Source organism: Phaseolus vulgaris, chromosome 2 (genome assembly GCF_000499845.2).
Source record: "Phaseolus vulgaris cultivar G19833 chromosome 2, P. vulgaris v2.0, whole genome shotgun sequence".
In the NCBI taxonomy this organism is placed as follows: domain Eukaryota; kingdom Viridiplantae; phylum Streptophyta; class Magnoliopsida; order Fabales; family Fabaceae; genus Phaseolus; species Phaseolus vulgaris.
This window is the reverse complement of record NC_023758.2, coordinates 45,341,022-45,483,589: the sequence shown is the minus strand read 5'-3', so window position 1 is coordinate 45,483,589 and position 142,568 is coordinate 45,341,022. Positions and strand designations below refer to the sequence as shown.

At 31.6% G+C, this 142,568-nt stretch overlaps 9 protein-coding genes across 12 annotated transcripts; 5 read left to right on the top strand and 4 right to left on the bottom strand.

Moving 5' to 3' along the window:
- Positions 1–19,944: 19,944 nt before the first annotated feature.
- Positions 19,945–41,965, bottom strand: LOC137812597 (structural maintenance of chromosomes protein 5). 2 transcript variants are annotated; one of them, XM_068614687.1, is made up of 30 exons: positions 41,735–41,965; positions 40,826–41,003; positions 40,586–40,739; positions 39,623–39,696; positions 37,531–37,680; positions 37,334–37,438; positions 37,024–37,169; positions 33,059–33,170; positions 32,685–32,840; positions 30,235–30,356; positions 30,002–30,146; positions 29,856–29,921; positions 29,342–29,473; positions 29,163–29,261; positions 28,884–29,049; positions 28,638–28,783; positions 28,417–28,480; positions 28,198–28,322; positions 27,956–28,033; positions 27,180–27,252; positions 26,994–27,097; positions 26,109–26,225; positions 25,960–26,037; positions 22,387–22,486; positions 22,252–22,306; positions 21,945–21,993; positions 21,778–21,865; positions 21,626–21,698; positions 20,287–20,390; positions 19,945–20,204 (listed from the first exon to the last, which is right to left on the bottom strand). In XM_068614687.1, the coding sequence occupies exons 1-30, from the start codon at positions 41,773–41,775 to the stop codon at positions 20,143–20,145; spliced, it is 3,162 nt and encodes a 1,053-aa protein (XP_068470788.1). In that variant the 5' UTR covers positions 41,776–41,965; the 3' UTR covers positions 19,945–20,142. The 2 variants fall into 2 exon arrangements, with proteins under 2 accessions (XP_068470788.1, XP_068470789.1); XM_068614688.1 differs by having other exon boundaries at positions 28,884–28,988; positions 29,141–29,261; positions 41,735–41,930.
- Positions 41,966–43,092: 1,127 nt separating this feature from the next.
- LOC137812595 (uncharacterized) lies at positions 43,093–50,118 on the bottom strand. Of its 3 annotated transcripts, none has more exons than XM_068614685.1 (12): positions 49,621–50,118; positions 49,322–49,452; positions 48,803–49,189; positions 48,493–48,707; positions 47,543–47,872; positions 47,238–47,433; positions 46,665–46,757; positions 46,475–46,566; positions 46,076–46,193; positions 44,547–44,632; positions 43,839–43,890; positions 43,093–43,744 (listed from the first exon to the last, which is right to left on the bottom strand). In XM_068614685.1, the coding sequence occupies exons 2-12, from the start codon at positions 49,328–49,330 to the stop codon at positions 43,226–43,228; spliced, it is 2,097 nt and encodes a 698-aa protein (XP_068470786.1). In that variant the 5' UTR covers positions 49,331–49,452; positions 49,621–50,118; the 3' UTR covers positions 43,093–43,225. The 3 variants fall into 3 exon arrangements, with proteins under 3 accessions (XP_068470786.1, XP_068470785.1, XP_068470787.1); XM_068614684.1 differs by having other exon boundaries at positions 44,547–44,635; positions 49,621–50,084; XM_068614686.1 differs by having other exon boundaries at positions 49,322–49,499; positions 49,844–50,034.
- An 11,649-nt stretch (positions 50,119–61,767) lies between these two features.
- On the top strand, positions 61,768–62,552 carry LOC137809812 (uncharacterized). The gene has a single exon (XM_068610883.1). It carries the CDS (start codon positions 61,848–61,850, stop codon positions 62,460–62,462), a length of 615 nt encoding a protein of 204 aa, XP_068466984.1. The 5' UTR covers positions 61,768–61,847; the 3' UTR covers positions 62,463–62,552.
- Positions 62,553–67,564: 5,012 nt separating this feature from the next.
- Positions 67,565–82,486, top strand: LOC137809538 (uncharacterized). The gene is made up of 12 exons (XM_068610645.1): positions 67,565–67,848; positions 67,971–68,163; positions 68,257–68,345; positions 75,019–75,150; positions 75,668–75,799; positions 75,885–76,135; positions 78,981–79,212; positions 79,336–79,528; positions 79,622–79,710; positions 80,138–80,269; positions 80,788–80,916; positions 81,679–82,486. The coding sequence occupies exons 1-12, from the start codon at positions 67,666–67,668 to the stop codon at positions 81,913–81,915; spliced, it is 1,992 nt and encodes a 663-aa protein (XP_068466746.1). The 5' UTR covers positions 67,565–67,665; the 3' UTR covers positions 81,916–82,486.
- Positions 82,487–87,893: 5,407 nt separating this feature from the next.
- On the top strand, positions 87,894–90,761 carry LOC137812594 (11-beta-hydroxysteroid dehydrogenase A-like). The gene is made up of 6 exons (XM_068614683.1): positions 87,894–88,185; positions 88,298–88,490; positions 89,573–89,658; positions 89,771–89,902; positions 90,000–90,164; positions 90,367–90,761. Exons 1-6 carry the CDS (start codon positions 88,003–88,005, stop codon positions 90,649–90,651), a joined length of 1,044 nt encoding a protein of 347 aa, XP_068470784.1. The 5' UTR covers positions 87,894–88,002; the 3' UTR covers positions 90,652–90,761.
- Positions 90,762–91,133: 372 nt separating this feature from the next.
- Positions 91,134–95,197, bottom strand: LOC137812592 (recQ-mediated genome instability protein 1). The gene is made up of 8 exons (XM_068614681.1): positions 94,625–95,197; positions 94,249–94,419; positions 93,763–93,908; positions 93,444–93,577; positions 92,739–93,325; positions 92,274–92,384; positions 92,060–92,188; positions 91,134–91,922 (listed from the first exon to the last, which is right to left on the bottom strand). Exons 1-8 carry the CDS (start codon positions 95,051–95,053, stop codon positions 91,758–91,760), a joined length of 1,872 nt encoding a protein of 623 aa, XP_068470782.1. The 5' UTR covers positions 95,054–95,197; the 3' UTR covers positions 91,134–91,757.
- Positions 95,198–97,664: 2,467 nt separating this feature from the next.
- On the top strand, positions 97,665–102,593 carry LOC137812593 (DEK domain-containing chromatin-associated protein 1-like). The gene is made up of 11 exons (XM_068614682.1): positions 97,665–98,289; positions 98,431–98,464; positions 99,853–99,932; positions 100,086–100,145; positions 100,349–100,459; positions 100,548–100,628; positions 100,979–101,035; positions 101,147–101,567; positions 101,825–101,922; positions 102,003–102,033; positions 102,129–102,593. Exons 1-11 carry the CDS (start codon positions 97,945–97,947, stop codon positions 102,257–102,259), a joined length of 1,449 nt encoding a protein of 482 aa, XP_068470783.1. The 5' UTR covers positions 97,665–97,944; the 3' UTR covers positions 102,260–102,593.
- An 8,481-nt stretch (positions 102,594–111,074) lies between these two features.
- On the bottom strand, positions 111,075–111,554 carry LOC137809537 (auxin-responsive protein SAUR71-like). The gene has a single exon (XM_068610644.1). It carries the CDS (start codon positions 111,552–111,554, stop codon positions 111,075–111,077), a length of 480 nt encoding a protein of 159 aa, XP_068466745.1.
- Positions 111,555–128,163: 16,609 nt separating this feature from the next.
- On the top strand, positions 128,164–141,650 carry LOC137812589 (protein MICRORCHIDIA 7-like). Its single transcript, XM_068614676.1, has 20 exons — positions 128,164–128,918; positions 131,869–131,943; positions 132,086–132,120; positions 132,200–132,278; positions 134,269–134,361; positions 134,452–134,536; positions 135,871–135,946; positions 136,478–136,606; positions 136,755–136,853; positions 136,952–137,053; positions 137,764–137,928; positions 138,000–138,095; positions 138,901–138,952; positions 139,042–139,153; positions 139,257–139,330; positions 139,442–139,806; positions 140,450–140,544; positions 140,633–140,717; positions 141,035–141,157; positions 141,305–141,650. The coding sequence occupies exons 1-20, from the start codon at positions 128,477–128,479 to the stop codon at positions 141,380–141,382; spliced, it is 2,460 nt and encodes an 819-aa protein (XP_068470777.1). The 5' UTR covers positions 128,164–128,476; the 3' UTR covers positions 141,383–141,650.
- The last annotated feature ends 918 nt before the right edge of the window (positions 141,651–142,568 follow it).

Genomic DNA, 142,568 nt, shown 5'->3' with positions numbered 1-142,568 from the left:
TTGGAACACTTATGTCCAATTAGAAGTTGTATTATATATATAAAATTTGTATAGTTTAAGTGAATATATTTAAAATTAACTCAATTATGTATTTAAGTAGTGAAGAGTAAGGATAGTTAATTGAATCAAATTGGTTCAAGTTGTTGTTTAAAATAAAATATTTCGTGTTAACCATAAGAAATAAAGAAAAAAAAACTCAATATAAACCAATAGATCACCTGTTCTATCATACAAAAATTTTAAATTATAAAGAGTACTTGGATAAGCAAAACTTTTGCTTTGTAAAATTAAATTAATTGAAAACCTTTGGTTGCGTCATATTCATTGTGCAAGCAATTATAACTTATCTCATAATGATTGTGAATCACTAAAGAATTGGTTATACCTTATGCCATAATCGATTATCATCATTTTTCTCTCATTCTATATCTGTAATAATTAAAAACAATGTAGAAACAACATATCGGTGTGGAACATAATCGATTATGTCTCATCATATATATATATGATGAAGTATAATTAATTATTTTTTGCATCTATAATCAATTTTACTTAATATATTATTGAATTTGTAAATAGTTAAAAAATGAAAAAAAAATCGTTATAGTTATTAATAATAATAATAAATTTAAGCAAAAATATATGCATGATGAAGAATAATTGATTATTTGTGCATGAATAATTAATTATATGTTCATCACATTACACAAGTGTATATAATATATCATTAAATTTTTAAACATACATAATTAAAAAATAAATAAAAAATGATTATAATTATTATTCTGAAAATTATTATTATTATAAATTAATAAATTATATAACTAAATATTCCTTATTTTTCTACCAATCAAATCAGTTTTGACTCTAAATTCAGATAATCTGAGTTTCTAACATTCCTCTCCTTCGTTGTTTTCGTTCCCACTCTTATCCAAACATAAGTATTGCAAATTAGAGTAAAACACTATTTTCTTTAATGTTTATAAAATATTAATAATTTTTTATCTTTTCAATTAAAATTTTCACTTTTTAAATAGTTGACATATACCCTTATAACACAACTACAAATGTAGTTAATTTTGAATTTTGCATGGACGATATTAAAAGTGAAGAAACTTGTAGGAAGTGCAGAGAGAAACTGTTAAAAAATGGTTTTCTTTTTTGTTAAAATGAGTAGGATAGTGGGACAATGATATCGTGAGTGGGATTTCAAAAGATGACTTCCCAATACTCACCTTTAACCCACTGTACTTCTTTTCTGAATGATTCATATATAAAGCACGATATCGATATTTGGAAAAGAAAATAAAATAAAATGCTTTCTATGATGGATGCTTTCAGGAAAATAAACAGGTTAAATTATATTAAATGCAAATTGTTACATGATACTTCCAATATGAAAGGATTTATAAAAAAATAAATTTGACATGATGCTTGTGCATATTGTATCCAGTGATTATTGTATGATACTTGTTCATAAACTTTTATCACATTTCTGTAATATTTTATAGTTATTTATTGGTTAATGTTTCCATTGCATAGGCTTGCGCGTATGTCGGCTTTGTGGAAATTTCAAATTAATATTTTAATATCATTTAAAAGAATGATAAGTATAAGTACATAACTACATATTTAATTATTTTTTCTTAATTTTTTAAATATTAAAATATTTCAACTTATAATGTATTCATAATTAACTATTTTTATTGTATACTTGGTTATTACAACAATAAACTCAATTATATCGTTCAATGTGATGGTTTATAAATGTCATAATTAATAATAAAGCTTTCAAAAATATATTAAATATGAATATAATTAATTTTTAAAATAAAATAAAATAATAAAAGAAAATAGACTTAAGCGTATAAATTCATAGAAAATAATATATGTAAGAATATATGTGCATTAATTAATATAGGTGCAATTGCAATATATTGCATTAATTATTATTTTCTCCACTTTAATTTAGTAATAAAAGAGTGCCAGAAGTAGTATTATTTTTGTTACAACTAGTATTATTACTTTCTGATTTTTTATTATTCATAAATATTATTAAAATTACAAAATTATAAATGAAAGTAAAACGTACAAAGTTTTATGATTTATAATAAATTTCAATTAATGATATAATAAATAAAGCATTAAATAAAGATTTCTATGAAGAAAAAAAACAAAAGTGAGAAAGTCAAATAAGTATTGTATTCCATTAGTGGTAAGTTGGTATTTCATAAATTTAAAACTCCATAAATTTTGTGATGGGATGGAATTAAATAAAAAATATAGAAAAATTATTAAATAAAAATTAATTTTAGAGATAAAAAATAATTAATTATTAAATTAACTAAATTAAATAGTAATTTATAAATAAAAAAATGTAATATTTAGAATAGTTTTTATCAATAATAAAAAATTATAAATTAATTTGTAAATTTGTACCTAAGATTTTAACTATTTAACTACTCTAAATTATATACTACTAAAACATTAGTAGTTAAAGTTAGATGTTAATTTATAAATTTTTATTAATTATAAAAGTTACTTTAAACCTAAATAGTTTTTTTTTAATTTATAAAATAATATATAATTTAGTTAAATTATTATTATTTTTATCTTAAAGATTAATTCTTATAATTTTTATTTAATAATTTTTTGTGAGATAATAAAAAATAGTAAAAAAATTATAAACATTGATTTTTTTTGTTTTTGTTAAAATCACGAAAAGTGCTCAGATGAGTAGTAGTGAAAAAGGACAACTTAGAATCTAAATATTGTTGTCTGAAGGCAAAAACACAGAAGAATAATGAAGAAAAACATTGGTCAAGGAAGCACTAGATGACAGAAGACTTTATAGTTGGCAGAATTGTTCTAAGTTGAGCAAGCCATGGGAGCCACACTGTTACCCTATAACTGTTGCAATGCATAATTTGATACAATAATTCAAAAACTACGTACAAATATGTCAAGTCCTTTGAACATTTTTAATGTACTCATAGATTCTTATCTTAATGTTTTTATCTAATTCTTTGTTATCTTGTTTATCTTGTTTGAGACGAACATTGTTCTCGTATGTCAATACAGTCTCACATCGTTCAGGAATCGAGGTCAAGAGTATTTTATATACTTCCTTCTTCTTTCAAGACGCTTTTTAAGGACAAAATCGTGACAGAGGTCGCAATAGGTTTAGTCGAAGGAATGTTTACGAGAACGAATATATAAGGGATTTGAATTGTAATTTTCTGTAAGAAGATCTTATATGTATAAATTAAAATATTTTTTATATAGTATATAAGGAATGTAAATCTTGCTTTCTAAAGTTGAATTTTAGGTCTTAAAATTTTTAAAACTTATTCTATTGAAAGGTTAATATTATCAAACTACTTCTTATCAAATAACTTATAATGCGAAAAAAGTATTTTAGAAATCCTATATTAATTAGAAATTAAACAAACTAATATAAAGGTAAAGGAATAATTTCTCAAATCATTAAGATTGGACATGATTACTGAGGATGATTCGACAGCTCAAGTCCTAGTGCATTCATTATTCTTCAACTCTATTTTTTAGATTGTTCAGTTTTGTAATTACTTTACTGTGATTTTAGTCTAATATTTGTTCACCTAATCAATTTGCCATTTCTTTTTTTTATTCACAGTTTTTGAAGAATTATTTGTAAAAGTAAATTAAAATAATCACCATCATAAATATGATAATTTACAATGTCTTTTTAAATATAATTTCTTAACCATTTTTAATAATTGTTTTTAAAAAGACAAGATAATTTTAAAAAATTGAAGTCACTTTAAAAAAAAATGTTAATTGTTATTGAAAGTGGACACTACAAGAAAAACATGAAATAGAAACCAATTTTTAGAGACTAAAATAATTAGTTACAATAGTAACTAAATTAGAGACCATTTAAAAAAAAAAAATTGGTTTCTAAATTAGTTTCTATTATTGTTAAATAGTTTCTAAATCCGTATCTAATTAGCAACCAAGTTTTTAACTACCAATTATTTAGTTTCTAAATTTAGTCTCTAAAACCTTGGTTGCTAATTAGATACCAATTTAGAAACTATTTAACAATAATAGAAACTAATATAGAAACTAAAATTTTTTTAGTTTCTAAAATGGTCTCTAATTTAGTTACTATTACAATTAATTATTTTGGTCTCTAAAAATTGGTTTCTATTTAATGATTTTCTTGGAAGAAATATTGAAAGATGAGAAATGAAAATAATTACAAAGCCAATTACCCTTGAAAAAAATTGATAATGACAATTTTATAAGATTAATTTAATGAATGAATAACATATTTTTGAGAGTAAAAAAAAATCATGACTGTAAGAGGATCTATCCTCGAAAAGTGACAATAGAATTTTTGTAATTAATTTAATGTTTTTGACTATTGTTATTTATAACTCTCATTGAAAGCCACAAGTTAATTTATAACAAAATATTTTTCCTCCACTTCCCATTGGTGGTTTTTCTTTATGCATAATATTGAAACTCTTTATGGTCTCATGTTACAGTTTACTATATCATTCATGCAATAAAGGTACTTTTAGTCAAATAAGATTGTTTTATCATAAAAATAATAAATAATTTAATTTTAATAATGTATATTAAATAAGAGAAAAATATAATTTTATTTAAAAAACACTTGATACGTAATTTTGTTTATTATGCAATTTTTATGACTAATCATAGATATATATTACCTTAGTTTTTATCTATCAAATTAAAGTGAATAAGTGGTGAAATCCAGTTGGTACAGAAGAAGTTTTTGGACATTTATTTGTCCGTATTTACCTAATCTATTAAACTAAACTAAAAAGAATATAGTGATTAGAAGTATTTGAATTTAAAAAATGATTATATATACTGACAAACCCTGTTATTTTATATGACCATCTTAGTGAGAAAGAACAAGAGACATAGGTTTCACCTAAATTCTTGAAAATGGGATTCTTTTTTGAAGACCACACCAGTTGTCTTAAAAATGAATCCTGAGTCAGAAATAAATGAAACGGTTTTTTCAACCCTAGTCGTAGGGTTAGTTCTCCATTTCCCAGATAGATTAGAAAATCACTCCATAATGAGCACCTGAAAAAGCTCATCACATTCTTATTATTATTTCTTAGATACTTAAACCATCATCATTCCTTTTCTTTATGCCTATTCTCCCATCATTATTCTTTAGATAACTTTCTTTTTTTTATCATCTTTAACCACTGTTATTGCTGACAAAATATACAGTGTAGATATATATGTCACTAAAATTATGATGGCTTCATCAACAACACTTTTTAATATAAAATATACCTTTTCAATTTCTTAATCATATATAGTAATTAAAACTTTCATTTTTTTTTTCAAAATGGACATAGCTTAGTTGTTGAGAAAATGAAAATGAAAATGAAAATACAAATTTAAATATAATTTTTTTATTGAAAATCTAAATGATAACAAAATTATGTAGAATTAGTTGTTGAGAAAATAATATCGAAACAACTAAAAGACATTATTAGAATTAGCTAAACCACAACAACACTAACTAAAATAATTAGATAATATAACGTTGATTAAAAAATCCAAAATCGGCGCTAACATATATTAAAACAAAAAATAATCAAACATAATTTATAAATAAGCAACCTTGAAATGAGCTACAATTTTAGAGTTTAAATTAAAAAATATTATTATTGTGTCGATTCGGAAGCAAAGAAGAATATTAAAAAATATAATTTAAAATAAATTAGAAAAATGGGTGTGTAGGCTTAGCCAACACTTTGAGAATTATATTTTTACGAAAGTTTGATCGTTGTGGAAAACCAAGTGGAGAGGACTTAGATTACCGTAAGTGGTATAAGGTTCGGACACACATACATCAAGATTCATTCGACACTCGTATATACGTATAAAAAAAGTATTTAATTTAAAAATATTTGTTAAATTTAGATTCTTTGAATTGAAATTTAATTGGAACTTCAAAACATATACAAGTATTATAAATCCAAATTGGTAATATTATTAAGTTTTTTTTATTAGAATTAATTACTAGATCTTTTATTAAAATTGGACTTGTAATTGAAATTATATTTGATTTGGAATTAATCTACATTTGGATTGCAATTTATTATTAAAACGGACCACTGTTTGGTTCAACAATAAGGACATCAAAATCCCTAAACAAAGTATTAAATATAACTTTAGCAACGATTATATCAATACTGCTTTTAATATTGTTTATATTAAATTTAATATTAATGTAAGCTAAATTGACGTTATATTTTTAAAAATTTAATATTTTTTTTCTATCTAACGTTAGTTAAATCAACACTAAATTTTAATTAATATATAAATTCAATCTTTTGTAACTTCCGCTTAGTTGGGTGGGGACTAACATATTAATAACGATAAGATAAATATTACTCCTGTTCATTTATATCAATATTAAGGAAATATTAAAAAATAAAAAAACAAATTAATATCGATAAGATAAATTTTAGAAGGTTCCTATTCTCTTTCATCCATTTCTTAATTTTTGGAAAAGTCGAGAATAGAAAGTGTTTTAGAAAAACATAATTCTCTCGTTTCATAACGTGTGTTCTTAAAAATATTATTTCAATAAATATAACAATTTTTTTTTACAAATATAGATATTCATATAATTTATACAAGGAAAATCATTCGAAATATAGAGCATCAATAAATTAAAATTTTATAAAAAAACTAAAATTCATGTTACCTTGTTCAAAGTATATATTATAAAGTAAATTTTAAGTCTAACTCAACCTCATAAAATAACTCATAAGGTTGAGGGTTACATCCATTTATATACCATGAATTCTCTTCATTTCTAGTTAATGTGGAATCTCCAACCGTATACAATATACTTAAAAGGAATTGAAAACTTTATTATACTTCTTACATTACATTTTTTTTTAATATTTAAACCCATTCAGCCATTAGTCCTAGGTCCTCATAGGCACTTACGTAATAAAAAACCCTAAAAGATAGAGTATGTGAGAATGATGAATTATTTTCAAACATACACAATAGCCTTTTCGAAATGAAGTATGTGAAAATGATGAAAGTTTTATTCTAACTTCAAGTTGCTTACGTCCCATATTTTGATGTTTTGATGGGTTGAGTGTAGAATTGTAAAAAGGTACCAATACCATTTTATCTAAATCTTTTTATGGGCTATAGATCTTCTGACCTCATCTAACCTCAAAATTCGCTTATTTATTTTTAACTTGTATGATTTAATGTTTAAAAATATAAATTATAAATAATAATACCGAGTTAAAGATATATGCTGTATTTTCAATTAGTTTTTTTATAAAAAAATTACACATATAGAAAGTTAACTCAATTCTTTTTAACTCTTTTTTAGTTAAGTTTAATATCACACTAGTCCATTAAATCATGTCCATTTTCACAATTCTAATAAAAAAGTTATTTACAATTTACTTGAAATTTAACTTAAATTTTTTATATTATAAAAAAAGTTATGAATGTGTTCAATAATGTGGTCATTTATGAATATTATGATAAAAAGTAAAAAAGTAGAATTGTTTCCACTATTTCGGTATACATTTTTAAAAAATGTGTGATCTTTTGTAGTTGAAAATAAAATATTTTCACACAAACCGAGCAAGCTTTAATTTAGCTATCTTCTGTTGCATGCTTAACGACCTATGGTGTGCTTAATGAGGCTATTACAGAAGAAGAGCAAGGCCAAGTTTTGTATTTTCTTTTCTTCTGATGTGTTGTGGCTTTTGCACGAAAGGATTGTAATATTTTTCACAAATTACCATTTTGAGTTTTGTTTTTTTTATAAAAATGGATAAGTAGTATAGTACGTGGACAATTTATTTTATGGATAAGATTTTGATTTTCTGTAAAAGTCGTATCCTATAACTTTGCCAATTTTATCAAACAGAAACCATATGACACCTTAACGATTTTCTAAAATTAACTTAAATGAAGTTAAACATAACCTATATGACTTTAATGTAGTCTACTACTACTTAGGACTTCAATTATATTATTTTACGTATAAATGATAAATATCTTTCACTCTAAATTTTCATTCTAAAATGATGTATTTGGTGTACGATTTAGTTTTTTTTTTTTTGAAAAAAAAATACTTGAAATAGTAATTTGCAAAAAGAAATGACCCTACTTTACTAAAAAAGGAATTAATTTTGGGTGCATTGATTGGTGAAGAAAATGTGGCCTGTAAAAGAAAAGCAAAAGGGGAAAAAATTGAAGATGAATTGAAGCAATTAAATGGGAAAAAAATGAAAAGGAAAAGAGAGGGGCAGTGAGGTCTGACAAAGTGGGTAGCAGTAAAAGTGGAAGTAGGAGATGGTGGTGGGTTTAGTAGAGGAAATAATAGGAGTAAAAGAGTCACAAATAGCATAATTGGTGGGATATTTGCACATGCAATGCCTTTTGGTTAGTGTGTGTTCAAAGTAGAGTTGTCGATACTTGTGCCAACAAACATTTTTGATGCATAACTTAATCATTTCAATATACATATATTAGATTATGATGAAACACTCCCTCCATCACTCAAAATTTCTGATATGGAAACCTTTTGTGACTGCTTCTGCATAAGATTCCATCTCACATGCTAATTTCATCATTCCAGCTTGGAGAACTTTGTTTTTGTTTTCTTCTGAGGGGAATATAGTTCAAGTTTTTCGACCTACTTCTCGATCAATCACTATTTCCAGTTATGGCATAATCTTATAAAAATATATATATAAAAATAAACTTTTGCAACATTGATGAGAGAGAGGGGTAGATGGGGAAAGTAATAAAAAAATACACTTATCATGTTTCTTCGTTTTTGTTTACTCAGATTATGAGATTCAATGTGCTTTTTGCCATTTCTTTTCAGCCTTTAGATATCTGCTTTATCTGCTTCCGCTTAAATGTGTTTTGCTCTTCGGCTCAATAAAGGAACTCCTTTTTTTTAATGGAAAATGCTTCTCATTTTTTTAAACCTTTTATGTAACATTTTTCCTGTTAAAAATCCTAATCATTTTAAGTATTTGCAATTGCTTCGAATAGAACAAAATCTTCAATTAGAGAATATCACACTTGTATTGAATGTTGTTTTAATTGCGGTGTTAAAGAGTGAAAGCGATTGATAGTGATATATTCTTTGTGAGTTTGGCTTAATGGCCAATGAGTGAGTTGTCGTGAGTTTTAGGGTTAATGGTTGGTTGAGCCAAGTGCCCTAGATGTGGACTTGACTCCTCGCTAACATGGCAGTACACGTTATTTAACAATTTTATTAAAAATAGGTGTTTTCTACTCCATTTCAGTAACGACGTCGTGTGTAAACATGAAAATATATCAATTATTTATAAAATTAATGTTTACTTATTTGATTTGGTTTTGATTCATGCATTGTTATTTTAGTCTCATGTCAAAAGTTATTGATTTGATTTTAATAATTTTATTATCATCTCAATTTTAATATATTCTCAACTCAATATCATTTCTTCTAATTGATATACTAGTGGGATTTCTTACCTGTTGAAGTTAAGGTTAAACACGTTTTTAATTAATTAGGATTATTTACTTTAATGTTAGATGTTAGATGAGTTTGTTTTTTACTAATGTTGATCAAAAATGATTTTGTTAATGTGCTTTGGAGGTATTTCTTGATTGTATTAGTAAAAAATTTTTCTGATCATCTGCGGAGCGGAGGAGGAGTCTTGTTTACATTTGTTCTTTGAGTGTAGATTTGTGTGGCTTTTGTGGAATCTTTGTTGTGCATGGTTGAAAGTGCAAAGCGTGTTCCATAATGTTCCTTTGTTTAATTTTTCTCAGTTCAAGATTTGTAATGCGACCGCTTTCGGTAAATGAGGTTTGGGGGGTGATTTGCATCGCAATTGTTAATGAGATTTGGAAGTATAGAAACAGAGTATTATTGGATGAGGGTGTAATAGATGTTTTTGAAGTGTTTGCCTTGGTGCAACTGAAGGCTTGGTCTTGAGTTACTTCCAAGTCACAGGATGCAAATTTTTCTTTCTCTACTTGATGTATTGACCCTTTTGCTTGTATGGAGATGATGTCATGAGTTTTTGTTGGAAGTATGAGGGAGTGTTGTAGGCTTTTCTTGTTGAGTTTTAAGTAGTGGTTTTTAGGTGTTGGTGGGGATGAGTCGTGAAGAATAGGTTAATGGTTGTGTGCTTTGTACATGAGTTGGACTACTCCTTAAGTGACTCACATTTATTCATTGTTTATTGTTGATAAAAAAATTAATGATAAGGTTATTTTATTTACCAATACCTACTACAAGAATTTTTATAAATATAAACCAATTTTAAACACTGAAAATATTTAATTATTATAGTGATTAAATTAAATATTATATTAAAAACTAACAAATTTATTAATATCATAATTTTTTTAAGATTTTTAATCAGATTTTTTTTTTAATAAAGTTAACTAAAATGCACTAGTCATAAATCAAACACTTTTATATCATTAGTTGATTATAAACTTCAATGATTAATGACACGAAATTTACAATAACAATGATAGTTACACTCTTAATCATAAGTGTATACTTCTTTTTTGGTTGAATGAAATTCATAGCGATATATTGCAGTAGTTACTTATTTTATAGTTGTAGTTTCAGCCGACAATTATAGTTGTAGCTTCAGCCGACAAAGGTAGAAAAACTCCAAAAAGTCATTAAATAATTCTCTTTTATTCTTCTCATAATTCATAATTTTTTATTTATGGGAGATTCCTTGATAAAAAATAAAGTAATTTTTAGTATATAATTAAACGTATATTTCTTCTTATACCATTAATTTTATAATATTAAATTAAAGTTATAATATTTTTTTTTAAGATGATAGTATTTATTTTAGTAAGATTTAATACGCATATTATGTCATCACATACTGTATATACATCTTAGTTGACCAATTGACTAAAGATAATATTAATTCTTAGTAATTCAAACATTTCTTTAAAAAATCGATTTTATAAAACTAAATTAAATTTAAAATTTATATTTTAAAATATTATTTGAACTATCGATCGATATATGTTGGAGATTTCATATCGACTAAAGATAAGGACATTTAATTGTATATAAGTGAGTGCAAATCTCAACCTTATGAATCAATCAGTTTTATGGAATTGAGTTAGGCTTAAAGTCCACTTCAGAATAATATGTCATTACGGCAAAATCTGAAATATAAATTCTAAAAAATTCTCCTGGTTCTTAATCAACATTAAAAAGACCCAAATAATAGGTATATAATGCAGTTTCCCATGTTTGTAGTTGATTGAACATGAAGGTTTTCAGTGTAACATGTAAGAAATTAATTAGGTAGACACATTTAAGTTAAGCTCTGGATCATGAAGCGCAAAGATTTGGAACCGTGGGGGAAAATAAAAATGGGATAAATTTGTTCTGATATAAATAAAAGTAAATTATTTAAATAAACATTAATGCACGTTAACAGCATATTGAATTAATTAATTAAATTTATGTGTTAGGTTATGTGAAATAATGCATGTGTTAGAGATTATATCCTGAGGAAAAATGTGAATAATTAAGTTGAAATATATGAATATTGGAGTTAGGAGATGAAGATTTAGGGTTTTTTTGAAGCAGCCACATCTTCACGAAAATAAGACCCATTGAATACAGCCTGACATGTCTGAAATATATCAAATCTAACACAAAGAACATCAAAAAGAGAATACAAGAATCAAATCAAGAAGACCCCACGAAGCACCAAAGTAACCACGACGAAAAGAAAAAAAAACAATAATTCTGCATACCACTGTTAAAGAATTGTTTAATAATAACTGAAATGATTAAACAATGACCCAAATTAGTGATCGTGGTCACTCCCTTAACAAAATAATTATAATAATATTAGTAATATAATATTAATAAAAGTTAATACTAATAATATTATTAATAATAATACTAATAACTATTATAATAATAACATTAATAATTACATTATTATCAATAATAATAATAATAATAATAATAATATTAATAAATATAACAATAGTAATGTAACATTAATGATATTAATAAATGTAATAATAAAGTAATATTAATAGTATTAATAATAATTAAAATAATTTTAATTTTAATAATAACATTATTAATGATACTATTATTAATATAATTATTATAAATAATAATATTAAGAGTAAAAATATTAGTAATAATAAAATAATTATTATTATAACTTTATTAGTAAAAATCTTTGGTATAGTGGTAAGTTTTTGTACTCTCATCTAGGACAAGTTAACTAAAAAATAACTTGTATTGGGATTAAACTCGATAGACTAGCTGTATATTCAGTGAACTTGTGAGTTACAATTGAGTTGGCGAGTTAATGTCGTTGTGTTTTGATTGTTCATCGTGATGTTGGTATTACTGGTTTTATTTTATTTTATTTGGGAGATCAGATAAGTAGATAAGTGAAATTTTGTTTTATTTGAACAATATATTGGAGATTTTATTTAATTTGGAGAGATTAGGACGATGTATATCTCTATTGGGGAAATGTTTTACTTTGAGATTTCTTTTTAATTAGAAATATTAGGGCAATGCATATCTCATTAGTTATTTTAGTAGTATGTACTTATTTGTTTTAATGGTTTTGATTAATTATATTATAGCACTCTCATCATGTGAAATTGAGTACATAACATGTTAATGTCAAAACTTGTGGCTAAAAGAGTTGTTAAAAGAATTGAAACTTGAATTAAGAAACCAATACAACAAATCGGCTATAAATCGTACATTGTTGCACTGTAAAGTGAAAAATTAGGCGAGTGAGATTTGAAAAAATGAAAATTTTGTTAGAAAAAAAGTTGATTAAAATTTTAGATTAAAAGGGAGTATTATATAATAATCTAAAATTAGTGTTAGACATTGTTTTTAAGTTGTAAAGAGAGTATTTCAATTTAAGTTTGTCTTTTCTCATAAATACATGCAGGAACTCACTAAGTGTAAAAGGTTTCGGCAAAGGCTCCATGGAGAACAAAACAATTAGGTTCATAGTGTCGGTGCTTCCAAAAAAATTGTTACTTTTTAAAACCAAGAAGTACTAATTAAGCTTTAGCGTATAATCAAGGAAATAGCATAACACATAGAGCTGCTAATTAACCTATCAAATACAAATACCACTAAATAAAATCACAAACTATTTTTAGAGAAAAAAATAATTAGTTATTATATTGACTAAATTAAAAATTATTTTAGAGAAATAAATTTTTTATTTTTAAATTAGTTTATATTATTGTTAAATATTTTATAAATTGGTATCTAATTAGCTATCAAAATTTTGTTACCGAATTTAGAATCTAAATAATGGGTAGTAAAAACCTTAGTAGCTCATTAAATACAAATTTTAAAATTATTTAATAATATAGAAACTAATTTAAAAATAATTTTTTTAATTTAGTAGCTAAAATATACGGTTGTCACTTTACACTTGTCACTGTTTATTATCAATAGAAATGATAATTCTTTCCAAAACAACTTTATTTTTAAGAGATGTTTAATTTTTAGTTAATAACTATAAGTTATTTTTTAACAACTTTTAGAATGAATATTATAAAATAATAAATTTCAACTACGCAATAATTTAATTAGATAAAAATTAATATAATAAATATTTACATAATAAGTATATTTAAAATAAAATCTTTTGGCATAATATATTTTTTAATATCCATAAAATATGAAATATTTATTTTTCAGTTTTTTACTTAAGTCATTTCATTAAAAAAAATTATTAAATAATAATCACATTTAGAGAAAAAAAATAATTAATCATAACATTAATTAAATTATATATTAATTTAGAGACTACAAAATTATTGAAATCTAAAGTAATTTCTATTATTAATAAAAATTTATAAAATAATTTTTAAATTAATATATAAATTAGTCACCTAGATTTTAGTTACTAATATTTTAAATTCTAAATTAGTCTCTGAAAAATTAATAGAGACTAATTTAGAATATAAAATAAAAATTACTTTACATATTAATAATTTTTTTATTTTGTAAAATTGTTTTTATTTAAAAAATTAATAATTAATTATTTTGGTCTTTAAAATTAATTTTATTTAATATTTTTTTAGTGTTTTTGTTAGTTTATTTTTAACGTGGATAATGGTGTTAGATGTTAACATGTGGATATTTTTTAAATGACATGATTGTCACATGTTAAATATCACATGTATGCATTTAAAAAAAATCCAAAAAAATATTAAAAAATATTTTAGACTCTAACAAAATTTAAAATCTAATTAATTTTAGCTTTTAATTAATTATTTTACGTGTATAAGCCATTTTGGATTTGATTTCATTTTTGTCATCAATTTACAACTTTCACCTTATATTCTTTGACACTCTTCGATGCCTACAAATGTTCCAAAACCTTTTAATTTATGAGCTATGCAAAACTCTACCTCAAAAGAAATCTGAGACCAAGTGTTACAAATATGTTAGTTAGTTAGTGATACTAGGAAACATGTATTTGACGTTTTGATGCAACATATGCTTTACCAAAACAAAGGAAATGAAATGTTTTAGGGAAACCTCTTTGATTTTTGAGAGTGTTACGCAGTAAGTACAATTTTTGTATAAAATAAATGATGAATTTCCAATGATACTCGTCCACTGCTGTTATCTAAGCTAAGTAAGTGTCAAACTAAAATTAAAATCTAACTATATAAATGTAACAATGACATAAAAAATACAATACGTAAAATGACACGATAAAATTTAAAATAATCATCACTCCAGAAGTGGACCCAGAACTAACCAACAAACAAAGCAAAGAGTCAAGTCCTACAAACTAAAAGTAATTTCAAATATTTTCATTGCTAATTATGTTGGAGAACCATGGCCACACAAATTAATGTCAATTTATATGATATAGGAATAATCATTTAATTAATAGATTAAATAAACTTTAAACCTAACATAACTTTATAAAATCGAGTCAATGAGGTTTGCACCCACTTATATATTATGAAATTTTTATCTCTAATCGATGTGAGATCTCTAACACACCACCTCACGTCGAGACTCTCCAACTGGTGCGTGAGACTATATATTTATGAATGATCTGATAGTTGATTCGATAGCGGGTGACATGATAGGTCCAATACAAAGACTCGCTAAAATATACTCTAAATGACTCTGATACCATATTAAGAAGTGAAGTTTAAAATCTTAATTAAACCTTATAAAATCGACTTATGAAGTAAAATTTATCCTCATTATATATTATCTTTAGTTGACGATGTCTTATCTTCAATTTTTTTATTTTATAAATTAGTTTTATAAGAATAAATTAAATTTAAACTAACTTCTTAATAAATACAATTATTTTAACAAAAGATAAGGACTATCTATCTTAAAAAAGTTACTCATAAATTACCATGATGGTTGTCATAATTTAGATGTTGAAGTTAGCTTAAAAAGTGTTGTTAATTTGATGAGAAATGTTGAAATGATAGGTAAATTATGGCAGTAGTATTGTTTTTTTAGATGTGTGGATGTGTGGGGCAATTTTAATTATATTCGATGATGAGAATTGGATGAACGTGGGGATGAAATGATCCATTATTCAGTGTCACATGTTATCAGAGTTTGGTTGGATGAGAATGGTGAGTTTGACAGCCACACAGAACCTTCACAACCATCATATGCATTTCATAATATTAATTAATCAATTACACAAATATTTATGAATTTTCATTACACTTTTTGACAAGATGATGGGTTCAAAATGGTCTTCAATTGAAGGTGGAACTTCTACTTCCTTTTCTCATGTTGTGATTGGTGATTCAAAAAGGCAAAGAATGTGGCAATAATATAAAATTAAAGCAACACATGACATATATGGAATCTCTCTTTTCTTTCTTCTCATCCAATTCTTAGTTTTGATTAAAGGCTAAACACCTTTTCTTTCCGTCCTTTGTGTTTCTTTGTCTTTGCTGTTTCTTTGTTTCCATTGTTCCTAGATCATGCTTTATGCTCGTTAGGCATCAACCTAGTTGCTCATTCATGGATGAAATTCACATACAAAGAAACATATTTTTATGTTAAAATTGTAATAATTTATGGATATATAGATAAAATTTTAAAAACTTTATTAGAATAAATAAATCATTTCTTTTATCAATAAAAAATAAAAAAAATAAAAAAAGACATTTCAGAAGTAATTTCTTATAGAGAACATGGTCAAGCCAACCTGTTCAAGACCATCAAATCCTACTGATTGATAAACCAATTCTCAAAAATACATGAAAAGATAGGAGAGACCATATCAAAAGAAGTCAACAACTCTCCTAAAATCCAGAATAAATAAAACCGTATCAAATTAAACATAAATCCATTTGAATAATGTTTAAGGTTTAGGTGTAGGGTTAAAATTTTATTTATTTTGATAATTAACCTATTATGCTAATTTAATAAAAAAACTTAATATATGAATTTTGTTAGTTGAATAGAATCGTACAAGAGTTGTGTGTATATGTGAAAAATGTAGCATGAAAAGAGAAAGAGTGAGTGAGAGAGGTAATAGAGATGAATGGATGAAGATTGCAGTGAGGTGATAAGTGAGATAGGGTTAACATAGACCAAGATTCCCCCTACAATTGAAAAGCAATTGTGCAGTCATAATCAAATGATTTTATATAACTTTTATCTTCATTTTTTTATCAATTTTTTAATCATAAAAAATAAAACTAAGGAGGCACCTAGCAGAGAAGCGAAACCAGGTAAGGAAAATAAATATAACAAAATAAACCTTGTTTAACTGAGGAGAAATAAAATGAAAATTTATTTGAATTAAATTTTATTCTTCTTATTATAATTGAACAAAATGGGAGAGGATACATAACTTATTATAAATATGTATGAATATGATTCTTTATAAATAGTACTAATAAAGAAAAAAATAAATTATAATGATTTTTTGATCAATTAAAATTAATTAGCATCCATCTGCAATAATTTTTTTTGTATAAATTAAATTAATTTACGTTTAAATTGAAAATAAAATTTTAATTCTAAAACACTTATTTTAGTGGTTTTGCGAGAACCTTGATTGGTTAAAAAACATTCTATTCATTTCACCATATAATGGAACTTTCCATTCTCAACTCATTTTTCAAATTATTTATTGTTAACCAAAAAAGGTTTAAAGGAGTCAATTTTGCGTAAATTAAATGATAAATAATGTGTTTAAATTCTAGTTGAAATACATAAATTGATTTTTAATTCTAATGAATACTTTGTAAATGTATTTTAAGTTTGTTGAGATCTTACTAGAAATAAAATTCATCTAAAACTCCTATTAATTTAAAAGATAATAAGTCTAATTAAGTCTCAGTTAGAATACGCCAATTAATTTCCAATTTTAATTAAAAATTATGTGAATATGTTTGACATTATTTTTCTAGATTAAGTTAAAAATAAGATTCCCTTAAACTTAAACCTCAGTAAAAAATATAAAATCACAATACATTATTTTATTTTTTATTCTAGTTGTTTCAACTTAATTTAATTTTTAATTGAAATTTAAATACACACCACAATTATTTTTCGACTCAAGTTGAGTTTAAACCAATTTAATTTTTCTAAATAAAATCCAAATATATTGTATAATCTTGGATTTAAATCTTATATATGTGTAAAATACTATGAAAGAAGATGTTGTGATCTATAGTGATTCTACTGAAATTTATAAAAGAAAAATACATATTCGGAACATTTGAGTAAGTATATCCTAAATCTATGTCTTGTTTCATTAGAAAAATACACTTATTTAATTAATAAGTTTATTAATTTCTCGTTCATATATTTTTGTTTCCATTTTTTAGTTTTATTTTGTTATATTATATTAATTATCAAAATTGTGTTCAGTAAAACTAGTTCACGTGAAAACTTACAAGTCATAGGAGTTGAAAATATACAAACTTATAAATTAGTTGATTGATTTTAAAGTCCACGTTAAATTTAGCTATTTGAAGCAATTAACAAAAATAAGTTAAAGGCTATTATTGTGTAATAAAAACATTTAGTTTAGTTAAACGATTAAAAGTTGGTCAAAGTATTTTATAAATTACTCTTTCTTAGTTTATAAATGTAAGATACTTATAAATAATACATATATTGAAAATTTAGTTAAGTTAGTTAATAATATTACATTTCTTTATAATTTTAATATTTTTTTAAATATCCTTCAAAATTTATATATGAGAGGAAAAGAATAAGGGATTTTCAATTTTTACAATTAAACTCTTCCATTTTTCAATCTTCGTAGGATTTTTTTAAAGTTTTAAATCACCTGGTTAAGGGATACACGTGTCTAAGTACTTATAAAATTTAACGTTGGTCTAATCTTTAGAGGAGGAAAAAATATAGTTTATAATATTTTCTAAATTCCAATTTTAGTCCTATAACTTCTTTTTTATATGTTCGATTTAATCCTTTGGTGTTAAAATTTCCTTTTAGTCTTTTAAATTTAAAACATATATTTTGGTGTTTTCCATTATATATTTCTACTCAAGAAGAACTAATAGTTAAAGTTGTATACCAAATATAATATTTATTAATAATATTAAATGTTTTTTTATATATCATACAATAACCTTAAATATCAAAAGTTTAGAAGAGGAAAAAGTAATTCTTAAACAAGGGGTAGAATTATAGAAAACAAAATTGTACTGAAAAAGCAACATAAAAATAAGACTTGGTTCGCTTTCCAATACGGGCCTTCTACTTTATTTGTTTTAGCCATTACACTAAGGCTTTCGCTTTCTGCACCCCAATTTTCATCATGCACTCCCAAATTGAGTGAAATAACCACATTGTGCTCCGTTCATGAGAACAGTGCAGAAGAAAAGAAGAGAGAAAACGGTTGAAAAACTCATTTCGGAAAATTTATTTTGGGAGGTATATGAGAACCTTGCACAAATTTTGCTCCGGAAAGTTTGTTTCATGATGTATTGTGTTTCAAAAATTTCATTCTCCAAATCTTGTTATGAAAATCTTATCCTTATTCATAAATCCTGTTTTGAAAATTCCAAAATCCCGTTCCATGAATTTTAGAAAACGTGTTTTGGAAAAAATTAAATAGGTAATTCGAAAGTCATTTTAACGATAGTTTTGATGTTCAATTATTAAAGATATCCAATCAATAAATATAGGATAATTGAGCATGATAGTTGATTTAAATAACGAATACAATCATTCTACTTATAATGAGTTAATGAATAGATACGTTGAAAGAATTTGAAACATTAATTAAACCTTGTAAATATAAAAGAGTAAGTAGAAGGAACGTGAGAAAATTATCTTATATATTCTTGACATATTAAATTGAAACAAAGTCTTACAAAACTTATTGAACATTTCATAAAATAAGAGAAAGGAAAAATGAACTGAATTCTTGCAGGATTCCAATCTGGTACGATGTAAAGCTAGTGGGAGTGGCATGGCTGGTTTTGCGCAGTTGAAAGCTTTTTTGTATGAACGGTTTTAGACCACATGTTCTGAGGTACATAACGGAGGAGTTAATTAATTTAGAGGAATTCATATAGTTTTCTTTTAATCAAATTGAAATGAAGTGCTTAGAGTTTAGGATTTCTGGTGCTGTTTGTGGTTGTATTGAGATGATTTAGGGTTTCGGGGAGTGAAGTTGAAAGAAACAAATTGAATTGGAAAGACGGTGGATGTTGATCTTGAATTTGGGAATCAGTTCCAGTACTTTTTTATTTGGTTAATTGGGTTTATTTTAATGTTTAATGTATCATGTGTGGTTTTGTCACAATTTCAAATCCAAAACAAAAATGTATAAAACATAAGTATTACGTAACATAATAAGGTGGGAAGATTGGTTAAACAATACGAAGAAAGGCGTAACTGAAGATATTAGTTGGACATGTATCGGCTATAAAGAATAAATAGCACTGCGCTTGGAGAAACAAAGGTGTTAATTATGATAACAGCACACATAAAAAAGACATTTACAATACTATAAAACATCTAAAGGACCTTTTCTAACCCTTCGCTACATAAAGACAAACAATGTTGGTTTAGCAAGGGGTGTTTCCAACAAGCCCTGTGATAATACTCCATCGATCACCAGTAGTCCAGACTGATTCACAAACACAATATCATGTGAGAAATATCAGCAATTAAAAAGAATTGCATAGCTTTTGTTTGGTATGAGAAATTACCCTTCGAGGGTTGCTCAATCCAAGGGCCATTCATCACATTCAATATACTGCATGCTTCACTATATTGCAGATCTGGTAACAATTTTGGGGTAAGTAAGAAACACCTGCATTGGATTAATAATAGTTTATCATTTGGCACCCATAAAACTTGGGAACAAAACATAATTGCGAATGACGCGCCTGCGAAGGTCAACCTTAACTGTTTGTTGTACATGTATGATAATGTCAATTATAGAAACTTCGAATATTATAAGATACATAATTCCACATAAAATAGTATAGGATGTTCAGTGAAGTATTACGTGTTTGGTTCCCCCTTGATAAATAGCTATGTTTTGAGTTCCCAAAGTGCTTGGATAATTATAAATTTGTATTGAAGCTATTGGGAAGTCCTAAATCAGCTAAGTTCAATTCTTTAAATGCGGTTTATAGATATATAAGTTGATCAACTTCATTTAACATCAATTGATTTTAACGATGAAATCTAGTATTTTGGAAAAGACTACCTGGCTAGGATTATAACTATCAGGAAGTAGAGTGAAACTTCATCAAGTGAAGTATCATAGAGTAGAATACACCGAAATGTCAACTCTTAAGGACAATGCTATGATAGAAACTTCGGTATTATGGGATATCTAAGTCCCACAATGAATAGTATAGAATACACGGTAGAGTATAAGTGTTTTTAGTTCTCCCCCTGCGCTCAATCCAACACCCCTTGTCCATGGAAATGGGGTTCTTATCACTAATAACACCAAAACTAAGGAACAAACAAGCTTTTCCAGTTCAAAATTATAGATTGGAGACGAAACAGTTCGAGTCACTCTAGCAAGTTTGACTAGTGAGAATTTACTACTATCTTTATGCTTATTTTCTAGGTGATAATGTACATGCTACTAGCAATGCAACTTGGTAATTGCATGATAGTGGATCATGAAAATCTTGAATTTCAAGAGTTGCTAATACCGTCTTAGCGCCTAGCGAAGTGTATATAGGAAACTCATGACCTTCACAACCAGGAGATCTGAATATTAATGAAATTTGGGTTCTCCATTGTCTGAGCTTCCCTTAGGTTATTGAGTACTGTCAAGTAGAATTTTTGGGGTCCAATTTCTTTAATTTCTAACTGATTGAAGATTATTCTTTTTTTGCCTATAAATGAACAAACACATTTAGCAGTGTTTTAGCTGATATAGCAGATATACACATTACTAATATCCCTGGCATTTCCCTTTTATTCAAGATTATTTTAAAAACAGAAAAACAATCTGACACACTGTAATAACCTATAACTGACCAAAGGAACAAAAAGATGAAGTGATAATCTTTTAGTACTCACTGGGGTGTATTTGGCTTGCTTGCTGCTCGCACTAATTGCTGGAACATCTTCCTTTCATTTATTGGGTCCATCCCTGAGAAAAACACAGTCAAAGACCGTCTTTAGAGAGCTGGTGTAAATCTGGAAAGAATTTTCATCAAACAGTTACCAACCTTGGTTGATCTCATCAACAACTCTAAATGGGCAGTTTGTCAGATCTTGAAGGGAAACAAGATAAACAATAGTTGAAACTGATCGCTCCTAGAAAATCAAACCCCAAGGTTAATTAAGGGAGGAAAACATAGGATGAATGTAACAATAAATAAATTCTTTGCAATACCCCTCCAGATTGATGATGGGCACTCAAAACATTAAGTTGTCCATTTTCTCTGCGAGTGATAATATAAAACAAATACACTCTGTTAGCAGGAATAAAAATAATAAGAGACTGAGAAGTGGCATGTCCATTTAAACTGAACAATAAGAAAAATAATGAATTTTTAGCACAATTTAGGTAGGTCCAACCAAGTCAGCGTCTCATCTTAATATTGAATGAGTGGAATCCAGGAGTCACATAAAATGACCATAAGATTGAACGGTATCATGTGAGGGCACAAAACACAAAACAGGTTCAGAACATAAGTTACCTGAATTTAACTTTTATCAGTATTCCAAATTGATCAAAATCTATATCATGCTCATCTGAGAACACATGAAACATGTGTGAGGATAAAAGGGTAAGAAAAACCCAGCAAGTTAATATCAATTACCATCTAACAAACCTAGGGACACTTCTCCAGCAACTGCCATCTCTTGGAAATTATAACTGAAAGTTTCATTTATTTTTACCACAAGGTTTCTCAATGTAGGAAGCCATTTTCCCTGCAGAAAAAAACATAAAGTTGATAATTTCTCTTGATAATATTCTAAAGGCAACCAGAAACCCAAAATATTCATACATGCTTACTCTAGTGCACAGGAAAAGGGATAAATATGTCCATACAATACACACTACTACTAAACATGCTATAGTTCAACTTGAAAAAAAAAATACTCAAACACTTGTGAGCAGAAAACTGATTCCATTCAAATTGATAGTAAACCAGTACAGGAGACTATAAATAGAGCTCTATCACCCTAGAATAGTGCTTACAAAATTTCCTATAGGATCCTACAGTATCTTAACTGTCATAATTACAATTACAGTGATTAACAATATCTCCTTGTAACTCAACAATACCTTTTCATAACTAAACACCCCTCTCAAGATGAATAAATATCTATCATTACCAGCATGTAAGCGAGATCACAAAACTGTTTCATGGGAAGTCCCTCTATAGACAAATCTGTCAGCTTAAGTCCTAATGGGATGCAGGAAGCAGTGATAAGACCATTAACCAACTTTTCTTTGATAAAGTGTTGGTTTATCTTTATGTATTTTGTCCTATCATGCTGAATTGGAGAAATACTGACTGACAGTTTATTTATTATCACAATAAAGGGTCATTGGTTTAACACTTCACTTTAAGATCATTCAAAATAATTTTCAACCATAACTTGCCATAGCTTGAAATTCAGTCCCTTCACTTTACATTGCGACTACATTTTGTTTCTTTTCAATTCACCAAGTTTCCGATCCAAATACATGCAATATTAGAAGGTGGAGCTCCTATCCTATCAGTAACAGACCCTTCTAGAGTCTGCATTAGTACACATCTCCATATCTAATTTGCAATCCTTCTAGAACAACCCCCCTTCTTGAACTTGCCTTCAAATATTGAAGGATTTTATAAACAACGTGCAAGTGTCACGCATGAACTTGCTGACCACATTCACATTGTAGTAAATAAGCTTCCCTACAATCCTCTGATATTGACCCTTATTCATAGCAAAGCTATCTTTATCACTCCCAAATCTATGGTTTTGTTCTACAGGAGATATAATGACTCTGTAATCAATTTTCCTTGTTTCTTTAAAAAATTCTTGAACATATTTTCTTGTGGAAATAAATATTCTATTTTTCGAGGAGGTAAGTTATACCCCAAGGAAGAACTGAACCACATATTATCCTTTCAAGATCAATTTCTCATATTTATCATCCATTTAGACCAGGAGAATAGAAGGTTTACCTTCTAAGTATACATTATAGAGATAGTTATGGTCACCTTGACTCTAGTGATACTCCAATGAAATCATAGCCTAAGTCTTTCAAACGAAGCACGAGGTGATAGCTTGAGTCCGTACAAAACTTTCTTTAACTTGCATACTTTACCCCTTTCTTCAATAGATCCAAAGCCAAGAAGAATTCCCTGGAAGACTTCTTCCTCTAGATGCTCATGTAAAAAAAGGCATTTTTCAAATCAACCTGTTGCAACTCCCAACCAAATGTGAGAGAATAAAACTGACAGTCTCATGATAAACACCTTAAGTCTTAGTAAATCCTCTTAAAACTAAACTTGCCTTGTAGGGATCCAACATACCATCAGACCTAATTTCACAATATAAATCCACCTGCACCTCACAACCTTTTTATCTTGTGGCCTATCAAGAATCTCCTAAGTTCCAAGGCACTCATCTCTTCATTCATGGTCTGTACCTAATTCTTATTCTTCAACGCCTCTTGAACTAATGTAAGGATTCTAATTGTATCAATGCAGAAAGAAAATTGTTTTTCTTTTCTTTAAGTGTTGGGTTATATAACCAACCCAAACAATCATTTTTACAAAACATTAACTAGGCCACCCTACCCACAATGAACTAATAGCCTCCTTCAGTATTGTTCAATCTTGCTGCCACTGATGACAAGTCCTTTCTTTTCTATCTGATTCCTTTTTATCCAATATCACCCACCCTTGTGGTGTTTTGATTTGATTTTCTAGACATGATATTATTATGATGGTTATCTTTCATTAATTTTGCATCACAATTATATTTCTACATTTTTTTTAATTTATCTATAATGTATTTATAATGTTCGCAATGCTTCCTCCGTAATCCATTACGACTTTTGATATATTTCGTAACAGACTTCTGAGGTCCCCAATATTTCCATTATCTAATATTGGCAATATTGACATAAATTTGTTAGCTAAGGAGGTAGGAAGCAGTTAGAACAACATCCCCCCAATAAGACTTTAGGACAACCATTTGGAAGAGAAAGGCTCAAGTTACTTCAAGGAGACGTCCATTTTTTCTTTCAACAATCCCATCAATTATACCGCATTGGCTTCAGAAATAAAGTTATGGATCACCGAAGTGGAACACCAGGCCCATCTCACCACACGTCTTGAATTCGCTTGCAAACCATGATAATTGAAGAAGGTTACTGCTCATATTTGTAGTATTATGCAATCTACTATTCTCAACCCATCACAAATGTAGCTTTCTTCCATACGAAATTTGTGAATTAATTTGAAGTGAGGCACGGGTCTTTTACACCAGTAATATTGTTATAGACCAAAATTATAGCGATGAAAAGAGTAGTAGAAAATATTATGACACTGGAGAATATGTTATTCGCAATGAAAAAGAAACTACAAAAGTTGGAAACCTCCCAATGTCCATAGCACAGCTCCTCTAAGAGAAAAGAAACAGATGCTCCCCACTACTCATGCCAATTCTGTTTCATAACAACCTCTTGACTTACACATGCCACCTTAGCTTGAGGATTTCACTTCTTTCTTTTACATGCATACACCTTCCATACCTTAGGTGTCTCATGCCTCTCATGGGCTAATGGCTCCTTCGGCCCATAAACTAGATGGGCTCCAATAGTATCTAACGACTATATGCATGGTAGTCAAAATTGAGATCTTATGGTAGACCAGAAAGGGAAATATGAATCGTAATTTGGGAGATCATAACATGGATTGTCCTAGTTTAGTTGGGAAATTAGTCTAGCAAAATCTTTAAAGGATGGTACCTAGTGTCTATAAATTGTCAAGTTTACAATGAGTCGTGTTAGTTAAAATCCTTGCACCATTTTCGGAAAGAATCAATAATAAGGTTACATCTCCATTTTGCCTTAGTTCACTCCAATGCTTAGGGTCCTTCTCATATTACAAATCAACCTAATATTTTATCACCTTTATAGAATGATTTGTTCCTTGTTTAATGTATACAAGTCATAATCCTTATTTAAAGTAATCAAATCATATCATATTTCCTTTGTTTAATGTATTCAATCAAACAATATCTCTAACATATTATAGTTTAGAAAAATCAACTCAATAATTGCACTTTACAAACGCATTTACTATGCTATAAATGAAGTTTATTAAGGAAAATAGCTTGAATTAGTTTAGATTATATCATAGATTATTGTCTTGAGCGAAGAAAGCTGATACTTAACTGACCTTAATGTTATTTAATTCAGCCAAACACCGTGTAGATTCCTTTTTGTCTGCTTCCAGTTTTGCTGCAAGATCTTCTATCTATAAAGTAACTGTAAGTATAGATGATACATACAAATAACCCAAATAAAATAAGACAATAAAAAGACTACCTGCCGTTGACGATCTTTATATTGTTCCAATATGTTATGATTGACAAAGAGAATTGAATTGGCTTGAGAAGTGGTATCCTGGATAGCTGCCTCCAGTTCCTCAATTGTAGTAGGCATCTAGATTAGAAAACCCAATTCTTGTGAGTCCCAACTCACCTATTTATATAAACTGCCTAAACAGCATTTCACCTTATCAATTTCAGTGATGATGAGAATACAAAAAATGAACAAAATGCTGATAATTATAATTGTTAAAAGTATGATTTGGAAGGAAAAAACATATTGAAGATTGATTGTCACTTTAACAGAGTAATTGACTGCTATGTTGGCTGATAAAGGGTCTCGTGTCAATGACATTTGTAACAAGTTTTTCTAAATTACAAGTGTGGAATATCATAAATGCAGTGTTATCCAAAACCGGTTATGGCGGCGCCATGGTGGAAACCAGTGGTGGATTTATTGATCATCATCACAAAGTGGCAGTGGCGATGCGGGTTTGACATGATGGGCACTATTTGCATCATGGGATGCTAGCAGTGAATGGAGATGGAGAAAAGGACGGAGAGAAGGAGGCTGTGCGGTGGCAAAAAAAAGAGAACAGTGATATGTGCAGAGATTATCTGACTAACATAGCTAGACGGAAAAAATTGTTTTGCATGTGATACATAGATATCTGAGTTACATCATGTTGACATTATTTTTGCCAGAGATCTATTATGATTTTCAATAATATATAATAATATTATATGGAAAACGATGCTTTTGCATTCATATATGGCCTTTTAATATGCAGGAAGTGTAACCTTCAGGATGAGGTAGTGGATTGCATCACAAAATATCAAAACAAGAAATGAAATTCATACTGATTTTTTTTCTAACACAAACCTCAAGAAATTCCTTCTTTAGCTCAGGTGTAAGCTGAGCAATTGATTTAGCATACTTCAAGGAATCTGTAAGCTTCTGTCTACAATTCTCAGATTCTTTCTTACCTGAAAAACAAATATATTCTACAAATGAGCCACATATTTGCATCTTGCAGAATAAAAAACTAATACCAAAATAGTTTCTCACAGTTTTCAAAGTGCAATGATGCTTGCACAGCCAAATTGTCATGCTGCTTCAGGTTGGCGTCCATTTCTCCAATCTAAGAAAATTAAAAAAAGTATACATGAGAGAAAGAGAGAAGCAGAATCACAAAGAAAAATGCAGAACACAGAATTGACGCAAGATTCCACACAAAAAAATAGTAGCCAAAGTTGGGATGCACATGCGGGCCAATGGAAATTCAATTCGGGAAGAGCCCAAGTTCCAGATCAGTTTGAAATAATGCCAATATACAGTAAAGGATGCAAACCTCACATTTCAAACCGAAGCTGAACCTAAACCCACATGTTAAGAATTCATATATCATTATTATGCTTCTTTTAGACTGCTTATTTTCTTTGGTTTAAATTATTGTTTTCAAATTATATTTTATGAGAATGCTAGACTAGATGATATCCCTCTTTCTGATATTTATCCTAGAATCTCTCTCAGATTGCAAAATTCTATAATTTTAACCTTTTCTGACAATAGCAAGACAGGGAAATTCTATGGATTACAGTCTCTTTCAGTCATACTAAAAAGTTAAACTCTCCATTTCTATCTCTCCTTTCATTCTCAATAAATTATATCTTAGTCAAAAATAAAAATAAAATTCATTGCTTGAACTTCTAAGAGGTAAAATTGGTGGTTAAAGAATTACAGGTTTAAATGTAATCAATAAAAGCATTTCTACATAGATCGTGAGTAACAGTCTGTTACATGTATTCTGAGCCACATAAGTGGCATGACTGCTATTTGATTACCTTTGCATCAAATTCAATAAAAGCCATACGTTGCTCAATAAAAATTCTTCTGTAACTCACAGCTTCGACAAGAAGATCCTGTCAAGAATATGATGGAGACCAACAGCATAAAAATCATGTTATACTTGAGGGAGGGGAAAAGATAAAAAAGAAACAAAAATACAACACATTTATTGAAGTAAACATGCAGTAAGCCTTCAAATAACAAATTTCGAAGCAGTGAAAGAATAGAGATTAATTACCTTAATTTCCATTGCATTATGGAAACGCTGAATATTATACTTGGAAGCCTGATGAACAAGCTTTGCTATCTCAGTATCTAAATCATCCCGTTCCTCCATCACTTTTAAATACCCTTTCCTCTGATCTAGAGGTCAAAACAAGATATTCATTTAGAATATAAAAGTAAAATGTTAATCAGAAAAGCATTCAAATTTTTTAATACAGCATATTCTACTCACCAATACGGCTAATGAGTGTTTGACGATTTCTGTGTTCATTCTGTACTGTAATACTAATGCCTTCCTGAAAAATCAAGAATGAATAATATTTCAAGTAACAAATTTAACCCAGATTAGGTTAAATTCAAAACTTTAAATCAACCACCTACAAGTCCCTACAACAAAAGCCCCAGAACAGAGAATCAGTACTTTTAAGACAATATAAATTTCCAGCAGCATACCCACTGCTTGCGAAGATTGGCAGCTTGATTCACTAAGCTTCTTTCTTCATCTTGAAACTTTTTAACACATTCCTCCAAATTAGCAACGACTTCTTCAAGCTCCTTTTGCTGAGAACGCAGCTTCTCAATTTCCCCAACATTCAAATCTAAAATTACAATAAAAGGGGAATCGGTGGCAATAAAAACCATCAGTAAAAACTAGACTTCATCTGTATGCTGATTCTATGCATTATAAAAGTGGCATACTATTCACTAAAAGTTGTGGGCGTTCCACTTGTTGAACGACTGTAGAGACATGATTTCCATATCTAGACTTGGACCAACGGTAGTGATTTTCAGGTGTCCACAAATCTGAAATTCCCAATTTTGGGACCTCATCAGCATTCTGATCAGTTTCGTTGGATCCAATATACTGATACAATTGCAATTAGAAAAAAAAAAAAGCAGACATAAATAGCATAACCAGATTATATAAACAAACATCCACAAAAATGTTAGCTTACAGAAGAGACAATAGAGGCATACTGAATAATCTAGATTAAACTGGCTAATCAAAACCTCCTTCACAGCAATAGGAGCATCAAAAATTTGATCCAGCCGGGAGTATATGCCAAGAGCACGCTTCTGTTTGGATAATAAAATACTGAAATATTTAGATTGATCAAAGGCAAATTTAAGAAAAAAATATCCCACACCAGACTCACATCTTCAGAATTTTCAAAAGGCTCTCTTTGGTGGCCATCATCACCACCAGTATAATTTAAAACTGGCACATCAAAGAACTGCAGGTGTTTCACCAAAAGATCTCGATCACCAGAATCTTGTGTTATGAAGGACTGTATTTGAGAAAAAAAAAAAAACCAACAGCAGAGATAATAAAGACCAGTATAACTAATTTAAAACCCGACCAAAAGAAAGCAGGGTAAAAATGAGCAGCACTAAAGCAAAATTTATCGACATTAACGGTGAAAAAAGAAAGTGAAAAAAAAGGATACACATAAAGAAAAAAGATATCATTGCACAATATTGTGCACACAGTCAACACCAGAGAAGAAAGTTAAAAAATAGATTATACAGCTTAAAACAAATATTGGATAAAATATTTAAAAAAGAATTAAATACAGAATTTTATTGACATTCAAGCTGAACAAAATTCAGCAAGTGAGTTTTGCTGGTAGAAAATAGAGACCTTTATTTCAATAAAATATCAAGGATTACCTTCCAAGTGTAGTGAGCCACTTGACCCTCTAGATATGCAGCATGAACCTTATTTGATACATTCACCTGAAATTTCACTCAACAATTTAACAGACTAAGCAAGCAGCCCAAAAATTCATAACAGCATGATTTCTGAAAACATGTACCTCTACTAAAACTGGGCCGTAAACCTCCTTATTGAATTCCTGCCGATGTTCTTGGACCCATTTATAAGCTTCAATAATTTTTTCAGCCCCTGACCTTTGTAATACATGCAAACACTTCGTACTTTTATTATTCATTTCCATCAACCTGCAAATTAGGCAATATAGGTTCAAATATATGAACTTACATCAGTATCCAATGCAAACGTGCACTTTAGTTTTAATATAACTTCTACCTCTCTTTATTCTGCATCATAAATGACTTCTTACGCTTTATTTCATTCTCTGCTTGCGACTTATTCTGCCTCACTTGATTAGCAGAATAATCCAATTCCCCAATTTCAGCTCTTAGTCTTTGCTGGTGGGGAAAAATTCACGTTACCATAAGTGTGCAAGTACCAAACAAAAACACGTCTTTTGTAGAGTACAACATTAGATAAAGTTGCTAAAAAATATTCAGTGAAATGCAACAGAAAATGTCTACAAACTCCAAATGAAAGACATCTTAATTGAAGCCAGAGATGGTGGTGCACCTAAAGTTGATTTGTATGTTTCTCCAATTGTTAATGATAATGAAAGGTGGAAATGTCATTTGATGTTTACTTTTTATTTTGTAATTTTTTATATTTTAAAAATCATGGATACTAAAAGTTCACATGCAGTTTTAAAAAGGTGCCCGTGCAAGGATGGGATGAGTTTCTATTCAGCAAGTGTGCTTGTGCTAACCTCTTGGCATCCCTACCTACAAACCTTTTCTTACTAAATCAAACAAGTGATTAAAAGTAATCAACTTCATTACTATCTCGTTAATCATCACATTTACATCTCAGAAGAAGATTGCAACACTGGATTTGTTAATCCTGCATATCTATTTTGGGAGTGTTACTCTATTTAGGAGTGTTACTCTATTTAGGCTTCAATTTCCATAAGAGCATATCTCTCACAAATCATTGGTAATGATTTGGGAGGAGCTTTGCAAACATTTCATGCACATATGCATGCTTGCACCAAATAATTGTGCATTGTACAGCACACTATAACTCTTGTAGGTAAAATCATGGTTGAATTCTTGGCTCATCGTGTAAAAGCACTAGTCATGTCAATCACCACCATGATTATAATTTTGTTGTAACCCTAAATAGCAAAAAATTGTTCCTCTTAAAATTCCGAAACTTGCTCAAACCTCTAATTCCAAGGAATCGTTGGGGACAAGTTAATTTTTTCCTTTTCATTTAGGACAAGGTTAAAGTTTATGGAATGGTACATAGGTGTCTAATAGTTATTATATTACAAATAGAGGGCTCCACAAATAGTTAGGTTAAGGAGCCATGAAAACAGTGTAATTCAAATAGGAGAGAGTGTGCTCTCATATATCACCCCATTAACTTGGAATTCTTGGATGCCAAAAATTTTGTTCTAAAATAATAGTTCTAAGATGAATCTTTCCCATTTTAATTGTTCTTATTTTCATCCTATACATGTTGAGTCTGTCACAAGCTCTATATGATTGATGTTCTATGGATGTCCACACAAGAAATGTCAAGATACAAAATTATTATATACAAGAAATATTAGTGTCTTAACTATTGAGGAAAAGAAACTAGAAAATTGTTTAAGGTGATTTTTACATGTACAAAGAAGGTCATTAAAAGCAACATTGGGCAAAGCATATTACATGGTTGGTAGCCCGATAAAAAAGAGAGGAGGCTTACATGGACTTTGGAGGAAATTGTCAGGAGGAATCTTATAGAGAACAATATCTATGAAGGATTGGGTCTTTAACAAAGTCCATTAACTCTGTGTAATCCATCTAGTCAATCTTACCTAGAAGAAAAAGAATTTGGTTTTTTATGGCCTTCATATAATTTTGTATTAATTGATATAGGAGTATTATGTTGTGAAAGGAGAAAACATATGAACTCATATTTTCTAGTGTTTACGTCCAACATCACTTTCACTATTGCCTCAACTCTACAAGATGTTAGTGTGATTTGGTTAGGTGTAACCATCAATGTTATCAATGCTACCAAGTAGAACCACCCACACATGCCTATAGTGAACTACAATAACATTGCTATTTTACACCACAGTAATTGTTGAGATCTCACATCAACTATAGACATAACATAACCAAATTATTGTATATAAGTGGATACAAACCTCAACTTACAAATCAGTTTATAGATTTGAGTTAGGCTTAAAGTCCACTTTCTAAGTTAGCATTAGAGCTTATAGGGAGGTTTGTTGGGCCTATTGTACTACCCGTTATCGAACGGGTATCGGACCACCTACAAATATATAGTCTCACGCTTAAGATGTCTAGTCCTCAATGTAAAGTGGTGTGTTGGAGATTCCGCATCAACTAGAAATATAACCAAATTATAGTATAGAAGCGGGTGCAAAACTCACCATACAAGCTGATTTTATATGATTAAGTTAGGCTTAAAGTGCATTTTCTAAGACTAGTTACACCTAGTCATGCATTGTCGCAACACAATGAGCCAAGGTGGATGTTAACATTATTGAGATACAAAAACAAAATATTAAATTTTAGTCACTTAGGTCCTCGTCTTAGAACACTTAACAACAAAAGCCCCTTTTAGGATAGTATTTCTAGTGATGATGAAATTTTAAAACTATTACACAATAATGTGAATGATATAATTAAAGACATATGAATACTTACAAGCTCATCCTTGGGAGGTACATAAGAGGGTAGGTTCTCAAGTTCATGTTCAGCAGTAGCAAGTTCCTCCCTTGCTTTTACAAGTTTTTGTTGTCGTGTCTCTTCTTGTCTCCTCAACTCTTCCATTTCTTTGTATTTTCCTTGTAATTCCACATCCTACAAAGTGATAACAATAAATTAAAATCACACACAACTACAACTTATCCAATAGGGCACAAGGTAAATCCACAAGCACAGTACCAAAACAATAGTCAAGTTTTTCATCGTCATAGTGCCTTAAACCACCGCAGGCAAGAAAATCCATGAATGAACAGAAAGACGTGAGCTTTACATATTGTTAAATTATAAAAAAAGGTACAACACATAAAGGTTACCAATTTGTTCTCCTCCTCCATAAGCTCGTTTCTCTTCTTTGAATTCTCATTTATATTGCGATTAACCTTTTTGCATTTTGCATCTATTGCAGCCTTCTCTTCTTTATGTTTCCTGGTATAAATGAAAAATTATAATTTATTATATTAGATCTTAACAACAAAGAGTAGGTAAGTTTGCCACACAATGACATGTTCATCAATAGAAACTCATTACAAGAATGCAATGGTTGGTAAGGCTACTAACACCACCTAATCAAAAAAGACTAGGCCACTGTATTTGTCGTTTAGTGGTAGATCTCATAGGACATCCCCATCCATAGCTTAATATCACAGGTACAGTGATCATAAGACGAATAAATCTAATCACACAATAAGCCAGCCTTAAAATACTTTCATAATTAGGAATGATCTATTCCTCATAAAACTCTTCATTTTGAAGCAAACAAAACAACAAAAAATTTCACAATGCAACTCATATAACTAAGGCCAATACAAAGTTGTTGATAGCATATCACAGGGGAATTGTAGATCCCCAAAACCCATAGCATCACAATTATAGAATTGGTTAAATCTATACATGGATTGAAATACTGATAGCCAACTTATTGATGATGATCTTCAGTGACATGCTCCCAAACAGGAATGAAAGAACAAAGAGACAAAAATACAAAGAAAGAAAGAGTACAAATCATTAGGATTTTGAGAGCCTAATCTCTCCCTATCAATTGTATTATTGGGCTTCATCTGACTATAGGTCCATCTAATGGCAAGTCTGTGATGGATAATGATATAGTGGAGGTCATGCTTGATCCTTCCCCAACACTATCTCCTATAAAAAATTAGGTATCCTCAAACTTTGTTTCAGCTTAACATCAAGAATTCATATCTACATGGTGATCTTAATGAGGAAATCTAAATGCAGCAACCTCTTGGATTTGTTGCGCAGCGAAAGTCATTGATATGGTATGCTGTCTACTCAAGTCCCTCTATGCCCTCAAGCAATCACTTTGTGCGTGGTTTGAAGGTTTTCGGATTGTCATTGGCAGTTTAGAATGAAATGCAGTGATGCTAATCATTTTCTATTTTACCTTGATCCTCCCCTAGGATTTACCTATCTTGTTGTATATGTGAAAACATTGATATCACACGATATGAAAAGGAGGATGTTGTTCCAAACAAAAGATCTTGGTCACTTGAGATAATTCATTGGTATAGAAATTGCACATTCCAATGATAGTTTGGTCATATCTCAAAAAAATATGCTCAGACATTCTACAAGAAACAAGGATGTTAAATCCTAAGCCTATAAACACACCAAAAAATCCAAGTGTGAAACTTGAACCTGACCAAGGGGAATTGTATTTCAATCCTAAGAGATACAAAAGCTTAGTTAGCAAAATCACTCCAATGTGACTTGTCCCAACATCGCCTTTGTAGCATAGCAAGTCAATTTTTAATATCTCCTTGTCAAGAACAGGATGCAATTGTAAAAATCCTAAAGTATATTAATAATGTTTTTGGCAAAGGCTTCATTTATGAAGATAAGCGTTGGGTATATTGAAGCGTTGGGTATTTTGCAGGGTTAACGAACAACAGACTCTTTGATTCAAGGCAATGTGTTTTTATGAGAGATATTGAAATATCTTAGAAAAGTCAAAACAAAATGTTGTGGCAAGATCAAATGTTGAAGCAAAATATGGCCAAAACAACTCTTGAAAGAGCTTAAATTTGAAGAAAGTTCCAAAATGCACCTTAGGTGACAATTAGACAACATTAAACATGAGAGGATCAAACAAAATTGAGGTAGATAGTCATTTCAAAAGAGAAAAATGGGAGTCTAAAGACATCACCGCTAGATTTGTAAACTCTAGGGAATAGTTGGTGACAAATTCACCAAGTCTCTAAGCGGACCAAAGATCGATAGCATTTATATACCAAGCTAGGCACATACAATTTATATGCTCAAACTCGAGAGGGAGTGTTATAATTATAGAAATAAGGGGCATATCCTATATGATAAAAGATATCTAGATTTTATTTGTACTATTGGGAACACTTTTATTTACTCCCCAATCATAACTTTATTATTAGAAGATATCAAATCTCTTGTATTTATTGTATTGGTTTTGTTTTCTCAATATAAATAAAGGATATTTGTTGTCTAAGGAACACATGATTTCAGCTCAATGTCTCTCTTTCCTATAGTTTAACAAGTGTGAGAAGGTAATAGGTGCAAATAGAGGAGGTTCATCAGTTGCAACAGCAAGACCTTCAAGCTCTAGGTACCATGTTAATAGTTCAAAGAGAATTTAGAAAGATAAACTGAATAGTTATGAGAAACTGAAAAATTGATTTCATTCCCAACAGTTACAATATCATGTATTTATACAATGAAATAGTTCTAGCAGACAACTCATTATAGTTGAGGATAACAGTCAAAGTAACTGACTTGCTAGAGTTAACTAATACCCCCGAGATTCAGTCATGAGCTGATCTCGGTACATTATTCACACGCCTCTAAAGAATTTTAGGGTTCAGAGAGTTTGAGAGAAACACTAAACTAATAAACTGAAAAACCATCTCATTCTCTGATTCTCTAATACATATAGAATAATATACACAGTGTACAGGAATAAATGTAGTTACCAACTTCTTCCAACAGATAGCACATCTAGAAGAAACCAACTCCACAGAGTTGACAAACCGTTGCCAGTAACTGATTCTGTAACTAACTCTTCTGAGCTGGCAAATATCTAATGCTTTAATTCAATTACATATAAATTCAACATGAAGTACAAACAAATTCAGAGTTTATCCTTAAGTATGAGTGCTTTACCATTATCAAATAAAAGCATTTTTGGATTCTAGCTGATGTGGCTACACACATTTATCTTAAAAATTTATTTTTGTGACTCCCGCATTTTTTTTGTCCTTTAAAGCCCAACATTTCAGCTCATAAGTACAAGGCACAGTTACAGGTAAGGGCTTCCACCTAAAACACGGCTTTGACTTTCAAGAGACATTCTCACCAATTGTCAAGCTTATCACACTTCATGCTGTGCTTACCTTAATGGGGCTTACTTGAGGATGATATCTACACACTATGGCCCCTAGGTTTGAGTTAGAAGGTAAGACACTTCTGAGTAAGCTCCATGAGACTTGTCGAGGAAGTCTCACTTTGATTTAGAAGATATGACACTTGTATGTAAGCTCCACTAGGCTGCTTATGGCCTAAAACAGGCCCCAACGTTGTGAGCTACTAGTAAATAATTTTTAACATACGCTAAATTGGTTATATAATTTTTTTAACACGGATATGAAGGTGTTCAGGTGCACAAGTGACACCAAAAAAATAATAATTCATTAAGATAAGAACTTGTTTGACAGAGTTTGGATATGCCTAGGGTAGAGAGATATTGACTCTCCATTACAAGAAAGAAAGGAAAAGCAACACAATTTGAGAAATAATTGAAGCAAAACAATATATGGAATTATATACTCATTGCATTCAAGTCTTGCATAGTGGAACCAAGGTATGAACTTGTAATTACCTTATTCTTAGTCCTAGTGTTTCTAAAAATGTAAGAAATTTTTTTCCTAGATTGGAATTTGCTTAAATATAAGATTAGAAACTTGGGAGAACTACACCACAAAAGCTAGTCACTATAATTAGAGAGACCAAGGACTAAAGAACCCCCACATTAAGGAACTAAGGTTTGAGCTTCAAAAAAAGAACAAGACACTTTCTTTCCTTGACTAGAGTTTCTGTAAATTTAAAATAGCTAACTCTTTTGCATCTGTGTATCAAGAGAGACCACCATAATAACTGTTTAATCAAAAGTACAGACCCCCAATATCAAGCCATGCAAAAATATAAGCAACCTTCACATCCAGCAACTCAAAATACAAAGAATAAGATCAGAAATTTAAACAGGGAAGTATAGAAGTACGAAAGACCACCATACATAACAGGTTCTTTAAGATCATTTAATAACTTTGCAGCTTCCTCAAATGCCTTTGCTGCATCATTCTCACGCTCCTTAGCTTCCCGGTATTCTGCCTGCTTCATATCATATCTCAGCCATGGCAACTTCTTTTTCATTGCTTCAGCCTACATAAAAAGATATAGCCATGATTTTTCAAAATATCCTTAATACAGTCACGAGTATCAGAAAACCACCTAAACAAGAAAGAAAGGATGAGCTTAGCATATCAGAAATAAAAGAGAAAATATCATAAACAAATGATACAGTGTTTGGAACATATGCGACAAACCTTGGCAAGAAGTTCCTCTCTTTGACGAACACGCTCAACATCCGTCTCTAATTCAGCATTTCGTTCCTTCAACTGTTTTAAGGTTCCTTCATTTTTCTCCAGAGACTAAAATTGAGTTAGTGAAGTGACCCTCAAGTGTACAAGGAAAAAATTTGTTGGAGATCATCAAAACCATTGTTATGAAAGGGTGACCCTACCAACTCAATATGTTTCAATGAACGGCTTTTATCAATTAGTGTTCGATGTTGCTCTGGAAGCTGTGGATCGCCAACAGCCTTTTCAGTCTCTTCCAGAAGTTGAACAGGAGTTAACTTTGCAAACTCACAGACCCTGTCTTGTGGTAGAAACTACAAAAGCCAAGGGTTCCAAGCTATCAGTTAGGCAGGAGAAAAAGAAAAACAGAGTATTAGCACAAGTCAGAACCTAAATTTGAACTAAGGGAGTGTACACTATTACAAGAAAACGTAGACAATTACACAGATCACTGGGATAAAAGGGATGAAGAAACATTTAACGTTATTAAGAAAATGAAAATAATTAAGAAGAGAATTTGGAGAGAAAGGCCACAAAGAGGCAAATTTTCATTTTCAATAAATATTCTCAATTTAATTTTTCAAATAAAAGAAATAAAAACAAATGTAATGTCTTAATCTTTCTGATTATTGTTATAAACATCATGAAATTTTCCTGATTTAAAAATGAAATTTTTCCCTCCCGTTCTCAACCCCTCCAAAACCCAATTGCAACAAACCCAGAGGGAATGGAACTTATTAAGTCCTTTTTAATTGTTTTCACCTTAAGAACTTATGAATTTGTACATGATTTAGTCATCTATGTAGTTTAAGTTTATTTAACACCAATGTACTATCACTATCACATTTTATTATTGTGATTTGTTACATTTCTTTATTATGATGTCAAAATACTGAATTATTGTTGTATTACGAGTATTATGTTATGCTTATATGTCATTAATAGATTTTTTTAATATTATATTTTATATTATTATTAGGTAAACTTTTGAGTTAAATCAACGAATTGATTTATGAATGTTTTACGAGTTTATGTAAACTCTCAAGTTTGACAACCTTGAAAATGATACCCTTTTCTTCTCTTTAATACTAAATAACAAGAAATTACAATTGCATAAATCTTAAAATCAAGTACCAAATAACAATTGTATAAATGTAAGTAAACTTTACAAGAGTAAACAATTATTGCAGCGACGAGACATATATGTACTCATCCTCATCCCTGATTTAAAAAGTCGGGTATTACCCATACCAATACCCATTTCAGGTCAATTTGGGTATTCCCCATCAAAATTAGAACAGGTTCAAAAGCCATCCATGTGTTACCATATAAGGAGAAGGAAAAAATAGTTTAAGATAATAAGAATATTGATGGGTTAGATAATTAGTTAGAGGGGTAAGATAGAAATAGGGGAACAGGGATAGGGAATTTTCAGATTTATTGTTATTGTAAATTCATTATTGGCTTTGTGAAAGGAGATATCCTTTGTGCAGGGGAGAACCTTGGAGGAGAGAGTGCCCACACACCTATTAATCCAGAACTAGGCCACACAAAACTATCAGCAAAATGGAGTAGTTGAGCGAAAACATAGACACATTGTTGAACTAGGCCTTACCTTCTTAGCCCAAGCCTTTCCTTCAACTCAATTTTCGGGATCAAGCCCTTAACTTAGAGGGAGGTAGAGAAAATTATATATTCAGTGTTGCAGAAAAGAAATTGCTCCAAGGGCAGGATTGTGGCCACCCTTGCCATGCCGAGATCACAATTGCCTTGATCACTTCAGCAAACTCAGACACAACAACATTTGCATAGCAACACATCACTGTTCCACTCCACTAAACCGCTATTGCATTCACCCCAACCACTATTGACTACTATGACAAGACATGGGAGCAAATACAAGATCAGAACCAAAGCTCTGATACCATGTAATTTAGAAGAAAGAGATATCTATTATGCTTGATTGGTCAGAAATATGTGTCTTATAGGCAAAGATGGCTAGAATAAATACTAATGACCCTGATTACAAAATATAAATAAGGGAAAGACAAAAGAGAATCAAATTGGATTAAAATAAACTAATCTTTATCTTATCTTAACTACATAAATCTTCTAGATCAAAAGAAAATAAAATCATATTAGATTTGAATACTCTTGTTTTAATCTTAACTACTTAAATCTCCTAGAATCCTTACTTGAAATTAAAATTTAAAACAAGTACATATATAGAGCAGTCAATACAGATCGTATGCTTACCTGGGTCAAATTATTGACTTGTATGTTAAACCTTTGAATGGTTTCAGCCACATCCTTTTTAGACACCACATTTCCTGAAATGAACACATTGACAAATCGCATAATTATTAAGGGAAACACTTTGAAAATTCTCTTAAATGCTAAAAATTACTGCATTTCATTTGCCACTCATTGAGCAATTTATTTTTCCCTTGCAGGATGGATAGAAACTCTCAATACATAAAATTCAGATATAGAGGAACACTACAAAGTTTAAGTTCTTAGAACGAAGATTCATGAGGAATATGTATAAAATTTAAGAGAAAGAAGTTCTCAAAACATAAATTGAGATATAGAGGAAACCTTCAAGGTTTAACTCTTAAGAAGGCAAATTTGTGAGGAATATATAAAAAACTTTAAGAGCAAGACACTCCAAAAAGATGCAGATGTTCCAATAGAGCTGTATTAACATATTGCTCAGTGCCCCAGAACTTTGAAATCATTACCTTCATACATCATAACAAATAAACAAAAACTACTGTTGGATAGAAGGAATACCCAAGACCCTATGCTCATAAATAACACAGAAGATATTGATCCAAAGAGAGGTGACTGCTTTGAAGAGCAGAAATGAATTTCATACTTTTCAAGAACCAAAACTAACACTTGTCCGAATATGAATCAAACCAACCCCATATCTTGTAATATAAATCTATCAAGAGGTCATGTTCGTAACCATTCAAAAGAAAAGAAAGTTGTATTCATTCAGTTTTAAAAGGAAGCTAAGTAACTTCAGGTAAAAATATAAATGAAATTAACACAATACTGAGCAGCCATCAGAGCTTTTATATTAAAACCAGAAACCGAATACTTTTGTCAATTTGAACTATCCTCTAATGCAGTATCAACTAAGAGACATAATAATAACAGTCAAAATAATAATAGCATTCAGTACAATTAGACGTCTAGAGTATTTAAACCAACCATTGAACAACCATTCAGACTTGTTATTAGTACTAATTTTCCGCATAATGGTAATGTGTTCCTCTTTGTGGTCCCCTCTCAAGGTGATCTTAATGTAGCCAGATTCTTCTCCACGCTTCACATATGCCCCAATACTTGTAGCACGCCCAAGCAACTGCAATAAACAAAGTCATACACATTGCAATTGAAAAATAACAATCCTAAGAAACCTGGTCAAGAGCAGAAAAAACCCAAACCAACCTGGGGCTCTCCACAGAGGCCAAGAGCGATAGCACATACAAGCGAACTCTTACCAGAACCATTGGGTCCAATTACAAGATTCAGTCGAGGCCCAGGTTTGCATTTTAAGTAGTCAAACGTCATGAAATTACAAAGCTCAATCTCAAGAATATTTCCCGGCATATAATCATCGTCCCCCCTGAAACAATGTTTGAATCATCAGCTCCATAATCACAACCCTTTCATCTATTTCAAAAGGGTGAGGGAGGGAATACTCATTATTTGAAAAGTTGAGAGTGAAAATTTGATTTTAGTTTCCTCATCGCCATAGAGTATATGATGAAGTACGGAAAAGTAAGGTCTGTTCTTTTCCCGTCTTTGAAAACTATTTTCTGTTTTTACGAAGAAACAACTAATTGTTTGATAAGAGTAATTTTAAAAAACTATTTTCAAAACTGAATTTCTTTCTTATATTTTAAAGAGAACCAAAATTACCCCCGAGCGAGAGCAGAAATTTACAGTCCTAAACTAAGAAACACATATAACATTAACAAACCCTAAGGAATTGGTAAAACGAGATAGAATTCGCATCTAAAAGTCACAAGTTTGCATCCTCACTCGCTCTAAGGAAAGGTAAATGCAAGTTCTTTAATAAGTGCTTCTTGACCCTTCGGTATTCACTGTTGACAAAAGCCAACGAGAGATGATTTGACAGAAATAATCAGCAGTGTTTTTTTTTTATAATTCTGAAACAAGGGTAATATTTATCTTAAATGAGAAAATCACAGTGGCGATTCAGTTCGTGCTGTATATCTTTATAATCCAAACAACAACAAAGCATAAATTACGAGAGAAGAACAAAACCGACAACAACTGAAATTACGAGGAAGCAAATCAATAACAAGAAGGCGAGCAACAGCGTTTACAAACCTAGTTATTTTGGGGCGCTTAGGGGGGCGAGATTCCGACATTCTTTGTGCTCCTGCGAAGTGAAAGTCTCCGAAACGAAATCCCAACGAGAGCTATTGATTAGGGCTGCGACTTCAAAGAGAATATCTCAGAAAATGAAAGAACATTTGGCGCCAATTAATGACTACTTGCTTTTCATAGACATATGTAAGACAGTGATAAAAAAAATAATAATAACCAATGAAAAAGGTCAATCCGTGAGTCTAAATTTTAAAAACATAAATGAAATAGGAAAAGAACAATAATAGTGAAAGAGTGGTGGTGATTTAAAAATTATAAACAAAAAGATAAAAAGGTAGTGGGATGAATAAAATAAAACATAAAAAATATGTAAATCAAAACATATATTTTTATTATATATACTAACAAAAACACATGGTCTTCCACTTAAGTGTATTATTTATATTACATTATATTTTATTATTTTTTGTAAGTAATTAACTAAAAAATATATATATATAAACTTATATATGAATGTAAAAACTAAATAATATTCACACATCCCTTTCAGTTAAGAAGGGTTGAAATGTAATCACCAAGATACCAATTATGAATAAAATATAAAAGAAATTAACTGAATAATTTTATCACACTGTAACTATTTTCAAATATTTGATACTGTTGACTTAAAAGAAACGGTAACTAGTATGAGTAGAAAGAGGTATTTAGCACAATACCAACTATCAACAAAATATAAAAGAAAGAAATAAAATAATTTAATTATATTGTAAATATTCTCAAATGTGACTTAAAAGAATAACTAGAAAAAGGATAGAAATGGGTGATTACCACCATACCAACTATCAACAAAATATTTTTATTATAGATAAATGTTTCAAATATTCGATATTATTGATTAAAAGAAATAATAAGAAATGTGTTTCAAAATATGAAATTCTCACGAAGAATATTTTTTAATGTTTTCCTCTTTGTCACCTTCCCTTGGATCCTTACTCGCTCCACCCAATTATAGGGAAAAAGCCAAAAATACTCTTAAAAGATGGGATATAAATAAAATACTCTTAAAAGATGGGATATAAATAAAATTACATTCTGGACCTCCTATTCCATAACACAATAATATATTTTGAATAAATTTTTCTGAAATGTATTATTTTCAATTCTGAATTTTTTTTTATCCGGAATGGAATTTTGATGTTTCATTTAAAGATTTTGAGTTATTAAAGAACAAATTGACCCTAACATGAAAAGCTTTGAAGGTGTAAATAATAATTTAGATTTATAATAACCCACAATTTATATTTACAAAATCTTTCCATTTCAAATCAATTAACGTCATTTCCAAACACCCACTCCACTTCTCTAACATCAATAGCTCAAAATCAAGTCAAATTATCCATTAAAATTAAGCAGCTCCTATATTGTGTTATTGACTGACACTATAAACAATGTATGCTCATACAAGCATTTTACAACAAGTAGAGAAATGCATTAAACCGCCTTCAAAATGTTGTCGATAATTTTATAAATGGAGGAAGCCACGTTCTCATCAGCAGTAGTAATGATAGTACCAGTGGTTCCAATCTCTATAGAGGCTTTGTAAGGGTCATGTATGTGAATTGTACATGCAGTTTGTGATTTAGCATCACTCATACCATGTTCGATATTTCCACTGATGCCCATCTTTGATAATGCAGCCATAAGTTTTTCTGAATCAGGTAAACCCAAATGTTCCAAAGACTTATTACTCGAGGAATTTTTGTTATCATTTTCCAATAGCAAGTGATGTCTGCCATTTTCCATTAGTAGCTCTCCCTTCAATTTTGTTATATTGATTTCTTCTTTTTTGAATGTTTTCCAATAAAAATGGGAAGCCAAATCAGTAGCAATTTTTATCTCTGAGCTGTGCTTTCGATATGGTACTTTCAAAGTTTCAGCTTCAGTGTAATACAAAACGGAGAAAGAGTTTTCACTGGAAAGGTTGGTCTGCAGTCTCAACTCCTCAGGACACTAGAGATTAAGAAAGGAATAAAAATGAAAACAAACAATCATTTTATCACATGCATGTGTGTAGTTGTATAATATAGTGTATAATTATACTTACCAGTACAGTCTTCGGCCGCAATAACTTTAGTAAAGGTTGAACTGTCTGCAACCTACAGCGTGGAAATCAAACGAGAGAATAATAAATACATAAATCAAATTGTAGTTGGCACATATTACTCATCTTTTATAAGGACGTAATTAATAATAAAACAATTCATGGGTCTTCACCTAAAATCTAAGTTGTTAGATGAAGATACATGAATAATTTTATATTAAAAATTTCAGGGGTTAGTTAGTCCAAGACCATTTCTAATGTGGTATCAGTCTATTAGAACCTATCCAATTAAACGAAGAAATATGGATAGTTTTATATTATATTTATGCTACATTTTTAATGACAAAATTATAAAGAAATTAATGTTTTCAAAAAATACACCAAGTTTTGGGTATAGGTACTTTGAAATGGAGTGGGAAGAAAAGGAAGGTATACGCAATGTAATCCTATTGCCTAGCCAAAAAAACATTATATGGAACCATCCATAGATGTTAATTCTACAAACATCAGTAATCGAACAATTTATCAAGGCTGTATTTTTCATTTTCCATAGGTCGTTCTTCCCCCTATATTTCTTGGGTGGTATAATTAAAGAGTATAGACTGTTACTGGCTCGATGTTTATAGAGATTTTGAGAATTATCAGTAAGAACAATTACACATATACATCAATGTACATTGGAAGACGTGACCAAGGGAAAGGTAAGCCTACCCAATTCCAGAGGGAAAGAGACATTGAAGAACCTTCATTGCAACTGGTTGGAAAGGTAGAAGTGCTAGCTCAAGATTCAAAACATCCTGCTGATATAGGAAATCCAATGCAACAGCCAAATACGTCCAAACAACATTAAAAGGACAAAACTTAAAATACTGCAGATATGAAGATTCATTTGTACCTCAAAAATAAAGGAATAAAATGACTGCAATAAAGCATCATAATAACTATTAATATTATGTAAGGATGTGATGGAAATTTGGATACAGGGAGAGAATTCCGAGAATACAAATAACCAATAGTAGGAAAATCAATAGCTGAATAATTTCTGATGCTGTTGGAACGAGTGAGATATTTTTTAGGAAGCAAGTAGATTGTTTGAGAATTAAACATGTATTCCATTGAAGCACCAAGCCATGCTGGAATCAGAATAAGTTTGTTACACATGCGCCACATTAGCAGAGTCTAATAACCAAGTAAAATGGAAAACGTGACATGAAAAGACTAATATATGGTAAAAGAAATAAAGCATAGTATAAAAGGTGTTACTAACACAGCATATTAAGACTAATATATGGTAAAAGAAATAAAGCATAGTATAAAAGGTGTTACTAACACAGCATATTAAGACTATAACACTCCCCTTCAAGAATAGCCTTGACCTCAAGGATGAAAGTTTGGGGACTCCTGGAAGAGGCATAAAAGGAATCCTAAGTTGTTTGCTAAATGGTCACATCCTTTCACTTAACTAAAACTTTCGTATCAGTGATACAACCCCTTTTTACCATTTTCTATCAGTGGCGACCTCGGGTTTATAGGGAAGAGTAGAATTCAATGTGCATAATTCAATTGGAATACATAAAACACATCATGTATCTTTGCACAGGTGGAAGCTTTATTTGGTATATAGCTGCACCAATACGATCAATCACTTTGAAAGGGCCAAAGAACTTATTGGTAAGGTTGCAGCTTGAGATATACAAAATCTCCAATGCGGATTATTCAGTTCTGAGCTTTAAGAAGATGGAATTTGAGTAATTATATATATTACTGCATCTCTGGTAATTCTACTGCTAAGCTAGAAGCTTTTTCGGGGAGGTAAGGCAGATGGATTGGGGGCACCTGTCCATAAACTACTTCATAAGGAGTAGTATGAATGGAAGACTGAAAATTGATATTATACCACCATTCCCCGAGGCAAGCCACTTGGACAAGAATAATGCTCATTCGAACACATGCATCTAAGATAAGTATGAAGGCACTTGTTAACAATCTCAGTTTGTCCATCACATTGGAATTGAAGTTGCAACAACTCACTTCAAATCTTGCTAATAAAGATGGGATCCCCTATCACTGGCAATGGTGCTAGGTAGCTCGTGTAATTTAAACAAATTATCCAGAAAGTTGAGCTACATCCAGAACAGTGTAAGGATGGGATAAGGGAATGTAATAATAACACTAAAGTATAGTGTAAAATGGTGTCGCTAACACAGCATATTAACGTTGTAACAGGAAATATATCATACCTCAAGAATAAGTAAAGAATTTGGATTGCCACACCATTGTCGAAGCAGATGAACAACAGGACCCATTCGCATACTCCAGTGAGGACAAAATACAATGCAGGGTTCCTGCCAATTAGTTCTACAAGAAATACTTTAGTTTCTGATAGAAACTAAAAATAAAAAAAGTTTAGGCAAACCATTTCTGACTAGTTCAGTTTGTTAAAATAAGTGCTTCTCATATCTTGAAGCCATTAACAGAAACTCAACTGCTGTGAAACAAAAGCGTTACCCAAATAGTTAACATTGCAAAATTTCGCAGATAAGAAGTGCAGAAAACATACAAAATTTGACCAATCACATCAATTTTAATTAGATTATTATAAGCAAGCATAAAGGAAAACATGGTAAAAAAGAACTTACAAGAGTTCATGTGAATGAATAGCAGGAACCACATGAATCTTTTTCTCTTTCAAGAGATTGACGTGTGCAAACAGCTGTTCCCCAGCAAATAACTGCAGCAGCAATTACAGTAGGTAAAAAAGAAGTCAAACTCCAGAAATAAAAGTATGCAAGTGCAAGGTACCAAATTAATAATTCTAATGGTCCGTACTTTCTCTTGCCGTTGTTTGCAAAGCCACTCAGGTATGATATTAAGCAATGCCAGTAATTCTTCAGCCATTGAAGAAATTATATAAACTGGAACCTACAAATAGAAAAATTGTGATTACTTAATAATAGAAATCAGTGAGTGATATCCGATATTAATCCAGAAATCCAGTTTCCAGATAACTCTGCTTCTTTAATTAGAAAAACTAATTGGTTTCCAGTTCACTTTACAAACTTTGAAAGATGGAACTTTGGCATTTCCAGTTTTTCCCAATTTCCATTGCAGCACAAAATATAAAATATAAGGCAGTAAAATTGGAATAATGAACACTGGTAACCAGTATCATTTGGTATGGTCAAGTCTCTTGACAAACAAAAGTACAGAATTAGAATAAGAAAAATAAACAGAACTTAAGGCTAATGCCACATTAGTTGATAAAGATAGGTTTTTTACTAGTTAGTATGATGCAGAACAAGGCTAATTGACACCCAAAAAATATATTCCACATATCCGTCATAGCTTTTCTTGACTTCGATAATTGATTCATAGGGAAGATAGTAAAAAAGGAAAGGACACCTTCAAATCTGAAGCTTCAAGTGATGCCGTCATTTCCTCCAAAAGAAGCAAAACAGTTCCAAGTCGATCAATAGGAATAAGAACAGAACCACCTTTTTGTATATAATTTATAGTATTTGAGCATATGAAATCCAGCTTTTCCTTTTCCTCTGAGTTCTCAACAGAGTTATGGTTGAATCCAGCTAAATCTTGAGAACTTAAATAATAAACCATATGGAAGTCAATATATACATATTCATTACTACAGCCAGAGGATGAAAACTTGAACAACAATAACAGGTATCTGGGTGAAACATAGAGAGTACCTCATAGGTTGTAGCTTATCAGCAGCTGAAACAGAATAATTATCCGCATCCGAACTATCTTGAGTATCACCCAAGGAGAAGAAGTCTGAATAAATTAATGCACAAGTCCCCTGTAAACTGCAGTAATCAAAAGGCATTGCATGTGCAGAAATGAAGCTGGATCCTGAAACATAAGCAATATCTCCCTTTGGACTATTTAGGACCCAATTACAACTGCCTATTTCCATACCAGAGCTGAATGCCTTTATAACCAATGTACCATTGTAGCAAGCTTCCTCAGCATAATTAAGAGTGTTAATCTTTAGCATACAATCCTTCACATCAGCTGCACTGAGAAATTCCACAAATTAACTTCAAACAAAAAAATTGCTATAATTGACTTCGAAGAAGAAACGGGCACAGCAACAAGGTTTCTGTAACAGTGTAAAAAGCAACAGCTTAACTACACTAACAAGGACTCTATAAATGAGCATATAAAAATATTAAACAACACAAAAAACTTAGAGAATCCCAGAACCAGATGAGTTCTAAACACATCCATCCCTTACCCAGAATAGGGTTCAAGTGATTTTCACCGAATCTTACATTCTGTTTGGATGAAAGGAAAGAAAATAGAAAAGAGAGAAAACAAAAATAACAAGATATTTTCTTTTGTTTAGATGAAGAGAAAATAGAAAAACAAGGAGAAAGTTGGCTTTTAGAAACAAAAGTTCAAAATTTCCCTCGCCTCATCTGCTATCCACTCAAACATACCAAGGGTCAGACATAAATCTCAAGCAAGGAAGCAACAAGGAAGTCAAGAGCAATTTTACATGAAAAAATATAATTAATCCATCACAAGATAATATCATAGAACATTGCAATTACTAGTCAAGCACATTTCATTCAGCTTTTTAGATAAAGAAATATTTAGTACCATATAAATTTTTTGAGATAAAATGGTAGATCACCTGTACAAAGGCATCCAACCACCCCACTCCAGTCCATCTTTTCCTAATATTATCTCTCTCAATTCAGAAGGAAGGATTTCAAGCTCTTCCTGCCTCAGCCACGATGGAAAATTTGATTCTTCTGGTCCATAGAAATGCCTGAATTCCACATGCATTGATATAAGATCCTCCATCATTAGCTGACCTAATCTTGCTGATGCTTCAGTTACATATATCTAACCAATTGAACAAATATTAAGCTAACTATTTTGGTGACAGAAATCAACAAAAATGAGAATATAGCCCAATAATAACAACATCAAAAGACTACCTTAGCTGAGAAACCCTTTATTCGAGTAAGAAAGGGCAACCCCATAATACCCATTGGACTGGATATTAATACAACATCAATGAAAGAGGAATTCCACAGGTGCAAATTATTAACAGTCTTGTACCAAGGTTCAGCAAAAAGTAAGCTTTGAGCATGAAGGAGCTTTTCAATTTTCTGTCTTTTCCCAAACCCAACCCCTGAATCAAAACCATTAGCCTCAGTGTTGAAGCTTTCAACAACTGACAAACAATCCAGAGATGTAGGTATAGGGGAGAAGGCAAGGAGAGCAGAAAGGTCTAGTGGGCAATCTAATAATATCCTAATCCCACAAAAATTCAGCATGTGACATGGTGGGAAGTGAAAGCCCCTGCCTTTGCTCAAACATGTCTGCAAAACCCAGGGTAAAAAACAAATTTAAACAATGAAGAGAACATTTACCAAAGGAGTGTACATCGTATGTACTGCCCCACCCCTACACGCCCAGGAACATGTAACAAAGGTATAGAGGAAGAAACTTACAAACTTCATTGAGTATGAAATTAATAGCCTTTTCTAGATTGCCGCAGAAAGTGTGGCTGTGGAAGATGAAAGGGAGAGAAATAGGAACAGGAGAACTTTTGTCCGAAGGGAGCACTTTATGGAAAAACAATCTGCAAATGTAACCCATAAATTATAGATCATATAAAATAAAAATGCACTTAAGCAAGAAAATTCATTAAGTTATTTCCAATTTTTTAAAAATATTACCTTGGTATAAAAATCAATTTGGTATACTATACGCTATTCGCACTTAGAATGCATGTGAATGTTTAACTTACCAATAAGAGGAATTTATGGAATCCAAGGGAATTCTCTACCAAACCTCTTCTCCCCCCCCCCCACACCCCACAACAAAATGGGGTTGTTGAGCACATGAACAAACAATTGATTGAAACAACTTTGACCCTTCTTCTTCATGTCAATGTCCCTTCTTGTCAATTGGATGTCTCCATTTTTTTTGTCTAATTAGGTGTCTCATTGTATCCTCTTTTACAGCTACACGAACAACCTCAATCTACTAACATTTCATGTTTAAACTACCGCCCCCTCGAGATTAAAGAGAAACATACTCCATCAAACCGAGTCGAAAACGAAACGGCGTCGCTTCGACAGATAAACCATCAAAGCGAAAAGAGAAAAAAAAAATGGAAGACGACGAATAAGAAGAAGCTCTCAGTAGCAACCTCCTTCCCAGAAGCAAAACGGGGTTTCAGGGAAGAAAAGAAACAGCAAACCGTTAATCAGAAATTAAGTTCTATTGTTTAATTTACATTTAAAATAAAAATACGTAACACAAATACAAATAAATATAAGACATGCATGATAGTAAGATAGTTTATATGAATTGTTGTAAATAATTTGATGTGTACTGAAATCTAATAGACAAAATATTTTTTAAGTTGTCCCAATTAAAATTTATTAAATTTAAGTAAACCAAACAAAATTTTAATACAGTTTTTCGACAATTTTAATTTATTTCTATATTTTTATATTTATTATTTAATTAATTAATTTTACCTGCTACCTATTACTAGTTATAAGTTACCTATTACATGTTAACTTTCTAAATGTTACTTGTTACCTTTGATATGTTACTTGTTACTTATTATCTGCTACCTTCTATCGGTTACTTTCTACGTGTTACCTGATATAATATACTTACTACTTGTTACCTTTTACCTTCTTCTTCTACCCACTACCTTTTACCTTTTATCTTCTATCCATTACCGTTTACCCTCCAACTGCTACCTGCTATTTGTTACCTGTTATTTGTTACCTTCTACCTGCTACTTGTTATCTTTTACTTGCTAGATGTTACTTGTTACCTACTACTTGTTATATGTTACATGTTACCTGCTACCTACTACCTTCTACTTTCTACTACTACCTATTACTTGTTACCTGCTACCTACTATCAGTTACCTACTACTTTTACCTATTACCTCTTTGATACTTGCTACCTGTTACATGTTACCTACTACCTGCTACATGCTACTTATTATCTTTAACATGTTACTTGTTATTCGCTACCTGTTACTTGCAATCATCTACTTACTACGTGCTACCTACTACCTACTACCTTCTATTTTCTACTACTACTTATCACCTGTTACCTGTTACCTATTATCAGTTACCTATTACCTCTTTGACACTTGCTACCTGCTACATGTTACCTACTACCTACTACCTGCTACTTATTATTTTTGACATGTTACTTGTTATTCGCTACCTGTTACTTGCTACGTGTTACCTGCTACCTATTACATGCTACCTGCTACCTGCTACCTGCTACCTGCTACATGTTACCTGCTACATGTTACCTGCTACATGTTACCTGCTACATGTTACCTGCTACATGTTACCTGCTACATGTTACCTGCTACATGTTACCTGCTACATGTTACCTGCTACATGTTATCTGTTACATGTTACTTGTTACTTGTTACCTGCTACCCATTACTTTATACCTTCTATCTGCTATCTTCTACCTTTTATCTTATACTTGCTACATTTACCTTCTACCTGCTAACTGCTAGCTTCTACCTGCTAACTGTTACTTTCTACCTACTAACTGCTACCTTCTATTTCTTACTTGTTACATGTTACTTGTTACATGTTATCTACTACATTCTACCTACTATCTATTACCTTATACATGTTACCTGCTACCCCTTACTTGATATTTGTTTCCTGCTACCTATTACCCACTACCTGCTACCCATTACATATTACCTATTACATCCTACCTGCTACCTGTTACCTTTTACCTTTTACCTTCTATTTGCTATCTTTTACTGTTTATCTCCTACCTGCTACCTTTTATCTTCTATCTTCTACCCACTACCTTCTATCTTCTACTTGCTACCTTATACTACCTGCTACCTGTTGTTACTGCTACGTGTTACTTATTTTCTGTTACATGTTACCTGCTACCTTCTACCTACCACATGTTGCATGATAATTGTTATTTGCTACATGTTCCCTACTACTTGCTATTTGTTACCTTTTACCTTTGACCTACTGCCCGTAACTTGTTACATGTTACCTGCTACTTGCTACCTTCTACCTGCTATATGTGTTACTTGTTACTCGCTACTTGCTACATGATACATGTTATCTGCTACCTACTACCTTCTACCTTTTACCTGCTACTTGCTACCTGCTATTTTATACTTTCTATTTGTTATTTTGTATCTACTACTTTCTACCTTTTACCTTCTACGTGTTACCTGCTAGCTATTACCTGTTACCTATTACCTGCTACTTGTTACTTATTATCTGCTACCTTCTACCTTCTAATTGTTACCTGTTACTTGCTACTTGTTACACGTTACTTGCCATATGGTACCTGCTACCTACTACTTGTTACTTGTCACCTGTTACTTGTTACCTGCTACCTTCTACCAACTGCATGTTACCTGTTACCTACTACCTGCTGCCTTTTACCTTCTACCTACTACCTGCTATCTTCTACCTTCTACCTTTTACCTTCTGCCTGTTACCTACTATTTGTTAATTGTTACTTTTTACCTGCTACCTGATACATGTTATCTATTACGTGTTACTTTCTACCTTTTATCTTTTTCCTTCTACTTGCTACCTTTTACATGTTACCTATTATTTGTTTCCAATGACCTATTACTTGTTACCTTCTACCTTATATCTACTACTTGCTACATGTTACCTGCTACATGTTGTTCTCTATTACTTGCTATTTGTTACCATATACTTTTAATATGCTATTTGCTACCTGTTACCTGTTAATTGTTATGTGCCATCCGCTACTTGCTATGTGCTACATGTTACCTGTTACCTACTACCTACTATCTGTTACCTATTACCTGTTACATGCTAATTACATTTTATATGTTACCTGTTACCTTTCTACCTGCTATCTTCTACCTTTTATTTTTTACATGTTGTCTTCTACTTTCTATCAGCTACCTGATACCTACTACATGTTACCTGTTACATATAACTTGTTACCTTCTACCTGCTACGTTGTACGTGTTACCTTCCACCTGATGTTTGTTACCTGTTACCTATTACCTGTTACCTATTACATGTTACCTGTTACCTGCTACCTGCTACATGCTACCTGCTACCTGTTACCTGTTACCTGCTACCTGCTACCTGTTACCTGTTACATGTTACCTGTTACCTTTCTACCTGCTACGTTACATATTATATGTTACTTGTTACCTGTTACATGTTACTTGTTACCTGCTACCTGTTACCTGCTACCTGCTACCTGTTACTTGGTACCTGCTACCTGCTACCTGTTACCTGCTACCTGTTACCTCCTACCTGCTACCTGCTACATGCTACCTGTTACCTGCTACCTGTTACCTGTTACCTGTTACTTGCTACCTGCTACCTGTTACCTGCTACATGTTACCTGCTACCTGGTACCTGTTACCTGTTACCCGCTACCTGTTACCTGCTACCTGTTACCTACTACCTACTACCTGCTACCTGTTACCTGCTACATGTTACTTGCTACCTGTTACCTGCTACCTGTTACCTGTTATCTGCTACCTGTTACCTGCTACCTGCTACATGTTACCTGTTATCTGCTATCTGCTACCTGTTACCTGCTACCTGCTACCTGCTACCTGCTACCTGCTACCTGCTACCTGTTACCTGTTACCTGCTACCTGCTACCTGCTACCTGTTACCGGCTACCTGCTACCTGTTACCTGCTACCTGCTACCTGTTACCTGCTACATGCTACCTGCTATCTGTTACCTGTTACCTGCTACCTCCTACCTGTTACCTGCTACCTGCTACCTGTTACCTGTTACCTGCTACCTGCTACCTGTTACCTGCTACATGCTACCTGCTATCTGTTACCTGTTACCTGCTACCTCCTACCTGTTACCTGCTACCTGCTACCTGTTACCTGTTACTTGGTACCTGCTACCTGCTACCTGTTACCTGCTACCTGTTACCTCCTACCTGCTACCTGCTACATGCTACCTGTTACCTGCTACCTGTTACCTGTTACCTGTTACTTGCTACCTGCTACCTGTTACCTGCTACATGTTACCTGCTACCTGGTACCTGCTACCTGCTACCTGCTACCTGTTACCTGGTACCTGGTACCTGGTACCTGGTACCTGGTACCTGTTACCTGTTACATGTTACTTGCTACCTGTTACCTGTTACCTGTTACCTGCTACCTGCTACCTGTTACCTGTTACCTGCTACCTGTTACCTGCTACCTGCTACCTGTTACCTGATACCTGCTACGTGCTACCTGTTACCTGCTACCTGTTACCTGATACCTGTTACGTGCTACCTGTTACCTGCTACCTGTTACCTGTTACCTGCTACCTGTTACTTGCTACCTGCTACTTGTTACCTGCTACCTGTTACTTATTACCTGCTACCTGTTACCTGTTACCTGTTACCTGCTACATGTTACCTGCTACCTGCTACCTGCTACCTGCTACCTGCTACCTGCTACCTGCTACCTGCTACCTGTTACATTCTACTTGTTACCTGCTACCTGTTAACTACTACCTGCTACCTGCTACCTGCTACGTGTTACCTGTTACCTGCTACCTGTTACCTGCTATCTGCTACCTGTTACCATCTACCTGTTACCTGCTACCTGTTACCTTTTACCTTTTACCTGCTACCTGTTACCTGCTACCTGTTACCTTTTACCTTTTACCTGCTACCTGCTATCTGTTATTTGTTATTTGTTACCTGTTACCTGCTACCTGCTACATGCTACATGCTACCTGCTACCTGTTACCTGCTACCTGCTACCTGCTACCTGCTACTTGTTAACTGTTACCTGCTACCTGTTACTTGTTAACTGTTACCTGCTACCTGCTACATGTTACCTGCTACCTGCTACCTACTACCTGTTACCTGCTACCTGCTACCTGCTACCTGCTACCTGCTACCTGCTACCTGCTACCTGTTACCTACTACCTACTACCTGCTACCTGTTACCTTCTACATATTACTTGCTACCTGTTACCTGCTACCTGTTACCTGTTATCTGCTACCTGTTACCTGTTACCTGCTACCTGCTACCTGTTACCTGCTACCTGCTACCTGTTACCTGTTACATGCTATCTGCTACCTGCTACCTGCTACCTGTTACCTGCTACTTGTTACCGGCTACCTGCTACCTATTACCTGGTACCTGCTACCTGTTACCTGCTACATGCTACCTGCTACCTGTTACCTGCTACCTGTTACCTGCTACCTGTTACCTGCTACCTGTTACCTACTACCTGTTACTTGTTACCTGTTTCCTGCTACCTGTTACCTTCTACCTACTACTTGCTACCTGTTACCTGTTACTTGGTACCTATTACCTACTACCTGTTACCTGCTACTTGCTACCTGTTATTTGTTACATATTACCTATTACTTGTTATTTGTTATGTTTTACCTACTACTTACTCCATATTACCTGTTATTTTCTACCTACTACCTGTTACTTATTATCTAAACTGAAACGAACATAATTGTTGGTCTCATTTAACCCATTGGTTAACCTATAATTTTTATATCAACAAGTTTCTAAAAATAATATTTAAAAAGTATAGTAGCTTTTAGAAATAATAATTATAATATTTTATTAAAATATCCACTTGTATTATAGTTTATATATCAAATTACAGTATCTAAAACACTAAATTAATTTATTTATGCTAGTTAAATTTGAAATTATATATTTTATATTTAATTTTTTATTCATTTTTTTTTAAATGAACAAAAATGGCCTATTTGCTCATTTAGATTTCTTCATTAATTAATTAAGCATTTAGTGAGAATTAAAGTTAAAATGCTCCGAGAGATATTAAAGGAGTAAATATTTACTAAACATTAAATATAGACTTTCTCATTAAGATTTTTGGTAAGGTATCTTTCTATACCCCATGTATAGAAGACTTGTAACATGGTAGAAGCTACTATTTAAATCCATCTTAGGCATTCAATTATCCTTTTTTAAAACAAATGTGAAGTATTCTTCTAATTTCACCTGAGAAAAAAAATTATCTATATTATACTTGGTAAGAATCGAGATAGAAAAAAGAAAATTATATAAATTATTTTGAATATTTTCAACTAATGTAGAAATTAAACATATTAGATGGATTATTTCGCCAACCAGTATGACTTGTTATTAAAAAAAAATAAAACATGAATTATTTAAAGCATTATGACATTTTCTACATCGACCATAAACACTATCAATATAGAATGGGTTCTTTTTTCTTTTTTTTTAAATGTTAATTTGTATATTTTGTTGCACCAAAGTCATTTATAATTGCCGTAAAATTATAATTGAGATTAAAATAATATAACCAAATCTTTACATTTAAGTAACTTATAACTTAATAAAGTTTTTTCTCATATTTAATATTCAATCATTGTGACTACTAATGGTTCGTGTTCATCCACTTAATTTGTTAAATTAATTTATAAAATTAAATTTGTATTAATTTTATATAATATGAAATGTATTTATTTTTATTTGATGTGGAATCTCCAACTTATATATTTTATGTCGCCGACTCTTACATGAGATTTTACCTGAGTGACGTGATAAATCCAACAAACTCTTATTATAATAGACTTTAAATCATTAAGATATCATATTAAGAAATAAATTTTAAATATAATTCAACCTTATAAAATTGATTTATAAAATAAAATTTAGATAAATTTATAATTTTTAAAATGTCTTTTATCTTTTATTGACGCTGTGATCTTCATTTATATTATACATATAGTATTTATAAAACTTTGAACATGCTGACTTATTCAACCATTACTTTGAATTTGAATATATGTAAAATTGAGATAGAAAACGCAAAGTAACTGTTATCGAAGTGATCCCATATTAGTGAATAGTTAAAATGGTTAATTATGCATGTGCATATTTGAGAAGAAAAAATAGTTAGCTTGTTAAATTTGGTAGCCATTTTGATGATATGATTTACACTAAGCCTTTACCAGGTTAAACAATATATATATATTGTGATGATGTTTTGTTATGTGATGCTATCTCCTCAATTCATGGTTTTCCTTTGCTGAAGTGAAGGGTCCCACTACAGGCCAACTAAAATGCTTTTTACCAACTTTTGCAGATCTCCATAAAAGAATGCTCCCTGTTATCCCAATACTCCTTTCAGCTTTGCTTTGCACTGACTAATAAAGCTAACAATATGACTAAGCCATCAAACAAATACTCCAACACTTGCTCATAATTTATTGTTTTCTTCCTCCTCTGTCTGCTTTTATTATTCATTCATTCATTTCCCAAGTTATTATATTTATCATTCTCAATTTAGTTCCTTATTTCGGACGTGAATATAGTTCCATATCGCTTAGTTTCACATCGTTTAGGAGTTGAAGTAAATGACAGTTTATATACTTCTTTCCTCCACAACCCATCGAGGTGCATTTTAAGGACAAAATCGTGACTTTCCACCGATTTTCAAAGCGAACAATACCTCAGATGTGCTGATTGATCCTAATAATGTTATCTTTCGAATTTGAAGTCGGAACATTAGCATCCACCATGGAGCCAAAAAGACTCCTTAGCCCCTCAGCTAGGGAGAATCCATGCTATCTTTAATACAATTTTTACTTTATTTTAAGGAATTTACTTTTAGAAAACAAGACAATTTGATTTACTCTATCAAAATTGACACTTAACGGTAATCCGTTATACCACTTAACTAAATTATGCACTGTATTTTCGTTGTTATTAGTATATATTTTTGCTCAACATTTTTACTCATATTTAACACGAAATTCATATGTATGTATATTAAGAGTTTTATCTTCGTGAAATTTCACAAGTAATTATTATCATCTTGTTTTTTGGGTGACACGTGCCAAACATAAACTGCCAAACATAAATTGTACAGGGTGTACTTTGATTATTCTCGTATGCTACATTTAAATTATCCATACTATTATTATTCTTACCAGTTTTGTAAAAAAAATTATAATATAGAACTAGATTTAAATCTCATTTTATTTAATTAATTATATAAGATAAGAATGAGTTAGACTTTAGATATACTTTATTAAAATTATATCAAAGTAATTTATAATGTTAAAAGACCCTACATCAATCAAATAATATAATAAACACAAACTTCGTTATATTATATCAGTTTTTGTGAAGAAACTAAAAGTTTTGAAAAGTATTTTTGTTTTGTGTGATTGTTAAAAGTTAAATCTGATTTTCTTAATTGGTAATATTCTTATGGATCCATTTTACTGAATAAGAGGCTTCTGATAGAAGAAATGTAAAGGAAAAAGCTAAAGGGTTTGTATCCCAGTAAGAGCAAATAAAGGAAAATGAAAAAGAAAAGGGAAAAAGATATATGAAGACTTTGTAGAGGAGATTCTGCTGCCAATTTATAGCAGTCAAAATTATATTCTTTTCTTAATGGCAAATATATCAGTATACAAGTGTTAGAGAAGAAAATAAAAGTCAAAATCTTATTTCAGTTTGCTTTTCTAAGAGAGTAGTATATTTAATTGCCTAATTATTTAGATTAATTCACTATCATTCAATATTTAGTAACAATTTCTTAAGAAAATAAGAATTAAAAAACCACGTATCAAATCTTTTACAACTCAAGATTTTTACCTCCTAAAGAATCAAGAAATATGTTTTTCACAACTATAACACTCTCATTCAAGTGTTTGATATTATGAAATTTCTCAATTTAATTAAAAAATAACTTAAAATAATTCTTATATAAATCTGATAAAATTAATTCATTAAAACTGATTTTAATCCATTTAAAATTCCTCATATTATGAGTAACCTTTAATGGAAAATTCGAATTTTTAATTCATTAAAATTTATTAAAACAGCTTAATTAATCTTCATCTAATCTAATTCATATTTATTCATATGCATGTTTTTTTTAGGCAATAAAAATAATTTACAAATTACAATTCTAAAATACAAGATAAAACATCAAATCAAATCAAAATTATTTTGTTAACGGTTGTAAACATCTAACTTCAAGAGTGAAGGTTTTAAACAATAAACAGTACAACAAAATTATTAAATAAAAAATAATTTTAATAACCAAAATAATTAGTGGTATATAAAATAGTTTCTATTATTAACAAAAATTTATAAAGTAGTTTCTAAATTAGTATTAACTAAAACTTGGGTAGCTAATTTAGATATTATTTAGAAGTGAATTTTAAGTCTAATTCAACCCATAAAATCAGCTTATGAGACTAGATTTGCATCTACTTATATACAATTAAATGTTCTCATATCTAGTCAATGTGGGATATCCAACACACTCCCTAACGTCGAGAGTGATAGTTTGTGCATGAGACAACATATTATGGGTGGTCCGATAATGGTCTGGGTGGCCTGATAAACCCACACTTATTAGAATAAACTCGAAATGGTTCTGATACCATATTTATAAATGAACTTTAAGCCTAACTCAACCTCATAAAGCAAGCCAGCTTTATGAGGTTGAGTTAGGTTTAAAAACAATTTCTTAATAGATATCAATTTAGAAACCATTTTATAATATTTTATTAATAATAAAAATCATATTAGATACCATTTTTTTTTTGTTAATCTTTCAATTAATATTTAATTTAGTCAATAAATGATTAATTATTTTTTTATCTCTAAATTTAGTTATTATTTAATGATTTTCTTGTAATGAATATTAAATATGATTAAGTTGATTAAATTTTTTTAATATTAATTTAAACACACTCAGATATTTTTTTTATCGTGCTTAGTCAAAGACAGTAATATTGTTTATTTCAAAATATTATTATACAATTTCTTAATATATATTCTATTTGTTTTTCATTTTCTCATTATAGCTCCATAATAAGTAGCTAACAATACTTCGTTTATATTAAGAAACATTAACACGAAACTTTTTTTTCTTCAAAAAAACATCAAATAAAATGTGATGGAAGAAGTGATTTACAAGCCTTAAAAATTAATTTAGTTATTAACATTAAACTTTTCTTAACTTTATATATATATATATATATATATATATATATATATATATATACACAATTATTCTAGTTTTTTATATGCAGATGTAAATAGGTGATGAGATTTTCAAAATACATAAATTAAACTTCTAAAGAGTCTAATACATTAATGTTTTTATTTATTTTTCCTATAACTATTAGTTTTTAAAGTTAGGCTACATATATTAACAAACATAAATAAGTTTGTTAAGTTTAATCGATCACGCTCAATTTATATATATATATATATATATATATATATATATATAAATTATTTATTTTAAGGACATATAATATATCTAATTGACTTATGAATAAGGAATTGTTGGAACACGAAAGATTCACCATTATCAAAATATGAATTACTTATATAAGATAACATAATACTATTTTTCAAATTTATCCTACGGTTGTGTCAGTAGATATTTTTTAATGCATACTTGAATTTAGAGTTTATTTGAATTATTATTTATACATGTGTAGTAGCATAATACGATGTCATTTTAATATCTTTTTGAAGAATAAATTAATGTACTAGATTTATTAATTTCTTTTACAGGAAATGCAATTGGAGTAGAAGATCTTAAAAATTTTGGTGACATTTTTTTGAAACAGTTCAAAAGTTCTCACTCTCAAATTTAAGTACTACCTGTTTCACTGGTTTCACATGTTACGACTAATCTCTCGTACATCAGGATCCTACTACAATTAATAAAGGGAGAAAGTGTATTGTCAAAGAAAGATAAACAACACATGTTATAAAATTTAAAAGTCCAAAATATGAATAACATAATATTTATCATTATGTAATAAACACTAAATGCACTCTAATGTTTATCTTAACCATATAATGACTTTAATAAGAAGAAAGTTGAAGAAGAAGAAGAAATAAAGAAGAAAAGGAAACACCATGCAAAATTGAAGCAACTAGCTTTTTTTTTAAATCTCTTTGCTTCCACAATCCTTGTCTGTTAGCTATAAATGCTCTCATACAAATTAGGTAATTTTACACGTTTTTTTAGTTTAGAATATCATTTTAGAATATATATATATATATATATATATATATATATTTTAAGGAGTAGAAATCTAAGTTTCGAAGTAAAACTAATATGAAACTTGAAACTTCGGTCATTTTGGAACTAAAACGTCTAACAATTTCGGAATAAAGAAAGTATTGAATTCAGAAAATAATTAATTAAAACTAAAACTTTAAAAGTATTTTTGGAAAAAATGTGTCTGAAATCACATCTTGGACATGTAAAGCATTGGTGACTGAAATATAAGATTTGGAGATAATTTATATAAATATGTTAGACTAATAATGAGGTTAATTTTGATAATTTATTAATCTAAAGTTTAATATATCTCTATAAATAAGTTTATTTACATCAAATAAAGATACATAATTAAATAATTAAGTATTGATGTTGAAAAATCTTTTATAAAATATCTTATCTAGTTGATAAAGATGAACGATCAAATATAATTAGAAATCAATATAAAAAAATAAAAGGACTAAATTGATGTACAATTTATTAAGAAAATTACATGAACATATTTTATACTTACAATTTTAATTTTAAGATGTGAGAAAGGAACGCGTTGAATTGGCAGCTTAGCTGAAATTAGTCACACAAGCGTTTCCAATAGATGAAAAAGCACTTTCATTATGAATAAAATGGAAATAATGAATAGGAAAAGCATTAGCAGAGTGAGTGTAAATTATTTATTCAAATTTGAAACGAAAAAGGAGGCAATAAACGCCACGCCACCATGTCCCATAAGGCTTTTAAAAAAGTAGCAAAAATATTCCTTATCAAATAATGAAAGAAAGTAGCATGTGAAAATTTTTACAAACCAAACCCTTTTCTCAGTCTATATAACTTGGAGTTTCTAATGCTCTTAGTTCAGTGAAATAAAATCTCCCCAATATTCTTCTACCTTATCACTACTTCCCTAAACCCAAAACTTGTGCCTAATGGATCTCACACAGATCAAGAAAATTGAAGCCATGAACAGGTACAAGAGGCACCAGTTCCTGAACAATTTGTATGTCTATTTTGTGAGTGCCTTAACTTGCAGTGTCTTCTGTTTTGTCTCCTTCTGCATGCCCTATCTTTCTTCTCTTCTGCGGGTCTTTTTCTTGGTCCACATCTCAAGTTTAATACCAGTTTTGTTGAGCTCAAAGCTCTTATTCATCATAGGCAATCTTATCATTTTTTTCCTTGTGGTCAACTCAAGAATCCTTTCCTCGGATCCCTCTTCAACTCCTGTTGTTTACTATGATGAGTACATTCAGAGCAGTCAAACCACAAAACCTCATCTTACAACTGTTGGGGTCAACCAAAGTAAAACTTTGGAGAAACATGTTGGGGAAATTTTGGACATGAACAGTGTAGACTTAAAGTGCAAAGGGTGGGTTGAGAAAAGCACTGAAACATTCAAAGAAGTGAACAACTTGGAAGAAGATGAACAGAGTTTGATCCCTTCATGTTCAGATGAATTGAACAAAAGGGCTGATGATTTTATTGCAAGAGTCAACAGGCAGAGAAGGCTTGAACTTAGCCTTCTCAATTATGCTGCTGCTCTATAGTGCAAGAAATCTTACTTCTCAAGTAGATTACTTTCTTCAAAATTTATTTCAGAATATTATAGAATATATATCTTTATATACGTTACACTATTTAACTCTAATAACAGTAGTATATACTTATATGTATCTTTATATGTATTTATGAGAAAAAAAAACTAAAAAGTGTATAGAAAAATTATAAATTAAAATTAACTTATATATAAATTTCCTTATATATATTATTTTACTTTAATTTTTAATCCATGAACAAATAAGTTTATTATTATTATTTTCTCCTTTTAAAAATGTTTAAGGAATAAACTCTTTATCACTGATTTCATAGGAATCACGGTCAACAAAAATTATTAAATAAAAATTAATTTAATAATTAAAATATTAATTATTATATTGACTAAATTGGAGATTATTTTATAAATTAAAAGATTATTTATATCTATTATTAATATAAATTTATTTTTAAATTAGTATTTAATTATTAGTTAAAAAAATTTATCTACTAACTACTCTATATTCTAAAATAGTCTCTAATAGTCTTTTAAAGACTAATTTAAAATATAAAATATTAGTAGTTAAAACTTGATAGTTAATTTAGAAACCATTTTAAATATCCATAATTGTTTATTCTATAAAATAGTATCTAATTTACTCAAAATGGTGATTGAGTATTTTTTTTTCTCATTTTTTTTATTTAATAATTTTTTTTAATGTATAATATTGTATTGAAGACAGAAAATGCAACCAAAATATCTACAGTTCTTTTTTTTTCATAATTAAAAGTTTAAAATTTATAATCAACTTTAAAAGATTGGACCAGATTATGAATCATATTTAATATTATTTGTTAACATAATAAAACTATTAATATATTTATATTTTAAGAAATAATTGTGTTTTACGGAATTATGACAAAAAATATATAAAATAAAGGTTCATATATATATATTATAAATTTATTTTTTATTTAAAAAAAAATCATTTTATTATTAAATTTTTTTAATAGATAAGGATAAATTTGTAAGATAACATTTTACACTTTTAAGAAAATTCAAAATTCTCTCATAACCATTCAATCACTCACAAACTCTCATAAACTTTTATCACATCCCCTCTAACATACCCGGAACTAAACATTATCACTTTCTTCACATTTTTCTCTCACATTCACTTTCTCAAATTCTCACACATCATCTTCCTAATCCAAACACACTCTACAAGTAAAGGTGACTAAAGAGATTTATTTTCAATTAGTTACAAAATAACTTTCCTAGTTTGAAATGTTTTAAGTGGGATTTTTTTATTTATTTTCTTTTATCAGATATGAGAAATTTATACGTTAAAACACTCATCTTATAAAAGAAAACCCACCTAATGGATACAGAACTTTTAAGTATAGAAAATACTTAACATTTTCTTTTGTCTGAAACGTATAAACACGACGAGTTTAATTATGGACAACTTTCTTAAGAATGTTTGTAAAATTGTTGGGAAAGTATAACATAATAATTGGTTTGACTTAGATTTTCAAACTTTATCACCATTAATGTACGTACACAAATTTTGTTTGTTAATACCTAAAATTATTCCATTCTCCATTTTATTCTATTAATTTATTGTTATAAAAAAAAACTAAAATTATCAGCCATCGTAAAGGTGTCTAACATATACTCATACAATATTTTTTTTAAAGTAAGAAAAATATGTTGTGAACGGTTATAATAATCTGTTTATTTTTTAGGAAGTTGTAGTTTTTTAATATATTATTCAATTAATATTATATTTTTTTATTTTCAATTAAATATACCAAAAACTTTATGCTAATTTCTCATTATATGAATCCAAACAATCTGCATAGTATCTCAAGAGTAATGAAGTGTGGAGGAAAATCACATTCTTTATCTTATTTCTTTGTCCATGGATTTTGGTTTTCTATAAGCAAGAAATGAAATCATAAGATGGGATATTAATATTTTGATACCTTAATATAGTTACAATTAATATAGGAAGATCACATGCTTAAACACTAATGGATAAATTGAATAATACATTTAATAATGGTTGTGAAAGATATATAAATAGGTATGATTTGGATGTGGGCAATAATCCAACTTAAAATGCTTCATTGGTAAGCAAAATATGTACTTCCCAGTACTTGCATCCAAACATTCACACCCCAATTTTATAAACTTCATAAAGCCTGCAAAGCATATATCTTCAACATTTAATGTACTTTAATTTTGGTCCAAATTCTAAGAACTTAAACTTTTGTAACATAAAAGTGGGTCAATTTAGCTCTCAGCCTTCTCGCTAAATGTTCCAATTTCTCAACCTTTTATTAGACCACAAAACGGCTCACTTCACTCATTTTTTGCCTGCTCCGTCGTCAATATGCAAAAAACAGAGTGGAGTAAAGTGACTCGTTATGATAAAATAGATTGAAAATTTTTATCATTTCCCTAAAAATCAGGTTGATTTCTTTTAAGACAAGATCTTTTTAAAAATGATATAACTATAATCATAAATTAATATTTTTATTTAGATAATAATTTACTTTAACGTCAAAAATATATTTATAATTATTTCTGTCTAAGTATAAAAAAATTAAAAGTCGAGAATTCGAAAATGAAGAAACCAAAGATAGAGAAATAGGTGTAGGAAAATCTGATATTGTAAGAACATTTATAATAACCTTTTAATAAAATTTGATTAGTGAATATTCAGTACTAATTTCATAATAAGAAAAACAAAAGTTATTGCTTGACTATTTGTTTAGATCTACTTTAATAGGGGTGTCACTGAAATTTTTTGCCTTCGTTCGATTAAATGTTTGGTTGTGGGTCACTGTCAAGTTTCATGCTACGCTTTTTTCTTTTTCTGACTGGTGTCTTGACCTTACGGTGTGTATGAGAACTTGATGTTTTTTTTTTCTCAGGAGTTTGTTCTTTTAAGTGAAATCTCAGGGTCCGGTTAGGTAAATTGGCTTGAAGTCTTTGTATACAGGTTCACATTTATTGATTTTTTATTATCGATATTTTTTTTATATATATATATATATATAAGAAAGAATAAAAAAGGAAAGAAGGTAACGGAATTGGGATTATAAAGAAGAGAATAAAAACTGACGAATAAATGTACTTGATGTGATAAATAAAACTTTGGTATATATTTAAAAATAGTTTATAACATGATTTTTATTTTAAATATAAATTAAAGTTACAAGAAATTTCAAAATCAAAATTAAAATTTATTATCAAATCAAAAGTTCTACTTAAAAATCAATATATTAAAATAAACTATTTCATAAAATATTAAAATTGAACTTATTTTATTTTATTTATTATTTTCATATTTTTATTTTAATTCTTATTTATTTTATTGCGATATAAAACTTATATTAATTATATACGTAATTAATATATCAACCTTCAGGTTACAAAATCATATTTTTTAATGATTTTAAATTTTTTTAAAAAAACTATGTAATTTTATTATATTATAACCTGACGTGTTTGTCCTTATAAGTTATATTATTGATATTTGTTTTTAATATTGATAATTATGTAAGAAAAATATTTATAAATGTCTTGTTCAATTAATTTTTAATATTAAAAATATTGTTATTATTTTATTAGAAAGGTATTCAGTAAAATAAAACAGTTTCTATAAGTATTTAAAAATAAAAAATAATGTGATATGGATTATATAAAAGTTATATTTAACTTCTTCTTTTTTGCTGGATATACATTCATAAACATTTTGAAAAAGAAAAGTGTTTATAATTAAATATTCAAATATTAAATAACTATGAATATAATATTTTTATTATAATATTTAAGAATAAGATTATAGATAACAAAAGTTTATTATTAATCTTTATATATATATATATATATTTATATTTATATTATCTCTTACGGAATGCTATAATGTTTTTATTTATGTATTATGCTATTGTTTTACCTCACATTTTTTTTAAAAAAGCTAAAAGGATGAAGAAGAAAATCCATATATTAATTGAAAACACAAAGTATTTTCTTAACAACACTTTTTAAGTTTCTAATAATTTTTTTTTCTTGAAAAAAGTAGTCTAAGAAATTTGTTTTAAATAACACTTTTCATGTTTTTTTTTATGTATTTTATCATAATATTATGATGAATTTTCAATTTTGTCTACTATCTTTTCAATTTGGTATATTTATTTTAACAAAATGTATAATACCTTTTGTCAAAATTCCGGTGATGATGTCAGTTTGGTTCGGTGTGGTTTTTTTTTTTTTTTAGGTTTGACCTACTTTGATTTATTCAATTCGGTTAAGTCTGGTTTAATTTGGTTCAATTTGGTCCAATTTTGTTTTGTCTAGTCTAATATGGTTCATATTGGTTTGGTCTCGTTTATTTTTTCTCATCTAATTTGATTTAGTCTAGTTTGATTCAAATCGGTCTGGTTCGATTTGGTTTGGTGTGGCCTAGTTCGATTCAGTCTAGTTTTGTTTGGTATGATCAAGTATAATTTGGTTTGGTTCAGTATTATCTTACAACAAGAAAATTATTAAATAAAAATTAATATTAAAGATAAAAAAAATATTAAATTAAAACTAATTTTTAAAATAAAAAATACATATTAACTAAATTAGAAACTAAAAAGTTATTGGTATCTAAAATAATTTTTATTATTAATAAAATTTATATATTAGTTCTATATAGGTATTTAATTAACTATCAAAGTTTTAGTTAATAATTAGGAGGTAAAATATTTATAGTTAATGTTAGATACCAATTTAAAAATTAGTTTATAATTTTTTTATTAATAATAAAAAATATTTTAAAAATATTTTGTTTTAATTTATAAAAAAAAATCTAACTTAGTTAATATATATTTGTTATTTTTAAAATTAGTTTTAATTTAATAATTTTTTTAGTGATTGTTTAATAGATTTTAGAAAAGAATTAATACATTTTAAAAATATTTTTCTTTGTTAAATAAAATGTGGTTTATTTTGAAACAAATAGGCAGAGAGAAGGAGGAGAAGAACAGTGTTGACATAAATCAGACCATTGGTGTGGTTGTATAATAAAGGTTTGTCATTATAGATATCAACTACCCATTTACAAGTTGGTTGTTAGTTCTTACCTAAAAATAATAATATATCAAGCCAACCTTCATTTAAAGGTTTTGGTATCGTGGGAATTTCAAACTCACATAGCCATGGATGCAATTAACAACCTACTCAACATTGCATTGCCTCCACTTTCCCTCATATTCCTCTCCATTTTAATGCTACCTTGGCTCATATTCAAGCAGCTTGTTCATGTAAGAAAATCACTAAACAAGGAAAACGTGGCAAGCAAAGTTGTATTAATCACCGGAGCAGCCTCAGGAATTGGCGAGGTCTGTCTCATTCACTTCTATTTCGATCCTTGTTAGAACATCTTGAATTTGCAGTCTCACTTCACACTTCAAAATGTTGCTATGAAACAGTTTGATAATTTTGTGTTGGTTATTTTGGAAAGGAAATAGCGTATGAATATGCAAGGCGAGGAGCAAAGCTTTCCCTGGTTGACATCAGAAAGGAGAAGCTCGAGGCAGTGAGTGATAAGGCACGATCTCTGGGTTCTCCTGATGTTACCATCATTGGTGCTGATGTATCCAAGGTTCAAGACTGCAAACGCTTGGTTGATGAAACTATCAACTACTTTGGAAGACGTATGTTATAATTATAGTGTAATTTTTTGTATCTTGTTTCATTTCTATTATTTTGTTTGTCGCTAAAATTGGTGGATTTGGTGTCACGCGCAGTGGATCATCTGGTAAATAATACGGGAATCAGCGGTAAGCCTACGAGGGTGGAGAATTTGCGTCATGTTTCCGACTGTGCTGCAGTTATGGTAAGCCATGAAATGCTTAATAGAAATATTCAGTAGAATAGAGAATGGCTTTTATAAAAGCCTTACAACCACCAAAACTGAAATCTACTTAACAGATAACTAAGAAATAGGCACTACTATTAAAATATAAAATATCTGCAACAGATTTATTTAACTCCTAAAAACTAGCTTGACTTATTCTTCAGACTTTGCCAAATATCCAACATAATTCCTTCCCTTAAACTGATACGTTAAGAGCATCAGTTTAACTTTCCATCCTTCGAACTCCAAGCAAATTCTTGAGCTTCACAAACTGATCCAACTTGATAGGCTTAATCATGATATCTGCAATTTGATCATTTGTTCCAACAAAAACCAGCTTCATGATTTCTTCATTACACAAGTCTCGCAAGTAGTGATACCTGACATCGATGTGTTTTGTCCTCCGATGCATGACTGGATTTTTAGATAACTTAATCGCCGAGCTATTGTCGCACATGATGTCTATACATTCACCATTTATAGCTCCTATATTCAGCTTCGGTTGAGGAGAGAGTGACTATGTCTTGCTTTCGAGAACTCCAGCTAACTGCAGCCCCATTCAGCAAGAAAACATATCCAGAAGTGCTCTTTCTGTCATCTACATCTCGAGCATAGTCACTATCTGTGTATCCCAACAAATTCATTTTTGACAATCTCCCATAGAACACTCCAAAATCATGTGTTCCTTTTACGTATCTTAATACTCTTTTGGCAATCAACATATGTTCTTCCTTAGGGTCAGACATAAAACGTGAAATCAAACACACTACAAACATCAAATCAGGTCTTGTTACCGTAAGATACATTAGACAACCAACAAGTTGCTTGTAAATCGTTGCATCAGCTCTTTTAATCCCCTCCTTTGAAACAGTAGTTCCTGGAACAAAGTTCCTGGAACAATTGGATTTTTGACAGAGTTATAATCCCCCATATTAAAACGCTCCAACACCTCCTTTGCATACTTCTTTTGACATATATGTATCCCAGCTTCACTTTGATGAACTTCCACTCCAAGAAAAAACTTCATTTTTCCCATGTCCGTCATTTCGAATTCCTTTTGCATTGAGGACTTGAATTCTGCGCACAATATTTTGTTACTTCCAGTAAAAATCAAGTCATCGACATAGAGACTTACCACCAATAAATTGTTTTCTGTTTTCTTGAAGAAAAGGGTGTGATCATAGTCACTTTTCTTGAACCCTTCCTTCGTAAAGTAACTCTTAATTCTGCTGAACCATGCTCTTGGCGCCTGTTTTAAGCCATAGAGGGCCTTTTTTAAACGATAGACTTTGTCTTCCTCCCCTACTTTAAGATATCCTTCAGGCTGATCAACGTAGACTTCCTCCTTCAATTCACCGTATAGAAAAGCACTTTTGACGTCTAGTTGATAAACACACCAACCTCGTTGGGCAGCTACTGCTAGAATACTCCTAATTGTATCCCATCTGGCCACTGGTGCAAAAACTTCTGTATAATCCACCCCTGTTGTTTGAGAGTAACCTTTTGCCACTAAACGTGCTTTGCATTTTTCGATATTTCCTTCTTCATTCAACTTTGTTTTGTATATCCATTTGACACCGATTGTCTTTGCTCCTATTGGCAATTCTGTGAGCTCCCAAGTGTTGTTTCTTTCAATGGACTGAATCTCCAACTTCATTGCTTCATTCCACTTTTCTTCCTTTGCCGCTTCAGAGAAGTTTATCGGATCATCATTGCATATGAAAAAAGCAAAGTTTGCCCAATTATCATCTTCTTCTTCTCCGCTTACAAAATCTTGCATCCATCCAGGTGGCTTTCTTGCTCTTTTTGATTGTTTTTCATGTTCACGCATAGGATTTGTTGATGTAGTGATCTCTTTTGTTTCTTCTCTCGGAGCATGTATTGCTATAGAATTTTCAGGTCCTTCTTCCTCATATTCATCCTCAGTTTGTTCTTCTTCGAGAACTCCATTATCATCTTCCCATGTGAATATGTTTTGCTCTGGTGTACTCAATGTCCAGTCCCACTGCGCTTCTTCTTCGAAAATAACATCTCTACTTATTGTGATTTTCTTCGTGATTGGATCATACAATCGATAAGCCTTGGACTCCTCACTAACTCCAAGCATGATACATCTATGACTTCGATCATCAAGCTTGATTCTCTTTTGTATCGGAACATGAACATGAGCAACTGAACCGAAAACTCTGAAATAGTCAACCTTTGGCTTGATTCCTGTCCATCTCTCTTCAGGCACCTTGTCTTTTATTGCCTTTGTAAAACTTCGATTCAAGACATGAACTGTCCATCTAACTGCTTCTGGCCATAGAAATCTTGGCATTTCTTTCTCGGAGAGCAAGCAATGCACCATGTTCATGATAGTGCGGTTTCTCCTCTCTGCTACTCCGTTTTGTTGAGGAGTATATGATGCTGTCAATTGTCATTTTATGCCATGCTCTCTGCAAAATTTGTTGAATTTGTCTGAGGTGAATTCGCCTCCTCTGTCTGTCCTTAGACCACGAATGACAGTCTTAGCTTCTTTTTCAAGAGAAATTTTGAACGCTTTGAAAGCCTCAAACGTTTCTGCTTTTTCTGCAAGAAAATGAATCCATGTTTTACGAGAAAAATCATCAACAAGCACGAACAAATACCTTTTTCCACTATGAGACGTTGGGGTGATTGGACCACATAGATCCGCATGAATTAGTTCTAGCTTCTCTGTTGCTCTCCACTTGCTATTCTTTGGGAATTTTTCTCGTTGTTGTTTTCCCATATTGCATATTGTGCACACCTTAACATCCTCCTTCAAGCTAGGTAACCCTTTCACCATTCCTTTCTTTGCCATAATTTGAATGGACTTATTATTTAAATGTCCAAACCTCCTGTGCCAAAGAGATCCCACGTCTTCTTCTTCCACCTTGAGACATTTCACAGATGTTGGTTTCTTCTTAGCGTAAACCAAAAACATCCGATTCATCGTCATTTGAGTCTCCATGATCGAATCTTGCACACATTATTTTTGATCATAATGGTCAGATTCTTCTCTTGAAGTTGTCCAATGCTCAGCAAGTTGTTCGTCTTACAATGATATATCTTGCACACATTATTCTTGATCATAATGGTCAGATTCTTCTCTTGAAGTTGTCCAATGCTCAGCAAGTTGTTCGTCAGATTTGGGACATAATAAACATCAGTCAAAACAAGTATTATCCCCTCCACTTCAAATCTGATGTTTCCTTTTCCTTGAACCACCATCTTAGAGCTGTTTCCCAACTGAACAGAATGCTTGAAACCTTCATCTAAATCAACAAACCAAGATTTTTCCCCCGTCATATGGTTTGAGCATCCGGAGTCCAAAAACCATATGCCACTTTCTTTGAGATTGCTCACATCGACATGCGCCATTAGTAAGCATTCTTCTTCTTCGTCAAACTCAGCATAGTTGACGTTTTTTTCCTCACTAGTGCATTCGAACTGATAGTGACCTTGTTTTCCACATCAAAAACATTGAATGGCTGCTCTGTTTACAAAGGATCTGCCTCTACCTCTGTAGCTGCTTCTTCCACGTCCTCGTCCTCGTCCTCTTCCTCTTTGAGCGTTCCTTGACACATTTTCCACTTGCAGAACGTGCTCTTCACTCCTTCTCTCAACCACCTTGCTCTCATGTATTTGTAGTGATGCTTGTAACTCGTCAACAGTAAGGCTATCAATGTCCTTTGATTCTTCGATGGAGCAAACCACAAAGTTGAAGTTGTCTGTGAGACTTCTTAAAATCTTTTCAACAATCTTGACATCGTCTAATTCTTCTCCACTATTTCTCATGTGGTTGACGATCTCCATGACTCTTGAAAAATATCCCATTATTCGTTCTCCAGCCCTCATCTCCAAGGTTTCGAAAGTTTTCCTTAGCCTTTGTAGTTGTGCGCGTTTCACTCTAGCATTACCTTGGTGCTTGATTTTCATGGACTCCCATAGTTGTTTGGCTGTCTCCTTCCTGGTGATAGTTTTCAACATGGTTTTGTCAATTGATTGAAACAGGTAGTTTTTGGCTTTGAGATCCTTGAGAATAGCTTCTTCAAGCGCCTTTTTCTGAGTCGGAGTAGGTGATTCGATTTTTCTCAGATCATCAAATCCTGGTTCAATGATGCTCCAATACTCCTTGGATCGAAGAAGGTTCTCCATGAGCAAACTCCAGTGGTCATAATCTCCATCGAATTTTGGTATGATAGGTGCGGTGAAACTGGTAGTGTCTGCCATTTTTCAGTACTGTGTTTTTCCTCTCAAAATATTTTATAATGAATAGATAATGGCTTTTATAAAAGCCTTTGTGCTTCAGAGCAAGGGATCGGGTGACTAGGCGTTCTCTTCGAACCTACCTTAGCCACCCTCAGAACTTCTTCCACCCTCTACATCGTACCTGAACTCGTTCGAGACGAGAAGGATTTTATCTTGCCTGAACTCGCTCATAGGCGAGAAGGTCTTTAACCCGCCTGAACTCGCTCACAGGCGAGAAGGTCTTTGAACTCGCCTGAACTCGCTCACAGGCGAGAAGGTCTTTGAATCATGCCTCTACATTGCCCCAGGGGTTACATCTTCTCGCCCCCAGAAACACGGAGGACTTTTACTTGCCTCTACATTGCCCCGGGGGTTACATCTTCTCGCCCCCAGAAACACTGAGGACTTTCACTTGCCTCTACATTGCCCCAGGGGTTACATCTTCTCGCCCCCAGAAACACTGAGGACTTTCACTTGCCTCTACATTGCCCCAGGGATTACATCTTCTCGCCCCCAGAAACACTGAGGACTTTCACTCTTTCTCGCCTGCACTCGCTCGACGGCGAGGAGGTCTTTAACTTGCCTCAGGACGTGCGAGGGCGTTGAGGTCTTTTAACTGGTGCCTCCGATTGCCGAAAGACGATGAGGACTTAAAAACTTTAACTGATGCCTCCAATCGCCGAAAAACGATGAGGACTTAAAAACTTTAACTAATGCCTCCAATCGCCGAAAAACGATGAGGACTTAAAAACTTTTTAGAAAGCATGCAATATATCTTTACTCGCCTTAAATCACGTATAAGTGACAAGGTCTTTCCTCAAAACTTTTTGGAAAATAGCAGGCATGCAATCTGAAAACGCCTTATACTTCGAAAACTCTTCTTTTATTGGGTGGCCTCATTAAAAACCCTCCTTAGGGAAAAAAGAGTGCCCCCTTCAAACTATTTTATCAGAGACATTGTAATGTAACTTTTGTGTTTGTCTTTACTTACCAAGCTCTTAATTATAGTACAACTTCAGGTGCGCGGCGTTCCAGGTGCGAGGAATCGCCCCTCCTTCCAGCGTCTCTAAGCGGTAGGCGCCGTTCCCGAGCGCCTCGGTTATTCTGAACGATCCAGTCCACTTGGGCGACAGCTTATTCTCCATCTCGTACTGGTGGGCTTTTCTCATCACCAGGTCGCCTTCTCTAAACTGCCTTGACATCACCTTCGAGTTGTACCTTCGCTCAACCCTCCTCTTCACCGCCTCAGCCTTCAATCTCGCTTCCTCTCTAACCTCATCCAGTAGATCCAGGTTCAGCCTTCTCTCTTCATTCGAGTCTTCCTCTACAAAGTTCTGGAATCTCGGCGAGCTCTCCTGAATCTCTACTGGAATCATCGCATCACACCCATAGACTAGGCTGAACGGGGTCTCATGGGTTCCTGACTGCTTGGTGGTATGGTATGCCCAGACTATACAGGGCACCTCCTCAGCCCAGCTTCCCTTGGCTTTTTCTAGCCTTCTCTTCAAACCTCTCAACAACACCCGATTAGCTGACTCCACCTGGCCATTTGTCTGAGGGTGCTCGACGGATGCAAACACTTGTTGAATTCCCACCCCTTCGCAAAGTTTCTTCAACAGGTGGCTTGCAAACTGAGTCCCATTATCCGACACCAGGCGTTTAGGCACTCCAAACCGGCACACGATGTTCTTCCACACAAAACCTTCGATCTTGTGTGCGGTGATCTGGGCCACTGGTTCTGCTTTGATCCACTTGGTGAAATATTCAATCGCCACCACCAAGTACTTCATCTGCCTGATCGCCAGCGGGAAAGGTCCCAGGATGTCGATTCCCCAGGTATGAAACGGCCAAGGGCTATAGATCGACTTCAACTCCTCGGGAGGCGCCTTATGCCAATCGGCGTGCTGTTGGCATTGTTTGCAACATTGGGCATACTTCTTGCAATCTTCTCTCATCGATGGCCAGTAGTATCCTGCACGGAGAGTCCTCGCGGCCAGAGCTCGACCCCCGACGTGGCTTCCGTATATACCTTCGTGGAGCTCCGCCATGATTCTCGTGCACTTCTCGCCATGTATACATTCCAGGAGCGGGTGAGTGAACCCAAACCTGTACAGATCGCCATCAATCAGGGTGTACTTGCTAGAATTCTTCTTTACGAAATCTACGTAACAGATAACTAAGAAATAGGCACTACTATTAAAATATAAAATATCTGCAACAGATTTATTTAACTCCTAAAAACTAGCTTGACTTATTCTTCAGACTTTGCCAAATATCCAACCATGCTCACAGAGAATAAAAATTACTTAGAAGCTTATAATTCAATAATAATAATGAAACACGAGGGAATTCAAACTTAATTATAATATAAAATTATGTTTGTGTTATAATTTGGCAGGATGTAAATTTTTGGGGAGCAGTTAATGTGACGTTATATGCGATCCCACATCTGAAAATTAACAAAGGGAAGATCATAGTGACTGCTTCAGTTTGCGGATGGTTTCCAGTACCACTGATAAGTATCTATAATGTATAATGTATAAACTTTGAATATTTATTTTAAAGTCGTAAAAATATGTTATTAAAATAATTTGAAATTATGAAAATTTTATTTTGGAAGTTATGCCGATACATTGAATATTAATAATAAAATACCAGAGTATATTATTAATTAAAAAATTCAGTGAACTCAGACTTTCTACAAACAAAAAGAGTCATTTTTTAAATAGATTTCTACTACCTAACTCTTTATTACAGGTCCATCGTAGTAGCTTTTTTATTTATCAATTAACTCATTCTTTTCTGGTTTTCACTAGAATAGTGTATTTCTTTCTAAATTATAATTTTGGAAAATATCTATTTTATGAAAATAGTTGAGTTGTAATCCATCAATCTTATTTTAGAGTTGAAGTCGTAACCACTTGAAGTTATATCTCGAATATATTAGGTCCATAAAGAAAATTGTGTGATTAGATTTGTTAAAAGTAATTTGAGTTGAAGGAAATTGTTAGTAAATGGAAGTAATTGTGATGGTTGAATAAGTACAGGCTAGCAAAGCAGCAATAATAAGCTTCTTTGAGACTCTGAGAATGGAAGCTGGTTCTGCTATCGGCATAACAATTGCCACGCCGGGTCTTATCAAGACGGACCTTAGTAGGGCAGCGAAATCTGACTTCAAGGTTTACATTTATTTCCTATATATTCTTTCAATGAATTCAGTTTTAAAAAATTTAGTTAGAAATAAATTAAATGCACTTTGAAAAGTTGTTTGCAATTCAGGTTGCTATGGAAAGAGTTCCAATGGCGTCAGCTAGTGAGTGTGCTAAAGCCATAGTTGAGAGTGCATGCAGGGGAGACATGTATGTTACATATCCATCCTGGTACAGAGTGTTGTTTCCATGGAAGCTGCTTCATCCTCAATTCGTAGATTGGTTCTGCAACTTAGTCAATAGGCCTTATCCGAAGAAATCTGCCATGAAAACCAATCTCAAGATGCCAGAGCATAAGACAGAATAAAGTGTTAGTTTGCATTGTTAATTTTGTGTCTTTTTCTTTTATTTATTGGGGAAGTATCATGAAAGCCCAATAAGAAGTCTGCCATGAAAGCCAATCTCATGGTTTCAGAGCATAAAGCATGAGTACGCTGTTTTTTCCTGTACCTTACAATTAATAGAAAGATCACCTGCTTAAACACTAATGATGTAATAGGAAAAATTGAATAACACATTTAATAATGGTTGTGAGAGATATATAAATAGTATTATTTGGATGTGGGCAATAATCCAACTTAAAATGCTTCATTGGTAAGCAAAAGATGTACTTCCCAGTACTTGCATCTAAACATTCACACTTCATTTTTATAAACTTCATAAAGCCTGCAAAGCATATATCTACAACAGTTAATGTACTTTAATTTTGGTCCCAAATTCTTAGAACTTCAACTTTTGTAATTTAAAACTGCCCTTTTATGGCAACCTCTTTTTTCACAAAACTGTTCACTTCACTCATTTTTTACCTGCTTCAATATGTGGAAAACAGAGCCAGTAAAGTGACTCCCTATAATAAAATAGATTGAAAATTTGGTACTTTCTTACTTTTTTTCTTCTATAACTTCTTTTGAGACTCAATATTTTTTAAAATACAAAATACATCATTTTATTTTATTAATATTTTTCATTTTAGAATAGATAATTTTTAAAGAAAAATTATAAAATCCAAAAAGTATTTTCAGATTAGAATATTTTCAAGATTCTATAATCTAAAATAAATTTCTTTGAAAAAAATTCGGAATTGTGTAATTCATAAAATATTTTTGAATTACAGAATTTATAAAATATTTCTATATTTGAGAATAACTTAATTTATTTTTTGTAATAAAAGAAAAAGTTACTTCAATTCATTAGAACTCTAAAAGTATTTATGGATATAAAAATACTTTTCAAATTTTACAATTCATAAATTTAAAATATTTTTTTTACAAAGTGCAAAAAAAAAAAAGTTATGAACGTGCACTAAGAAACAACCGAAATTTGTTTTCATCCATCTCACTAAAGAGCATGTTGATAGGCTGATCCAATGAATTTTTATTTTTATTTTTTTAAGTTATATATTTTAAAATCATATATATTAAAAATACATTTAATTAAAGATACTTTTTAAGTTTTTATTTTTAATTAATTAATTGATATTTTTAATTAAATAAATTAAATTAATTATTACATTTACATTAATAATTATAATTTAATCTGAGTGATAATAATTTATTTTAGATTATTATTATTATATATTTGTATCATTTAAATAATGTAATATAATATAAAAATAAAAAGTCAGTCTTTTAAAAAAAATTAACATATTATTTCGTGTGTCCTATCTTTGATCTGTGAATTTGTGGAATTAGATGGGACTAGTTGATAAAGACAAATGGATTAAATTGAAGAATCTAACCTGTAAATTTTAGGGTGAACGCAGACCAATGCCCACTTTATTACTCCTGCGTTTTTACAAATGGGAGCGCGATATTTCCTCAACCTTCCATCATAATGTAACTCTTATCATAGTTATTTTAAAAACCAAAAATATCATAAATGTAGCTTATTTAAATAGATTTTTTTATAGCATAGTTTCTAATAATTTAATTCTTTTTTTTTTCTTGAAAAAAATAGTCTACGAAATTTGTTTTAAAAAACACCTTTCCTGTTTTTTATGTCTAAATATTTTTAAGAGATGGGCAAATTTGAACATGAACTAAACTAATAGGTTAAATAAATGTTTTTTTTATCTTTTATGACAATTTTTTTAATTTTGTATCACTATTATATTCTCAATTTGATTTATTTTAAAATAATATTTAATACAATGTCCTAATTCACGGTGATGATGTCAATTTGGTTTGATCCCGTGCGGTTGTGTCTGGTTTGGCTCGGTTAGGTTTGACCTACTTTGGTTTGATTCAATTCGATCAAATCTGGTTTAGTTCAGTTTAGTCTGATCTAGTGTGGTTAAGATTGGTTTTGTCCCATTTGGTTTGTCCTGTCTGATTTGATTTGGTCTAAATCGATTCAAATTGGACCAGTTCGATCTAGTTCGATGCAGCTTGGTTTGATTGAGTCTAGTTTCGTTTGTGGTCAAGTATAATCTGGTCTAGTTTTATTTGGTTTATTGTTGTCTCAATACAAGACAATCATTAAATAAAAAATAATTTTAAAAACAAGAAAATCATTAAATAAAAATTAATTTTAAAAACAAAAAATAATTAGTTACTATATTAACTAAGTTAGATACTAAAAAATTATTGGTATCTAAAATAATTTATATTATTAATGAAAATTTATAAACTAAGTTTTAGATAGGTATCTAATTATCTACCAATATTTTAGTTACTAATTATTTTTATATTATAAAATAATTACTCTAAAGATTAATTTAGAATTTAAAATAACTAGTAGCTAAAGTATTGATAGTTAATGTTAGATATCAATTTAGAAACTAGTTTATAATTTTTTATTAATAAAATTATTTTAAACAATAATAAATAAATTAAAAAATTAGTATCTAATTTAATTAATATAATAATTAATTTTTTTATCTTTAAAAATAAATTTAATTTAATAATTTTTGTGTAGTAATAGTTTAATAGAATTTGGGGAAATAATTAATACATCTTAAAAAAAAATTATTTGCTCAATAAAATGTTGTTTATTTTGGAACTAATAGGAAGAGAGAAGAAGGAGAAGTTCACTGTTGACATAAATCACACCATTGGTGGGGTTGTATAATAAAGGTTTGACATTATAGATATCAACTACCCATTTACAAGAGTGGTTGTTAGTTGTTACCTAAAAATAGTAATATATGAAGCAACCTTGATTTGAAGGTTTGGATATGCGGGAATTTCAAACTCACAGCCATGGATGCAATTAACAACCTACTCAACCTTGCATTGCCTCCACTTTCCCTAATATTCCTCTCCATTTTAATGCTACCTTGGCTCATATTCAAGCAGCTTGTTCATGTAAGAAAATCACTAAGCAAGGAAAACGTGGCAAGCAAAGTTGTATTAATCACCGGAGCAGCCTCAGGAATTGGCGAGGTCTGTTTCATTCACTTATTTTTTCTATCCTTGTTAGAACATCTTTAATTTGCAGTCTCACTTCACACTTCAAAATGTTGTTATGAAACAGTTGGATAACTTTGTGTTGGTTATTTTGGAAAGGAAATAGCGTATGAATATGCAAGGCGAGGAGCAAAGCTTTCCCTGGTTGACATAAGAAAGGAAAAGCTTGAGGCAGTGGGTGATAAGGCACGATCTCTGGGTTCTCCTGATGTTGCCATCATTGGTGCTGATGTATCCAAGGTTCAAGACTGCAAACTCTTTGTTCATGAAACTATCAACTACTTTGGAAGACGTATGTCATAATTATAGTGTCATTTTTTGTATCTTGTTTCATTTCTATTCTTTTGTTTGTTGCTAAAATTGGTGGATTTGGTGTCACTTGCAGTGGATCATCTGGTAAATAATGCGGGAATCGGCGGTAAGTCTGTGAGGGTGGAGAATTTGCGTCATGTTTCCGACTGTGCTGCAGTTATGGTAAGCCATGAAATGCTCACATATTAAAAAGAATAAAAATTATTTAGGTTAAGAAGTGGCTTTAAGCTTAATTTAACCCCTCCTACGCCGAGACTACTAATTTGTACGTGAAGATATATGTTATGGGTGGTCTGATAACGATCAAATAGTAGATGACTTGATAATTCTAACAAATTCTTGCTAAGATGTGTTTGAAAATGGCTATGATACCATGTTAAAAATTGACTTTAAGCTTCACTCAATCTCATAAAAACATCTTATAAGGTTGAAGTTTGCATTTACTTATATAAAATAAAATATTCTTGGATCTCCACCAACTTAGAAGGTTATAATTCAATAATAATAATGAAACATGAGTGAAATTTAAAATTAATTTTAATCTAAAGTTTTAAGACAACAGTCTTATGTTTGTGTTATAATTTTGCAGGATGTAAACTTTTGGGGAGCAGTTAATGCGACATTATATGCTACCCCACATCTGAAAATTAATAAAGGAAGGATTATAGTGATTGCTTCAGTTTCCGGATGGTTTCCAATGCCACTGATAAGTATCTATAATGTATAAATTTTGGATATTATTTTAGAATCGTGAAAATATTTTATTGAAATAATTTGAAACTATGGAAAATTTATTTTGAAGTTATGTCCATACATTGAATAATAAAAAAAGTACCAGAGACTATATTATTAATTCAAAAATTCAGTGAACTCAGACTTTCTACACACAAAAAGGAAAAAGAAAGAGAGTATGAGTATCCTATCCTCCCAAAATATTTGTTTCAGAGTGGAAGTCGTATTTTATGAATTTCACTTGGTATAATTATCTATTTTTGTAAAAAAAAATATTTAAAGTTGTAATTTAAAAAATAAAAACACTACTTTAATTGATGCAAAAACTTTTTTTGAGTTCGATATCTAACTCTCCTTCTTTCGACGTAGACTTATTACATTCTGAGTGTTTTAGTTTTGTGATATATTAGGTCCATAAAAATTGTGTGATTAGATTTGTTAAAAGTAATTTGAATTGAAACAAATTGTTTGTAAATGTAAGTAATTATGATGGTTGAATAAGTACAGGCTAGCAAAGCAGCGATAATAAGTTTCTTTGAGACTCTGAGAATGGAAGTTGGTTGTACTATCGCCATAACAATTGCCACGCCGGGTCTTATCAATACACACCTTACGAGGGCCCTGAAATTGGACAAGGTTTACATTTATTTCCTATATATTTTTTCTATCAATTTAGTTAGAAAATAATTAAATTTACTTTTCTTTTAGCTGATCTTGTCAAGTTAAAGATGAAGTATGTACATAAATTAGTTGGATATGCTGATTCAGATATGTCGTTCACCCTAAAAGTAGGTATCATAACACAAGTTTTCAATAATTAGCTTTATTATTCAATTAAAATATAATCATAATTATAAAGATGAGATTAGAAATGTGTTCATATATACTATATAATATGTTACAGGAGAGATCATCTAATACACACTGTAAAAAGATATACTTATCCTTAACCACCTTGAATATTCTAGGTAGGAGGTTGCCTATACTTTTGTATATAACATATATAAATAAATTGATATAAAAGAAATAAATAAAAAATAATTGAACCAAATCATAATTAACTGTACTCTTTAATAAACCAGTTCAGTGTTCAAAATATTATGATAAACAAAACAAAAACATGACATGGTTAAGATAATATTTCGTGTAATCCTTGATCAAAGCAATTTACTAACATATATTTGATTATTCTAAAGTGAACAAATATACTTGATTAAAAAAAGGATAAATACATTTATATCTATTCATTTAAAAAGTCAAGTATTGAAATTTTAGTAATTTGAAAGTTTATCATATGTACTTAGATGGCATTGATAATTTATTTGAAAAATAATGAACATAAATTATAACTACAGTTTAAATTGTAAAATGCACTTTGAAAACTTGTTTGCAATTCAGGTTGCTTTGGGAAAAGTTCCACTGGGGTCAGCTAATGAGTGTGCTAAAGCCATAGTTGAAAGTGCATGCAGGGGAGATATGTATGTTACATATCCATCCTGGTACAAAGTGTTGTTTCCTTGGAAGCTGCTTCATCCTCAATTCGTAGATTGGGCCTGCAACTTAGCCTCTGGGCCTTATCCCAAGAAATCTCCCATCAAACCCAATCTCAAGATGCCAGAGCATAAGGCAGAATAAAGTGTTAGTTTGCAGACTGTTTCTTCTTGCACCTCCATATCTTCTTCTGCCACCTCCATACACAACATGAAAATACATTTTTATTCTTCTTGTGTCACCCCCATAGAGTAGTTTTCAGATTATGTAATCCAGAAATTCATTTGAAAAAAGACATCTGGATTATATAATCCGGAAACTAAATAAGACTTCCGGATTATGTAATCCATAAAGTAATCATGAATCTGAAAAAAGGTTTCCAGATTATGTAATCCAGGAGCTAATTATAAATTTAAAAAATGACTTCCAGATTAAGTAATCCAGAATATTATTTAGGGGTAGTTTTGAAAATTCAAAAATTTATGGAGGTGAGAGAAGAAGGTATGGAGGTGCAGGAAGAAACAGTCTAGTTTCCATGGTTCATTTGGTGATCTAGTATACAAATCAATGTAAGGCAATTGCTTCCTGCACCATATCACTGCACCCGATCTCAGCGGAAAAGACGAAACTGTCCTTAAAAAAAAATTTCAAAATATGTGTTCTGGATTTCTTTTTCCGGAACGAAATTTTATATTACGGATTTTTTTATTCGGAATGAGTTTTTTATTTTTGTTTCCAGATTTTCATTTCCGAAACACAATAATTTCAATTCCGGATTTTTTTGTCCGAAATAGAATTTTAATTTTTTTTCCAGATTTTTACTTTTGGAACTCAATAATTACTTCCAGATTTATTTTTCCAGAATATATTATTTTCAATTCTGGATTTTTATTTCCGGAATTAAGGGCATTTTTGGAAATAAAAAAATATGTTGGATGAAGGTTAAAAATATTGGGTGTGAAGTGTTTGTGGGAAGATACAACATAGTTACAATACCACTTTCCTTTTGTGTCTTTTTCTTTTATTTATTGTGGAAGTATCATTAACTAATAAAAGCAGAAAACTTGAAACTGTTTTTTCTTTTTCTTTTCTTTTTTATGAGAATGAGCACCATATTTAACCATGGTCGGTTTTTTTTTTTTCAAATACGTGTAATGTGTTTGTGAAACTTTTGAAATAGGTAAAAAAAAATTATTCTCCGTAATAGATAAATCATGCATATGCTACACGAGTTGTATAAGAAAAATAGTGTTTGGAGGTCATGATTTATTTCTTTTAAAAAATTAATATAGAAGTCGTTTATCTCAAAAACAACTTCAATATGGTTACAATGTGAAATTGTGGAAAATATTATTTATATCTAAACATCATTTAGTTTTGTATAATTTTTATTTTCTTTTATTTTTTTACAAGGAATAAAATTGTTTTATTTTTTATTACTTTAATGATGAAAAAAATTAGTAAATGGTTAAAACAATTATAACATTTGAATAATTTAAGTGAATAATTTAAGAGAAATTGGGTTGTTTGTTTTGCGACAAGGCGCACCTTATATTTGAGTTTCTTTCCAACGGTAACGGTGTCAAGACCCACGTTTGATTTAACTGCAAGGCGGAAAACTCTTCATCCATTGTTTTTTGCCAATTTGAATCAAGGATAGCTTGGGCATAAGTGTGAGGTTCTTTAGTAGTTGTGATGTTAGCAATATATGCACTACGTGTAGAAGAAAATCGTGAATTAGGAAAAAATAAATTAAGCATAGGATACCTGGTTCCATTCAGCCGGTCTTGGACAGTGGTCAAATGATTAGCTTGGGATCCCGTTACGTAGTATTGAAGTCAGGAAGGTGGGGTTGATGTGCGACTGGATCATCGAACAGGAAGGTCGGTTGGAGAAGGTTCGGTAATGGGTGTCAGACTTCCTGGCGTTGGAGAAGAAGGTTGGTCTAATGGAGGTTCAGGTGCATTGTGACGAGGATAACCAATAAAGATGCATTGTCGAGCACACGGATCAAATTTTTGCTTAGGTGAAACAACAATTGCGTAACAAAGGCAACCAAAACTTTTTAGGTGAGAAAGTGAAGGTGAATGATATTATATCATCTCAAAAGGTGATTTATTTTTTAGTAAAGGTGATGGCAAGCGATTAATGATATATGTGACGATTAAAACACATCCCCAAAATTATAATGGTAAATGGGACTGAAATAGGAGGGTTTGTGTTGAACTTAAAATGTGTCTATGTTTGCGGCTACTCCATTTTGTTGACGAGTGTAGACGCAAGTGCGTTGACATTCAATACTTTTTTTGAGAAAAAAAAATTACGCATGTCAACGTGGATGGTGGTTTTAATATATGTCTAAAATTGATTTTGTGCAAAAGTAATGAATGATTGTAAGAGATGTTGGGTTCCAGTCTTGTGATTCATAAGAAATAACTAAATACATCTAGTATAGTCATCGAATATAGTGAGAAAAAGACATTTTCCAAGATGAGTTGGGGTTTTATGAGGACTCCAAATGTCACAATGCAATAGATTAAATGAAGAATGAGATTTTATTGTGTGCTTAAAGGAAATTGTTGCCTCGTCGGTTAAGCTTTGGGACAAATACTACCATTATTATGAATGAAAATGAGATTTTTATTGATACTGATAGGTAATGAAGATGCAAGTTGTAGACGTGTCGGAGAAGGATGTCCGAGGCGGAAGAGGATGTTTGAGGCGCTTGTGCCATAAATTAGGGTCGGTCGAAATTTGAGATGCGTGAGCTTGGTTTGGGAGAGGGGACATGTAGTATAAACCTGTGTTGTTTATCGAGTCAATCATCCTCCTTGTAGCCAAGTCCTGCAAAACGCAATCATGTTGATTAAAAATGACACAACAATCAATTAGTGAATTGGTTATCTTACTAACTAATTGATATTGTCATTGAATTTAATTAGGTAGGGATTCACTAATCATGAAATTCTATCATCATTAAATTAATTGCATATAATGTCATACAATAACGTACAATAATTATGTATTTGACAATTATTATTTCCTTAATGGTCATATCAGCAGCGTTAAGGGATTTGTTCTGCTGGTTTATGCAGCAACGCTAGGTGTTGGACATAGTTTTTTATTTGTATGGTTGTACTGGTGTTACTAGTCGGTTACAATACGGTGGGAAGACTTTTGGTTTGAACGGATTGAATGATCAAATTTTGGTGGACTGGTAGATAAAGATGGACAAAAGTAAACATATTTGCTATGACGAAGGATTAGAAGGTTGTAGAAGCTATGGCCTTCGGGTTTAAATTAGTGTTTTTATTTTATTTTATCGCAATTACGATAAAAAAAAATTGTTTATTGATGACTTTGTCAGTTAAAACATTCTCGTGTCTCTTAATTTTGTTTATTCTTTGCTGATTAAAAAATCATATTCACTATACGTAGGATCCACTAATCTTGTGATTCTATCATTGTTAAATTAATTGTTTGTGTATAATTGTGTATAATATCGTACAATAATGTATAATAATTACATACAATAGTTATGTATAATTTGACAATTATTATTTTCTTAATAATATTTTTAAATTCAAAATATATTTTTGAATTTAGAAATACATTACAAATTAAAATTTAAGAAATGTTTTTAAATTTTATCATTCAAAAATATAAAATGAAATGGATTTTCTCCCTATTGAGCTCACAATTGGTGTTTGCTGGTTGAGTTTTTGTGAGAAAATTATTTTGATTATTGCAAAAACACCTTTATATCACTTCTAAATGCAATAAAAAAATATATTTTTAATGAAAACATGTCTTTTACTTCATAGTGTTAAAATATATTAAAAAATATTTATATAGAAGAAGTATTTATATATTTTGTTACACTATATCCATAAAATGTCAGAATTAATTAAGGAGAGAACTAGATTGTATATAAATTATAGCTTTTATTACGAACATGTTATATAATATTTCAATTAAGTGGACTTTTTATTTTACGAAATATTTTGGCTGCATTATACAATATCTTTATGACCAATTCTAGCTTCTCCTACTGGTAATTTAGGCTCACAAATATGTCTAGTTAAAGCATTGTAATACTAAATTCTTTTTACATAAACTTCCCAACAAACCACTCGACATTTTCTTCTTAATAAATATAGTTAATAAGCAATATTACTTTTAATTTTTAATTTTTAAATTATAATTATTAATTTTAGAAATCGATGTAGCACTACAAGAAAATCATGAAATAGAAACCAATTTTTAGAAACTAAAAATAATTAGTACTATAGTGACTAAATTAGATACCATTTTAGATATTAAAAAAATTTGTTTTATAATTAGTTTATATTATTGTCAAATAGTTTCTAAATTGGTATCTAATTAGCAACCAATGTTTTTACTACCAAATTTAGAAACCATTTAACAATAATCAAAACTAATTTAGAAACCAATTTTTTTTTTTAGTTTCTAAAATGGTCTCTAATTTAGTTACTATAGCAACTAATTATATTTTGTCTCTAAAATTGATTTCTATTTCATGACAAAAAAAATATGATCTTATAATTATTAATTTTAGAAATCGATGTAAGTGACTTAAATTCATTTCATTTATTGGTTAACAAAATATGTAAAAAAATTAACAATGATTTATTTAACCAAATCTATTTTGTTATATCTAAAAAACATATATCTAATTATCATTTTGAGATTATATATATTTTGTCATATCTAATAATTATGTGTCTAGTATTTAATTGGACTAAATTTATTTTATAATGTCTAACTAATACGTGTTCAATAATTTATGATATTATATTTATTTTTTTACATTTAACTAACATGTATTCACGTTCACATAATCATGTATATCGTGCTACCTCTAATTAATATGTATTCAATATCATTTGACTATATTTATATTTTGTCGTATCTAAGTAATATGTATGTAGCTTCATGAGATTATATCAATTATGATACATCTAACTAATGTTTATATATCGTTCTCAAATCATATCTATCTTGTCAGGTCCAACTAACACACACTCACGAGACTATACTTGCTTTGACAAGTCTAAGTATTATGCGTGAATGAGATCATACCTATTTTGTCATGTCTAACTACCACGTGTTCATGAGATCATACATATTTTGACACATCTAATTATCACATGTTCACGAGACCATACATCTTTTGACACATTTAACTAACACTATTTAGTGTGATAAAATCATACTTAATTGTCATGTCTAACTAATGCGTATACATCATTTATGAGACCATTTTGTATTTTTTCAAATCTAACTAACATGTGTGCATGAGACCATACTTATTTTGTCACGTGTAACTATCACGCGTTCATGAGATCATATCTATTTTTTGACACATCTAACTACCACGTGTTTGTGAGACCATACATGTTTTAACACATTTAACTAACATGTATTTAGTGTGATAAAATCATACTTAATTGTCATGTCTAACTGGCGTGTATACATCATTTATGAGATCATATGTATTTTTCCAATTCGAACTAACACGTGTGCATGAGACCATACATATTTTGTCACATCTAACTATCATCACATGTTCATGAGATCATACCTATTTTGACAAATCTAACTACCACGTGGAATACAATACTTGTTTTTACACATCTAACTAACACGTATTTAGTGTGATAAAATCATACTTAATTGTCATATCTAAGTAACATGTATACATCATTTATGAGACCATATGTATTTTTTCAAATCAAACTAACACGTGTGCATGAGATCAAACATATTTTATCACATCTAGCTATTCCCAGAAATTCATGATATCGTACCTATTTTAACAATCTAACTACCATATACTCGTGATACCATATATATTTTAACATATTTAACTAACACGTATTTAGTATGATAAGATCATAACTGACCTGTTTAATTAACGCGTATACATATTTTTGAAATCGAACTAACAAGTGTGTAAGGAACCATATCTAGTTTGTCACATCTGGTATCTAGTTCGTCACATCTGACTTTTACGCGTTCACCGAGAGTATACCTATTTTGATACGTCTAACGAACACATATCCCCGTAATGAAAGGGCAAAAGTGCTACGTGTTGCTTATCCTCCATCAAAAATTAAATGCCAACGTTAAAGAGCTCAAAATAAAGACTGAGTTTCAGTCACACTTTCATCTGTCTTGTCTCGTCTCTTCTTTTCTTCGACCGAAGCAATGGCTTTCATTCATGCAATGTTGAACATTCTGGTTCCCCCTCTAAGCCTTGCTATTTTGCTGCTCATTTTACCACCATATCTGCTATTCAAGATTCTCCGCTTCATCGTAAGATCAATTTTTAGAGAGAACGTAGCAGGAAAAGTGATACTTATCACTGGAGCATCGTCGGGCATAGGCGAGGTACCTTGCATGTTTCAAACCATTTACTTTCCAACTACCGATTACTTTTTTTTGTAATTTTCTGAGTGGAATTGGTTTTTGTTTCTGCGTTTTTCTGATTTGTTTCTGAAAGCACCTAGCATATGAGTATGCTAAAAGAGGGGCGCGTCTAGCACTTGTTGCCAGAAGAGAAAATCGAATCAAGGAGGTTGCTGGCAATGCCAAATTGCTTGGATCCCCTGATGTCATCACCATCCCTGCTGATGTTTCAAGACCCCAAGATTGCCAACGATTCGTTGAATCAACAATCAACCACTTTGGACGATGTAAGTTTTCTACACTCTCAACTTCCTCTTCAAGTGGAGCATTCACCAGTGCTCACTTCACATCCATTTCAAACAATGGCTGCAATCACCAACCGGATTGTTTGCCTTCTTGATAATCAACCTTAAACCCAAAACCTTAAACCTTAATATAATCACCAATTTTTTTTATGGAAGACAATACACTCTTGTTTAGAAATCTAACTTTCTTTTTCACAGTTGAATCAAAGTCAATTAACCAATCTTTGTGGCCAGCCATGTGCTATGAGCATCCGTAACAATTTACCAAGATTCTGCGTGATTTGTATCAAAACTGTTTGTCACCATCAGCTCTACTTTATCAGAATCTGTCCCATCGTCTTGAGCAATGTAGGCTTCATCGTGATATCTTGCTCCACCGTCTCTGTTGTTCCTGCACTCGTCAGCAAAATGTTCCCACTTTTTACCTTTGCACCACTGAATCTTGCTTCTTTCCTTCTTTACGGTCAATTTGATCCACCCGATTCTTTATGTCAGACACTTCCACCCACACTCTTGCATATGATTAACACTCTTCTAAAATATTTTGATACCTTTTCAAAGTTTTTACATGCAACAGCTCAAATTGTCTTGTCAAAGTCTGAAGTCTCACTTCTTGAGCTTGCCATAAAAATTCTACAATTTTCACATGCCTTTCACAGATGCAGCAGAGGAAATCCTTTCAAAATTGTTCGGGTCCACACGCTGGTGCACGAAGAACAAGGCTTTCTAATCCCTTTGTCTGCGCTCACTGTAAGCAGATCTCTGGACCACAGTGGGATTGTCACCAAGTTCTTGAATCCCGACTCTTGACTATTTCCATAATTTCTTGAAAGACCACCATTACTCTCCTCTGAATACACCATTTTGTCTTAATTATCGTCATCAAGAATTTGAAAGCTTCCGAGAAATTGATCATTCGAAATTTTTTAACGTTGATAACAACCCACAACAGAATTAACTAGAGTGATGAGAAGAGTTAGTATTTTTGTATACAAGTATGTCTTAAGCTTTGTTTTGGATGTATGACATGGTTAATCAATCGTTAAATATGACCCTCTTTGCAGTGGATCATTTGGTGAACAATGCCGGAATAGTTGCTCTCAGCTTGTTTGAGGACACCACTGATATCACTAAATTTGCACCCGCAATGGTAATGAATTTATCTATATTATTATTAACTCTTCTCTGCAGCTGGTTAAGAGGAATAGATCGTGAACATTTCGAATTCATGACTTTTAGATGATAAATGTTTTATTTAACAGGACATTAACTTCTGGGGTTCTGCATATGGCACTTACTTTTCAATCCCCCACTTAAGACAAAGCAAAGGCAAGATCGTAGCAGTAGCTTCTTGTAATGGATGGTTGCCTGTTCCGAGGATGAGTATCTACAATGTAACAGACGAGACCCTATCAACAAGCCAATTAACTAAGCTTCCGTTATGATATTTTAAGCCAGAATTGACAATTTATAGCTTTCTAAATTCTTTAGGCCAGCAAAGCAGCAGTGATCAGCTTATATGAGACTCTGAGAACTGAATTGGGAAGAGACATAGGAATAACTATAGTCACTCCAGGGCTGATCGACTCAGAAATGTCGCAAGGGAAGATCCTATCCAAGGATGGCAGGATGGTTTTTGATCAACAAATAAGAGATGTAAGCTATATTTACTTTTATGACAAATCCTAGATGCAATTTTTAACATGCTTTTCGTGTTATTTCCTAATGTCCTAATCAGAATTTCAACTTTGCATAATTGAAAATGGATTCAAGATTTGTCCTTGCTTTTCATTGTATATATTTGGTTCTCTTAACGCATTGCTTTTCTTAATTTATTCATTTGGTTTCTTGGCAACAGATGGAAGGTAGTGGGATGCCCATAAAATCAGTGACAGAAGCTGCCAAAGCAATTGTGAATAGCGTTTGCCGGGGGGACTCGTACTTGACCGAACCAGCTTGGTTTACGACAACGTTCTATTGGCAGATATTTTGCCCTGAAGTGTTAGAGTTTCTTAACCGCTGGTCACTAACTTCGGAGTCTTCCGAGGAAGAACCAGCTAGCAAGAAGGTCCTTGATCTTGCATTCTTAAAGAAATATATGCATCCCAAGTCAGTGAGAAGTCCCAATATCAAACCCAACTAAACATCATTTTTATATTACAATCTGGCCATGCCATATTAATGTGGAAATGATATCTATTGTTATAAGCTACTTCACCTTATGAAAAAATAAAAATCATTTGTGGCGTGGCATCAACTGTTTCTGCTGATTCAAATGCATAAATTGGTAAAGAAATAGTAGGCAACATTCCCTCCGGTTCTGACTGTTCTCGAAGGAAATCAACTGTCACTCTTATCGCTAAGTTCTTATCGCTAAGTTCATCAGTGACACAAGAAAATATTTTTTCTATTTTTATTTTAATTATAAAAAACTATTTTCAAACTGAATGAGTATTTCACACAATACAGGAGAGGCGAAACAATTTTCATTAATCTTCAGAACATTACTCCCCAAAAAATACTTCAGAGTTGTTTCCAGATATGTACATTTGTGACTATTTTAATCATTATAATATCTGAGGTATATTGATAATGGAAATGACAGAGCAAACTTTACAAAACTCGTGTAGCAAAGCTAAAATCTATTACAGAAGTTATATTTCAAATTACAAGAATCAATCATATATCCACTCAGGAATTGCAATACATCCTTAGGTGTAGAAGTAGACAATCTCATCCAACAAATAAACCTCCAATGGGAACTCCTTTACACCAAGAACAATGAAAATATACAAACCCAATTCATGCTTCACCAGTGGTGTATATATCAGGCACTTTCATAACACGTTGTAATCCTGATCCTTTCCTCCTTCCGCAAAGAGGTAATTCGTCATTTTTTCAATTGAGGAAACTAATGTCATGTTAGATCCACCTACCTCGATTTTTCTTCTTCTGTTGTACTCGGATCAAAGGGAGGACTATTCGTTTGTTTTGACGAAAATGAACACCAACATTTTATCGACTTTCCCCTGGCAAGTACCACATAATTCATTTCTTACACCTAAAATGTATGGATCAAAATTGAAACATCCACTCACATAATAGCAGAATACATGTTGGTTCAGCACCATATGCTCTCTCATATCGCCATTCTTCTATGTCCATCTTAGTTATGCCTTGGAACTTGAGTAATCATTTCGAGCACAACTTTGTCCAGGCCAAATTACGAAATGCTAGTCATTCAGATAATTACGGGGATAATTCAATTGGATCCATAGGGTTTTGAACTTGTGGAGAGTGAAGAGACTTCAGCCTTCTCAGAAGTAACCATGCATCAGACTGAGGACAGCCTTGACTCATTTCTAGGGCAAGTGGAAGGGGAGATTTTTTATTGAATTCCACAAGAATTATTCCCTAGACAAAAAACATAAAGATGTTAATTAACAGAATAAAAAACGATTATTAATTTGTAGTCAATCCAGCTAACTGCGTAAAACTTGCAGGAATCTGTCAGATTCCCTTGTGTCTACAGCTAGAGAATTTATATTTACCTCAAAGTTTGCTAAAAAAGCTTGAAATTTACGCATTGTATCCTTCATTTGGTGGACAATTTTCGTGTCAGGAGAAGAAAGAGCCGCAGTTACTTCTTTAGGAGAATAACCAATTCCTTTCTCTACAACCTAAATTATTTCTATCAATGATCAACTTCTTACAGTTAAAAATACAGACCATGTGATAAAAACTTGAATTCTAGAGCAAACTCACATTATGATCGACGAGGATTTCAGAAATAAGGCTACCATCGTCTACATATGCCTGAAGCTCGTATGTTGTCCTTTTCTTATACTGGAATCCTTTTACACCTGTCAAAAAGCACTACAAAAAAAACGCATTTATACTTAGAAAAAATTAAGATTGCAAAAACTCTGACCTAAGCATCAGTTAGTAGAATTAAGACATGCTCCGAAGAAAATTCCACCCAAGAGCCCATGTCACTACAGAACAGCAACAAATGGCTCGTATTCAAATCTCAAACTAAACGATATGACACATAATATGAAGAGGATAGAATACAAACACAAGGATTCGGACCACAGAAATTATTATTGTAGTAAAACATGTTGGTAACTAGTCATTCCAAGTTTCCAGCTACTCATACTCAAAAACCAAATGCACAAGGTAAAAATCACAGAAAAAGCAGGAAACAGTAGATATAGTTTATCATCTTACCTTGATTTTACCCTGAACAGAAGGAGCTTCCTCCTTCATTTTAGCCCACTTGGCTGACAAACTAGCTATATATGTGAAAGGAACCTCTTGGTCTCCAGACAGTATGAGTGGATGGTCACTGGCATCAACCATCCGGACATCGCTAGTGTTTAAAGCAGTGGATGAGGTTCTTTGCAGATGAGTAGTATCTGTAACAACAGGAGTTCTATCCGTATCTGTCTCAACATTTTCAACCACAGGAGAGTACTCAATAGTTATAGAACTTTCTCGTGTTATATTAACCGTGTCAATATGTGACGCTGCAACATCTGAATCCATGTTAGAAGACTGATGGTCAATAGAATATTCCCTGGTATTAGCGGCATCTATGTGCATCTCCTTGGCCTTTGAGATTACAGAAGAGAGCTGGTTAGCCATAGGACTAACACGGGAAACAGGATTGGTATCCCTAGGAGTATCCACATTCATGGCATCGGAATTTGAAGACGTGTAGGGTATTGAATTAGAAGCAGCACTTTGTGCACCCATGGACAAAGTATCTTCAGTTGTTAAGCTGTTAACAGTGCCAGGTATGCTCGGGCCAGCACCTGTAATTAAATGCACTCATGAAGAACAGCCAAGGACAAAATTGGGAAATTGTCTACATCATAGACGTGCATTACCATCCACACATATAAATACTTTTATCCGCAACACAAAGTGTACCTTGGTTGTTTTCTTGGGAAGAAACAGTACTGTGCAGCGTGGATCCATTGCATGCACGATTATCAACTCCACCTGAAGGCCATGCAGCAAGTGTTGCTCTAGTTGCTAAAGGAGGGAGCTCTCCATTTTTGTTTCTGCATAAGAACAATGAAGACCACCAAATCAATGTTTACCTATATGCAGTAAAATTACATATAGTAATAGTATAAGCCAGCAAGAAAGTTTGCACCAATGTAGCTTCCACATCAACATATGAAGATATCATACAACTTTCAATTGCACAGTTTGGTCCAAATAATCAAATTGCAATAATTGGTACCTTTTCCCCCTAGGTGGCTTGTTTATTTCTTCTACCAGTCGTTTTCGAGCAGCATCCAGCTCCTCAACCAATCCCCCCAAAATTTCAATGGTTTCAGGGACCAGCATTAGAAGTCCACGACGCACATGTACATTAGAAATAGCAACCTACAAGTATCAAATAAACCCCTCTACATCACCATCAGTGAGAAGAAACTTAACCAAATCACTTATGCTAGTCAGACATATGGAAATGATAAACCAATAGATTGCATAGGGAAGTGATAAACCCAGAGAAAACCACACAAAACAAGAAAATTAAGAATGGACCGAATAGGAGTTTCACTTCGATAATCCGCTAAATAAAACCATGCATTAATAGATCACATAGATTACCAAAGTTAAACTCCAATTCTAATCGAAAGTAGCACCAGTCAACTTAAAGTACTATATTTAAGGTTTATCCCATCCAAATTAAAGGAAGGGATGGCACAGCAGAGAAAGAAACCTTTAAACCAGAAGAGGCACAGACTTCAAGAGCTTTGATAGGCCTATACTCCATTCCAAAGACTCTCTGAACACCATCAGTCATTGACAACTTGAGGCACCTCTTAGGTCCAGGAGGTGCTTGTTCATATCTTCCTCGCAGAGGACAAGTGATATTAACTATTTCATCAACCTACAACCATGAATTGAACATCGCGGTGAAAATTCACAAGTCTACAAATTCTACAAATAAAAATTGACAGCACTTACGTATCAATCAGCGGAAAATACATATCAACAAACCATCTAAATTCATTATCATAAGTTAGAGCCTAACAAAGCAACCTATGATGCCATGGATACTCAGACAATTGTAGCAACAAGAAGCGAGGCCGTACCTGCAAAACGTAGGGACCAGGGAGAACGCGAAGGTGCATGGAATCGACGTTGGGAGGGAGAATGCCGGCGCCGCATGAATTCATGTCGGCGAAGAGGCACTGCTCGAAACAACTTTTGGCTTTGGTGGCAACGTCGAGGTGTTCGAAGGACGTAACGGAGGCTTGGAGTTGGCGGAGACAGGAGGCGAGCCAGTCTCTCTTGAGGGAAAGTCCTAGGCGTTGGAGGAAGTCGGTGACTGGACATGAAGGGGAGGGCGGAGAGAAGCTTTCGGCGACGTCGATGAAGTCGTCGTCGTCGGAGATTTCCACAGGAACCGCCGGAAAATGTGGCTGTGGCTGTGGCTGTGGTCGTGGTAGGGATTGGGGTTGGAGTTGGTCTTGTTCTTCTTCGTCGGTGTCGGAATCGAGTCTGAGACGGCGTACGGGCATTTCTGCAGGAGAGGACAATGGGAATTTTTGAAAATGTGGAGTGCCTCTCTCTCCTCTTTTCAGAATGACGAGGGAATTGGGTCTCTACTCCACTCTCCAGCGCGCGGAATAGCGAGGGATTGAAAACTCTGGTTTTTCGTTTTTGCTCCTCAAGTTGGGCCTAACTCCTTCTTATTCCACCCTCATAATTTTTCTATGCACCTCCTAATTTTTTAAGAAGACCTTTTTTACTATTGTTACTCTATTAGATTATAACTCTAAGGATAAAATTAGATAAGTAGTAAGATTGTCCAAGAATTTATAAGTTAATCTAAATCAATATAAGTTTAAAGGTTGAAATTTTTTCTTCTCTCATATAATGTCAAATTCAATTTGTAAACTTCATTACGAAAAAAAAAACGCGTGTCTTTGTTTTGTTGCATAATCAATCAAAATAAAAAGGAATTTTTTGTTTGATACTAAAGTGTCAAATTTCACTACACAATATATTTTGAGTTTTTTTTTAGTTTCATTAATTTAATGGGGTCAGAAAACTCGAACAACAAAGTGTTTAGAAACTAATCTATAAAAACTGATTTAAAAAACTAGTAAGTGATTAAAATTGTTTTTCATCGATTTTATTTTATTTTTTCAAAATTTAGCGGTTCATTTCAATTTGCGATTTGATAATCTGAAACCAATCTAAGTCGAATCGAAATTAATTATGTAAATATTATTATTTTATCTGTATAGGAGATATGGGTGTGGGAGAAAAATCGTAAATTTCATGTATATAAAATAAGTTTAACCCTATGAATGATATGAAAGAAAGGTTTTTCTAATAGTTTTAACACTATATTATCATCCTCGAGAAAAAAAAAATTGAATCACGATATACTTACAGAGTCTCTACATTAACACACATTTGATGCTTGGTAGACATGTGATATGGCAAGTTCAAAATATGACACTAATGCGAATTAGTAGTGAGGTGCGAACTTCAAAATAGGATAAAAAAAAATACATTATGTCGGTTCTTAGTAACAACTGGTGTAATATATTATTTTTTTACTCAAACTGACCCATATTACACTGGTTAAATCATTTAATCAGTGTAATATATGACTCATATTAAAAAAAATGAATTTTTTTATAAAGAGTGGGTGGTCATAAACGTCACAAAAATGTCCATTTAGATACACACAGATAACCATTTTTGCATATGCCAATATATGTTGAGGAACTTGTGACTAGATAACCAGTTTTGGTAGGGTGTAATATATGACCCATATACTTACAGACACACGGGTAACAAGTTTTGCGTGTGCCAGTAATGTGGATGAACTTGCGGCTGGGTAATCAGTTTTGATAGGGTGGGTGTCCAATTCTGCTATGACCCATATTACACTGGTTAAGTCATCTCACCGGTGTAATATGTGGTCCAATGACATTGAACACTTAAACAACAAACAAAAAAGCAATGGCGTTTCTTTTTATGACCGCACAAGAAAGATGTTTATGGTTTATACTCCGCTTGTTCTACTGCTTGGTCCATGCTTCTTGTTGCTTCTTTCTCCCTCCCTCCAACAAGGTTGCTACTTTTTTTTCCCTTTCATTCAACTTTCTATTTCATTCGAAACTCTTCCGCTTCCACGCCCGCACTCAAACACTAAACCCTTACACTCTTACAAAACCGTCCTCAGTGCCACATCGCTCCCATAAGAATTACAAAAAACTCCACTGTCACATCCTTACTCAATGTCACGCCTCTGACATATAGTATGTGTTAAAGGACAAAGAGTGTTAACAAAACATTTTTGAAAAAAAGATATGACAAGTGTTTACGATAGATCTATTTAGGATAAACTCTAAATGACTTTGATATCATACTAATAAGGAGACTTTAAAAGATGAGTTTGTGCCACTTATATACTATGAAATGTTTTTATCTTTTTAGTCGATGTGTGATATCCAACATAAATTACAATATTATGTAAATTTGTTGGAGTTAATTGAATGACACGTAAATATGGTAAATGAGAACATAAGAAAACAAAATATATTTTTGCATTATAAAAAAGTTTTTTTTTACAAATGATTACATGTTATTTTCGAGAACGAAACACATATTTTCATGTTTAATTGGAATGTATTTTTAACTAAAAAAATCAAAGCAAATACTACTAGGAAACACCTTTACAATGTATCTTTTTAGTTTCATTCTTTCACATCTCACCAACTTAAAGAAAGCTATATTTATATATATATATATATATATATATATATTTACATTAAACATGAAAAAATAATAATTTTTATTTTATATACAAAAATAAAAAAAAACTTGTTTATACTGTATTAAATATTTTCAACAATTTAAATACAGAAGTGGAAATGTGGAAGAAAAGGTTAATGGAGATTCTTAAAAGTGGGAAAGAATGGTGTGAAGAGACAAAGGGAGTTGAACAGTATTATCCTCTGATCCTCGTCCCATCGTTTCCTATTTAGTTTTGTTTTATTTGAATTAATTGTGAAATAGGGAAAGTGGAAAAGATAAAATACAAATAAGAAATTAAATAAAAGCAAGCAAGGTGAGTTATTATTTTTTTTTTTCTTCTGAAATATTTTTTTTAGGGTTATTTTATTGAAGGGTTTTGTTTTGGCGGGGAATGAGGAAAAGAAGGTGAAAAAGCTTTTCACCGCTCAGAAAATTGGCATAAAATTTGAAAAAGGAGTGAAGAGCGCGCTTCATCTTGTTTCGTTTCCCTCCAATTTTATTTCACCATTTCCCTCTCTATCCGTCTATCTTCCATTCACAATCACTCTCATTCTTCCGATCTAATCATAATTCTCTCTCCTCTCTTCACTGCTCAGGGATTCACTCTCTTTGCAAATTTCATCTTCTCTCAGCTATGTCTTCTGAAACCCTAGAAAACGAGAAGCTTCAAGGGGAAGAAGAAGTCCAAGCCGAAGAGAATCACACGAAACAAGAGGATAATTCGGTGGAGAACGATGTGAGCGAGAAAGGCGAAGAAAAAGAGAAGGATCGGGTTGAAGAAGAGAAGAATGAAGAGGAAGAAGAAGAGACTGAGGAGCGTGGCGAAGCGAAGTCGAGCAAGTCAACGAAAGAAAGCGGTTACGCTACGCCAGCTAGCGAGAGACCGACCAGGGAGAGGAAAACGGTGGATAGGTACACTGTCTCTTCGCCCGATAAGTTTCACAAATATTCCTCTTTCAAAGCTTTGTCAATTGAGAAGGTACATATAGTGACATATGGTTTGTTAATTTTGTATGTTTTACTTCAAGAGTTTTTTTTAAGGTTTCATGTTGTGTTTCTCCGTTGTGTCGAATTAATACAAGAAGTGTTGGATTTGATCGTGTGAATCTTTGGGTTTCAGGGCAACGGTACGCAACTCAAGGACATTCCAAATGGTAAGGCCTTTTGTTGTTACATGGATTTGTGAATTGATGGTGTCCGTAATGTGAGACATCGCGTGGTCTTTTGATCTATTGTTCTTTCTCCGTATTTGTTTTTGCCATTGTATACCGTTCTGAGTTAGTGGATAGAGAAGTGTGTGAATGTTGTCGACTGCGTCTGCGGGATTGGGTTTGGGGTTTTAGCTCCTGCGTGTTTAATTGGTCACGTGGAGATTTTATGGTTGAAGAGAAAGATGTCCACGAGGGATGCGAAGTATTGAAGTCTTAAGGGACGGGGGACAAGAAATGGGTTAATATCATGGATAATAGACTATTTAAAAGGCTAAAATCCTGATTTTTTCCCACCAATTTTCAACTTAATGACCCACTTAAGCATGATATTCACTTTAATCCTTACCTGTCACTTGTGCGTTCTCCTCCATTAGATTAATATCTGCAAAGTAGTTAGGTGTCTCATCTAATAAAAAACAACATATATTTCTTCAGGATCAAGATTCAAGAAACGACATTATGCTTTCTTATGCTAACTTTGCTTGCATTAGTCTTTTGGCTTACAGCAATGGCTTCCCTTGTGACCAACACCATGTCGATAATTAATAATGGTTACCATAGAGTAGTTTATTTTCACTGTGTTAAGGATTCATCAACAATTGTTCAACTCTCATCCTCTGTGGATCTCTATGATCTCCACAAAACTACTTCCTTTCTTAAACTAGTTTGTTTGCGATTCCCCTAGGGCCTAAGCTAAGCTACTGCTACGAGTCCAAAATGCCTCCCATGCACGGGTTCCTTTTTATGTTTGGTCTGGGCATTTGGCTCTAGGGGAAGGATACATTTTCAGCTATATATTGTAATGGATATTCAGTTTTGGGAGTTAAATTCATGCTTTTCTGAACTCTGGTGAAGTTTGTAAGGTGTAAATGTATTCCATTACAACAGGGACATTTCCTTGTTTGTTGAAGCTGGTTTAGATGAAAAACTAAACCCAAGGTAGCAAAATTATAATGGCCATTTTAACACAATTTGCTTAATGGATATCACCTCAAATTACTAGATGGTAATGAAAATACTCCTATGGAAAAGTATGTGTTTTCAAGTTTTCTTAAGGCTGCATTCCTAGTAGTTAATGAAATGTGGTTCAGCTGTTTGATGCAATGCAACATTGGATTTCTGTGCTGTCTGTTTTTTCTTTAAATTATGCATTTTAACATTTGAATAATGGACTGAGGAATTGCAAATGGCTATCCTGCTATGCATTCACTCTCTCGGTGGTTGAGATTAAGTTTTGCAGATTTCCAAATTGGTAGTTTGCTTTCTATTTTAACGTTATGCTTCTCTAAGCAGCGTTTTTATTTATGTTATTTACATCTATACTCTTTCAGTGGCTTTCAAGTTATCAAAGAGAAAAGCTGATGACAACCTGCATGCGCTTCATAGAATACTCTTTGGGATAAAAGGAAAGGTGACAGACTAACTCAGCTCTTCAGATGTTTTGTCAATGTTTATTTGACATGTTTTTTCATGCCTTTGTTTTTTAAATGAAGAGTGGATGGGCAGTATAAGACTGGCTATTGGCTGTTCCTTGAATGATACTTACATATTTTTTTTTGTGTAGGCAAAAACAGTAAAGAGAAATATAGGACTGTTTTCTGGCTATGTGTGGACTGACAATGAGGTACGGTTGCATCATATACTGTAATGCTTTTTGTATTTCATTTCCAACTATGCAGATAAATCTTAATAGGTTGTGCTATTTTGTATTGAAAATTTTGTTAGTTTATTTATTTTGGTTTAGTGTGCATGTCGTTTTAAAATTGTGAATGCCTGAGTCTGTTATTAACCGGCTTACCCTATGGTTATATAATTCTTTTTTGGCAGGAAAAACACAGAGCAAAGACAAGGGAGAAGATTGATAGATGTGTGAAAGAAAAATTGGTGGACTTCTGTAATGTGCTTAATATTCCAATAAATAAGGCCACTATGAAGAAGGTAAAAGTCAATCTATAACGTTTTCCCATTTTTTGTATTGTTACAAATGCTCTATATGAAAAAAGTTATTATCAATGTGGTATTTCAGGAGGAACTTTCTTCAAAGTTGTTTGAATTTTTGGTGTCCCCGTATGCTACAACTGATGCACTTCTTGCTGATAATAAAATGGTAATTTTTTTTCCACATTATTGAATAAGGATAAGAATTAATTAATGTTATTGTAAGTCGTGATACAATTTATTCAGTTCACTTATAGATTCACGTCATTTTAAATTTTTATTCCAGTTAACTATTCTAAAATTAACAAATTGAAGACCCAAGTGCGAGACTTAAGAAATTCAACCATGTGATTAGAGGCTTGTTTTGTCTGAATTTTGTCATACTCAACTTGTTATATCTTTAACCATAATTTAAATTCAACAGTTAAATCAATCAAAATTAACTAGGTAATTACGTGTACCTTGTATTAGTGTAATTGAGTCTTAATTTGTTTTTTAAAACTTGATTTTATGTTACAGAAAGGTAAAAAGAGAGGAAGAAAGCAAACCCAAAACAAGTCTGAAAAACCTACCAAGGTGCGTTGTCATACTATTACTTGAAATTCATTCTTGCTTGCTGCATTAGTTATAGCATGCTTAAATGTTTGTTCTTCTGTTTTGATTTCCTAATATTTCTTCTGGCTTTAGAAGCAAAAGAAAACCGCCCTGGTTGAGAAAAAGCAAATAGAGTCTTCTGACACCGAGGACAGTGATGTGTCTGAACCTTCGGACGCAAAAGTTGATTCTAAGGAAGATGATGTGCAAAAAAGTGAAAGTGATCATGATGACGAAAGCATGTCAGAGAAAGAGGAAGAAGATAAAGAAAAGGCTCACGATCGGTCTTCAAAAAATACTCTGAACGAAGACCAAGCCACACCTGTAAAGAAGACCACTATGGTAAAGACTACCGAGAGCAATGAAAAACCTCCAAAAAAATCTACTTCAAAAACAGCTCTTAATGACAATACTTCGAAGTCCAAGCAGTCTGCTTCCAAGAAACAGAAAACAATAAGGGAAAATCAGAATTCGAAAGGGAAGGTTGCAAACAAAAAACGAACTGCAAATGAAGGTTGGGTCTTTGTCATTGCAGTTGATAATATCATCCGTTCTACTTAATCTAATGCCAGTTGCATAATTAGTTAGTTTGCCTGAAAGTTATTTTTGGAACCTATGGTCACGTTTGCTCGAGTTGTCCCTGGAAAACTTATCCTCTTGTATAACCGTGTTATGTCTGGACAAGTTTTATAAAATGTTATAATTTTATAATATATGCCTGTGTTGCCTTATTTTTTCTTCTTACCCGTTCCATTCTTATGTCATTGGCAGGCAAAGGTAAAAGCAGTGAGAAGGTTAAATCCGGACCTAGTAAGAAGGAAATGCATCGAGTGGTTGTTGATATTTTAAAGAAAGTAGATTTCAATACGGTAAGTACTTTTTTTTTTTGTTTGCCATTTAATGTAGTTTTTTAATATTCTAATTTTTTAATTTTTTTTTTTTTATGCAGGCAACTTTATCTGATATCCTCAAACAACTTGGTATGATCTGTTTCCACCAAACTCTCTCCCACCCCCAATTAAAGGATGGGAAATGATTTTGTGAACTAAGCTCTTCTGTGATGAAATGTTGGCAGGTACTCACTTTGACGTGGATTTAATGAATAGAAAATCAGAGGTGAAGGATATAATTACTGATGTAATTAATAACATGTCTGATAACGATGAGAATGAAGCATCAAATGTTGGAGATGAAGATGATGCATGATTTAGAATTATAGTTAAATAAATAATCTGAAAATAGAGGTATGTGGTTCATTCCTCAGCTAAATTTCTTGCCGTGGTTCTCGTGGCATCCGTTTCTTTCCATAATAGGTTTTAGTGGATGTTTGGTTTGAGTTGGGACCTTTTTCCATGGTAGGTATTCTCAACTTGGTTGTATTTGCTAGATTTAACCCTTTCTGTGTATTATTAATGTGATCTTAATTTTACTTTTTATACTAAATAGTTTTTATTCACATGGCTGTAAACAATATTGCCTTTTAATTCACAACAGCATGCAAATTTTTAATAGCTCGAAACCAGATTACGAGTCTTTGAAACCTGAGACTCTTGTGAACTGTGACGACTTTCCTACCTCATTGCTGATAAATTATGCATTTGCGCCTTATATTTGTGGAAACTTATATTGATGAATGGTCATTTAGTGCTACGGATTATTTTAGTGTAGAAATTAAAGATTAATATCTTTAAGGACTTTAAAATTTGTTTAAAAGTTTATTTTATTAAAAAATGAATGTCTATTCAACTTAATGCTTTATTATATATTTATTAGTAACTAGTTTTTAATATTATTTATATGTATATTTATATATATATATATATATTAATTATGTGTATATAATATAATAAATTACTGATTCTAATTATAAAGGAATACATACAAATAAGGAAAAAACTGGCACTTTAGTCATTGATAAGATTGTTGGTGTCATCGTGTTTGCTTCTATTGAAGATTGAGGGTGAGTGAAGGGAAAGTAGAAAGTGTTTTGTCATTCTCAAGAGTGAAGAGAAAGTGGTGAAGATTAAGAAGAAAACCAGGTAGGGTAGTGTCATTTACATAGTTATCCTTACTTTTTGCTACTTTTCATGTGAGCCTACATGCCATGTACAACACCAAAGTAGTAGGGAAGTGAGTTTTGTAATGGTTGTTTGGTCTTAGGTTAGCATTGTTTTGGTTTTGTATAACACATAATTGATTATTACTGAAAAAAAAAGAGTACATAATTAATTATGTTATTAAAAAACAGTGGATAATCAATTATGTTATTGAGATAATCGATTATTTGTTTTTATTTTTACTATAATCGATTATGAACTTTTTTTTAAAAGTGAGGGTAATTGGTTATGTATTTGAATAATTGATTATGTTAGTTTTTTAACTATAGAAATAATTGATTATGTTAGTTATTTTCATATTTGTGAATTTTTGTGTTGTTTGATTTTTTTTTTTTATAATAATTTGTATAGTTTTGAAAATATTATTAGTAATAAAAATAATATAATTATTTTCATGAAAATTAATTATATTAATTAATTTAAAATAGAAATATTAAGATAATAATGAAATTTATATTATATTATTTAAAATTAAATAAATAAATTACATATTTTTGCTATTGAGAATCCATTTGAATGAATTTGTCTTAATTAAAATTCATTTTAAATCTAGACTAAATTAATATAATTATATTATTGTTTTTTATTGATTAAAAGGAGTTTTTTTTTCATATTAGTCATAAAACATTGAATTTTCTTTTCTGTATTTAGAATATTAAGGTTTTCATGTTAGTTTTAATGGTATTTATTAGAAAATGATATTGTTTTAAATGTAACTTTTTTTAACATTTAGTTTATATTATGAATAAATCAAATTTAGACTTCATTATTAGAGAATTACTTTATATATATATATATATAATTTAGAGAATCATAAATAATATTATTTATAATTGAATAAAATGTGAACAAAATTAATTATTATTTTTTTCTTTTTCATACACAAGGATAAATTTGTAATCTTATCATTTACATAATTAAAAATAATTTAAAATATAATTATAATCATCGTATCATTAATATATTTTAATAAACTTTTTTCGTACATCCATTTTAACATATCTTAATCTAAACACTTTCAATTTTTTTTATACTTTCTTCTTAAATCTTCACATTTCTACTTCTTACACCCTCAACTTTCTACTTCTTACACCTTTGATCCAAACAAAGCCTTACTTTATGGTTCAGAATAATAGTTGTTTAAACTCTAACCGTTCCTTGTGTCCACTAAAGTATTGAAGGTGATTTTATTTGTGAAAGAAGAAATTGCTGTAGTCTTGTTTTTCGTAATTTGAATTTTTATATTTTCAAAAACATAAAATTTTGATTTAATTATTGAAGGTTACATAGTTTAAAGAAACTAAAATGTCATTTTAGGGCATGGTGTGTTGTGAAATTTGAAACTAGTGCAGTAAACCTGATTCTCGACAGACACATTGTTGTTGACACGATCTAGAAATAATGTCCCCCAAGATTCCAGTTATAAGGATTGCGCGGCACGTGCCTCAAATGTACCTCCGTCGCAGCTTTCGACAATCAACCGCATTATTCAGACAAATAAAAGATAGGCAAAATATATACTAAAAATATGTCGTTTCTTGGGAAAGTTCTTCAACCTAATGACTCCATATATTTTTGATAGCTGAAACTCTTAGATACACATCACGTGCATATGCACACCTAAAAAACACCTTTTTTTTATTTACATAACATATCGGCAGAAAGGCACCTTAATCTTATTTTCTATCAATTTAATCTTCTCTATAGTCTTGTAATAAGCATGTTTTTTTCTTCCTGCACCCTTTCACTACTAACTACACCCCATACTAACAAAAACAAAAATACCCTCTCTCACTGCACCATGCCACCCTGTCCGCCGCAACACTCTTTGAGAGAAAGAAGAGAGAATGTTCATTCTAGAAGAGAACTTGTTGTTCTGGAAAGCTCATTTCATAAGTTATCATATATATTATGAAAATTTTGTTATCGAAAACTTTGTTTTGAAATGTACTTTATGGGTTTCAAAAAGTATGTTCTCGAAATTGTGTTATGAAAATCTTATTTAAAAGATTCTGTTACAAATATCATAATCTAAAAATTCTACAAAACTTCAAAAAGATTTTTAAAACAAATAATTTGAAAGTCATTTTTATTAAGAGTAAAAAAATAGTTGTTTTAAAAGTCACCGAACAACTATAAATTATGGGGTTCTAGAAAGAAAAGGCCGATAACAATAATCAATTAATAAAAAAAGTGTTTATATTTTATGGCTATTTCTTTTTTCACCTTCTTCTTGCATTTTTGTAATATTTTCAATTCTAAAATTACCGAGCAAAAGGTGTAGAATTATTATTTTTTCTTTTATTTATAAATTGTATGATCTTTAGACATTTTGAACTCTAAATTTCAAAATATAACATTATTTTATATTTTAGGGTTTGAAATATATTTTTTAGTTTGAAAATATATTTTGAATTTTAAATTTTGGAATACAATTTGTATTTCAAATTTTAAAATTTAGAAGATAATTTTTATGTTCGAAAATGCAGATTTATGGATACATTGGTCAAAATATTGTGCTTGATATACTAATTTTTGGAATTTTAAATTCCCGACTTTTTTTACCAAAAGAAACTATTAACATTTGAGAATACGGATTTACCGAATTTGAATTGTGTTTATTTTTTAAAATATTTTGTTTGTATAAAACAATTTAATTTTTTTTATCTGAATATATAGAATAATTCAATTATCACTAAGTATAAAAAGTTATCTTATTGTTTTTTTAACATAATTGATCAAGGTTTTTTTGTCCAATTTTAAAGAACGAGGACTAAAAAATCTTTTTAGTTGAAATTGCAAAACCAATTCTAAATAAGATTGAGTGAAGTTTGGCAAATTCTTCCTCCACATATGTATCTTTTTTCTCCACCTTCATATTAATTATTAATACTTAGTTTTAATCTTTTAAAAAAAAAATCCCAAATAATAACTTTAGTTCATCTATGCTTCCCTTCTAGACTTATACATCATTTTCAGTAGCAACACTTCAATTCTTCGTAACATTTGTGAAAGTAATTTCATCATTTGATTGTGTGATATGATTAACAAGAAGATTCGTTGTATTCAACATTCTCCATTGTGAAAATATTTTCCTTTTGGAGTTTTGTACTATATTTTTGGCTAGTTTATTTATAGGTTTTGTGGCTTCCAAACAAATAAAAAAATCAAGCGAACGAAAACACACCACCACTAAGAAAAATATCAAAAAACTTATTTCAAATACCAATACTCACCACTTAAAAATTAAGTAGATACCACACTCTTCAACATACTTGTAAGAGTATTGTTGAAATTAAAAAACAATATAAAAGTGCAAAGAGAAAACATGAGAGTGCAGGAAAAAAATTCTAACTAACTCTAGAAAAAAAAAAACCATATTAGTAAAGTTAGATAAAAAATTTCACATGTATAGGCTAAAAAATAACCATGAAAGACATAAAAAAAATGGTCAACATTTAAAAAAAAATAATCTTATTGATATTAATTGAGAAAACCCTAACAAATATTGATATGAAAAAAAAGCTTGGCCAACTTCAAAGAAAAAATTATTCAAAAAATGTCAACTAAACCAAAACATACATTAATCAAAGTCGTTGAAAAAAAACATAATCAATGTCGACCACAAAATAATATCAATTGTCATAATCGAAAAATAACTTTAATTTTAAAAAAATTATCACTAACATCAATTGAAAAATTGATATAAAGACGAAAATGTTTCAACTTAAACTGAGTCAATAACATCTCAGATTCAACAAGTCAACCATATCTTAATCAAAATCAAGCTCACAATACATAGTTGAATTAAAGAAAAATATGAAAATAAATAGATGTGAGAAAGAAGTAAATATAAAGAGAGAGTATAAAGAAATAAAAAATAGATGTATGAAAGAAGAAATTACCAAAAATTCAAATTCCTACTTTATAAATATAACTTAAAATTATGTAATTTTAACTAATCAAATTACTTTATAATTGCAATTTACTTTGAAATTTCCCATCCTAACATATTTGATCGAAAAACATTTTAAACTTTTATGAAGAAAATATTTTCTAAAAATCATTCCTCAAAACATACTAAGAATTAAGAATGATGTAGCCCTGTTCTTATAATAAAAAAGATATTATTATACAACAAATTATTATAAAAGAAAAAGATGGTAGAAGAAGTCAACTAAGAGAAACGGTGGTAATTAACCAAACCCAAACAAGTCAGAGTGGTGTATATCGTCCCTGTTGACCATCTCTTTCCCGTGTATTTGGTCTAATGTAATTTAAAACAGTTTATTTAATTCTAAATATATATAATTATAATACATTCTTGGAATCTTCTCAAGCAAACTTAAAACGTCACTTCGTTCAATAATTTAAGATTTGGAAATCATTTTTATACGGCTTTGGAACAATCCAACCCTAGATCCTTGTCTATAATTGATAACAAAAGCTATTGGAGATCTATATATAAAGAAATTTCACATTATAATTTTATAATTAGATTAAGTGATGACTATTTTATGATAAGTGCATAATAATTTATTTTTAAAAATAAATATCAAACTTACAAATAAGAATTTGTTATGATTGTAATAATTAAAAAGAAAGTAAGTTAAAAGAAATTTTTGGTTCAATTGGAAAAATTGTCGGAATTTATCTTTCTTATTTTTTATTTTATTTTATTTTGAATAACATGATAATATATTCTATCATTTGATTAATGTGGATGTCTTTATAAAAATTATTTATATTTATATGAAATTCTCACTATATATAAAATTATTTAGAGAATCTCTTAAATATGTTGATAACAATTAACATTTTAAATATATTATCAGAATTCAATTATGTTAGGCATTATCAAATTTAAAAAAATGAACAAATATCCTTTTTATTCATACTAGTGGGAACACACGAGCTCTATCCGCATTTCTTATTTTTTCATTTATATATATATTTATGTTTAATATTAAAATTTGAATAAATAATATTATTATTTGCATATTTATCTTAACAATATAAATTTATAGTATTATAAATAAAAAATGACATTATCATTATTATGTAAAATTATTATACTTTGTGTGAATTGGCTTAACCAATGCGAGTAATTGATCATCATTCTAAGTGTTTTATTCTTTAAAAAATTTATTTCCTAAGAATGTCACACACATTAACCATTTTTGCAATTCAAAACCGTTCATCTTCTCTAGTATTTCCACTAATATTTTTTTTTCTCAAATTTGAAGAGACATTCTTCTTTCTATGCAATTGTTTGAAAAGTAACCACTTTTTCAATTCAAAACCGTCTCCAACCTCTATTTCAATTTAAAATTGTTCCTCCACATATATTACATATTTTAGAGAAAATAAGAAATGACAACAATGTCCATAATATAATCAAATATTTATATAAGGATAAAATAGGGAAAAAATTAAGAGCGGTTAAAGAGGAGAATCCCCTTTATATATAGGTATAAATATATATATTTTTAATTAAATATGTTTAAAATAATTATATTTTTTTATCACAAAAAATCAAATGTAATATTATTTTAATAATGTGATTCTTAATGAGTAAAGAAATTGAAGTTATTAATTTATAAAATAAACTAAACATCTCTATTGGAAAAAATAAAATAAAATGTATAAAAATAGGAAAAGCAAAATAAGATAAATAAAAGAGATGAAATATGAAGAAAATTAGCAATACACTTTCAGAATCTAAAAATTAGAGTTTTTGAAGAATTGAGGAGATAGAATACATGGTGAAGTGGCTGTGATGAAATGTGAAGAGGAACAGTAATACACTGTTTCAGAATCTCAAAATTATAATTTTGAAGAGGCGGGAGGCATAGTGGCAGCCAAGGAAGACTGTGTGCGCTTGCATTTAGATGTTGGAAGGGTCAACAATGAAGGCGTTTGCTCACGCTAAGCATCACAACTTGGAACTTCTCAATTTTTTCTTCTCTATCTCCTTCTTCCTCTTGTGCTTGAGAAATATGAAAGAAAACGCACCAAAAATGAATTTGTTGAAAGAATACTAAAATTGAATTTGCGCGCACTTGGGACTCTGTAGAAAAAATATCAAATAGCATCAGACAATAGTTTTTAAGATGTTTCTATATTCTTCCTCTCTCATAGTTTTCTTATATATAATTTTTTTTGCCTAAAAAAAGTAACCGTGCATAAACCCACAATTCACCCCTCTCTCTCCACTCTTCTCTAATAAAAGGTTTTTTGACCATGATGGGGTTATATTTTTTGGTTTTTACCAAAATGGAGTCCGTTTAAAAAAAATACAAATTTAGGCAAGTCGAGCCAATTCGGTATGACTTCATATGCAGAAGTCGTCTCAATTAGGCACGACTTCTGCCATGTCATACTAAAGTCGTGTCAACTTGGCACGACTTCTGCCTTGTCATACTGAAGTCGTGTCAACTTGACACGACTTCTGTCCCGTCATACAGAAGTCGTGCCAACTTGGCACGACTTCTGCCACGTCATAATTGTTCGCACAGACAAGCGTAATAATAAAATTCAATTCAAGTTTGATTATTAATTTCCTCATTTTCTTTATCTATGTATTTATTCATTCATAGCACTCTCAGAACATTCATTTTCTTTATCTATGTATTTATTCATTCAATTCAAACATGATCCATACACAATTATCCAATTTTTTGTTCCTTAAAACTAACACTCTTAGAAAATTATGTATCAAATTAATTTTTAACATTACATAACTTACTACCCAATATATAAACAATAAAATAATAAAAAAAAAAATTATGACGTGACAAAAGTCGTGTCAAGTTGACACAACTTCAGTATGATAGGGCAGAAGTCGTGCCAAGTTGGTACGACTTCAATATGACAGGGCAGAAATCGTGCCAAGTTGGCACAACTTCAGTATGACAGGGCAGAAGTCGTGCCAAGTTGACACGACATGGCAGAAGTCGTGCCTAATCGGGACGACTTCTGCATATGAAGTCGTGCCGAATTGACATGACTTACCTAAATTTGTAATTTTTTTTAAATGGACCCCATTTTGGTAAAAAAAATATAAAAAATAACCCGTCTAAAAACCCTCAATCTCTCCACTCTCCTGCCATTAAGTGAGAACAAATAAAATAAAATTTTAAAATTAAAAAATGCTTATTTAATAAAAAAGAATATTAGTTTTAAAACAGAAAAGTAACCAATTTCTCCACTCACCTGCCCATGAGAACAAATAAAATAAAATATTAAAATGAAAAAACGCTTATTTAATAAAGAAGAATATTAGTTTAAAACAGAAAAGTAACCTATTTCTCTCCACTTTCCTGTCAGTTAAGTAGTGAGAACAAATAAATAAAATTAAAAAATTAAAAAACTGTTTTATTAACTTCTAAAATTATAAAATGTCCAAATAACCAAAATAAATTGATAAAACAAAATATTAAGTAAGGATAAAATAAGAAAACAATTTAGAGCAGTTAAACTGGAGAATCTAAAATGTCTAAATAACCAAAATAAATTGATAAAACAAAATATTAAACAAAGATAAAGTAAGAAAACAATTTAGAGCAGTTAAAGTGGAGAATCCCTTTATATAGATATAGATTATAAACACACAATTTTAAAAAAATATAAATTCATAAAGTTAAAAGTTATATTTATAATTATTTTATCAATTAATATTTATAAATATTTTTATTTTAATATAAAATATTACTAAAATATAACACTTATAATTATATTAGATTTAAAGTTGCTTAATATAGTATCGAGTTACTAATTATTAGAACATCCATTATATCCTCTTATTAATAAAAAGATAAACACTGATGAACTCACCAAAAAAAATTAAACAAGGGTTTCATATCCTTCTAATCTATTATATCCTTGTATCTATTCCAATAATCTCAATTCACATGGGTTTCATAATAACGATAAGAGGAAGACCCTGTCGCATATCTACAACTGAGATCACAAACTGAAGAAGACGAGTTGTGGCTGTAACTATGGCCCACGCAACCTACAGAACACCCACCCATTACATCTTCTTCGGTGGTGCTGATCTCCATCTCCGTCAGTGCCTCACAGAAGAAGTCAACGTGACAAGGGAGCCACAAGGGACCATCGTTTCTATACCCATATTCTCTCTCAGCACCGTCCAAAAGCTCTTTGAACAAAGGGTGATTCGCTATCTTTATCTTTACAATGAATCTCTCTCTCTCTGCTCCAACGTACACGCAGAGACAACCATGTGGAGCCACACAAGGCTTCTTCCTCTGTTGCCGTTCTTTCTTTTTCAACCTTCCATACCTTCCACTTGAACTGTTCTCCGCATGCAATCTCTTCCCACTTTCCAACACCCTCTTACACTTCTTCACAAACTCCATTTTCTTACTCTTAAACTCTTTCTATACAGAAACACAGTAAATTTACTGTGGAGGTACGAGAAAAGTGGTGAACTTGTGTTTTATAGAAAGAGTAAGAAGAACATGGTAGATATGGAATATTGGGGTGGGAAGAGATTGATTGATGAATTTGTGGAAGTTAAGGTTGGTGTTGTTATATATAGAAAGATGTTGGTTCATTGAATGGTTCTTTAACACGGTGGTGGATATATCACTTGGGTCTTACTCCTTGTAATTCTTGTCAGTTTTCGCATGCTGTGGATTTTGTTTTCTGTTTTTAAGACTATGTGGCGGAAAGCGATGGATAGCCTCTTTAGTGGACTAATCAAAACATGTGTGAGACCTATTTGCGTGGAAAGAGTCAAATGTTTGATAAGCAAACAACTTCATTTCAGACTCAATTCTTTTACACTCTATTTTATTACTATATTTCAATAAAATATTTATTCCGCACTATCGCTAATAGTTCCACATCGTTACAGAGTAGTTTATATATTTATTCATCTTTTAATTTTTTATTAAAATGTATTTTAATGACAAAATATACATTGAAAGGAAGATAAAGCAATCCCTACAAGTTCTCTTTGTTGGATTTTATTTTATTTACTTTCTTATGTAAATTAATTTTTATAAAGTGACTCACATGATTTAGAGTTTGGACTTTGAACCCAAATATGATTTAATAATAATAATAAAATAAATGGCCTATTGGTTAACATGAGAAATATATATCTGATGATATACCTAATGAAAACCTACATCTGATGGAGATTGGGAACTAAAAGCTATAGGATTCTGTCTCTGCAAATAATAGTTGTCCCACTGATAACCATCACGAAAGTGTGTGACAAGAACGGAATTGCTAAGAGATAGATTGGGACAAAGGAGACAAAAGGAGACAAAGTAACTGTTCAATTAGGATCATTCTTGGATCAAGGTAAGTGTCTATTCCTTCTTGATTATATGATTGTGTGAGAATCAATAAATGATAAGATCTACATTATTGTATGTGTTCAATTTACGTTTATTCATGTTTTAATTTACATCTTATACCGTCAAATTTACTTTGATTTAAATTAACTAATAATGTTAAAATAATATACACTGTGTATAATTGGATAGATGTATATGTTTTTATATTATTTAAGTTTAAAATTTTATTATCGAGTATCTTTATCTGATGATCTATTTAATCTATAGTCTGAGTAGTCTGAACACGATGAGAATTAGCTCTTAAAAAATATATTTTACAGGTTACTTTATTTAGTTTGATAGTTAAACAAGTTTGACTAACAAATTTACATAACTCAAGTAAACAAAACAACTTAATTGTTTATTTTAGTTCAAATTTAATACAGTTTGGTGCTGTAATTGTTATTATTTTAATTCTTTTATGATTTTTTAGATTTTTTTATTTTTTTTATTTTTATATTTTACATATTAACTTGCATGCTAGTGCGAACCAACCGTTTTGTTCCATTCTTTGTAGATAAGCTCGATCATTCTTTTTTTAAAAACTTGTATAAATGAAGTTGATTTATATATACAACTATAAAATTTCTTTAAAAAGTCTTTATTTTAGTAAAAAAATTAAGAAATAATATTTTTATTATTATTTTTAATATCATGTATAATAATATTAAACATGAGTAGTTATTAAATGTAATTGTGGATTGGATTTTTAAAAATTTAATATAAATTTAATTCAAATCCGAAATTGTTTAACTTGAATGTGTCTTTGATCTAATCTATCTTGACATGTGCTAGTCTTGACCCAAGTTATAATATGAGTTTGAATTGATCCAATCCAAACTATTTTGAGTTTGATCTTATTCAATACTAGCTTGACCTGAATCAAATCCAACCTGACCTACATGCAACCCAACCTAGTTGAATATGGGCAAGGCTCAACTCTACTTGCCTCGACTAGACTCAACTTGACCTTTTTTGACGTCGATCCAACCTGACCTAGGTTTAACCCAAAAGTTTGGCGCGAGTTTAATTAGACTTGACTTAACATATGTCCGACCTAGCTTGAATTAGGTTCAACTTGATCATACTTCATTTAACTTGGATCTGATCTTTGTTGGTTGGTCGTTGGCTTAACTCATCTTAAGTCTTCATGGGTATGATTTGACTTGTCCTAATATGGGTCTAGCCACATATGAACTTAACTCAACCCAACAAGTTTAATACGATCATGAATTGACCTAACTTAACTTGAACCTAACCCGATCTTGTCCAAATTTAATTTTAATTTAGCTCATCTCACCTAGATTTGTCACATCTCGACTTGACTTATCATCGACTTAACTTATCATCACTCCACCTTACCTAACCTATATTGAGTTTGCACTAGTCTAACTTAATTTGGTTGTAATCCAAAATTTGATTGTCCTAGGTCCAACCATTCAACATTGTACTACCTGTACGGACTTGAACCTCTATCAATTTAGCATAACCTAATTTTATTTTGTATTATGTATATCAACCTAACATAATTTTATATAACTTAAATCGACAAATCTCGTTTTAATTTTAAATTTTTAAAATGGAAAAAGTTATCTAAGTTATATCTAATTTAAATCTAATTAGTTAGATTAAATTTAAAAAAAATAGATTTAAAATAAATTTATTAAACTATAGATTTAGAAAAATATAAATTAATAAAGATTTGAATTTTTTAACGCTAATAGTTATGAAAGTAACAGGGAATAAGAACATGGTATATTTTATATTGTTGAATGGGTCTACATGTCTCCTGTGTGGAAAGCTAAAACTAACAAAATTCTTGTTTGCGGCGGCTATCTTTTTTCTATAATCTTTTCATCCTCTTTATGTTATACAATCATGTTAAAAAAACGTGTCTCTAAATCATTACACGTCCCCATTTACTTCGAATACGTGGGAGAATAGTTGTATGCAAAAATTAGCAAATAATATTTTAATAAATAAAATAATATATAAATAAATTAATTTGAATAAAGTTCTATATAAAATTAATCCCAAATAATTTTTACTCTAAATATATGAAATTTCTTTTTAAAAGTGGTCAACTCATTCTATCCGCGGTACACTACTTGGAGAAATTTGAAAAAAAATTACACTACTTTAAGTAAAAAAAACAACCATCTCAATATATCATTACTCTTCCATGTAATTTAACTTTACTATTTTCTACATATAAAGTCTTTAATTATAATTTATTTATTTTTCAAAGGAATTTATCGTCTTTTATATTTATTTATGACCTTATTACCATTTCCAATTTTAAAAATGGAGAGCTGGTCCCACTTTTAATCCAGATTTTCAATTCATTAGTGATTACTGAATAGTCCTAGCTGCTAACTCTGACCCCAAAAAGGAAAAAAAAGACATCTAGAAGCTTTTCATAATAAATTATTTAAAAGGAAAATAAGTGGTTCTTTCATGGCATGGTAAAATCCCACAAATGGTTATTTTTTTCTTTAGTGGGAAAAATTAATGGTACAAGAGGCTGAATTTGAAGGGGTTAGGTGGATTAGTTAAAAGTTTGCGTTACTAATTTTCATACATAATATAGGGTGTTTGAAGGGATTAGGTATGATGTTATTAAAAATTGTGAAATATGTTTTTTTTTTTCACGTAATTTTGCACACATTGATTTTGTTTTTAATCTAAACTTTAAATATTTTAGATGAATGTAAGAAAAAACTATTAAAATAAGTTTATATTAGCTTTTTTTTTATAATATAAATTAAGATTTCATACTAAATTATTATTAAAATATATTTTATAATATTATAATACAATTTAGAATCAAAATTTGTTTGTTATATAAAAAATATTAATAATAATTTATTTTAATAATTTTTTTACTATAATGATGTCAAAATTTGAACTAAAAATAATAATAATTTCATGTTATATTAACATAGTTATGCTGCCTGCTACGTGACAGGTAGTACCGACTACCTGGTAGGTAGTCCGTTTACCTGACAGGTAGTACCGGCTACTTGACAGGTAGTACCTGCTATCTGTTGGTATCTAGTACCTGGTACCTGTGGTACTACCTGCTACTATATGTTACCTGCTAGTACTTGCTACTACTTGTTACTATATGTTACCTGCTACCTGCTACATGCTACATGCTACCTGCTACATGCTACATGCTACATGCTACCTGCTACATGCTACATGCTACATGCTACCTGCTACCTGCTACCTGCTACCTGCTACCTGCTACCTGCTACCTGCTACCTGCTACCTGCTACCTGCTACCTGCTACATGCTACCTGCTACCTGCTACATGCTACCTGCTACCTGATAGGAAGTACCTGCTACCTGACAGACAATACCTGCTACCTGACAGACCTGTTACTATATGTTACCTGCTAGTATCTGCTACCTGGCAGGTAGTACCTGCTATCTGTTACCTCTTACCTACTACTTGCTACATGCTACCTGTTACTTGCTATATGCTATCTGCTACCTACTACTTGATATCTGACAGGTAGTACCTGCTACTATATGTTACTTGCTAGTACCTGCTACCTGGCAGATAGTACCTGTTACCTGCTGTCTGCTACCTGCTACATGCTACATGCTACCTGTTACCTGTTACCTGCTACATGCTACCTGCTACCTAACAGATAGTACCTGCTATATGTTACCTGTTACCTGCTACCTGCTATCTGTTACATGTTACCTGCTACATGCTACCTGTTACCTGCTACCTGTTACCTGTTACCTGCTACCTGTTACCTGCTACCTGCTACCTGACAGGTAGTACCTGCTACTACCTGCTACTATATGTTACCTACTAGTACCTGCTACCTAGCAGGTAGTGCCTGTTATCTGTTACCTTTTACCTGCTACCTACTACTTGCTACCTGACAGGTAGTACATGCTACTACCTGCTATCTGCTACCTGCTACCTGCTACCTGTTACTTGTTACCTGTTACCTATTACCTGCTACCTGCTACCTGACAGGTAGTACCTGCTACTACCTGTTATTATATGTTACATGTTATCTGTTACCTGACAGGATGTACCTGCTACTACCTCCTACTATATGTTACCTGTTAGTACCTGCTACCTGACAGGTAGTACCTTCTATATGTTACCTGTTACCGGCTATCTGTTACATGTTACCTGCTACATGCTACCTGCTACCTGCTACCTGTTATCTGCTACCTGCTACCTGACAGGTAGTACCTGCAACTACTTGCTATTATATGTTACCTGCTAGTACCTGCTACCTGGCAGGTAGTACCTGCTATCTTTTACCTGTTACCTGCTATCTTTTACTTGTTACCTGCTACCTGCTACCTACTACCTGCTACCTACTACATGCTACATGCTACCTGCTACTTGCTACCTGACAGGTAGTACATGCTACTACCTGCTACCTGTTACCTGTTACCTGGTACCTGGTACCTGCTACCTGACAGGTAGTATCTGCTATTTGTTACCTGTTACCTGCTACATGTTACCTGCTACATGTTATTTGCTATTTGCTATCTGCTATCTGCTACCTGACAGGTAGTACCTGTTACTACCTGCTACTATATGTTACCTGCTAGTACCTGCTACCTGGCAGGTAGTACCTGCTACCTGCTACCTACTACCTAACAGGTAGTACCTGCTACCTGACAAGTAGTACCTGCTACTATATGTTACTTGCTAGTACCTGCTACCTGACAGGTAGTACCTGCTACTTGACAGGTAGTACCTGCTATATGTTACCTTTTACCTACTACCTGCTATTTGTTACATGTTACCTGCTACATGCTACATGCTACCTATTCCCTGCTACTTACTACCTGGTACCTGGTACCTGGTACGTGGTACCTAGTACCTGGTACCTGCTATCTGCTACTTGCTACCTGCTACTTGCTACTACCTGCTAGTACCTGCTACCTGACAGGTAGTACCTGCTATCTGTTACCTGTTACCTGCTACCTACTACTTGCTACCTGCTACCTGCTACCTGCTACCTACTACCTGACAGGTAGTATATGCTACTACCTGCTACTTGCTACCTACTACCTTTTACTTGCTACCTGACAGGTAGTACCTTTTACTACCTGCTACTATATGTTACATGTTACTACCTGCTAGTACCTGCTATCTATTACCTGCTACCTGCTATCTACTATCTGCTCTCTGATACCTGCTACCTGCTACCTGTTATCTGCTATCTGCTACCTGCTACCTGTTACCTGACAGGTAGTACCTGCTACCTACTACCTGTTACCTGATAGGTAGTACCTGCTACCTGACAGGTAGTACTTGCTACTATATGTTACCTGTTACCTGTTACTACCTGCTATCTGCTATCTGCTATCTGATATATGATATATGATATATGATATATGATATATGCTACCATATGTTACATTCTACTACTTGCCACTATCTGTTACCTGCTATTTGTTTCCTACTATCTGTTACCTACTATCTCTGTTACCTACTATCTATTACCTGCTATCTGTTACCTGCTATCTGATACCTGATACATGATACCTGTTATCTGTTACCTGCTACCGGTTACCTGCTATCTGATACCTGCTATCTGATACCTGATACCTTATACTTTCTACTTTCTACGTGTTACATGTTACTATATGTTACTTGCCTCCGAGGTGATCCTTCATAATTACAACTTTGGGATGCTTTAAGATCACCCTGAGATAAGGGGAACTGCACCTGTTAGACAATAATCCGACGATCAAGTTAGTGACAACATAAACTATCATGTATTGCATAGAATAATACTTTTCACGAGAATAATATCACAACAAATTTAAATAATAACAACCATATCTTTTATTTTTAAAACAATATCACAACAGATATAAATAATAATAATAATAATAATAATAATAATAATAATAATAATATCATTTATCTTTAAAATAATATCACAACATATTTAAATAATAACAATCATATCTTTTATCTTTATGCATATAAGAAATAAAAACAACCTGAATAAAAAAATTTTATTAATCAAAATATCTCATTAGTTTTTCCTTATCTCTCTGTAACTAAAAGATGAAGATAAACTATCATTTTTTCCAATTATCTCACATTGAATTTATATACAATTAAGATATCACATTACTATATAATTTAGACAGTACAAAAAGTATTACAAATTAATTTATACATAAACTATTTTTAGTTTACCAAAAAATTCATTTCATTTTTTTTCTATAAGTATTTAGGAAAAAAACCCCTATCCAAACAATCATCTAATAAAAAATATAATTAGATATCCTAGACACATAAGTTAACTCGGAAGTGATGGATAAAATATCTGAGAATGAAGAAAAATGATGTAAAAATACTGAGAAAATAATTACACAAGAGGTAATATGTTAGAAAACTTACAATTGTGAACAATACAATCTTTAATCAAAATAGCTGATTTAATTCTTAATAATATATAATTGATGTAACTTAAAAAAAATAATTCATAATTTAATTTTATTGGATAATCAATCTCTTAAATCAATGTGATTTTGGAACCTTAATTACGATATGTTTGATGGTGATGATGATTAATGTTATTCTCCTCACTCTTTACAACCTAATATATATGTATTCATTCACACCAAATATTAAATAAAATTAAATTTTTTCTAACTTTGTATTTTATCATATCCTTCTATCTCAGACAAATTCAGTATCAAATGAAATCCAAAATAATTTGTTTGGTTATGAATTCATATGTATTAATTAAAATATTGATTTTTTAAAGATATTTTATGGTCTTTTACTAATAAAAAACTTAACAAATTTAGATAAAAGTGAAAGTTTTGATTAGTAATTGATAAAATGAGACTAAATAATTATAGATTTCGAACACACTTTTCAGGCTTATATCTTCATTCCTCTTTCTTGTGCACATTAATATACTCAAATTAATGAATCAAAAAAATGTCAATGTACTTTTCTTCACATAAATAGTACTTTTTTTTTAATCAAACAAACCCTTTATGTTATATTAACTTATTTCTTAAAAAATATTCATATAATTCATATCAAATATTCATATAAGTCATCAATTCCTTTCTTAACTAATTTATTCTCCTAGAACCAGATTGTGTAATTTTTAAGTTAAAAATATTTATCATGTATTCTGTTATAATATATACTCTCTATACTTAAAAAAAAATATAATTATTTACATTATTGATTTGTGTATATTGTTTTGTTTAACTACTAATTTTAACTTTGGCTCTTCAATGTACAATTGTGATATATCCTCAATAAATTTTACCATTACAATTTTTTTTGCCTAAGTATTATTATATCATACATAAATTTGTGTCTTCTTTTGAAGAGTGAACTTGTTGTATAAGTAAACAGTGCGATTTTTTTTATTAATTATTATTACGAGAGGTTGGGAACTAAATATCATTTAATAAGCAAAAAGTGGTGATTTAGAGTGAGAGAGATGATGTGACAAGAAAGAGTAAATCAAATAAATAATTCGTTGTTATAAACTGCATGTAGATTATGAATCTTAGAACTTGTGAGGAGAGAGAAGAGAGAGTGAGTTTTTCCAGTAAGGGAGTGTTGTTTTTCGACGAGGACGATGGCGTCGTTTTTTTTCACAAACTTTTCAGATATTTTTTTGAAAAGGATCTATGGAAGGTCTTTCAGCAGTGGGGAAGGGTTTTGGATGTGTTCATTTTCAGTAAACTTAACTCTAGGAATCGTAGGTTTGGTTTTGTCAGGTTTCACAGTGTTAGACGTTTATTCCCTAAAAAGGAAGTTGGATGCTATTTGGATTGGGACGTGGAAACTTCAGGTGAACTTACCTAAATTTAGTAGGAACGAAGAGTCAAAGAGAGGGCGAATTTTAAAGAAGGTTGAGGATCCTCACAATACTTGAAGATCGAAGGTGAAGGAGCAACATAAGCTCTCCTTTGCACAAGTGGTGACGTTTGCACAAGTGGTGACGAATGGGAAAGGGAGTAGTTCTTTTACGAATGAGGATGCTTCTTGGTTTAACGTCAAGGTGGAGCTGTCTTCCTGGTTAGATATATGCTTCGTGGGTCGTCTTTTAGAGGTACCCAACATGCAGTTGGTTAAAGAAAGTTTTATTTTGGGCGGTTTTAGTGTCGTTAGGTTAAGATACCTCGGGGAGAAGCAGGTTCTTTTGTCCTGTGATGAAGATGGTCTCATTGGTAAGATTATTGTCGACAATAAGGAATGGTTCGCAAGTATGTTTGATTCTATCCTCCCCTAGAACGATTCCTTAGCAGTTAACGAGAGGTATGCATGGGTATGGTGTAGAGGAATTCCTCTGCAACTTTGGAGTAGACAGTACTTTGAATGTATTGGGGCTTTGGTTTGGAAGATGGTTAAAGTGGACCAAGCAACTTTAGCAAGAGAAGTGTTGGAGTATGCTCGGTTCCGAGTCTGTGTTCTGGTGGGCGGTTCGGTAAAGGTGACGAAGGAGGTGAACATTAATAGGATACCTTGTTTGGTGTCTCTTGAAGAGGAGGTTTACTTCCCGTTAAGAAGCTTTTTTTAGTAAGTGGGGAGCTTGCTTAGTATCGGTGTCTGACGTCATTTAAGAGGAAGGAGATAGAAGGAAGTTCTGGGACTCTGTGGGTTTAGATTAAGAGGTCGACAATGGTGTTAGAGAAGGAAAGGAGGCGTCAGTTCAGTATCTGGTGGTGCAAGAGGAAAATCCCCTAGGCGCGAGATGGCTTCAGTGGGGCATTAATTATGTTGTGAATTCAATTATGGTTAATTGGGAGGTGAACAAGGTGTTAGAATGTATGACTTTAAACTAGAGGGGGTGAATGGTTTAAAAAGGGTTTTCGCAAACTTTTAAGTCAAGAATGAAATTACTTCGAGAAACACTTGAATCAGAATTCAGTTTGCAAAAACACAAAGCAAATAAGCACAACACCAGAAAAACAATCGGTTGTTTATACCAGCTCACAAATATAAAAACTGAATTTAAAGAGATTAAGGATAGAGAGAATGCACATAAAGGTTTATACTGGTTCACTCTAAACCCAGAGCTACATCCAGTCTTCCCAGAAACCACTGGGGAATCCACTAAGCAATCAACCCTAGATTACTTACAACACAACCAAAGAAGTGACATTGATCTCCTCAAGACACACACTTCCTTTGGTCCAGCACAACACCACTAAGAATGTTGATCTTGATCCCCTCAAGAATACACAACACTTCTCAGTAATACACACAAAGTTTCTTTCAAAGTACAAAGGATTACACTTGTTATAGAACAAATCTGAAATCAATACAAGATGAAAATCCTATCTCACACTCTTTGATCAATGCAATCTCTAAGCCATTCTCAACTTTTCAAAATCTCAAATCAGTTAAAAACTCAAATATGTTTTTCTATATTTAAAACAAAGTTGTTTGTTGCATAATCTTAACAAACTATTAATTGCATTTAAAGATTGATCAAAACATTAAAAACTGGAGCGTAAATAGTTAGAAAATCATTCAATGCTCAGTCAAAGCACAAAACAGTTTTTTGTTATGGTCCCAGAACAAACAATCGGTTGTTTCTACGAATCAATCAGTTTTTTTGGTTTGATAACAAGTCAACCATTTAAAAATAGTTTTCAACCTTTCTAAAAACACCTAAGTATAAGTGATGAGCATATATTTATTCACACACAATAGCCTTAATCATAGATTATTGGACTATAATAATAAATAAATCCATTGTTTTAAACCCTAAACTCTAAACACCTAAGTATAAGACAATCGGTTGTTTCGACAAAACAACAGGTTATTTTTCACTTAGTTTGAAAAACACTTTTCTTTTAAAAGGTTTGAGAATGCTTATACTTTGGATTCAATCAAGAATGGATATATACAATTCAATCAGATCCTATATAAAGACAACTCAGCAACAACAAGCACATCCAGCCTTTCATCATCCTTCAAAGAATTTGGATTCTTCAAAGCTTGAACACACTTAGTTCAACACAAGGTAGGCGTGGTAAATGTTGTGCATGGAGGTGTAAGCAATGAGTAGTGCATTTACTATGGGGGAGAACAAGCGGACCCTGACATTAATGAGATGCGCCTTACCAACCCTATTAATGAGGTGTCTGGCCTTAATGAGTCACACGATCATTGCCTTACCAACCCTATTAATGTGGTGTCTAGCATTAATGAGGCAACACTCATTGCCTTACCAACCCTATTAATAAGGTGCTCCCTGACATTAATGAGGTGCTCCCTGACATTAATGAGGTTCTTGCTCCTTATCTCACCAACCCTATTAATGAGGCGTTCCCTGACATTAATGAGGTGTTTGCTCCTTGCCTCACCAAATTTTATAATAGGAAAAATACAATTGATATAGATGATTGGCACGTTGGTTTTTCTAGAGCACAAAGAACCAGAGTTTTTGTGGGGACTGGAACAACTCTCGTAGAAGTAGAGCAATCTAGTGCGTTGGCGTTGGGAGTTCAAGGGACCGTGAGCCTAGTGGGTGACGGTGCAGGGACCATGTGCTCAGTGAGCGGAGTCGGTTGCGTGAGCCCTATGGGCGGCGATGGACGTGTCATCCCGGTGGGAGGAGTTGGTCGTATGAGCCAAGGTGCGGTGGTGCTAAATGGTTTTTTAGGGATAATATTGATGCAAGGCTTGGAAAAGGAGCAGAGTGGTTTTAACACACAATTTGGGGTGTCTTTGGTGGAAGAGGTAGTCCTGGAGACGTTAGAGGAGGTAGCAGGGGTGGATGTTAGTTGGAAAGTGTCGATGACGAAAGGGAAGGGAAGGGTTGTTAGCCCAATGTTGAAGGAAAATGATTGTGCTTGTTCGAGTGAGAGACTGGCGAAGGTTAATGATTTGGCTGGTGTCCTAGTGACAAACGGGGATGGTCGTTCTTTGCGATTAGACTCTAGTAAGGTAACGAGTTTAAGTGAGGAAGGGTCAGTTTTAGCGAATTTTCAGTACGAGGAAAGTAACTTGGTCGACGTGAGGGTGGTTCAGGTAGATTATCTTTTTCAGCAATCGGGTCCGAGAGCAGTTTCTAATTTTAGGTCGGACAGTGCAATTGAAAACTGCAACAAAATTTACAAGTTGAAAAATGAAGTTTTCGAGGCAGCTAAAATTTGGAAAAGTGGTACGAAAATGAGCTATACATTCTCTGGACAGGAAGACGTGGTTATCCGTAGCCTCCAATCGGTGGAAAATTGGGACAATTCTAAGTGGAGGAATGTTAAGGGAGAGATCACTATTTCTGATGATGAAAGTAGTTAGTATGAATATAAGAGGGTTAGGAGGTAATATTAAAAGAAATTACCTCAAAAACTTGATCAGTAAGGAGCAAGCGGATATGGTCTGTATACAAGAGACAAAGTGCTCAAAGCTTAGCAAGGAAAGTGTTTGTCTTCTGTGGGGTCTAATGAAGTTGATTGGGTTGAAAATGGAGCAAGTAATAGTGCTGGTGGGATTATTACGATTTGGAAAAAGAATTGTTTCCAAATGTCCAAATTTTTTAATGATAGGAATTTCTCTATCATTGAAGGGTTCTGAAAGGTAGGGACGGGGGTTCAGGTTACAATTGTGAATGTTTATTGCTTTGGTTTGTTACAGGAGAAGAAGTTGGTTTGGGAGGAGATTGGTGCTTACAGGTCGACTCAGTTATTGAAGGCATGGTGTGTTATCGGGGACTTTAATTTTATGAGAAGTAGGGAGGAAAGGAGGAGTTTGATTTCTATGGCCGACTTTAGTAGATAAATTTTGGGTTTTAATGCCTTTATTGAAAAATCAGAATTGGTTGATATTTCGTTGATTGGCAAAAAGTTTACTTGGAATAAACCAAATAGGTTAGTGAAGAGCAGGATTGACAGAATACTTGTGTCAAAGGAATGGATCGAAGCTTGGTCGCATTGTAAACAATTCGTTTTGAGTGGCTTAAGGGTAGTCCGATTAAAGAATTCATTCATAAGAAGGGGCTTCGGCAGGGTGATCCGTTAACCCCGTTTTTGTTCTTGTTAGTGGCTGAAGGCTTGGCGGGAATCTCCATGATGGTTGTTGAGAAGAATCTGATCGACAGTTTGGAAATCAAAAGGAATAAGGTGAAAGTAAATATGTTACAATATGCTGATGATGCTTTATTCTTTTGTGAAGCTAATTGTAAAAGCGTCTTCAATACAAAGGTAGCTTTGAATTGCTTTGAACTCTCTTTTGGGCTTCAGGTGAACTTTATGAAGAGTAGGCTTGGTGGCCTGGGGGTTGATCAATTAACAATCCAGCGATTTGCGACGATCCTCAATTGTGAAGTGATGGTGACTCCTTTCGTTTATTTGGGTATGACGGTAGGGGGAGTCATAAGAGAAAGGCGTTATAGGGAGGAGTGGTTGATAGACTAAAGAGTAGATTGAGTAGGTGGAAAGGTAAGTTCTTGTCAATGGTCGGGAGGATCTGTCTGATTAAGTCGGTACTTTCCTCTATATCGTTGTTCTATCTCTCCTTATTCAAAATGTCGATTGCGGTGGCAAACAAGCTAGTAAGTATTCAAAGAAATTTCTTATGGGGGTGGGGGTTTGAAGGAATAAAGGTCGTCTGAGCTTCTTGCAAAAAGGTTTGTGAGCCACGTGAGGTCGGTGGTCTTGGTATCATTGATTTGAGGACCTTTAACTTAGCATTACTCGGTAAATGGATTTGGCGATTGGGGTCGAATAAGGGCGGTTTGTGGAAGGAGGTTATTGTTTCTAAGTATGGGGGTTGGAGAAGTTTGTGAGAGGTTGGGAAGAATATAAAGGATTCCCTTGGTGGAAATATTTGAAGAAGGTTTGGGGTTTGGAGGGTTAGGGCCAGAATTTTGAAGATGCTTTTAAGTGAAAGATAGGATCCGGGAAGGAATTCTCTTTCTGGGAGGATAACTGGCAGGGTTGTGGTGCTTTGAAGAATGTTTTCCTGAGGTTGTATTCCTTGAGTCTGTCAAAAGCTTATAAGGTGGCAGAATTGGGGGTTTGGAATAACGATGTATGAGTTTGGAATTTTGTCTGGAAAAGGAATTTATTCGGTGTGCCAAATTTTCTAAGTAATCCAAGGGTTGAGTTTTGACTTGGATAAGGAGGAAAGTTGGGTTTGGAAGGATGGGGAGGCGGTATCTTATACAGTTCGACATTTGTTTTTTGAGTGTAGATTTGCTTGACTAGTTTGGAGTCACTGCTTTGAATGGATTGGAGTGCAGTTTGTGACTCACAATGTTCCTTTGCTGAATTTTTTCAATTCAGACTCATAAATGCTTCCGGCGATGTATGGGGAGCGGTTTGAATTACAGTGGTAAGCGAGTTGTGGAAGCACAGGAACAATGCAATCTTTAATAGGGGCGTGACTGACGTTTCAGAAGTTTTTGTCTTGGTTCAATTAAAGGCTTGATCGTGGGTCACTGTCAAGTCTCATGCTATGCTTTTCTCCTTTTTTGACTGGTGTCTTGACCCTATAGTCTGTATGAGGATGATTTGTTGATGTTTTTTCCAGGAGTTTGTTCTTTTAGGTTGGATCTCAAAGTCCAGTTAGGTGAGTTGACTTGAATTTTTTTGTATACGGATTGAACTACCCTTAAAGTGATTCACATTTATTGATTTTTTATTATCGATAAAAAAAAAGTTACATATAGATTATGGATATAAATAAGCGATTATAGTAATTTCAAATATTAAATAAATAAAAAGTTTATTATAATTTTATCTATCTTTTTATCCAACTTTTATATTAAAAAGAGCATTACGGTAATAATATATATATATATATATATCATAAATATATTTTATAAATTTTTTAATTGTTGAAATTTAATAATATATATTCTATTTTATTGTTTTATTTTCGCTAACAACATATGACATAATTCAATATCATATATAATAATAAATTTTGTAAAAAAATATCAATATTTATAAGATTTTTATTATTTATTAAATCTTTTATTATAAATTATATGTAAATATATGACATTAGTTTTCTTAATGTAATTTTATAAAACTCAAACAATTATGGATGACATTAGAATTAAGAAAGTCTTTTGATAGGTAAATTATATTTCATAATTAAATAATATAAATATATTTGATTGTTATTATAATTTAATAAATAATTTTGTTAATAAAAAGTTTATTAATAGAAACACTCATTTTTGTTTGATTCTCTCTTATTAAGTAAGAGGAGTTTATTGTTACAAAATAATAAAAATGTAAATTAATGTTTTTTAACATGGAAATATATATTTAAATTTATATTTATAAATTATTTTGACATATTAATTTAATAAATTATAATTATTATAAATTTATAATATAATATTTATAAAAAATAAAACACAACAAATTTTTAAATATTTAAAAAAATACTAATACAGAAGCAAACTTAGTGATTTTGGTACTGTGTATGTCAACAAAATGTATCCTCTTACCATGTAGTTTTTATTACATTAAATATTTTTAACTAAATTATTTTTCATATCTATAATTATATAATTTATTAATTTTATATGAAAAAATTATAAGTAAACTCCTTAATCTTCAAAACCGTGTCAATGTTAGACTTAATAATTATTTTCTACATAGAAATTATAAAATTTATACTAATCAATTACTTAATTAGCAATTTATGAATATATATAAAATGAGAAAATAAATTTGAATTTTCATGTACAAATTACTACATCATTTGTAGTTATTAAACCGCAACACAAACCCTAGTCACTTAGGTATTCCGGAGGAAGAATGATGAATGTTATATTGTATATTTGCACACTGAAATACTATAATTTAGTATTTTTTTTTAATTTAGATAAAGAATTTTGATTACTGAATTTTTTTTTTAAATAACAAGTAACTATTAATAATTTAAAGATATTAATATTGTTTATATTTTTTTCACTAATCTTGATATTATTTTTTAGTCAAAGTTTGTTAAGATTTTTATATTTGAAGCAGAAACTGGTTTTAGTTTAGTGGACAGTAATTTAAACTGATGTTTGTTATTTTTACATTATTGATGTTTGAACTTAATGTTGATTATCTCAAATTGACATTGTTAAACAATTTTAATTAATGTTGATTGATTTTTTTTTCATTTAACATTAAAAAAAACACAAAAAAATTATTTACATATGATAGAAAAAATAACAATGATAGACATCAACAAAAAAAACTTTCTGATGATTAAGAAAGCACTAGTGAAAATTAAGAAAATAATAATAATAATAATAATATAAAAAATAATTTTAACAAATTAAATAACAAAATAACTCTTATCAACATCTACAAATAAACTTTAGTCGATATTAATAAAAAATAATTTTAAATATAACAAAGAAAAACACAAATCTCATCAAATAAATAATTTTAAATTCTAATCCAATACTCTACTAAAATCCTTTAATTTATTTGTCTTTATCAAAATAATATATTTTATTATAAAGTATTTTAAATATATCATTAAATTTTTGTATTTATATAATTTATTCATCATAATTGCTAGTAGAAGGAAGGCTTAGGCTTTACTAATAATTTTTGTACAGATCTAATTTAATCCATTTTAAAATAAAATAAGATAAAATAAAATTTATGAGGTGTGACTTTGTAACAGGTATTTTAAAAAAAGAAACTGGAGAGTGGGTGCACCAGATTTTCCTCGATTCCGAGGGATCAAGCGCGTAGTTCCGTATTTCCTCCCTCCTTGTCTTCTCGACTCCATACGAGAGAGAAACAAATCACCTTTTGCCTCATCGATTCTCGTCAACCCTTTCTGCACCATATTCTTCTTCAATTTTCAACTTCCCACGATAATCTTTAATTCATTATTCTTTCTTGTTATATACTTCATATTTTGCTTATAACTAAATCTATCCAATTCCCATTTTTTCGTCGTCCGTTAAAGCCTTATGGATGTTTGCGTAAAAGAGGAAGTGTTGGAGACTCCAATTGTGACCGAGAGGAAGTCGCGAAACGGTGCCGTTTTGGTTTCTCCTCCTGGTCCGGTCATCGAACTTAGCAGTAGCAGCAGCGGCAGCGACAGCGATTCCGAGAACGATCTTGATTTGGACAGTGTAGTCGCCAGTACCCTGTGGGATGGAGGAAGGTCTTCAAAGAAGCGAAAGACCAGCGACGCTGGAGTGGTTTTGCCTGCTGGTTTCCTCAGTCCTCTCCCTCCGGCGCCGGAGTCTCCACCGGAACCTCTGCTGGCCTTGCCGGCGCCGGAGTGGGCTTCTAATTCGGCATCGGGGTCCAATGCGTATATGAGACCGGGAGTGAATAGCAGCAAGCAGTTCTGGAAGGCCGGGGATTACGATGGTGCTCCTTCCGGTGGCTCTGCTTCTTCAACAGGTGCGTTTTGTTTTTGTCTATCTTATATGAGATGACAAACGTTACTTGTTGTGAGAGTATTTGTGTTCTGGATTTTTGTTTATGTTTTGTTTTCTTGATTTTTGGTCTTTAAAAAGTGAATGTTCTTACTTGATTTTCAATTTTTTATTCTTTAACTGTCGTTGCGAACCATTACATTGATAGTCTATTTCAACGTCTCCTGACAGTTGTTGAATAGAAAATCACACCAATTATGTAAGGATATACAATGCGGATACACAATGCCTGTTTCTCCACTAGTTTCTAATTATGTTTATTCTAAACTGAAAGCATCTGACCACGAACAATGATTAAAGATCCTTGGAATGCCTTTTGTATGTTTGCTGAGGTAGTATAACATTTCCTAAATTTCCCCATCATTTGTAGTGTCGAACCCAAATATATAAATTTAGAAACCTGTGGTGTAACACTGACTCCTATTTAACTTATTGTTTTTGCCTACTTTTACTCTAGTTATGAAAACCTCTTGGTTCCAAAGTATGTGTCCAAAGTTCCAAGTATAGAGTTAACCTCTTCCCTTGATAATCAAAACTATACCGTCCACAGAAAAATGCAATTGTTTTTTTTCTAATGTCCCGGTATCCAATACTAAATTAAATAGGTAAGGGCTAAAAATGGATCCTGAGGTAACTGTATATCTTATAAAGTGAACTTTAAGTCTAATGTAATCTTACAAAACCGATTTATAAAATGATACTTGCATCCATTTATATTTTATAATTTGGTTTTATATTTAGTCGATGCGAGATCTCCAATGAGTCTCCTTACACGGAGGACTAAACATCTCGAGCTTGGGAACAAAGAAGGGTTTTATAGTGGGTGACATGACAAATCTTGTTAGGACGAACTCTGATATCATCTTATGAAGTGAATTTTAAATCTAACTCAACCTCACAAAACGACTTGTGAGATTTACACCTATTTATATATTATAATTTGGTCATATCTGTAGTCAGTGTAGTATCTCAACAATATCCTTATAGGAAAATCCTTAGCCTTGCCTGTTGGAGTTCTTGGTATTGCAGTTACTCCATCACACGGCTTATGTAACACAGTCCATTATTTTATAATGTCTTTTGTAAAACTTGTGATGAAAAACCCACTCATCTTCGGAAGGATCTTACAACATCAATCAGTTCAAGCCTCAACAAAACATCTGTGGAGAAATAAGGAGAACTCCATGATTCAGCCTAGAATTCAAAGAAATCAAAACATGGAGGAGAATAAGAGAGGTAGAACACATCACCTTCATTGAGAATGATAAGTGCAAGTGAAGATTACTCATTTGAATTAAGCAATTAAAAAAGATAAGAATCTAAGAGCAAGTTTCAAACACAAGAAGAGAAAATCTTTCTAAAAAATAACAAAGCTATCTAAAATTTAATTGAACAAAAGTTGTCTACAAATGGTGTAGAAAGAAAAACTTATTGAAGAAGCTTTGACTAACTAAACCATTCCTATCTACTAACTAGAGTTTTCTAACAAAGGGTCGAGGAAACTTCCTAAGCACACCATACCAAATAGGCTTCAACCATCACAAGGGGCTAGCTTCCTTTGCAAGTTTTGGTTCAAAAAGTGGATCCCCAGATGCTATCAGTGAGTTGAGTCCCACCTCATTATTGAGCATCATTGATGAACATTAATGGTGTTTACATTAATGAGTCCTACTTGCATTGATAAGCAATTGTGTTCACACTTGCAAGATTTGTGTTCGCTCCTTGGGCCTCACCTATAAGACTTCTACTAAACTGGACATGATAATTTGTCTAATCTAAGTTGTAACTACTAACTATACTAATGTTTACAAGCTCCATTATTATCCTCTACTTTTTCAAGAGAAGTTTGATGGTCTTGATGATCTGCCCTTCTTTTCTTTTAGCTATTGACCTTGTTACAGCCACTTGTACTCCTTGACTAGTAGTCCTTGTGCCTCTAGGTCTTCATCAACTTGTCTTTACACTTGATACATTTTTTCCAAATAAAGAGTAAAAAATAAATGACATCTGTTGTTGACTTTTATCTTCTTTTTTTGCACGAGAGGGTTTTGAGAGTTAGAATCCATTCATCTGCAAGAAAACGCAGCCAGCCCCATCTTATCCTCACAGCTTAGTATTTATTCAGCATGTTTTTGAACGACCTTACCTTGTTAGTATCGTGTCATCTGTTTAAAAAACTCAGCATCCCATCCTATCCTCTCAGCCTAGTATTCTTTCAACATGTTTCAGGACTACCTAACCTCTCAGGGGCCCAAGCATTTAGTGGGCAAAACCCATTCCTTTTCTGTCAGTCCTAGCTTCTCATCTCTGGTGTTAGCTGACTTCTGTTCCACACGTATGATTGTTCCCAGTTTCTTCCTAGTTTGCATAGGTCTGTACTTTTTAAATTATAATGCATATGGACTTTTTTCTTTTTTCTTTTTTCATGTCCTTTATGCTTGTTGATGTTGTTATTGAGTTGTTAATTATGACTAAGATTGATGATGATTGTGTATCTAGACTTGGTCTTTATTTTTTTGTTATTTTTATTTTTTGAGCATTTTGCACTTGTATTTCAAATATTTATTTTGTACGCATAATCTTGGTATAGTGGTCATCATGCTATCCACTTCTACATGCTTATGAGGTTGACAATATCTATAGCTATTCAGTATTTAATATCCTATTCTTGATTAATATGTTGGGACTTGATTGATCAAGGATCATTCTAGCGAGCTAGTCATTCGTTCATTGATCAAGGTTCAACAAAACCTTTTTGAACCTTCTTTGTTATGCAATAAATAAATTCATTGTTATAGATATTTTTATGCCCTTTTTTGGGTTTTTTTGTGTGTCTAGCTGTCACAAACCTGAGGTTCTCTGAGGCAGCCTGTGTTGTTGACAATGTAACATGATATTTCTTCTAAAATCTGCAGTTGGTATGGATCATGTCAGAGTTCACCCCAAGTTTTTACACTCTAATGCCACAAGCCATAAATGGGCTCTTGGAGGTAAAGTGGGAAATGAGCAAATTTGTACCGTTGATTAATAATTATTTGTGATATCAAATGGATTTTTGTTTTCCTTCCCCTTATCCTTGGAGGTTTATTATTATTTAGCATTACTTAGATTGGTTATCTTACGTTTCTGTAGCTTTTGCTGAGCTTCTGGACAATTCATTGGATGAGGTATGCGTTGCTTCCCATCCTTTTAATAAAGCACCACTTGTGATTATTGCCCTGCCTTACTTCTTGAATTTGACTTCAGGTTTGTAATGGGGCGACATATGTTAATGTAGATATGCTTATAAATAAGAAAGATGGCTCCAGGATGTTGCTGATTGAAGGTATTTCATTCATAAAATGTTTACTTAAAATATATATGGAAGGAAAAAATGGAGCATATTCTTAGCTATGATGATTGATTTTGGTAGTAAAACAGAAGGATGTAGAGTGTGCAAGAATATCCTGTAGGATTTCGTAGAATATGTGGCTTTTTTTCCTCCATGAAGTGAAGAAAGCAAGTCTTAATTTATATTTCTGTTCTGTTCAGAAATTCTTGCATATAACTTTACCCAACTTGTCTTAAACAAGTGCATGATAGAATTGAATTGGTTATTTAGAAAATACATTCGTATTCCCTGAAATATTTAAGCCCACCACTATTTCATCAATAGTCTGTTTATTTCCTTAAGTTGATATCCAAGCTAACAAATAGCACTGCACCTTTTTACATTTCGACAAAATAAGTTCAACCCATTTTCAAAAACTTCCAGCAACCCTAGGTAAGTTTAGGTTGGGTTTAATTGACTATAACTTAAAAAAAAGGTTATAAAAGGGTGACCCAAAGGTTGACCTACCAAATAAATAAAAAAATAGAAAAAAAAGCCTTTTAAAATGTAACCATAACCATAATTAATAACCATTGATTAGTCTATAAAATATATCACCGATACCTTGAAAGTCCAAAACTAGAAACATTAATACTTTAGGGCCCATTTAGGGTGGTTGCAAGTTTTTGATTTTCAAAACAAAATGATTTGGCTAAAATGGAGATGAAATGATTATCTAGTTTCAAAACACTTTTATTTTCATTTTCAAAATCAAGAACAAAATATTTGTGAATTTGGTTTATGGTTTTAAGCCAACACACTCATTACATTTGATACTGGTCCTTCCCATCATTGACATTGACATCACCCCTGCTATCTTTGCCACTACCATTGTCACCAACATGGTTGTCAAACTTGAAGTCTACTTGAACTCAAGAAATTTTGTATGCTCGATTAATAGACTTGTAAGAGTTTACTAATATAAAAAATAATAGTAAAATTTTTATTATGACACAAATAGATAACATAATATGTTTAGCACAACAATAGTTCAACTTCATAATAAAGAGAAGTAGCAAACCTTATTTTACAAGCGGGGTTTGTAGTGTTGAATTAGGTTTTACTCCACTTTTTAAGAGGGTTTAAGAACCTATCGTAGTAAAGTTTGTTAGTCCTATTTTGCCACCTGCTGGACCACCAATAAATATTTAGTTCCATATTCAAGATGTTCAATTCCTTAGTGTAAAAATGGTGTGTTGGAGATCCCATATTGTCTATAAATATAGCAAAAATAAGGTAAATAAGTGAGTGCTAATCTTATCTTATATATAAGTTTTGTATGATTAAGTTAAATTTTAATCCACTTTTTAAGACATTGATTTAAAAATGTTGACTCGCTTCTTGGCTAGGAAGTTTACACGAGTTTAAAGAGTTGGATAGAGATTTAAGTCGTTTCCACTGCCTAGGATAGTGAACTGTTAGAGTTTAAAGAGTTAACTTGAGTTTGACAACCTTGACCACCACCACACACAAAACACCTTTAAACTAATTTGACATGATAGGTAGTTTTCAAATGGAGTTTATTTCAAAATTTGAAATTAAAAATATTTAAAAATTAAAATATTGTAGTTCTTTTAAATTTTCAAACTTTCAACCAAAAACCACTCCAAATTGGTCCTTAGTGCATTGATATCAAGAAGTTCACAAAAAAAAAAAAGTTCTGATGGGTTACTGTAAATACAAGAGAAAATGAAAATAAGTTAATTTGATGCTACCAAATGTGTTAAACTGTCAAGAGATAACATAAACCCATTTTCCCATCTCCACTGAAAAGTAAAATTTATTATTTGACATGAGAAGAATACGTGAAAAAGGTTTAGAAATTTTATTTTGTCCTATTAATAGAATCACAATAGAAGTGCTATATGCTTTCTCTTCTTTTTACCATTCTTGTTTTCTTTTTGATGTCAAAAATCTAAATGTTTGATCTTGAATTTTATTCCAGATAATGGTGGTGGGATGGATCCTGATAAAATGCGTCAATGCATGTCACTGGGGTATTCTGTGAAAAGCAAATTGGCAAACACAATTGGACAATGTAAACCTTTACTCTAGGGTAGAATATAAGTCTTACAGAATATTCTAGTAAAAAATGTATGCTTACTTATCTTTTGTGTTCATGTGATAGATGGAAATGGCTTTAAAACAAGTACCATGAGGCTAGGGGCTGATGTAATTGTATTCTCCCGTTATCCAGAGAAAGATGGGACAAGGTTTGTTTGACTCTCTTCTTGCTTCACTCAAATTTCTTTCCTAGTTTGAAACATCTTCTGCATATAGGGGGAACTTACTGTGAGGCAATCTAGTTATGATTTAGTATTTGTTGGATTTATAATGCTTGTTTTCTTATGCATAGGGATGGCAATGGGGCGAGTGTGGGTTTGACTATTCCATCCCCATTTCCAAAGTAAAAATTCATTCTCATCTCCATATTCAACGAGTATGGATTTTTTATCTTTGGGAACGGGACTCGTACCCGCTCCTGTATCCGCCCCCTCACTGTTCCAAATATTAATTAAACAATTTTCTTATAGAAGTAAATATGACAACAAAGGAAATATGATATTATCAAGTATTTAATGTCAAAAGGATAATAACCTTTTCTTTTCTCTTATATCAAATATAAAAAAAGAAATTATAATTGTATAAATATCAAATGAGAGTATCAAATAACAATTAGATAAATGTCAAATAGTTATAGAAAAGAAAAATTAATATAATTTTTTTAGTTTACCTAATAATTTGAAAGTGTTTTAGTAATTTAAAACAAGGATAAGTATAAGGATAAGGATGAGTATTGAGACGGGGATGGGGGCGAGGACAAGGTGAATATGTACATACCCATTCCCGTCCCCATACCAATTTAAAAATCGGGTATTACCCATACTTATACCTATATCTATACCCCGTATCCAGTCAATGCGGAGATTCTTGTCCAAATTGGGACAGGCTCATACAATACCCGCAGGAACGAGTTCATTTGGTGTATTATTACCTTTTACCTAATTTACTAATAGCCGTGGAATGTAGTGAGCTCAATTTGGCACTAGAAAAAAATACACTTCATTTGTTTGTTTCTGGGTCACAGTTTATGTACTATGCATCTAGGTGACAATTTCATGGTTCACTGGTTCTCTCTTGTAAGCTTCTCTCTGTTTTGGGTGTTGACATTGTGCTCTCCTATTGCATGAAAATATCCTTGTTGGTGTTTTCTCAGCTCTGTTGTGCAGCGATGTTATCCTTTGTTTTGTCCTGGACAGCCTCTGCGACCTCAACTACTCTCTCATTTCCTTTCTATTGTCCATTTCATATATTGTGGATCAGGTCATATTAGGATTTTAGTTTTTTTTCCTCCTCTCGTAATTTTGGATTGTTGTGCCTCATTTTAAGTCCAACAACTTTTTTTTGTTTATGCAAGACATACATAACATATAATAGAATCAACTAAATGATAATAATAAAACTATTATAATTATTGTTCATATAACTTTATTGTTTTTCATGACATGCTTATATATCTAATTGGATGATTTGAATTTTTTATTAGCTCTAGTCAAAGCATAGGTTTGCTGTCTTATACATTTTTGAGGAGTACGGGAAAGGAAGACATTGTAGTACCCATGGTAATTTCTTTTCCTTGTTGATTTTAGTTTTTCTGAGTATATATTATTATTAGGAGTGAAACTAAAATATTTATATTGATTTTTGTTCAACATATTCTTGTATGAGCCACAAAAGCCTCTTTCGTGGTGTTATATAATAGGAGTTTATACTATATATTGGAATTCTCTGATAGAGTGTAATTTGACTGCTTGAACATGGCTGCGTTCCCATAGTCTCAATAAACATTGCATCTTAAACCTCTATCATTATTGGCTCAATCTTGCAATAGTTATCTGAATTTTCTGCTGTGAGGACTACTGGGTTTTGAAAACATTATTCATGGATTGCAATTGCAAAGCATGGGATGCGTCAGTATGTTTGTGGACTGAAATTAGACATTTAGGGATGAGTTGGGGTTTTGAAAACATAATTCATGGATTGCAAGGCATGGGATAGGGTCGGGGTGTTGTGGACTGGATGGATTATTTAATTTGATTATTTGAATATGTTCTCTTAATTATGCATCTAACTGTTGATTACTGCAACTAAAGTTGGACTATGAAAGAAGAGGACAGAAATGGGATAAGATAATACGAACTTCTCTGGATGATTGGAACAAAAATGTTGAAACAATGGTACAGTGGTCACCATTTTCTGATGAGGCTGATCTTCTTCGTCAGGTACTCCCTTATTGTTTGAAGAGAGTAATTAATCTGATATTTTTCTTTTCTTACGTAGCATGTGCTCTTCTTGGGGCTAATATTCTAATTCCATGAGTATGGTTATATATCTGTATTGTTGATAAGCTGTTATTGTCTTAATTTTTAGTTCAACTTGGTGAAAGATCATGGTACACGAGTAATTATATACAATCTCTGGGAGGATGACCAAGGTCAACTGGAACTTGATTTCGATGCTGATCCACATGTATGCTTGATAACTGAAAATCATCATCCTCCCTCAAGAAAAATTCTTTCTATAGCAAATTTCATACAAATTTTGATACGTTTATGGTTTTGTGTCAGGATATCCAAATAAGAGGTGTTAATCGAGATGAGAAAAACATACAGATGGCTAAAGAGTTTCCCAATTCTCGACATTTTTTGACCTATCGGCATTCACTAAGGGTAAATCAAGATGATTATTATTACTACTAATATTTGTGTAGAAAGAAAGAATATTTAGCTGCTTTCTGCATGGTATTCCTGTTCCACTGTGTGTAATATTTATAGGTAATTTAGGGTGTATTTGGTAGAATAGAAGGAAAGAAATTAGTGAGAAATAGTGTTGATGGAAATAAGGAAGACAGAAATAGTGAATGAGAATAATTGAGAAATAAAGTGGAAATAAAGTGTCTGGTTTAGGAGTAAAAGGAAAGAGAGAAATAAGAAATAAAATAAAAGATTGCCAGATAATAAACTTTTTCATATAAAAATTGTTCATTTATATTCTGTAAGGCCACTTGCTCAGCCAATTATATTGCATTTGGCCTCTGTTTATGCCTTCATACAAAATTGATTATAAGTTGCAGTAACCGAATATGAGCTAGGTTAATAAGGAACAAAATGTAAACTGCTGTGCATTTCTGCTCCATTTCTCACAATTTTTGCATGGAAATGAATTTGAGTGGGACCACTGCTTTTTATTTCTTTCCTGCGTATTTCATGTATACAAACGAAATCACTTTTGCTGTTCCCTCCTATTTCCACATCCCCTCCTTTTTTCTGCCATCTATTAGCCTCTGAAGACCTTAGTTCTGTTCTATATTTAGTATAGACATGCATCTGATTTATGATTTGTATTTATCATCATACTTTTTATGTTGTTTCGTATCCAGAGTTATGCTTCAATTTTATATCTGAGACTTCCTTCTGGCTTCCGAATTATTCTTCGCGGGGAAGATATTTTACATCACAACATTGTGAATGATATGATGATGTCTCAGGAGGTGACCTACAGGCCTCAAGCTGGAGTTGATGGGCTTCTTCCAAAGGACTCATATGTAATGATTGTCTTTGTGTTTGATATTCCCAACTTCTGCAGAAATGTGATTTCATCTAGATCTTGTGACAGATGGTTGCTGTTGTTACTATTGGATTTGTCAAGGATGCAGTTCACCATGTTGATGTTTCGGGTTTTAATGTTTATCATAAGAATCGACTCATTAAGGTAGGGTTTGTTATGATTAACAAGTGATATAAGCATCCGAATGTCATATGTGATGCTCATCCCTCTTTCTCCCTTTTAAAGTTTCCATGGGCATAGTGATTTTGAGATAATGAAGAATATCTTTCAGTTGTTAACCTGGGTTTGTTGATTTCAATCTGCAAGATTTTTAAGTTGGTCATTTGAAGTATACTTTCTGTTTTTTGCGTGCTAGTTAAAAACACAATCAGTAGAACCTTTATAATTGCTATTATTTATTTGCCTAATGTCACCCTTTTGTTTTCCTTATTTAATTCTTAGAAATTATTAGAGAATTTCAGAGAAATTAGAATGTGTTGTTGATTCTGATATTAACATACAAAACGTGTTCGGTTACATGTGCTATGCATAGCTTCAGAAGCTGCGCAAGCTAAAAGGAGCCATTTATAACTGCCTGCTAATTTAGTAGCCAGTAATGAGAATAGCCAACACTAAGCTATAATAGCAATAGTAGCCAAGAAATATTATAGTCTTGAAGAAAGCAGAAAGTTTGCAATTTATCCCCAGGCCGTTAGGTTTAATAATTTGATGCGTCTGTTGGGTATTATTCTGAAAACAGTCTTGTTTGTTTTGAATTAAATTAAATGAAGTTATTGTCTGTGGAACTTGCATATCAAGTGAAGAACTTTAGATATCCTTTCTAACAGTCATAAATGGTTCCATGATAAAACAATAAATATGGACTTTGCCACTTGGTGGAGTTTTCTATTTGTTTTTAGGATCCAAAAGCATTGTCTCAATTCTTACAGATTGTTTTCTTGATTGTCAGCCTTTCTGGAGGATCTGGAATCCAGCTGGAAGTGGAGGACGTGGGGTCATTGGTGGAGCCCTTTCTATGCTCATTGAGTTCTGAGGTCCCTTTATCAAGTCTAGTGTATTCATTTAACATAAGGTTCTTTTCTATTTGCAGGTGTCTTGGAAGCCAATTTTGTTGAACCTGCTCATGATAAACAAGGCTTTGAGCGTACATTAGTTTTATCAAGACTGGAGTCTAAATTGATACAAATGCAGAAAAAATACTGGTAATTGTTTATTCTTCATTGGACTATTCATGATAATGGCTTGTGAAGTGAATAATAAGAATTATTTATATTTTAATTATTTGTTATTTTCTATTTTATTTAGGAGCACTAACTGCCATAAAATTGGTTATGCTTCCAATCGAAATAAAATACAAATCAGAGATTCTGGTGATAAAGGTATGATTAGAGGCCTTGCTGTTGTTGTTTCATACTATGCTGCTTGCTCAGTGATTGAAATTATATTGTGGATGACCATATGGTATTCTACAAATGGATCTTGTTTTGTAGACACATCTCCTGAATATGTTCCAGAACCATCACAATCAAAAAGGAAACATTCTACCATGGACAGCATGGTGACACCATTGACATCAGACAAATTGCATTCACAATCGAATCAGAAACGTATGCAAATACAAACAGAAAAAGATAGTGGATTTATTAACGGCCAATCTCCTGTCTCTCCTCCTAAATATATAATACAAAGTTCATCTGAACAATCATCCTCTGACAATGATGTCAGTGATGAAGTCTTGCCTAAGAGAACAATTAAGAAGACATCTACTGCTGCTGAGAAGTCATTTGAGAATGGAGACACTACATCAAATAGAAAAACCTCACACTACACACGGGCATCCGCTTCCAAGCTAAAGGTAGTGCATATCATCGCCTTTATTTCTCTTTGTTTTCATTCTCCTTTTTTCAGCTAGTATATATCCGGGCATTAGAACTTGAATTGTTAACATCTAAGGCTTAGAAAGGATGGAATTAAAAATTTATTGCTTTTACACTGAATGGGCTGTACAACCTTTTATCAGTAGCTAGGAATGAAGAATGAAGAAAGATAGAAAAATTTAGAATATGTAAATGTCCAAAGCAAACAAAGCTTGTCTTATTTTTGAGGGAGTATCGGAGGTCATAGGTACCATGCCAACTGTCTAGTAAAAGCCACGGTGTTTAATAATTTTTAGTAGATTAAAAATATTGTATGACATGCCTCTAACTGGTGCCAATTAGCCAGGTTATTATGGTGCCAAATTGCCAATAAGTTGAAATTTTATTATTGTGTTGCAAGAATTCATTAAACAATAATCATGGCATATAATTCAATCTGCCGAATTTAGTTATTTGTTTACTATCGATGTTCCAAAATGAGTTTTTTGTAAAATTTAATCGAGAAAAAGTTTATCTGTAACGGAGTTATGGTGAAGATGACTAGGAGTCTAAAATGCTTTTTAACTAAAAGTTCTTTTGTCTGAAAATGTCTCTTAAAGAAGAGTTGATGTTTGAGTGCAGGGAAAAGATGTGAATGATGGCGAGCAACCACTATCTGACAATGGTTTACTGACACTCGAGCAATTGAAAAAAGAGAACCGTGAGTTGAAGGAAAGGTATATTGTAATTTTAGAACATTCACATCATATATTGCTTTCTTTAGTGAACTTAATTCATTGGGCCTTATCCTTGTTTTTGTTATAGTTCACAGCGGAAGGAAGAGGAAATTTTGAAAGTGTCTCAAGCTTTGCAGTGTGAGAAAGACAAGTGTAAATCTCTCGAAACTCAGGTTTGGACCATGATCTACTTTACAGCTTAATATTTGGTGTAATTTAATGATGTAGATTGGTTTGCTAGTTTCTATTATTTGTTTAGGATTTTTACTTTATATCAAGGATTATTTGTGTTAACCTTTTTTCTGTTGGAAATATCTCATTTGCACATGTCATGCTGAAACGAAATAAAAAAGAAAAGTCGTGGATTCAATTGATTGATCCAAATTTGAGGACATAAAATATGATACTTGATGAATTTGTACAACCCGTAAAACTACTTTTGTCCTTGTTTGAACTCAGTTGCAAATATCTTATTTCATTTCTCCGTCAGCTAAATGAGGCAGAAAAAAAGATTGAAGAGTTGAACAACGATCAAGAAACTCTCATTGATGTATTCTCTGAAGAGAGGGATAGACGTGATCTGGAAGAGAAAAATCTAAGAAAGAAGCTTCAGGTTTTATTCTTACCTAATGCTCTGCTAGTCCCCCTCCCTCTCTTCCCTGAATATATATAAAAATGAAAGAAAGGGTGTTATGCTCTTTTTCTTTTATTTTAATCCAAAGCAAGTTGCAATTACATTAACTGTTTTTTGGTCCTGTAGGACGCATCAAATACTATCCAAGAGCTGCTTGACAAGATACGGATACTTGAAAGGAAGTCTACAAGTGGCAGACTATAACGATAATGATGGCCTTGCTATTGCTTTTTCTGTGGTATTGAGTGTTGTATCTACTTGGCGCTGGGAGCCAATGTGTTTTTGCTATGCATTTTTTATCATTTATAGGAAGCTTCTAACTTAGGATGTTAGGATGATTCTGTTAATTGTTTGTATAGTTTCACGTAGCACTTCATTCATATTCAAATTTCTGTCCAGTACGGAGGAATGAATTGGAGACTAATTGAACAATGTTCTTTACCATGGCATTTGAAGCAGTTTTATGTACCTATTCAAATGTCTTTTTAAGCATCGTTGTTCTCAAATACCGGTTGGATTTTTAATTGAGGCACTTGCTAGTTGCAACACTTTTGCTAAATTGACCATGCCTACATCATTCAAATCTGTTCCCTTCAATTCTGAACTGTTGTTTAAATCCAACCCTAACCGTTCACAGCACTAAAGGACTCGTGCGTAATGGAATTTCTTTTCCCTAGGCGGGTAGGCGGGTAGAGGAAGTTGATTATTGTACGAAGATTGTTGTTAAACATTGTTGTATGATGTGGAACAGTTGGGTCTGCTTGTATTAAAATCGAGTAAAAATTATTTTAACATAACTAATTCTGAAAACTGTAGAACATAGTTTAGTTGTTTTATATTAATTTCATTCCTAGCTTTTACATTGAAATGTGTTACGGTAAAGAAAAATTAAGGATTAAATACATTTTGGGTGCAGAAGTAATCAATGGAAGCTCAGATGCATTTTTAAACATGAACTAGGGATGAAATATAGTTTCTTTACACTGCTCAATGTGAAACTCCACAAGTAATTCAGAGAGGGGGCGTGTAAGAATAAAGGTGTCTATCAATCATATACAATACACTCAAAAATATGTAATACGCTCAAGCATGCCAACTTCCTTCAAAACCAATTACAAAAATACTAGGTGTAAAAACTACCGGATCAATACATCAAATTTAGTTGTGAAGATTAAATCAAGTAGAAATACATCATATGAACGTGGTTGGTTTCTACACAAGAAGTGAACACAAAAAAAACTTTTCCTATTGAATTTTGCTGATTCAACTCGTACAAGAACTTTAACTTTTTGATAAAATTCAAAAAATATAAACTAGAAGATAACTTTAATTTCTTTTCAAGTATTTGTTAAGTTAATAATTACCTTAGATTTTGAAAATATCTTTATAT

Coding starts and splice junctions, on each gene's coding strand:
- LOC137812592 (XM_068614681.1), bottom strand. CDS start 95,053: ATGCCCGTACGCCGTCTCAGACTCGATTCCGACACCGACGAAGAAGAA. Junction 92,189..92,273: donor AAATCCTCGTCGATCATAAT/GTGAGTTTGCTC, acceptor GAAATAATTTAG/GTTGTAGAGAAAGGAATTGG. Junction 91,923..92,059: donor CTTTTTTAGCAAACTTTGAG/GTAAATATAAAT, acceptor TTTTTTGTCTAG/GGAATAATTCTTGTGGAATT.
- LOC137812594 (XM_068614683.1), top strand. CDS start 88,003: ATGGCTTTCATTCATGCAATGTTGAACATTCTGGTTCCCCCTCTAAGC. Junction 89,903..89,999: donor CGAGGATGAGTATCTACAAT/GTAACAGACGAG, acceptor TAAATTCTTTAG/GCCAGCAAAGCAGCAGTGAT. Junction 90,165..90,366: donor TTGATCAACAAATAAGAGAT/GTAAGCTATATT, acceptor TCTTGGCAACAG/ATGGAAGGTAGTGGGATGCC.
- LOC137812593 (XM_068614682.1), top strand. CDS start 97,945: ATGTCTTCTGAAACCCTAGAAAACGAGAAGCTTCAAGGGGAAGAAGAA. Junction 98,290..98,430: donor AAGCTTTGTCAATTGAGAAG/GTACATATAGTG, acceptor TTTGGGTTTCAG/GGCAACGGTACGCAACTCAA. Junction 102,034..102,128: donor TGATATCCTCAAACAACTTG/GTATGATCTGTT, acceptor AAATGTTGGCAG/GTACTCACTTTGACGTGGAT.
- LOC137809537 (XM_068610644.1), bottom strand. CDS start 111,554: ATGGAGTTTGTGAAGAAGTGTAAGAGGGTGTTGGAAAGTGGGAAGAGA.
- LOC137809812 (XM_068610883.1), top strand. CDS start 61,848: ATGGATCTCACACAGATCAAGAAAATTGAAGCCATGAACAGGTACAAG.
- LOC137812595 (XM_068614684.1), bottom strand. Junction 46,758..47,237: donor TTGAAGCTTCAGATTTGAAG/GTGTCCTTTCCT, acceptor TTCTATTTGTAG/GTTCCAGTTTATATAATTTC. Junction 46,567..46,664: donor GCAAACAACGGCAAGAGAAA/GTACGGACCATT, acceptor TTGCTGCTGCAG/TTATTTGCTGGGGAACAGCT.
- LOC137812597 (XM_068614687.1), bottom strand. CDS start 41,775: ATGTCGGAATCTCGCCCCCCTAAGCGCCCCAAAATAACTAG. Junction 21,994..22,251: donor CTGATAAAAGTTAAATTCAG/GTAACTTATGTT, acceptor TATCACTCGCAG/AGAAAATGGACAACTTAATG. Junction 21,866..21,944: donor CCCATCATCAATCTGGAGGG/GTATTGCAAAGA, acceptor TTGATTTTCTAG/GAGCGATCAGTTTCAACTAT.
- LOC137809538 (XM_068610645.1), top strand. CDS start 67,666: ATGGATGCAATTAACAACCTACTCAACATTGCATTGCCTCCACTTTCC. Junction 68,164..68,256: donor TATCAACTACTTTGGAAGAC/GTATGTTATAAT, acceptor TGTCACGCGCAG/TGGATCATCTGGTAAATAAT. Junction 75,800..75,884: donor CAGCGAAATCTGACTTCAAG/GTTTACATTTAT, acceptor CACTTTGAAAAG/TTGTTTGCAATTCAGGTTGC.
- LOC137812589 (XM_068614676.1), top strand. CDS start 128,477: ATGGATGTTTGCGTAAAAGAGGAAGTGTTGGAGACTCCAATTGTGACC. Junction 131,944..132,085: donor CCATAAATGGGCTCTTGGAG/GTAAAGTGGGAA, acceptor ACGTTTCTGTAG/CTTTTGCTGAGCTTCTGGAC. Junction 135,947..136,477: donor AAGACATTGTAGTACCCATG/GTAATTTCTTTT, acceptor CTGCAACTAAAG/TTGGACTATGAAAGAAGAGG.